Source organism: Calypte anna, chromosome 1 (assembly GCF_003957555.1).
Source record: "Calypte anna isolate BGI_N300 chromosome 1, bCalAnn1_v1.p, whole genome shotgun sequence".
NCBI lineage: Eukaryota > Metazoa > Chordata > Aves > Apodiformes > Trochilidae > Calypte > Calypte anna.
Window position 1 is genome coordinate 184578992 of NC_044244.1, and position 144179 is coordinate 184723170.

At 38.4% G+C, this 144179-nt stretch overlaps 1 protein-coding gene across 2 annotated transcripts; it reads left to right on the forward strand.

Moving 5' to 3' along the window:
• Window positions 1-33054: 33054 nt before the first annotated feature.
• Window positions 33055-110208, forward strand: TRPC6 (transient receptor potential cation channel subfamily C member 6). Of its 2 annotated transcripts, none has more exons than XM_030457522.1 (13): window positions 33055-33195; window positions 34084-34088; window positions 77742-78516; window positions 83867-84052; window positions 85491-85655; window positions 92226-92439; window positions 94270-94497; window positions 97737-98001; window positions 102411-102606; window positions 104161-104364; window positions 107243-107326; window positions 109179-109254; window positions 110057-110208. In XM_030457522.1, the coding sequence occupies exons 1-13, from the start codon at window positions 33055-33057 to the stop codon at window positions 110206-110208; spliced, it is 2691 nt and encodes an 896-aa protein (XP_030313382.1). The 2 variants fall into 2 exon arrangements, with proteins under 2 accessions (XP_030313382.1, XP_008498699.2); XM_008500477.2 differs by lacking the exons at window positions 33055-33195; window positions 34084-34088 and adding exons at window positions 74960-74983; window positions 106744-106770 and having other exon boundaries at window positions 77764-78516; window positions 107252-107326.
• The last annotated feature ends 33971 nt before the right edge of the window (window positions 110209-144179 follow it).

Here is a 144179-nt window from a genome sequence, read left to right on the forward strand (position 1 = left end):
TTACTCCCCACTATTGGTCATGCAGGTGGGCAGTGATGTGATTACTGACAGAAGTCCTAAGGTGATAAAAAGGAACTTCAGGGCACTGGGCTGGATGGTGTAGAACAGCAGAGGAGAAGGCCTGTGTGGGATAGAGGAGTGCTGTGGATTCCCTGGCACTCACTGACCCTGAAGAAGAACAAAGAGCTGTAAATAACCTTAGGAATCTGCCATTTGGACAATGTTATGTCCTGGTACCAGGTGCCTCTGGTGGGAATGGGTAGGTAAGGTTTTATGCTACTAGAAAGAGCACTTTGTGGTGCAAATTGTAGCTCAATCAATCGATATCAGGATACTTACAAGTGTAACAAACCACCCAATAAAGGATTCAGATTGTGCACAGCAATTGGGGTCTACGCCTTCATGTCTTCCATCAGGATGAAGAGCACAGGTGGTGGTTTGCTCAATCCCTTCAGGAGAAGGGAATATTGGAAGGAACAGGAAAGCACACCTGATCAATGAGTGCCTCAGAGGGTGATGCCATTGGTTGAATTTTGGGTTCTTTGATCACAAGAATGTTTACAGAGCATCTGTCCTGCTGGCAGGAAATGGAGCAGAGGTATCCACAAGGGAGGAAAAGATTTTTGGCCACAAACTGGTGGGGATCATTGAGAGGACTTTAAACTGGGCTTGAAGGGGGCACGGGATAAAACCAGGCCTACTAGAGATGAGCCTGGGGGCAGCAGTTAGGGGTGAAACTGGTAGTCCAGCTCAAGTGCATCTACACCAATGCATGCAGCATGGGCAACAATCAGGAGGAGCAGGAAGCCATTGTGTGGCAGGACAGCTACAACTTAGTTGCCACCACAGAAACATGGTGGGGTGAATCTCGTGACTGGAATGCTACAATGGATGGCTGTAAGCTCTTCAGAAAGGATAGACAGGGAAGGAAAGGCAGTGTGGTGGCTTTGTTCACTAAGGATTGTTTCAGTTGTATAGAGCTTGAAGACAGTGATGATAAGGTCAAGAGTTTATGGATAAGGAGGATGGGGAAGGTAAATAAGAAGGATATCCTGTTGGATGTCTCTTATAGACCACCCAGCCAGGATGAGGAAACAGATGAAACACATGGCAGAAGTCTCACAATCACCAATCCTTATTCTAATGGGGGACTTCAATTTACTTCTGGAAGTATAACACAGCAGAGAGAAACAGAGATGTAAAATGAGAATCTCATTGAGTTTAATTCCAAAGTATAAAATACTATAAATATTTCAAATCCAAGAAGCTTCATTTTCAGCTCAGCTACCTGTGCCTCATCACATTCTTGCCTGTGTTCACAAGTGAGCATATCAGACATCTTTTCTTTCCCAGAGTGAAGATTTGTGTTACAAAAACTGTACTTGTGGAATAATTTAATCCAACTGGTTTACTGGAGGGAAAATTAGTTTTACAATGTAGTTTTTTAATGTTTTCAGTGCTTTATGACAACTGCAGTTCAGATTGAAAATGTTTTGGGTTTTTTTCTGCTTTCAAAATACCAGCCAGACCTTTGCCAATGGGGTTCGGCTTAGCAAGCAAGCCCAGCTCTACATTTGGCCTTTCTAGTCCATAATTGTATTTTTAAGTACTTGGACCATAGGGGACACATTTTTGACTTCTACATATTTAGTACTAATTTTCTGGGTTTTTTTAAGATGTCACTTGCTGTCTGTCTAGTGTGAGTAATATCCAGTGTGGTCTGGCAGTAATGCTGGAGCCCACCTTTCCATTAAACTTCTGTACAGGAGAGTAAAATTAATGCAGACAATTTTAAATGCTACTAAGGATTTCTAATTTCTCTTCTGACATAGAATCGACATGAAAATAACTTTATTTTCTTGGTCTGGCAAGTCAAAGCTTTATTTTATTTGCTAGTAGAACTTTTCTTTGTTTTTACCCTAGTTAGTCTTCTCCAAAGAATGCTGCAGCCTTATGCTATGGTAGTAGAAAATTCTTCTAGCTTTATTCAGGGGGGTTAATTTACCTGTGAATAATTGTCTGCTGTTCAATTATTCCATTTACTTCACCTCTATCTATGCTAATTGATAAGACAAGTAGTTGTGACACACTTAGTCTCTTCTTGGGCCCTATATTGGGACAATTTTTATTTCAGGTAGGTAGTGGTGAAGGGTGCTTCAATGATTGTTGAAACCTTGTACCAAAATTTTGGCTGCTTCAATGACTGTTGAAAAATGCATCTTTTTCTCAATTTCTTCATTTACCTATCACTGTGAAGTCAAGTTATTCTGATACTCAGTTTCATAAAGGGAAGTGTTCACATTCATAGTACAAGTAAGGTAAGCATAAGTCTAAAGAGATTAAAATTTGCTGGTATTGACAAGGAAATGTTGCCAAAAAGAAACAAAAATAATAGAATCACAGAATGGTTTGTGTTGTAAGGGACCTTAAAGATCATCTACTTCCAACCACCCTCACATGGGCCTGGATCAGGTTGCTCAAGGCCCCATCCAATCTGGCCTTGAACACTTCCAGGGAGGGGACAACCACAGCTTTACTGGGCATTCTGGGCCAGTGTCTCATCACCCTTACAGTGAAGAGGTCCTAACCTAAATCTAATATCTTCCAGTTTAAAGCCATTCCCTCTTGTCCTGTTGCTACATGCCCTTGTGAAACTCCCTCTCCAGCTTTCCTATAGGAACTGGAAAGCTGCTACAAGGTCTCCCCTGAGTCTTCTTTTCTCCAGGCTGAACAATCCCAACTCTCTCAGCCTGTCTTCATAGGAGAGGTGCTTCATCCCTTGGATCATTTTCACAGCCCTCCTCTGGACTTTCTGGCAACAGCTCCATGTCCTTCTTGCGCTGGAGGTCCCAGAACTGGACACAGTAATCCGGATGGGGTCTCAAGAGGGCACATCCCTTGAGGTGCTGGCCATACTTCTTTTAATGCTGTCCAGGATACAGATTTCTTTCTGGGCTTCAAATCCACATTGCTGACTCATGTTTTGCTTCTCATCAACCAACACCTCCAAGTCCTTCTCCCCAGGGCTTCTCTCAATCCATTCCCCTCCATAACCTGTGTTTGTGCTTGGGATTTCCCTGACTCAGGAACAGGACCTTGCACTTGGCCTTACTGAACTTCATAAGGGATTCATGGGCTTGTCTCTCAAGTCCATCATGGTCCCTCTGGATGGTCTACCTTCCCTCCAGCATGTTGACAGCACCACACAACTTCACAGCTTGGTGTTGTCAGCAAACTTGCTGCGGGCACACTCAATTACATTGTTCATATCTTCAACAAAAATGTTAAACAGCACTGGTCCCAGTACTGACCCATGAGGAATGACACTCATCACTGGTCTCCATTTGGGCATCAAGCCATTGATCACAACTCTGAGTGCAACCATCTAGCCAATTCCTTATCCACTGAGTATTACATTAATTTAATCCCTATCTTTCCAATTTAGAGAACAGGATGTCATGTAGTAGAGTGTTGAATGCTTTGCACAAGTCCAGGTTGATGATATCAGTTGTTCTTCCTTTGTCCACCAAAGCTATGGCCCTATTATAAAAGGTCATCAAATATATTAGGCCTGATTTGTCCTTGGTGAAGCCATGTTTGTTGCCAACAGTGACTTCCTTATTTTCCATGCACACTAGCATAGTTTCCAGGATGATCTGCTCCATAATCTTGCCAGGCACAGAGGTGAGACTGATTGGCCTGTAGTTTCCTGAGTCCTTCTTTTTTCTCATTTTAAAAATGGGAGTTATGCTTCCCCTTTTCTAGTCTGTGGGAACTTCACAAGAATGCTATGATTTTTTAGATATGATGTATAAAGGTTTAGCAGCTTCATTCACCAGTTCCCTTAGGAGCTCAGGAGTTCTAGTTGGGTCTTATGGACTTGTGCACCTTAAGGTTCCTTAGATGGTCTCAAACATGATCTACCCCTGCCAAGAGTGGTCCTTCATTCTCCTAGTCCCTGACTTTGCCTTCTGTGGCTTGTGTGCCCCCTCCCTGGCAGTGCTCAAGTAATGTTGGATGGGCCTTTGAGTCTAGTGGGAGTGTTCTTGCCATGGATCCTTAAGGTCCCTTCCAACCCAAACCATTCTATGCTTCTATGATTCTATTCATTACTTAATCCTATGTTTAAAGTTATACTTTGGTTCAGCACAACCTTTGTAGACTTCCACTTATCTCCTCAAGTGAGGAATGACTAGGAGAAAAAAAAAGCTGTAGCACCCTAATAATACTACCCAGGCTGGTGCATGCACGAGGCCATGGTATGGATCTGTACATTTGTCCTGACAACTATTGTCTTGGTTCACTCCTCAAAAAAATCTTAGAATAACAGTTGGAAGAAAGGTAATGAGATTGCCTTGATTGGTCCCCTGCTTGGAAAGGGAAAGGGAAAGGGAAAAGGAAAGGGGAAGGGGAGGAAAGGAAATGAAGAGAAGAAGAGAAGAGAAGAGAAGAGAAGAGAAGAGAAGAGAAGAGAAGAGAAGAGAAGAGAAGAGAAGAGAAGAGAAGAGAAGAGAAGAGAAGAGAAAGGAAAGGAAAGGAAGAAAGGAAAGGAAAGAAGGAAAGGAAAGGAAAGGAAAGGAAAGGAAAGGAAAGGAAAGGAAAGGAAAAGGAAAGGAAAGGAAAGGAAAGGAAAAGGAAAGGAAAGGAAAGGAAAGGAAAGGAAAGGAAAGGAAAGGAAAGGAAAGGAAAGGAAAGGAAAGGAAAGGAAAGGAAAGGAAAGGAAAAGAAAGGAAAGGAAAGGAAAGGAAAGGAAAGGAAAGAAAAAAAAGAAAAGGAAAGAAAAGAAAAGAAAGAGAAGAGAAAGAAAAGAGAAGAAAAGAAAAGAAAAGAACAGATTTCATTTTGCTTTTCAAGTGCCAGCTGGCTTCTCTTCTGCATTGGGAAGTCTTTAATGTAATTGCCTTAAACACCCTAATCTAACTGTGAATTCCTTATTGAGACTGTAAAAAAGTAATTATAAAATAGTTTTATTTATTTAATTTACTATATTCACTATTCCCTGTTAAAATAAGATTATGTCCAATTAAAATGCAATTACTTCCAGAGTTCCTCACACAAATAACTGCACAAGGAGCCCTTTGGTGCTTGGGAAAACCCTTTCTTGTGCCCATTCCCCCTTGCCTATCTGCATGTGATAGGAGTTTTTCGGTTCTGTTTTGTTGGGGCTTTGTCATGAAGATGCCATGTAGGTTACATCAGCAAGTAACATCAACTGGTGGAAGTAGAAGGAGTCATCAGAGGGGTCTTTCAACATTTAGGGGATTTTCCACAGCTGATAGTTAGACTTTCCTTTCCCTCTTCTGTCTTCTGCCTCCCTTCTGTTCATGTTCTTGCTCCTTCCATAGCCATCTGGGATTTATTTTTATATATTGTTCAGTGCAGCCAACTTTTGTTCTGGTTGTTTTGATGCATGTCAACAAAACCAAGACCATTAACAATCAATGAAAAATGGCAGTTCAAATCGAATCAGTCAAAGCTAAGAGCTGGGCTATAAAAGTCTGTGAACTTCATGGAAAGAATGGTGCTTTTTCTCTCACCAGATTGTGAATCTCCTGCAAGTCATTCTGCTAAAACACTAGAAGTTTGTGATAGCTTTGTTAATTTTGTGGTCACCAGATTTCTTTGTTAATTTGATGTATGAGGCTCATGTTGCAAACAATCCTTTTACAATATTTTTCTTGCCTACCGTATTTTCCATTTTCAACATTCTCACAATTATAAAGTGATCCTTAGGGTAAGGAACATTCTCTCCAGAAGCAGCAGGAGCCTGGAGATACCTTATGAGCTCATGCAAATTTGGGCTAACTGGCAAAAGCAAGATAAAAACTGGGAAGGAGTTTATATTCTGCAACAAGGAGTGGCATTTTCAGAGGCCAACTGACCTTTAGGTGGATGTTACTGTACTAGATTTGAAAATAGCAGCTGCTCCGAAGCAAACTCAAATATATTGAACAGTATGGGCACTGAATATGGGCACTGCCTGCCTTTTCTTTCCATCTCAGTGATGAAGAGGAAGGATGAGATTTTTCTGGCAATGAAAAATATTTCTGAATGTCATAGTGTGTCATCAAAGGCCTAGAATAACCAATACAGGATTCCCTTTCTCTAGAACACATCTAAATAAGGCTGACATGGAGTGCCAAACATCAGCTTGCATCTAAGCAAAAATCTGCCTGTCCCATGGATGTCCTTTTCTTCGCATTATTCCAAGAAATAATGCTAGAAACACAACGATATAAATTCACTGAGTTTCATAGTTTGGATGTGAGAAGACTTGACAAAAGGACAGACAGATAGATGAAAGCAGGAAAGCAGTCTTCATTTGTGTGTTCAAATTAACAGCCTATGGCTGTTGTGTTTGAGTATGAGACTGTATGGTGGACACTGGCATTTGGAAAGTGAAGTCTTGGAAAGGCTTAGGACTTGTATTCTCTTTCTCATGCTCTTTCAAAAGCCTGAGTGAAGCTTTCAGAGTAGTTGTAACAAGCTCACGAAGCACAATATAAACAGTATTTCAGTTGATCTTGGCATATCTCCATAGATTAAAAGAAACATCATGAAAGTATGTATGAGTTTTACATGCTTTCACTTCCTAATGGGATGGAGACTGTTCCTGAGAGGATGTAGTTTCATTTCAGTATGGCCAAATATATTTTGATAGGACACATTATACTTGGTTTTTCTGCTTTTAGAAGAAGGCTTTGCTTTGAGGAAAGTAAAACTGCTTTATGCATGGGAATGAAATTAACTGCTTAAAAAGATGCAGGCCTAAAGAAAGTAATTCTGACAGATCAAGTTGAAGACATCTGTTCTTCTGTGGGACTCCACTGTCTTTTTACTATTACAGTCAATGAACCAAAACTGATACAAAGGCCAGGGTACACTTCAGTTGCCTAAACATCTGTGACAAGTGCAATTTGAGATGTTTTATTTAGCTTTCCATTGCCATTCATAGGTCAAGCAGGGTCTGTTATTAAATATGTCACCCTCATGAAGATGTCTCAGATGTGTCAGTGCCCTGTAAATGACTGCTTGAGTTTAGAGAACTGAACTGAGCCTGCAGTGACTCAGTTACCAGCACTGCTCTTTCTCTACAGGAAACATTCTGGCTGCTATAGCCTTGAATTTCATTTCATCTGTCATGGTTATGAAAATTGGTGACTCACCTTTATGCCAATATTTAATTTAGAGATTTAGATCTCTCCTTCTAGTCAAATTCCACCTGTGTTCTCCTGCTGCAGTAAAAATCACATTTATTAATCCACCTATTCATGATTTGTATATTCCAGAGCAACATGTCAACCCATCACTAACACCCTCATCTTCAAAGCATCTGGCTTTACTATATCAGGCCTTTTTCTGATTAACAATGCTATCTAACATTCTCACCAGGAAATTTCAAGGGCACGACTTTTAAGATGAGGAGAAAATATTCAAAATTATTCCCAAGGCCATTTCTAAAGTAATTTAATCACTAGGAGCTCCAGCTGCTGTCTCTCAGTCTTTTATCTCTTCTTCAGTTCTTACAGCTAACCTCATTTTTTCCAACTTAATTGTTTTCCCTTTTATCATCTATAAAATACTTATTTGAAGTTCTAGGTAAATGAAATCTACACATTTTTTTTTGTCTAGAAAATAATTTTTTTATACTAAAACAGTTGGATTGGTCTGGTTGTGTACTTCAAGTAATAGTGTCATATCCTAAATTTTTCCACTTGCTGGCACATTTTTTCTTAGTCCTCCTTCCTTCCTCTTCCCATATTTGCACATAACCATGTTACAGTGCTTTTTCCAGTACTTTCCACCCATTTTTCTGACATGTAGGTAGTTGATTTGTTAATGTATATTCTTGAACTGTCATCAGTAAGCAAAGTAATCTCTCCCATTTCTAGCTAATAAAGTCAAAGTATATCTGCCTTTGTTCTCCATTCAAGAGAACCAGTGCTGCAGCCTTTCAATCAAAGTCATTTAACTTCACATGCTTGGTCAAAAATAATATTTGGTTTCACAGTATTTGGATGCTTCAGAGGGATGAGTTGACACTCATTTTGTATTAAAGGTAACAGAAAATATGTTGCCAGCTGCCAAATACAAAATACAAAAAATCAGTGATGCACAACTGAAGGAGGTCCTGAACTTATGAAGAATTTTTCATATGGCTGAACTGTAAGATAAGAATTCTTATTAAAACCCCAAACATAAAAAAAAATAATTTAAAAATTCTCATATTTAAATAGAAAATCTTGTACAGTGTGTGTTCATTACCTCCTACCCTCTCACTGGACATGACTGAGAAGGGTCTAGCTCTGTCTCCTTTAGTATCCTCCTTAAATATTTATACACATTGATAAATCCCACTCAGCCTTCTCTTCTCCAGGCCTTTATTTTATAAGCCTTCATTACTGAAACATATGAAGAAGTGTAATGATGGAGGTAGGAGAAAAGGAAAGAATATTTTCTCAGTGATCTGGACCTAATTACTGCACTCAGAAATGTTTCATTTTTGAGTAATCAAATTGTTTGTATTGAAATATTTTCTGGTTCCCAGTTTAGCAAGACCATGCATGTTCCAAGATAACTGTTTCCATAAGTTGAAATATTATTTATGTATAATTTAAATAATTTACACTCTTAAAAATTAAGATGATTTTAAAATAAGGAAAGAAGAAATATTAAGAAAAGTACCTATGAGTTCTCACATACCTGGTATATTTTCATGGATGTCATCTCAGACTATGTCCTTTGAAGAGGACATCACTGTAAACCTGAATCTTTACTATACTGTCTTATCTTTCTCCTCTTGAAATTTTTAACTGGCAGAGTTGGTTATTATAATATCCCATGAGAAAACTAATGATTGAGCTTCCTATAAAACTGATACAACTTTTAGTCTGTCAGGTTAAACTTCCTAAAATAAATCAATTTAAAAATCTCCAAAGAAGACAGCTTGCACAGAAAGCCAAAGCAGAGTAGTCAGTGTCTGTATGCAATAAATAGAACCAAGAAATTTATGTAGTTTCTCAAAATATTTATTTCAGATCCAAAGGTTTTGCACAAAGAATATGTGAAGTTAAGAATGTGTTTTCACTTATGCAGGCTTCAGGTCTGAGGCTAAATTCTCCAGGAAAGATGTCTCTCAGGTTACTCATCCCTCTTAATACTCCAATAGGAAAATTATTTAATCAGATCTTTAGATCTTTAGCTAAGATCTAGCATTTCCAAGACACAGAAAGTGACAGCCTCTCTAGTAATTAGCTTGTAGCTCAAAAGAACAGTTTATAACCTGAAAGATTACATTAATACCCACTTTCAAGTACTGTAAATTGAAGCATAACTCAAACATAAAAGCACTATGATGAAAACAGTTGAGGTTGCTAAGGGACAAAAATACCATGTAAAATAAATCACTACTTTCATCATCTGTTTATTCAAGCAATAAAGTCCTGTGTTCTTGTATCACTGTCTCAAATATGCATACCAAACGCTGAGATTACACCCTGAGAATTTACCATTCAAGCACATACATTCATAATAATTCTGTTCCTTCATATAAGCATTTCACAGCTTGAAAAAAGGCCAAGGTTTCAATCATAGGAATTTATGTTCTCCATAGAACTCCAGTATATCTCAAATTATGCATTGAAATGACCAACACTTACAATTCTAATGAAAAGGTGAATAGGTCTCTGTGCCTTATGCCTGAGGAGTAATTGTCACTTATACAATACCATTTTTTCCCAGAAAGAGAAAATTTTTCTTTTAATCTGTAACACTACTATGACATAAAACCTTATTTAGGAGGCTGTAATTGAAATTAAGACCTGGGGAAAAACAACTGATGAATTAAAAAAAAAAAAATATAAGCTATAGGTTGACATGCACAATTAAATTTATAAATATCTGGGAGAAGAAAACTACCACAGTATTCTCCCTCATTTAACTTAGATCCAAATTCTCTGGTCCTAAGTAAGCACTGACCTAGAAAGCTACTGCTTCAGTAACTTCAGGCTTAGGCAAATTCAGATGCTTCTAAATCAAATGAGTTGCAACTGAGCCTGCCTTGATGCTCTTCTACAAGAAGATCATTCCCCATCATTCTGGTTTCTCAGCACCTAACCATGTTTAAAGCTCTGACCCTCACAATGCTTTCCCCCCCCATGAGATGGGAAAATACTTGGGCTTTTAATTTTTTCTGGTGCTGGTGCAATCAGATGTTCAGGGTCGTAGTTAAATCCCCCATTATTCCCTCCACTTGAGACTCTCATTTTTGAATCCTGATGCAGAGGTGGCACACTTCCTTCTTTCTAAAGCAAAAACAGGCACAGAGTCTTCAGTACAATGCTGCTGTTCTTTTGCAATATCTTAGCACTTGCTCAGAGTGAGGCATCCTCACACTTAATGCCTTCTTGTACTCAAGTGAATTCAGACCTCTTTTTTCTCTGGAAACATCCCAACTTCAAGTCATTCTTGGGTTATGAATTCTCCACCTCCCCAGGTTTTGTGCTTGCTGAGCAGCAACAATTCCAAGTGGAGATGGAGCAAGACTCAGTTTCTGTCCTGCTCAGTGGGGCGTGAGCAGCAGAGCTGCAACTACTGATCCTACAAAATCAGAAAGGCTCTGATCTACAAAAATCAGAAAGAACAGGCCCTATAATTCTATATACTGTAACTCACCTCCACAGTTTCCCAGCTTTGGTTTACTGCTAATTGCAGCCCTCCACCAACACAGTTATAGGGTCATTGTGTTACAGCAAGGCAGCAGGATTTGCCAGGAGGGAGAGGCTGCACCCAGCTGATGGCTGCAGCTTGGATCACAATGTTGCATGCAGCCTGACATTATGAAGGGCAGAAAAATTAAATATACTGGGGTTTGGAGGTAATTTTAGAATTCTGACTTGCATGCCTATCTATGTTGAGACCCTGGAGTCCCTTTATAGAAAAAGTAGCCTTTAGAGAGCAACTGAAAACAGGCATGTTGGGAGCTGCCCTCACTCCCGGCTCCACACGCTCCACAGGCTCCCACCTCAAGCACAAAGTTAAATGCCTGAGGTAAGGAGGGTTATGTTGCCATTTTCATTAAGCTTAGTAGAAATGACAAAAAGGCCAAATTATCATGTGCTGATGCCCTAGCAACCTTTCAATGTACTGCCCTTGCTGTAGCAGCAGAGAATTTCAACCCCTAAGATTGCTCCTGCTGTTTGCCAAAAGAAAGGTCAGGAAGAGATGAGAACAAATATACTGAGATAACCAAATCTTCAGGATTTTACACTGGATTATCCCTCAAATAGTGAAAAGCTAGAGAAAAGGCCTAAAGCTAAATGTTTCAAATCTCCATTCTGCTGGTGGAAATTAACCCCTTCATGAAAAGAGTAATCCAGGGTGCATACCATCTCCTCAATGTGCTGGTTGAATGCTGAGTCCTGTGCCTGAACACACACATTGAGGAGATGGTATGTTACTGGCATGCAAATCTTCGTAGGCAGTTTTTGAAAGGATACAAGCAAAAAAATTCTCCATATCACACATCAGAAATAAAGACATTAATTTAAATAAGTAGGATTTGCACTGCACCATGTGTAGAACAAGTTTTTATATACTTTCAAAAACTGTCTACAAAGATTTGCATGCCAGTAACATACCCTTCCAAGGCCTTATTTTGTACCGGAAATTTCCAATTAACCTTTGGAGTTGCCCAATTACCAAGAACTCCAATGCTTTTGAATAGTTTTTTTTCTTACAACTATAAATTATGCTCTTTCATAGACTTTAAAATTGTCATGGAAATTTAATTTTATCTTCCAGGTAGCTTATTCACTCAATAATTCTCACACCCACCTTAGCAAATCATGATTAAATCAAATATGTCTTCAAATACACTTAATTTCAATATAAAGACTCTGAGGGAAGAATAGCTGATCACATTCTTGGCAATCTGTTGTGAAACAGTTGTATGCCAGTCCTTCCATTGTCTAACATATTGTGAATTAAACTTCTAGTCACTGTATTGTGAGGTTAATTAAGAGAAGTTTCTAATTCAAATAGTATATAAAAATTAATATTAATCCCACAGTAATTTTTTTAGCTCTTTGGTTTGAGGGAATTACCTTTAAAACCTCAATGTGTTTATCAAAGATGAGGTTTCTTGAGTATGACCAGAGACAACTGCTCCAAGCTGGTATGTATTGCTGTGGCAAGCCACAGGGATCTCTTGTGCACAGCTCACTTCTGCAGGCATTTCAGCTTCTGTTTTCTCTCTGCCTTCAATTTCTGCTTTTGTTCTTTATTGTACAATATTCAAAAGTTTTATGCAGATCCCACCTGTGTATATTAATCAGAATGTGGTTCTTCTAACTCATGAGCTAAAGTGCCCTGCCAGGATGGACATGCAGCCGGCAATATCCCAATAACCCCAAGTGTTTTGTGTGCTCCTTTGTCTGCAGCCTTTGTAGTGGAAGTAGATGAAACATTCCAGCTTTAGAGAGACACTGAGAGCACAGGTTCAGCAGCAGTACCAGTTCAGGAGTTCCAGTTCAGCACTGGTACTAGTGATGACCACATCATTTCATAAACACACTGAGATATCTTGGAAGTATTGAGGTTGCCAAGACCACAATAGCATTTTAGAGAGGATTTTCCTCTCAACAGTTTGTTTTGGAAGTTTTCACAAGAGACAATAAATTGTTGTGGTTTAACTGACTTATTAAATAAATTCTTGGATAAAACTCTCATGATACTGCTTTCTGAACTACAAGATTGCTGTTATTTGTCTCTGAGCAAAGTGTTGCCTATTGAGAACTGCTATTAAGAAACTTGATTCAAAGATTCTGCACATCTTCTTCACTCAGGATCTCATGGGATCATTGTTACTTGCCTGTGAATTCTCACTGAAAAAACCTTCCAGTCCTCTGAGCTGCAAAAACAGACTTTGAAATAAGAATCCACTCCATATTCCTCTTGGTATTAATGCTGAATATAATTTTCAGATTTTAATGTTAAAATTATTTTTTACTTCAAGCAGAGCAGGAATAAGGTGAATGCAGCAGACCTCCAGTTTGGACACAGTAATTCTGGGAAGTTCCCTGCCCATGTGTCCCCCATCCTTGCCCACTGATGCAGCAATGTGAGGGCCTTCCTAAGCCTTTTCAGTATTTCTCCAGAAGAAGTTCTTTTTTCACATAGGTCAAGATTAGCACTAAATTCTACTAAGCTATGAAGTGTTGTGTTCAAAGTGAGATACTTTTTCGAAACTATATCTTGCATCTGAGAAGAGCTGAGATGCTCTTTTGACAGGTTTTGGAGTTTAAATCAAAAAGAGCTGGATCTTCAGTTTTGGAACTGAGAAGTCCTAAACTTCTCAGTCCTAATAGATTTAGAAAATCCATACAATTTATCAACAGACAGTACACTTCTACAATTATGTTTAAAATTGCACATTAAGCAACATACATTACCATCCTTCTGAGAGCAGGTCATGGCTGCTTCAGGACAGAAGCATAAATTTCCAAACACAGAGATATTGCTCCATTGCATAGGATGCAAGCAGGAAATATAAAAACAGTACAATACACAATGTGATATTGTCTTGGGGATGCATTATGTCTCTCAAAACTGGGTAGTCAAAAATAGGCTTAGCAATATTAGTAAATATCTTTTCCTACACTCCTGACTTTCACCCTATTTTAAATAGAACTGTAATAACACAGTCAAGAACTAATTGCTGGGGCAACCAAAGAAGCAGCAACCTCTGCAATTAACACTGGCTGGTGTCACCACCACGCTTGTGCCACAGCTGCTCCCCCAGTGCCTTGTCTTCTCTTGAGTAACTGAGAGCAAAATTCACCCATTCCATAAAGTGGATACAACTGAAAAAAGCCATAAGCAATAAGTGTATCAAAATAAGAAAACAAGTTGGTAAAGACCTCTAAGATCAATGCACCCAGTCATCAACATCCTTCCCCTCAATAAAAGTAAAAAATTAAAAAATTAAAAAGTGATAATTAAAAAATGTTTATATATGTATATATATATATATATTTATCAATATCTGTATCACCCTGCCCAGTAGAGCATATCCTGAAGTGCTTCATGTACATGTTTTTAAAATACTTCCAGGGACAGTGATTCTTCCACCTCCCTGGGAAGCCCATTCCAATACCTAACTACACTCTCAGTAAAGAAATTCTTCCTAATATCAAGCCTAAACCTTCCCTGGTGCAACCTCAAGCTGAGGTGCCTTCTTTGTGTTTCTAGGATGTTCCTGTGTCAGAAGTACGGGTTTCTAGTGCATCTGCTCTGGGCCCCAGTGGCAAAGACAGATCCCTGATGGTATCATAGTAGATTAAAGGTATCCCCAGGGATGGGTACTGGCTAAATCTCAACACATCAAAGACTTCCAACACAGCTATTGATTTTTGGAATCCCAAAAGACCTGGTGAAACCCATTTAAACAGTTTGTATCATTTGTTGCCTCTCTGTTCTCATCACTCAAAATTATTCTTTCCAGTTTTCTTGAATGCCTATATCTCTTCTCTGTACTTGGATGTTTTTCCTCCAAATGTGTGTAGCCTTGAGTGCTTCCTGTCTTATTAGTTGTCCAACAAAAAGTACTTCATACCACAGAAAGACTGTAGCGGGAGGAGCCATTCTTGCTCCTGATGCTCGACGAGCTGCTGGTCTCTTCGAGGACTCCAGCCACCACACAGCGCTTCCAGGGTAGAAGTGTAGTGGGAAGAGCCTTTCTTGCTCCAGAGGCTCGATGAGCTGCTGGCCTCTCCATGCCTCACACCAGAGTGAGCTGAGCTCTTCTCTGTGGGTGTGTGTTCCACCTTTATTGGCCCCCTGGCCTTGCTCATGCCCAATAGGGGCCTGTCCTAATCAGGCACAGGTGGACTCACACCCACTCTTTGGCAACTCAAGGCACCTGGTTTGTCTTGTCTACATTTCCCCCCTTTTTTTTTTTTTTTTTTTTTTAACACTGATTACAGAATACAAACATTTTACAAACATTTAACACGATTTAACATGATTTTTACAAACATTTACACTTAAACATTTACACTTATACACAGGATTTTTCTTTGGGCCCCGCGGGACACTCAACTAAGAGCATCGAGGGGGCACTGAGGGGCAGTAGAGAACACACTTACACAGGATTTAGACATAGACATACAGGATTTTTACACACAAAATTTTTTTACACAAAAATACACTTACGACTTACGGGATTTAACCCTAGCTTAGGCAACCGTTCAATGTCACCCCAGGCACTTTTTCACAAAGTCTCTGTTCTTTCTCCCTCCTGTATCTGCTCTTCTCTTGGCTTCCCTCTGCTCAGGGGCTTCCAAAGAGAGAATCCTTATCTTGGCTTCCCTTTGCTCAGGGGTTTCCAAAGAGATTTCTGGTTCCTCATGGGTTTCTGGTTCCTCCGTGGGATTCCATACTTTAATTTATACTTTACTTTAATTAATTTTTTTTCTTCTGGTTCCTCCGTGGGATTCCATACCATGGGATTCCATCCTCCTGGCTTCCTTCTGCTCAGGGGCTTCCAAAGAGAGAATCCTTATCTTGGCTTCCCTCTGCTCAGGGGTTCCCAAACCAAAGAGCTTGCTGGTCATACCTTTCAGGGAGAGTGTTAGCCCAGGCATTTTTTCAAATCAGGGAGAATGTTCCTGTTGCCAGCTCTTCACAAGTTGCCCGCATTCTCCACCAAATGTAGCGGGAGGAGAGCGAGGTTGGCGTCGCCGGGCTGGATAGATGAGCGATGTAGCCTAACGTAGAGTTGCTGCGAGATTAGCCTGCTGCTGAGGACGCAACCAGCCACGCTCAAAGCTAGCTCTGGAGTGAGCTCCCTGGTGGATGTGAGACTCACTATTTATTGGTCCACGGCCTCGCGCATGCTCCGTGGGGCCCTGCCTCAACTGGGCACAGGTGTAGTGGCTCACACCCACTCCTTGGTGATTAGCAGACTCCTTATGTTGTTCCCCTACAAAGACAATTGAGATTTTTTAGTATCTTTCAAGGGATCAAGCCCACTAGTTAATCAAAATTGTCTCTAGGTGGCTCAGTACATGGTCTTGATCCTTGCATACTTGTCAAAATTCTTGATCTTCATTTGGAAATACATCTGTTCAGCTTGCAGCAGATTTGAACCTCCCACTACTCCCACCTGTGCCTACTGTACCCCAGACCATTTCCTTGCTGCCCTCAAAGGCAAAACCATAAAAATAATGTTAAAAATTGCTGTGCAACTGACTGTGAACATTTTGGCGAAAACAGAGAGGTTTACCAATTGAAAAAAAATTAGTTTTTCTGATTGGAAAATAGATGTAAAGAAAAAAAAAGATAGTTAAAAGGAGAAAAGGATGAAAGAATATGTGAAAGTCAAACACAAGTCCCAGTTCTAAATGTTTGAATATAATTTTCATCCAGGAGATGCTTTTAATTCACTTTTTAATTCAAAGTGCTCATTCACTTTTTTTTTTTTTCACCAAAACCTTTAAAAAATTTCCACCTGAAAAAAATAATAAAATGTTGGAAAACTTAAATCCTCAGAAGGCAGGACACAGTTTATCTGCATAAGAACCCTTAAAAATGTTAAATACTGCTAGCTTTATCATTGTGTCATTCAGGCAGAAACCACTGGCACTTCTAGGGCTGTGACAAAAACCTGGAAGTGCTGGTGGTATTTTGCAGCATTGTACCCTTTCCCAAGAATACTGACTGGTTTTTAGCAGGCTGTTAGGCATTACTTATGAAATACAGTAGAGACTGAAGCCATTTGACGCTTCTAATTATGTGAGTTCATGCTATATGGTATTCAAGGAGACAGCCTGAGTTCCTGATTAATCATCTATTAGCAGTAAATTATTATTATCTAATTGTTTCTGAAGATATTGAGACACAGGAGCAAGCAGTTATTATGCACTCCTTCAATGTTTTATGACACTTAGTGCTGCATCACGGTCTATATGTACACATTAAAGATATTATGTTAAATCCTTAATTCTTAATTACCATTAGGGTATTAGAAAAACAGTCTAGCCAAACTGTAATTTCCTTGTGAAATCCTTAGTCCTGAGAAGTTTTAAGAACTTTGTTTCTCCCCTCTTAATCATCAAGTTGTAAACAAAAGATACTGATTTTTACCTAAACTTTCTTCAGATATTGCAAAAATCCTCACCGAGTACTCTAGCATGGCCTTACTCAACAAAGCTCCCTCTAAAACTTTTCTGGGCTGACTGAAAGCTGAGAAAAGATCTCAGTGCTTGTCCCAGGGCATTAAATGCTGCCTATGTAACATACAAGTTTTGTTATGCATGGTTTTAGATTTTTAAATCTGAATAACTCAGCTTTATCTGTGTTAAATAATTAATTTGGGGAACTAGCATTTCAGAGATGTCCTGTCTAAAAGAATTTCAAGTGTAGTGTGGTATTATGTTTAAGTTTCATCACATACAATCCTAATTTGCTTTCATATTCATGGTTTTGTACTTCACAGTCCCATTCTCACTCAATCAGAATACTAAAACAGCTCACAGTCCCACAGTTCTTGTTTTGAGATATGATAAAAAGCACAATCACTGAACTTTCCCTCACAGTTTCTTTGGGGTCCAACAGGTATTTTTTCTTTCGTGACAGCATTTACAAATGACTTCAGCCAAGGACTCTAATGTCTACATGAACACAAATTAATTAATGAATCTTTGAAGCAACTTTGGTAGACAGGAATTAATTATGGATTACTGAAGAAAGAATAATTCTGATTTGCTAAATTTCTAGAGCAAATGAGAAGCAGAATGAGGAACAGCACTGCCTGCACCTACACCCCTAGCTGTCTTTGCATCTCAGCCAAGTACATTTTCTCTGTTTCTGCTAAGAATACTCTTCCCCTGTTCTTTCCATTTCATGCCTTAGCACTATTGTCCATGAGGTATTAAAATCTTTGCCATGAGATATGAATCTTTGCCTGGAAAACATCTCAAAGGCAGCAGTCCAGAATTGTATGCAAGCACATTCCTGCTGGGCTTCCTGAAACCCATCCCAGTGATAAACTCTTTCATGCTATATTCATAAGAAAATATGAACAAACATGCCAGGCCTGGTTCTCCAACAAAAAGCTTTTCCCACTATTTAGCAAAATAAAACTGACTGAGATGGCCAGCAAACATTATTTACATCCAGCATTTGTATTGCCAAAGCCCAGTTAGTGGGGCAAATGAGATTAAGGCTAACTAGGTATGGAAAAAAAATGCACTTTTAATTGGCCTCTTATAAGTTAACTGCTTGAAAACTCCCATGCTGGAAATGGAAAGCTTTCTAAGAGAATTCTTTGCAGGTTTGGATTTTATTTCATTAACTAACTTATGCTTCATGCCTATTGAGAAACCCTTTGGCAGTAATATCCATGGCTTTTACACCTTTCAGTCTTTCTGGATGTTACCTGGAGTTTCCCTAAGAGTCTATATTGTCTATATTATTTCTTGTCTTTTTTTTTTTTTTTTTTAAATTTTGATTCACCTCCCTGCTCCCTCTGGTTTCCATGGTGGAAGGTTGAAACTGATTTGAAAGATGCTTCCTTTACCAGTCTAGTGATGAATGCCCATAAACAATTTATAAACAGTGGATACAGTACTTGCTACCACATTTATGGTAAGTAGAATAATAAGCAACACATTTCAGTCAATTTTCAATCTATTTTCCCTCAAACCCGAGATTCAGGGAATCTGTGAAAAATGTAGCTATCTACATAGCAAAAAGAGATATTTAAATAACTTAACAAAAATTACACAGGTGATACACAGGGAAACAAGATTGAAATGCTCCTTCACAGCCATTTAGGTTGTGGAGCACAAAAGATGCTACACACAAGAACTTACACTAGTGAGATGCTGTGTAGTGCATATAACTGTATTTAAATCCTTCTTTAGACAAACAATAAATGTTTAAAAAGATCTGGAAAAAACTAGTTGCTTTAAAATTATCACAGTTACATTCAGCAGACCTACTTCTGTTAGCAATTAAATTTCATCTGTTTTCCAACTAAAAGAAAATCTTAAACCAAACCAAAATAATCGAGACAGAGTCATTCCAAACTAATTCAATTACCAATCAGCTCATCAGCATCTCTTCATCTTCTTGCTGTTGAGGAATAGCACAAATTTATCTTTGAATGAGATTCCAACCATCTTTGACCTACAGAACTGAACGATTCAGAATTAATCTGAGTAAAACAGTGAAGTATTGAATCAGATTTTTTAGATTCATAATCTGCTTTTTTCCATGTCCAGAAAACTGTTCAGCAGGCATCCACTCTATGAATATGATCTGAAACAAAGACATGGGGGAACAAGCCAACATTCTGCTCTTTGGGTTTTTTTAACATATAGATCATATAGACATATAAATCCATCACAAGTCCAGGGCTCTGGATGTTTTGAAGTAATTTATCTGCAAAGAGCCTGGAGACAACTCATCATTCCTGATTCCTAACTAGAATCACAGAAAAAAGAAAAAATAATAACAATTAAAAAAATATTGAGCTGCTTCTTTGTGAATATATTTTCCTGGTTCCTCTGGAGGTTTTCCAGGAGAACATTGGTATTCAAACTGCTGACAGTCTGGATTAGATGCTTGGTCCCTGTTCATGTGGGAACTAGTGGGATTCAACAACATCATCACAGACCCCAGAAGTGCAGAGAAAACCCTTAGAGAACTGATCTAAACAGAACTATATGTTTAATTTCTTTCTCTTCCAGGCTCCTACCAAAGAATAAGTAGCAGAAAAGCATGAGATGTAGATGATTACTCTGTCAAAATTTACTTGCAGATAGGGTTTATTGTATTCAGTAGTCAGCTTCTGAAGAACAGAAACACTGCTCATCTGATGCTGTATGTATGATGTGCACACATTTAGAGATTTAGAGAAAAGAAATTTTCCAGTTGGGCTTTCTGGTATTGTAAGAATGGTTTATAAATTTCATAGTCATAGAAAATTAGGGGTTGGAAGGGACCTCAAAAGATCACTGAGCCCCCCTGCCAAAGCAAGGTCACCTATAGGAAGTCACACAGGAAAGTGTCCAGGTGGGCTTTGAATGTCTCCAGGGAAGGAGACTCCACAACCTCCTTGGGCAGCCTGTGCCAGTGCTCTGTCACTCTCACAGTGAAAAAATTCTTCCTAATATTTATAAGGAACCTCCTGTACTCCAGTTCATAACCGTTGCCCCTTGTCCTGTTGTCAATCACCCCTGAGAAAAGCTTGGCTCTGTCCCAAATTTCAAACTGTAATTAGAATTTAGAAATCTTTTCTTTCTAAAGCCTCTGGTACACAGACTCCTCCAGATTTACCTTTGTGATTTTCAAGTGTTGCTACCACCAACTGCCCACCATAACCAAGTGTAATATATTAGCAAAAATCACAGAATCATAGAATTATATCCTGGTTTGAGCCAGGATAGAGCTAATTTTCTCTCTTGTAATTTTGCTTTCTTCAAGTCTCTTGAAAGTAGCTGCACTTGCTGAAATTAACAGCAATTTTCTCAGTCAGTGTCTGCTTCTAGGATTGATGTTTATAGTTACAGCTACAGAATGGTCTGCAGAACCAAGGCCACAGCTCAGTTCTGAGGAACATCTTGTGCTTCAGAAAGAGAAAGGGAGTAAAGAGGTCACACCTGCAGCCCTCCTTTAGGGAGCAGAGGACAAGATAAATGACCATAATTGACCAAATGTCCTTCCTTCCTGCCTTCCCTCCTGCCTTCTGCCTTACACCTTCACCCTTTTTCACCTGTCCCTGTTTGCTTCAGCATCCTGGGAGGATTCCATCCATTTGTCTGCCTGTGGTCCTGATCCGTGCCAGCCTGAATCCCTGTGTTCCTGCCTCCAGCTCCCAACTGCTGCCAACTCCAGGAGTCCTGCCTGGACTTTCCCAGGGTTGCCCTGCAGTGGTGACTTGAGAGTTAATGGGGGAAAAGGGGGAGGAATGTGGTATTTTTTTTTCTGTATATTTGTATGTATTTAACAATTTTTCCCTTTTTATCATTACTGTTTCATTAAAGCTGTGTAGTTCAGTTTCCAAACCATAAATCACTCTCCCTTATTGTCTCTCCTTTCTTTATCAGGGAGAGGATAGGGATATAGAGAGCATCTCTCATTGGGTTAATTACCAGCCCAGCAGTAACACATGACATCTGTAAAGGTGGAAGAAAGAAAATTCAGACATTTAATCTTCATTATTTGTTACTATTTTTTATACAATTTTGCACAAGCAAACCATCCTTCAAAATTAGTTGAGACCTTAAGGTCATTATATAACTTCTGAGATATAAAATGTGCAGTTCACACAAATCTTGTTTGGGCTTGTGTGTAGCTCAGCATCTGAGGGTAGAGAAGTTTTCTAGTAAAGGTATAGATCAGTTTTTAACTACAGCACGGCAGATATTCCTATAAAAAGATTTATAAAACTTGAAAAAGCTTTGATTTTCTTTTTTTTTTTTTTTAAAGTTGATGTGAAAAACTCATCTGACTCCCTTTAATCTTGAATCATTATTCTATATTCACTTTTAAAGAAGGATTACAAGGAAATATTTCTAAGTGTTTATGAGGTCCAGATTATCTACAGTCTATAACCAAGAATGGAGAAAGAGCAACGTGCTCTGATTTATCCATGATTAATCAGGAATGTCTCTGGCAGACCTTTCTTTCCTCCTGGTTGTAGTGATTCCTTAGAAGAGTATCAGACTACACTTAAACTTCAGTTAATCATGTAGCATTTTTGAAAGTTGAAGTATCCAAAATGAGATATTTCACAAGCTGACATAGGCTTACTACTTTTGAATTTGTTTTTCTAGTACATCATAAAGAGGTTTTTCATCTGATAACTTAAAATGCATCCCATGGATAGAAGTATTCAGTCCATAATACATATAAAGTGAATAGAGCCTTTAAATAATGGTTTTGCCTGTGAAGGAAAAGAGCAGTAACTGAGAGGTACAAATAAAAATGTTTATTTTGAAAATACTACAGTGAAAGGTAAAACTAACAAGAATAAAGAAATGGATGCTGCTGCTTCCATGCCTCACCATCCTCTGCTTGAAAACCAGACAACAATCTTTTCGTAGGTAAGATGAAAGGGTATATTTTGTGCATTTTATGAGCTGAAAGAACTATGTAGGCACTCCTGTCCAAATCATTGAGTTCCAGAGTGCCATAAAATAAAGACAATTTATAATACTGAAAAAAATGTCAGGCACTAGTAAAAAGTGTGTAAATTGATTGCTGTTTGATGCTTGTTTAGGTTGATTTCCCAAACCTACACTGCAAGGAAAAAACTTGTTTGATAACATGTACTTGAAATTATATCTACATAAGCTTCTGTAATTACACTTCTGCAGAGAAGGAAACAGCTGACTAACTACTATGCCAAAAGCCAAAAAAATTGATGCAAAATCCCACTTGGGCTATTTGTGTGTCCCACGGTGAGTCTCAGAATCTCTGGAGATTTCAGGCATTCCATCTGAGAACCCAGAGATGCTAAAATTCATCTATCCTAGAAATATCATTCTCGGTTGTTTTCCTTGGCTTGAATTTAATAAACACAGTATAGAATAGATATATTTAGAAATAGATATATAAAATTGATATTTATATCTATTTAGAAATAGAATATTTAGAAAGGACTAGAGAAAAAGTCTTTATCTTCAGTGACAGTATGTGTGCCATAAAATATACAAATTACTTAAAATGTACAGCTGTATGAGTAATGTCTCTTCAGTGCTCAAATTAAGATATAAAAAATAACAAAACAAATAAAAAACAAAAAAAAACCCCTGAAATACAGACTGTTCTACAGCCTAATTAAATCTTAATTTCCAGAGTTTCAGATTAACCCAAAATCTTTCATTCTGAGAACACTTGATTCTTGTTGCAATTTTGCACAGAAATACAGACTTTCCTACAGACATCACACCACATCCTAGCCAGAATGCTGAGAGCACCCACAGGTTGCGAGTGCCCACTTCATGCCTGTGGCAGTTCTGACAGAGAAATTGTTTATTAAAATATTTTGGCAAAGAGCACAAAGAAACAAAATTTTCCAGGCCTGACACTGTACAGTATTTATCCAGTGGGACTTTATCAGGTTCATCATGGTACAATTATGATTTAGTTCTCTATTTGTAGGAGTAGAGTTAGCCTTTAAAAGAAAGGTGAATTGCCATGAAAGTGCTCAAGTCTGCAGTAACATCTGAAAAGTAGAGATAAAACTCCTTGAGAAAAGCCAGCAGTGTGTAAAACACAGTCTCCAACGTCAAAGCATGTGTTAAAACTATCCTGGTTGGCAATAAAATCTCTTTGGATGCATTTGCAGTTCTCCTGCCTTGCCAGCCTATGATTCCTTCATACCATGCCCTGCTTGCCCCATCCCCACTGCTCTGGGCATTTTTAATGTTTGTGGAGACTTTGACCAGAACCAAGGAACAGGACCTCACATCCCAGAGCCTAATGCAGGGCTGGTCATGGTGCTTCTTGCCTTTGCTCTGTTTTGGGCAAATGAATCCGAGTGGAGGAGCCCAAGGCTATTCCATGTCATGTCTGCAGCACTGCCATTACCACCCACTTTTGTAATTGATTTTTTTTATTTCTGCTGAGCACACTTTCAAGACAGCATTACCAAAACTTCCCAACATTGCATAAATAATGAATGCCTGAGGAATTTTTAAAAATGTTGTTACAGTTTAGTGAAACTGAGCAGCTGTTACAAATCTGTGCCTGTACTGAGGTCCAGTATTTCGTCTTCAGGCATGGAGGGTCATGTACATAAATGCATCACTTTTTTCCAGTACTATCAGTGGAAAAATCTTTAATGACCTTCTCTGCATAAAAAAGATAAAGAATCTCTGCGGAATCTCATTTGATCATTAGGGAACAATATGAAAAGGGGTAATATACAATTATAAATAACTATTCAAAATGTAATAATTCATACTTTCCTCTATTCCTGTCCAGGATCCTTTGACTCCCTGTTGGCTGGACATCCCATTTATATGAATCTGAGCACCTAGCTTACATGTTGGCACCTAAATTAAGATGTCAGTCTCACCTCTGTGCGAATCTGCTTTTTTATTATCCTACAATTAAAGCTTGCAGCCGACATTTAAAATATGGGAGCCCAGGTTCGATTCCCATTCTGTATTTGAGGAAGTTTACGTGTCCTGTTATGGGCATCATCTACCAGTTGGGTATTAATTTTGATTTCTCTGCTGCTCACTGAGTACAAGGGGAATAAAAGGTGAATGCCATTTTAAACCAGTAGGTCAGATTGTATAGAAGTGAGGTACTTTGATCCTAGTTTCTGGCTAAATGCTCCAGCAAATGCTTGGCTGTTCTCAGGCAGTAGAATAGCAATGACAAAAAGCACAGAAACATAACTTTTGTTATAACTTTGACTCTGTGACTGCTTTCATGGGAGAAGGAAAATACTGTAAAGAATACATTGGTCAATGAGTTACAATTGATCCTACTTTTTCAGCTTCCTGACTGATTATTATGAGAAACTGGGCTAAACAGGAACATGCCCCTTCTTGGTAGCTGATTTTGTTTGTTTGGGGTTTTTCTTTTGAATGAGGGAGTTTGTACTCAATTAAAAAAATACACTGGTTTTAATTTTGCTGTAAAATGGAAATAACTGATAACACACAGCCTTAATTTTCCATACCTATTCTCTTTGATTGTCAGATATGAAAATGACAAAATAGTGCTATTTAATAGAAAATATTGTCTAGCAAGGTATGATCTTCACTGTGATTTTTGTACTCAGTCTAAAAAATGAAAACTGTGCCAAATAACTACTCTGCACATTCCATTTAAGCCAGTATTTAAGGGGTCCCAAAAGACAATGTATTTTTTGGGGGGTTGCTATATAATGTTTATTTTCATCAGCAAAAGACTGGCTCTTAAAGCTTTCAAAACAAGCATTTTTTTTACTACCTGGCATCTTTTAAAAGAGGAATAATTAATCAATGTTAGCAATGTTTGTGCTGCCAGCTAAATGCAGAAAAGAGCAGTTCTGACACTCAAGGGATTTAACTGTTAAGATGGAAATGAATATGTTTTCATCAGGATAATATTCATAAGTGCATATTCAAAGCCTCAAAGTAAATAAATTCAAAAAGAAATTATTAGATATGCTCCTCTGAACAGAACTTGTATGAACAATGATTAATAGTATAATTTACAAATATAGAGTACACAAATTGTATGTATCATTATGAAAAACTCATGTAGGGTAATGTGAGCTCAAGGAAGTGGCCATACTAGAAACAACAAATGTATTTTTCAAAAGCATGTGTGTATCTAATGATGTAAACCAAGCATGCTATGGAATTTTCTAAGGTAGTTCAAGTATTTAAATGCTTTCAGATAACAAGTCCTCAACTTGCTTATTCCTCATTTTTAGGAACCTAGGATGGCCTTGAGCAGGAATCAAGCCTGAATTCTCTACATGCAGTAGACTACTAAAAGTGCTCATATGGATCTGTGGATTAATTCTTCTTAGATGCTGTGCCTCTCACATAAGGAATACATCTGACTTCCTGTGGTAGGAGAACTGTTTGAAAAGATTTCAAGATAAAATTGTATTTTAAATTCAATTTAAAGTTAGAATGCATGATCAAAATTTTGATATTTTCCACCAAGGAAATCTGGACAGTACTGGAAAATTTCAGTCTGATAATGGCAAAATGTTCTTTGATGTGGTGAAGAGCTCCAAAAACTTATTTTGTATTGATTTTAAAATTACTCATTTCAGCATTGTCTCAACAGAGCAAAATTATTTGTTTCATCAATTAGTACAATCCATGACATTTATTTTGCTTAATTTAGATGTATTTGTAGTGTGAAAATAACTACTTCTGGGGTAATTATCTAGGCTTCCCTAAGATGGTGGGGGGAAATTTCTGCAAATCAGCAATTTTTTAAAAGAAAACATTATGTCTACAAAACAGGAGTGATACAGCCAAAAAGACATGTTTTGTACCCTATAGTGGAAATGAAAAATCTGTGTTAAAGCACAGACTCATTTATGGAATGTGCTCTTAATTCTTGGAAATATTAAGGAAGAAAAACTTCCCATTAGGAGACTTTACCATTTCTTTTACCATCATAGTTATATGAAAATTAAAAGCAGAAAGCTTAAATCTGTCCATGATTAAGCTAATAATAGCAGTTTAAGAGATATAATATACTTCAACAATGGAAGGAAAAGTAACAGACAAATGTTATGCATCATGATGTAGTCACACCAGTGGCCTGTGACACTTAGGAATTACCAAAATAGTGTAATCGACAGGAGTATAAAGTATTTTGTGTCACTGTGGTGTCATAAATGCTGCATTTGTAAGCAATGCAACCTCTGAGGGGGATAATAATTTGATATTTCAAGAATGATCATGTTTGACAAGACCAAGCAATCTGTCAAAGCTAGCATTCTGCAACTGGCATGAATACATTCCTAAAGACAGTGCAAAATAAGGCAAACATAAAATGTTAACTCTTTTTTTTCCTTTTTTTTTTTCCTTTTTTTTTTTCCCCCCCTGAAAGTCTATTGATATGTGTCTCAAAAGCATTTCTGGATTCATGGTTAATATCCTTTTGCTTATCTTTATGAAATTTGGAGGTAATGCATTTAATAAAATAAAAATTCAGCTGTCAGTTTAGAAATGTTTTCTATACTAAAGACTGAGCTTTCACCATCTGGCAGCCCTATGGCTCCCATTTACAACACTTGTGCCATCTCAGGGATGCTCAAACCAGTGAGGCTGGCACTCATGCACTAAGGCATGAGTTTGCCTCCCAGAGGTGCACTGATTGCCAGATCTGTCATCCCAGGAGCAGAAAAATATTCCAAACAGCAGAGATGACTCCAAGCAAATAAAATCTACAGAAACACTGCATGTTTTGTATCCTGAAGTCATGCCATTTTCCCTTTAAAACAAGATTGTCTCAGTCCAATACCTGTGTAGACACCAGTAGCATCTAATGCATTTTAACACCTCATATTCCAGAGCTCTTGTTTATCAGGGTTTTAGAAAGCAAGCCCAACACTTTAAGAATAAAAGAGGTGAATAAGATCATGCCTTCTTGGGCTAATTCCTATATTAGCCAAGCAATTTCCCAAAAGAGATCAGGAACAGAAATGTTATGACATAAAACTGAAGGGAGGGAATGACATGAAAATCTTCTGAGCTCAATATCACAGTTGCTGGTTCACACACTCTTGTCATGTGCAATTTAAATTTCATAAACTACAGGTAAAATGTAATTAATGACCTGACTGTCCCATAGGGTGGCAGGACATGGAGTGACTGCTCATTGAGGTCTTAAGTAATGCTGGGTAGAACTGATTGGCAAAGCATGGCAAAGATGCCAGCATAGCTCAGACTGTTGGATGGAGGACATATATAAGCAGAGTATAGTTATCCTGGACTTGATTTTATCCAGAATGCTGGGCAGAGTTTGTCAAGTTGTGACTGTTGCAAACTGGGTTGTTTTACATTTTCTGTATCATGTCTGTTTTCTTCTCCAATATACACATATGTGTATATATAGATATACATATATTACCCATACAATGTATTGTGTTTTATAATTGGGTTCATATAATGCTACAACTTATGTATGTACACAAACTTCATCCCAGAAATCAGTATTTTGTGGTTTTTTTCCCCCTAAGATTATAATAAGCAAATAATTGTGCAAGTTTTATGATATTACTTCTATAGGAATGTACTGTGGAACTTTAAAAAAAAAAGGAAAATTATATCAGCAAATAAAGGACTATGAATGCCTTTTCTTGAGCAATCTCAGGCACATGTAATCATTGATATGTGATCACATACATGAGTTTTCTCTCAAAAGAGTTATTCAAACAAGCCCTAATTAAACTAGAAATATGTGAATGCCAGATAAATGGAATACAAAATAATGGAATAAATGAATGTAGAGGGACCAGAGAGTCACTCATATGGGGAGGCTGCTGGTGCACCACATAACAGAGGAAAGCCTGTGGTCCTTAGATGAAGCTGTTTCAGGTGGCACATCCCTTCAGGCAACACTGTATTTTTTTCTTTACTCACTTTTCCCTGATTTCCAAACAAAACAGATCAAACCAATCATCTGCATCAAGAACACAGAGAAACAGGGTGACAGAACTACACTGTAAATACCTAAAATACAGGCCTGCCTGCAGGAGCCAGCAGGGGAATTCTCTCTGTTGGTTGGCAAATGTATAGCATCAAAAAACAAATAAAAGGACATGTCTGAGTTCAAAGACTGTCTGAGCTTGATGCCAGCTGAGAATTCATCATGTTTTATGTTTTCTCTGCAACACTGACTCTCTAAGACCCTAGAATTGAAAGAAAAAAGAATCGACAACTAACAAAACTACTGAGTAGCAATGGTTCACTCACTTTGCTGATTATGAAAGTAAATCTTGAGTTCTGTAAGCAGGAAGAAGGAATTCCAGGAGGCATGTTACACATCTTTCACACCTCCAAGAACCCAGTGTTTCTCTGCTCCACAGCATCCTTCTCTTTCCAAGGGATGCTCACACCCACAGCAGTGGCACAGCTTAGCAGTGGCATGGGTACACTGATTGCCACTGTCATGATTTCTACTGGTGTATCTTTGACAGCATTCCCAGTGCAGAACAGAGAGCCAGGAAGCTGTGAGTGTGGGGTGTGCTGTAGAACCTCTGCCACCACAACTTAGCAGCTCACTGAACAAGACTTTGTTTCAACATGAGCAACTAAACATCAGTTTGTGCATCCCTGAAAGTTTCCAGCTACAAGTACACGTTCAGTTGTTGCTGCTGATTCCTTTTGTTCCTAAGGGGGTTTAGATTAGTCTGCAAGTGAGCAATAAAATTGCACCTATATTTTGCTGTTTAGAGATAACCTTTATGGAAGTTATTCAGCGAGTCTGAATCATGGTACTGTGCTTATTTTGTGTGGTTTCTTTTGCAGCTTTCATTGCCATGGTACCCAAGTGACTCGTAGCAGTGCATTAAGCAACGTTCCTGTCACTTGTGTGAGTTCAGTCTGTCTCTCATCCTTTCCCCTGAACGGGGAATAGGAGCTTTCAGTTTCTGTTTTTTATCCTTCTGATCATCCTTCATCCTTGAAACATCTCCATCTCTATATTTGATTGACTGAATGATGATGGAATAGTTTGTAACTTGCTGTCTGCAATAAAATCAATTAAGTCAGCTCTAAACTAACACTTCCATTTCACACTAAATACATCAGTTCATTTTAACTGAAAAGACAGATGTGTTTTCAGATTATGTAATAAAAAGAGTGCACATAAGGGAAACAGTGAGCAAAGAAATATTGCAATATTTGTATCATCAGTCACATTTATAGGTTTTTTATTTCAAAAGAATGAAAGGTTAAAATGTGTACAAGTCAGATAAAGACTCAAAAAATAGCTCTTTTGTCTAGTTTCTGTATTCACCATTATTTTAAAAAATGCAGATGGATCAGAAGTACTGCAGTGAAAATCTGATAACTTTTTCTTGAACATGTATGGTAATGTCATTGTAATTCAGTTTGCAATTTAAATGTTTAAAGAAACACTGCATAAATACCAAGAATGAGTAATTAATTAAAAATAGTATATTTTAAACACCAAATAATAAGCATACCCAGAATAATATAAAAATTGTTGGAAAGATCTGCAAGAAGTAGAATGAATAGTTAAATTCATACTCTTTGAAAGGAATCTCTTTTCTCTTATAGAAGGAAAGGGCCACTCTTTACTTCTTTCTCCCAGCATCCTGCCATCCTCAGTAATTCTCTGTAACCTCATTAGCTTTCAGATAGTTACAGACTGGATCATCATGTGCAGATTATTACTCAAAGAAGGAAATAGATCCAAGTTCACCCTATATTTTGGACTGGTCAGACACAACTGCATCAGAGGTAAGGCCCAGTCGCCTAGTGCTGCATGTTCTCACACCAAAACCAGTCACTGGAGTCTAGAGAGTTGTTAGAGTACATTGAAAAAGATTCTTTTTTTTTTCTCAATCAAGTTGTAAAGATTCACAATTTCAGCTCAGCATGTTCTGTTTTCTTTCAAGGATGATGAACATTTTTTGTTCCTATGGCTTGTTCTGCCCGATGTTTATGAAAAATCACATAGCTGTTAAACTTCCCCAAGTCGCACCAGTTCTTGATGAAGTGAAACAAAGCTGTGCCATACCACCATGGGGGGTTTCCTCAAGGTAATTCATGGATGAAAGAGCAGATAGGCATAGAAAAGAATAAACAGTTTATTTAGCACCAAACTGATTCCAAGACCATAGTATAAGTACAAGGTTTTTCAACTTTTCCCAAGATAACAGATACTTTCTCTGTTCTAGTGAAAATGTACTGTCTGGTGCCTATTCAGTTGTCTCTCTCTAAGGAATAATTTTTAAAGTTCATTTTGACAGCAGTTTTATGAAGGACCAAACACAACGGACCAAAACAACCTATATGTTTCATTGGAGTAATGACCATGACTATCACCTGAAAGAATAAAAAACAATGTGGAGAGAAGACCAAGAACTGGAAAAGTTCACAACACTGACACATTTCTTGGGTATCAAACTGTTAGAAGCAGCTGTTTATGTTTAACTTTCAATAAGAAGTCATTAAAAATAATGATGTAGGCTTCCCTGTTGAAGTTGGTTGATATTCACATGGTGTATCAGTTCTACAGCTTGGAATCTAGGAATCTGAGAGAGATACACAAGTGTCATGGGGAAGATGGGAAGTAATCCTAGGAGCATTCAGACTGTAAGAAGATGAAAAGCAGCAGAAGGGGAAAACAGAAAAAATAGTAGACCAGGCTCTGAAATCAAAGGATCTGATAACCCATCAGGTATTAGTTTTAAAAAAGAAGAATATATAACAGAGGTGATCAAGAAAGAACAGAGGAAAAAACAAAAGGACCTAGAATAGAGGATTTGTGATACCAGTCTTGTATGAAATGGAGCAGTTGAAATAAAATGGAGAAATAAACAACCCTTGCCAATATTTTGGGAAAAAAAAAGAGAAGAATTATGTCCTCCTAGCAGAGCAGGGCAAGCAGAATGAAATGATTATGCACAAGAGCAGTGTAACACATTAAAATTCCCCCATCACAAAGTGCTCTGTTACCAGCAAACAATTTTCTTGCAATAAAAATGTGAGGTATTATCAACAGCATATTTCTCAAATGCAAAGCCTGCGCAAAACTTTATAATACCTGCTTTTATAGTAATACAAAATAAGAATTAGCATGAGACCTATAAAATACACACGCTAATGTTGCTACTAAACCTCCTTTTTAAAATAAAATATTCTTTAACAGGAAAGAAATTTTTACACAGAAAGGAAAATTTCTAAAGCCCATTAGAGTGTAATTTTAAGAGCCATAACTATTAAGACAAGAGAAATTTCAAAAACTTTTTGCAGCTGTGGAATTACCTTTGACCTTTTTCTGAACATCATCTCGAGACGCAAATACTATTGTACTTCAGTGAAGTGTGGATCTCTTTATATACCTCCTTCTCTCACAGTTCTTGAGCAAAATGAGTCCCAGTGGCTCAGGCAGTTGTTAAAGCCATGGTCTGGCAAGGGCTAGTGGGGAGCATGGGCAATGTCAGGCTGCCTGCACGTTGTGCACAGAACTGTGCTGGGGTTCTCAGCACATCACCAAATTAGGGTAAGGTGTCCATGCCTGGAGAGTAAAGGGCTTTACACTATTCAAATACAAACCCTGGTAGTACTTCAAATATGTGAACGTGACAGGGGATGATGGGGAGATTTTATTTAGATGAACTCATTTCGGCCATACATTTACAACATTCAGTTATGAATATTCCCTTATGAAATAGTAAACCTATTATGTTGAATGTGAAAGGATGCCTGGAGATCATATCATTTCTTCAGTGCCTTACATTTTATCCTAAAAAAGTTCATAAGTATTTTCATATAGTTAACCTATTACAGTCTACATAAATAAAATAAGAATGTCATCAATGAGCTCTTGAGCTAAATTTTGCTAATGTGCTTTTACTGTGAAACTATTGTGTTGGGGTTGTGGGTTTGTTGTTGTTTTTGTTTTTTTTTTTTTTGTTTGTTTTTTGTTTTTTGTTTTTTGTTTTTTGTTTTTTGTTTTTTGTTTTTTGTTTTCCTTCTAAGAAAGGTGACATTTTGCCCCTGCTTTTACTTTGAAATTGTTAAAGTTGATGAAAACAAGCTCTGCTGTGAAGCAGAGGAACATCATTTGTCAAAGGACACAAGCACAGCTCCCGGTGTTATTTCCGAGCTAAAACAGAGCCCTAAGCCCAGCTCCTGCTCCTTGGACAGCGGCCGTCAGCAGCCAGCCAGCCGCTCGCCTCAAGTCCTGCCAGGCTCCGGGGGGAAGAGTTTTGCGTGATTTTTTTCAGAGGGCGTTTTATACGAAGTAGACGAAAGTGTGCATCGTCCCTGCAGAGGGTGTCTTTAGAACATTGCGCTCTTTTTGGGTATGTTTGCAGCACATGTACGCACACAGCTGCTCAGCAGGCTGCACCGCGCCAGCGCAGGTGAGACGATGACACCGCGACGGGCGCGTCCCCGGGGCGACCGCTGACGGCAGCTCCGCTAAGGCGGGAACCGGGGCGGGGCGGTAGCGGCTCGGAGCCGGCGGGACCGGGCAGGGGACGCAGGGGGGCGGTGGGACGGCGAGGGCCGCCCAGCATCCCGCGGAACCGGCCGCCCTCCCACCTCCCGCCCCCACCCTCCGCCCGGGAACGGCCGCGCCATCTGAGGCGCCGCAAACTTTACAGCCTCTGTGCCGAGCTGCGATCGCCTCCGGCGCGGCGGGCGGCAGCGGCTGACACGGTACCCGCGGCAGGGCTCGGTAGGGCTGCGGGAGCCTCGCTACTCCCCCCGCGCTGTCAGGAGACCGACCGCTGTGCCGCGCTGCTTCCGCGGCGGCCTGAGGGCGGGAGGGAGGGAGCCGCTGGGTGCCCGGGAGCCTCCGCCGCGGGACAACATGAGCCAGGCGCAGCCCTACGCCCCTCGGAAGAGCAGCTCCCCGGCGCCCGGAGCCCGGCGGAACGACAGCCAGGACTACCTGCTGCTGGATGCGGAGCCGTGCGAGGAGAGCGCCCTGCCGCCCTATGCCTTCTACCCCGTGTGAGTCTCGTCCGCCGGGCCCGCGGGTCTTTCCTCTTGTCTGCCCCCCCTGCGCGGGCGCGGAGCGGGCTGGGGTGCCGTGATGAGGGCTGACTGCCTCTGGATGGGGAGCGGAGGCGGCGGGACAGGTGCTTGCGGTGCGGAGCATCCCCGTGCCCGTGTGTCCGGTTCCTCGGCACAGAGCGTGGGACCTGCCCCGCGGCGGAGGGAGGCGAAGGGTCGGTTACCAGAGGGTGCTGTGCAGAGCGGTGCGAGGGACGCCGGGTTTAGCTAAAACTGGAGATGTCTCATGGCTTTCATATAGTTAGAGATTTTAACTTCTACAATCAGTTGCTGCCACCGAGATAGTGCACATTACAGGCGTGTTCATAAAACCATAATCCTTCTATTATCGTATTTTATCAAAGACACATAGCTTCGTGTAATTCATTGTCTAAGTTTTGTCAGATAGTAATTTAAAGTAGTTTAAAGTGGGGTGTAAGAACATATGCTATAAAAACTAAATGAAACATAAATTATAAAGGTTCTGGGAGCTGCAGTTCTTACCATCCACGTCAGTTGACATTCCCTGTTGACAGTGTCCCTTTGATTATGTGTGCTCAGCATGACTTCTATAATTACCACTTGTTAATGCTTCTGAAGAGAAGCTATCCCACAGAGGAAGAAAACAGGTATTACGCAGTGCAAGATGAATCCTAAAATCTCAGGTTATTGCCAGAAGATGTGTACTTTCTTTAGTACAAATTGTGTATATTGCTTAACTGGTAAAGTCCAGATGTCAGCCTCTTAGTTTTTGCTATTATATCTATAAGGATCTCAGTAGCCACTTCTGAACATCCTGGATATAGGAAAGCAGTAATAGCAAGGAAACTGGCAACACTCAGAGTGTTTGTGTATTTTTAAGCGGAGTTAAGAGCAACTAGAGTTTTCAGAACTCACTGCTGTTTTGCTATTCCTAAGTCTTTGTAGTAGCACTAATTCAATAGGCTAATGCAGCTATAAGAGCATGCATGATGGCAATGTGGTATACACGTGGAATTGATCAGGCACTTTGGACTTAAAGTCCATCTCAGAATATATGAATGCATCTAATGATTGATTTCCAAAGAAAAACCTCATGATGTTCAGTTCAGCTTTGCACTAACATGGCAATTCTGAAGTTCCTTTGCTATTGTACTCATTCAAAATGGTTGTGCAGCTTTGAGTGGATACATCTTGCATATGTAATTCAAAACATCTCTTAAACACTTCAGTGTCAGTGGGGTGCTGATATTTTCACTTCAGCAGTATAAGCCTGTGCTAGCAGCTTTGGGGATTGCCTCATCATCTCACAGTGGCAATAAGGAAAGCCTACAAGTTACTTTGAACACCTAGGATGGCACTAAGTGCAGGAATTTATCTCCAACTGTTTTATATCAAAGCCTTAGGTGACTGATTCTATCATACAGGTAGGTCCAGCACCCTGGAGTTTCTTCCTGATGAAAGATGTCAGTCTTTAACGGAATTGACAAAAGTTACCTGTCATGTGTGGCAGGTATAAATTTGAGGACAGTGCCCCTTCTCAGGACTGAGAAGATCCCTGCTGCTGACAGGGGTGTTTTAGTGAACAGTACTTGTTTTTTTACATGAACATCATGTTAGGCATGGGGAAGGTGTCCTTTGGGACTTCTGTGGGTATGTGGTAGGAGCCACTTCAGAGGCACCTCTAGACAATATCTACACACTGCTGCAAGGGCTGCCTTGGCTGTCAGGGATGAACACAGTGGGTATAGCTCCTCCAGAGAATAGTGATTACTAAGCACAGGTTTTGAATTTTCCAGCCTAAATTCCACTCACATCATGTTTTAGGTACATTTTGCAGATCTGCCTTTTGAGCTAGTCATTAGTTTTACTAGTGGCCTTCATATGGCCATGGACAAAATCATAATCATATGGCCTGTGTTCAGGAAGTACTGTGTCTAATCTTTGTGATCTACACACAGTAAGAACACTTTTTTTCCTTCTATTTAATGATCCTCAAATGACCAGTATTTCCTGATGCTATTATGGTAGCGAGCATTACAGGAATCTTACTTTGTATCTGTAGAGTGTCCAGAGATCCTGAGGGTTCTGCTGATGAAGGGTGTGTATAACCCTTACCTTATCTGTGTATTACAGGTAAATTATGTAAAATCAGTATATCATGTGCTTTGAATTTACTAGGGCTTAGTGTGTGTGTCTTATCAAACCATACATGGTTTGTCAGTTTTTGTTCTTTAACTGCTTCTGCAGAAATGGGACAGCTCATAGAGTTGCTTTTGTTGTCAGGTGCCATACTTTCAAGTCCTTGTGTGCATCTTCAGTGACCATTTGGTTATGAGTCTAAACCGTGGGGTCTGTGGGTCTGTCCCTCAACATCCCTCTATGCTTAAGTGTGAACACAAAAAAATAACCCTTCAGATTACATCAGTTGATATATTAAAATGTTTTAACTAAAGCTACTTAGAGTTCACTTAGAATATTTCTTGGTAGAAGCAATTGCTAGGGGCTTTTTATTATTATTATTTTTTCCATGCTAGCTGGAAGATGATAGGCATTATTTGAATGTACAAAAGTGCCCCAGGAACATCTTTTGTAATGGTGATTAATGCAGAACAGTAATACAGAGTACAGCTGATGTCCAAAAAACCCCAAAGTGTACCTCATTTTACACAGTTCTGAGAGTGACACACTTAATGGTGTAATATTGCATGTGACCTTTGCTTACAAAGTAGTTTGATACCAAGGAATAGTTTTTATCAAGTAGTAATGTGCTGCTAATACTGACATTATTGCATGTGTTCTTCTTAGATTACATTTTTCATGACTTGTTTTGTGACTGCCTTTGAGTGGTATAGTGCCTGGATAATTTAAAAAAAGGCAACCCATTTTAAGAGAACTATTTCTCATATTTGAAGCTAAAGCCCTAATCCATCCAACTACTACTTTAGTTTAGTATTTACCCCTGAGTCTTGATATACAGTCCCTTCACAGCAGCAAATAATTTTTTCTTTTCCCAGTGATTTTTCAGATGATTCATTAATTGTAAAATGGCATGGTCACCTTAAAAACCAGAATAATTATGAGCGATTAACCCAACTGGCTTGGTGCTGTGTCAGAGTTGAGCTGCAATGATTGGGTTGTTCTGTTACATTGAGGCTGAGAGAATACAGTGTGCTTAAATATTAGATTACCTGTAAACTGGAAAAAATATTTGAAATACTGACCTGTCAGTGCTAACTATGAGTATTGAGAGACCTGAAAGACTTACTCATGTATTTGAGGCTTTCTTTGAATTTCAGTACTTGTATTTACCAATGTATACCATGCAGAATGAGTATGAATTCAGTACCCATCTTTCTGGGGAGCAGCTTTACTGTATCCCAGCAAGCTGGGATCTTTGTTGCAAGTAAGACTCCAGCAAGATACCTGGGGCTCAGCCACACCAAACAGGGTCATGCAATCTTTTGACAGCAAGTGGGCTACCTTTATATATGCTGTGATGCAAAATGTAATTCTAATGGGATTTTGTGCTGAAAAATAATACTTTTCTTTTGATTGCAAAACCTTTTGTAGATTTAGGATCATAGATTTCCTTTTGTGTAGGAAAACACACTTCAGGCTACCTGCAGAATTTGTAACTAAATGGTTTCTAAAAGACAATGCTACTTTTTTATACTTCCATTGTTTATTAGAAACTATGTCCAGGTAAACTCTTTCTAATAGTCCTCTTCCATCTGATCATTGAGTCTTGCCTTTAATCTATCAAAAGTACATTTTGACATACATATCAGGAGATTGTTTCCTGATGTGGAATGTTGGATGCTGTATTTTTCCCTGATATTTAAGTATTTAATTAGTAAAGAACCCTATTTTGTAGTTTAAAATAGGACAGAAAGTGCATTTTAAGGTCTAACTTCAACCCTGAGTGCTGATGTGAAAGCGATAGGACTTGTATTGAAAAAAAATGTTTTTGAAGAACAAATAGGTAATGTGCTAAGTGAGAATCCACTAATTCAATCAGGTATCTGGTTAGGTTGTATATTTATACTTTGAAATGTTTTGAATCATGAAAAATGTATTTTCTTATACACATGAGGAAGGATAATTATGCATTAAGATGTCAGTTGTAAAGTAAATGAGGCACACAAATAATCAGATGAAAACAGGGGAAGAGAGAGTGCTGATGTGCATAACTGCCCTGAGGCATAGATTATTCCTCAGCTTTTGTGCTTCTCAGATCAAGTGTTTCTTGACACTACCAAAGCCAATACAAATGTTAAAACCTTTCCTTTTTTTTCTTTTTCTACTTTTTTTTTTTTTAAAGTCAATGTAAGAATTTCCTGTGTGCAATATAAGAAATTCTGCTATTAGCATAACATCATTTTTATCTCCAGCCTCAACTATCTTGCTTGAAATGACCTGTAAAAATTATCTTCCAGACTCTTCATTAGACATCATCTCTTCAGGGAGTACTCTGCAATGTAGCAGCTGTTTTTCAGATTGCTGGCATCTTTGCTGAGATGCTGCCTTCTCTGAAAATCCATTGCAATGGTTTTGTTGATAGCAAAAAGGTAGAAGCTTTAGTATGGAAATTTCTTTTTATAGCTTAATTAATTAATAGAACACTTTCCTATGGATTAAAAATAATGGCTCTACTTCCTATTGTGTACAGGAAAAAGAAGATCATGCTTGGATCTCTTATTCTTGGTGACTGAATTTAATTCCTGAAATCTTGGATAAAAGGACATAACCAGTATTACCAAACTCCAGAAAATAATGCTTTTGATATACTACAAGGATCTAGAGGAGAATGCTTTGCCCACTCTGGGTTTCTCGTGTAATACATATTGACTGAATTTAGGAATGACAATGATCACTTGGAAGCCTTTCAAAAGGGGGAGATTTCCTCATCTTTGAGGAGCAATTTATGTTTTCTTCTGTAAGATGTACACATTTCGGCTTTCTGAACATGATTTTTCTCCCCTGTTTTAGAATAGGTAGCCAGGTCAGACTTCTAAATTTTGTTAGTCCTACTCTCTGTAGAAATCCTAAGCCTGCCAAGTGATAATAATCCAGTACCAGGTGCTTTTTGTAAGGCTCTTGAAGCTCGTTGCAAGCGGATGCGGAGCATGCAGTCCAGCTGTCAGTGTTCCAGCATCTGGGCTCTTGGCAGCAGGAGAGTGGTTCTTCCAACAGCAGTGTTTTAAATCATGGGTTATGGCAATTAAATGCCCTGCAACACTTGGCATGTTGCAGAAGAATGTAACAGTGGTAACACCAGTATGAATCCAAGAAATACTTTTAACTGAGGTGAGGCTTGTGGGGAGATGGCAGAAAGCGTCATCACTGAGTGTGGAAGGTCTGGGCCACCAAGACTCGTGCTGCAAATGTCCCCATTGCCATTTCTCTGCCAATCATCATGGATGAAGGTGCCCTCCCCTCCCTGTTTGCCCATGCATGTGGCTAATCACACGCAGCAGAAGCTCACACTTGTGGAGTGGGGGCTTGTGTTGGGGACAACCTCTGATCAAATAGAGGTGAGCTCCTGCATCTGTCACAGCAGCTGATCTTGAGACAGATGTGTGTTGGTTCTCAAGCTTAGTGCCATGAAAGATCCTGATATTCATTAAAAGAGTGGATTGTAGGTATTTTGTCCTAAGCATTTGCAGTTTGTAATGTTTACAGTTACATTCTGTGAGTTTCTATCCATGTTTAGTGATTTATATAGGTTGAGAACCGTTATATTGATTATTTTATTTTATTTGTTCGGTAATTCTTTCAGAAAACGTAGTGACCTTCTTTGAGAATTGTTCCTAAACAACTGTTTTTCATGATTGAAGTCTATACAAAAATTGCCTTCTGTTTTGCAACGCAGTAAGTGATTTGCTATATTAATTTAGTTCCACTCTGCTAATCTTTGTTTTTATGCATTATTTCCTTAAGCTAATTTAAAATTAGTTTCAATTTTCAATTTTTTTTTTAATTTAATAAAATACCACATATACTAGAAATTTCTAGTTTATTATCTGTACTTTCTAAGTCTGTTGGATTAGGATCATAGAATTGGCTGGGTTGGAAGGGACCTCAGAGATCATCAAGTCCAACCCTTGAGTTATACATGAGTTGAAGATTTTTTTCTTGCTGTATTTATTAATTTATAGTTAACTGCAATAAATCTACTATGACCAAATGTAAAAGGTAGAGAAAGAGTCTCAAATGGTAATTTAAAGATTGTGGAAGTTTTATTCTGGGCACATGTGGGAGAGGAGACTTTTTAGAAGTTGATATGAATGAGTATATACAAGTGGTACTTACTGAGTGGGGGAGTCTGTGCTCTGAGAACTCTTAGGTTTCTCTTAGCCCTGAACAGAGAGATGAATTGGGATGCTCATGGATCTGCCTGCACCATACCCACTGCCTGGCTTTGGCTTTCCTTTGTCCTGGTAGGACCACATGGACTAGGAGGGTTGCTCAGAGGGTTCAGAATCACAGATTTGTCATGGTTAGAAAAGACATTTAAGATCACCCCATCCAACCATCAACATCCACCCCCCCAAATAATAAAATATACTTATCCTATCTGTATCACCATGCCCACTAGAGCATGTCCTGAAGTGTGGCATCTACACTGTTTTGAAATACTTCCCAGGATGGTGATCCCACCACCTCTCTGGTCAGCCTGTTCCAACACTTAACTACTTTCTCAGTAAAGAAATTCTTCTTATACCTAGTCTAAACATTTCCTGGTGCAAATTCAGGCCATTTGCTTTAATTCTATCATCATTTACTTGAGAGAAGAGGCCAGCACCCACCTCTCTACAATCTCTTTTCAGGTAGTTGTAGGGAGCAATAAGGTCTCCCCCCAGCCTCCTCCAAACTAAACATTCCCACTTCCCGCAGCCTTTCCTCATGGGACTTGTTCTCCAGACCCTTCACCAAGTTGGTTGCCCTTCTCTGAACTTACTCCAGCACCTCAATGTCTTTCTTGTAGTAGTGGGCCCAGAACTGAACACGAGGGAGTTCAGGTGGTGTGTGGGATCAACATATTCCACTGTACCAGGGTGGTGAAATTAAAGCAACTCCAGTACAGTGGGATACTTGAGGGCATTTGCAGTAGAACTTCTAAAATTTCCACTTAGATATTTAAGGATGACAGCAATGACTCTTTCTGTCTTCTAGCTCTTCTTTTCCAGTAACCCAGTCTGTGTTACTGATGGAGATGGGTGAGGCTGAGCATCCGTAACAGCCTCTTGCTGGCCAGGAAACACCGAGGCAATGTGGCAGATATTGTGGAGGAACAATTGCAATATCTTGAACTGACATCGAAGCAACAAAACAAATGAGTAAAATTTACAGTGTGAAAGGAACATAAGTTTCTGAAGTTACAGTTTTTATTATTTATGATATGTTGAAGAGAATTTATAGACTTTCGTAGAGCACTGCTAACAAAGAAGTTACCAATAGCAGAAGGTCTGCAGAATGAAAACTGCCTGTGGTACAAGGTGGCAGAACTTAATGTTCTCCATTTTTCTTTGGAGAAGAATTTCAGAGGATTCAGTCAAAGATATTGAATCATTTAGCAACATCTCATGTAAGTGCATTGGTAGGTAAAACAATTATGAAAGAAAATTATGTTCACTTCTTGATATAATGAAATAATAATGATCTTACCTTGCAAGTTGTTATATAAAATAAACACTGGGATTTCTTACCCCGAAGCCACTTCCAGCCTAAACTTAGCAAGTGTTTAATATATAACAGGAAGGGAAACTTAAAAAGAATCTAGTCAGGAATTCACAAAGACTGCAAGACTTTGTCCTACAAAGCTTCCTGAGGATCTCTGATGACCTGAGGTTTCTATGCTATTGATTTTTACATCAAATCTGAAAAAAAGCAGAAATTTCCCTAGTCATCAGTGAAAGCATTGTTAATAGGTTAAAGGGAAGGAACATCCTTTGTGAATTAACTATCTTCAGTTCACACAGGGTTTGTCACATGTCCCCATGCACTGATGAGGAAGGTGCTGGTCCATGGGTGGCAGCACTGCTGAGTATCTGTGTGCCTTTCCTGACCCCTGATTGTCACAGGACTAACTTACTCCAAGCATGCAAGATTTTCTATCTCCAGAGGGTCAGAAAAAGTCTCATAGGAGGTCTGGGAGTTGGGATCTTGCTTGTGTTTCTGCTGGGGTTGTACTGCCCTTCTGGAAACAGTCAAGATTATTGCAACTTTATCAGCTTGGTATCCCACTTGTTTGTATGAGGTAAGTGTATTTTTCTGTGATGTGCCTTGGGCATATGTGAACACACTTTGCTGTACTTCCAGTGTTTGTCCTGAACATAGGCAATGTATAGGTCATTAGTATAATGTGTTCAGAGATAACCCTAGCAGTATTTGCAGTAATAGGATAATACATTTCCTCTGTGTAACTGACCAGACTTTGCCCTTAAGAATTGAGACCTTCAGTAGTGAAGTGTGGAGTTTTAAACTTCTGAACTGTTGGCATCAGTGTAGGAAGCTGTCATTGTATCACTTGCTATCCTATTGGAAACTGAAAAGGAGAGGTCCCACTGAAGTCTGAGGAAGTTAACTGGATCTCATTTGGAACAACCTGGGAATCTATAGTCTTAGCTGAAGAGTAGGGTCACCTTACTTGCTCTGCTTAGTAAACCCTGAGCTCAAGACTGAGGCACAAAGTGGAAGAAAACAAGCAAGCATCTATTACTGCTATGTATACCTGAAAGTGTCAGTTCTGAGAACGTGAGAGGCAGTAAATACCAAATGATGAAATACCTTATAAAAAAAGGAAAAAAAAAAGGTGCAAGGTACTAAAGATTATGTAACTGAAAGAAATATTTCAAAAGAAAGTAGAAAGTTAGGGATGTACAAAATAAGAATGACTTCTGTGCCACCTATCTCCAATCATCAGTCAGCATCTTCCTAAAATCCAAATTTCTTTTCAGAAAATAGCAAAGCCAGATGAAGCTGCACTGTATTGTGCCCTGGACCTGGACATCAGAGTCCAGAGGGGAGGGACCCTCGAACTGTTTTCATTAGATTTTCATAGGCAGCATTTAGAGAAATTATGTGTGACTAGACCAGCTGTATATCTCAAAGGTTATTTCTGCATGAGAGCATGGCTGGCTGTTCCTGATTCTGTGCTTACTGCTGCCCCAGGGAGTATGGAGTCTTAACAGGATCATGATGAAAGTAAACCTCTGCAGGTGTGTGCTTGTTCTCCCCTCCTCCTTGTTCTGAGGTGTCAGCTTGTAGACTTGGCAAAACAGACTAAGTTCCTTTTTACAACAGAGAATATATTTATGAACACTTCCCATTTTCCCATTTTCCTATTGTAAGTCCTATGTAAAAGTGAAAGCTGAGTAAGTTTGGGATTTCTGTTCACATGAAATGTTACTGTTTTTTTGTCTGTGTTCATGATTAAAAAAGAACTGTTATGTCCTTTGGCTTCTTCTAAAGAAGAAAGAAACCCTTCTTCTAGGGTTTTCTTGGTATACTTTGAAACTCTGATCAGCTGTGAAAGTGAAACTCTTGATTTCCATTTAGATCTAATAACAGTCTTAGTCAGATGTTTTAAGCCTCCCTATGTTCTATTATTATCATCTAATTGGACAGCTACAATGGTGTTGTCAAATATACTCCTCAGGGATTACTTCTATTTTGTGGGATCAAAGGCAACACAATGTTTGGTGAATGGCAGAGCTTTTGACTTTTTGAGTGGTCCAGGGGCCAGAAGATTCTTTAAATTTTAGAAATGTCTCAGGAAAATTCTACAATTATGAAGTAAGTGTAACTTTTAACTGTCTCATTTTATGTCTTCGATCTATCAAATCAGGTTTCTCTTTTACATTGTGACATGTATTGGAATTGCTATTGTATCTCAGGACTGAGAAAAGCAAATGATCCTATTCCTGCTGGACTTGTGTGTGTGACTTGGCACCAATTCTCTTTTCACTAAAAGAGTCCCTAAGGTGAGGATAGCAAGTGCTTTATTTGTCTATAGCAATAAGCAATAAACATCACCATTGTTTGTTTATTCTTATCAATTGATTACTTTTTAGTAGTTGTAATTGCAGTTATTAGAAGAAAACCAAATTACTTCTTTTACATTGTTTTTCCTTTTATGTAAGCATACATTGAAATACTAAGTAGTTTTGCAGTGACTTTATCCTGAAGTTCTGTTACACTGATTTGTAGTCAGATATTCATTTTGTATGTCTGTGTGTGCAGAATGTGTATTTCTTCAACCTACTATGCAGTAGATAGTGAGTAACATCTAAAGAAGTAATGCTTCTCCCTCGTTGTCGTGGTGTTCAGTTCAATGATTTTTAACTCTTTTAATTTTGTTTCTGGGTGACACTGCATGCTGTTCTTTTTGTTGAATACAGCTTTGTTTTTTAAACACTAGGTAAATTTTGTCATGTTGCCTTGCTTCTTCCATTTAATTAGTGCTGCATCACATTTACATGATGAGGAAGACTTCTTTCTAACATAGATACAGGAAGAGTTTAGATAGGCACATTTCATTACTTCCCCACAAAGAGGAGGGCAAAAAAAGTCTCCTGTATTGCAATTAGAATTGTTGTGGAAATCTTTATTTTATCCAAGAAGGTAAAAAAATGGGTTAGATTTATTTTTTTCTCTGACTTTGTTAAAAAAAAAAAAGTTGCCAGCTTGTGTCAGCATTTCATAATTGATTGAGTTACAAATGAAGCTTTTCTGGGGCATTTTCATGTGTAGATATACTTGGTTAGACCAGTATTAGCTAATAGAAACATTTCAGTGTGTTATAGAGCATAATGAATGAACAAATGGATGAACATTGTAGGGACCTTAATCGGTCAAATATGGCCAAATATGATCTGCTAGAATAATTGTACCTACCACCTTTTTGGAAATCTATATTATGTATTATTGCATAGATGGTTTATGGGAAATGCAATTATCTCTGGGCTAACTCCTGTTGTTTGTACAGTTACATCATCTTCTCTGTTTTTGTGCACTGTGGACAACTTGCTGTCTGTCCTTCCCCTGTGCTGAGCAGAATGTGTGCATGGTCCTCAGCAGAAGGGAGTTCCCTTTCCAAACCCCAGTCACTCGTCTGACTCCAACAGATTCTCCTATTCCTTTTTCCTCTTCAGGCATTTAAAAGAACTGCAGTGCTTTTCCCCTTACTCTAAGTAGTCCTGAAGTTGTCAGTTGTCATCTTTGTTATCAGCTGTTTATATGTCTTTCATTTTGTGCCAGTCTCTTTTTATCCACAATTGCATCCACTCATAACTTACCATAGTAGTCTGCTTCTTCTTGAATTAGGTGAGACTTTTGTATTCATCATGGAGGATCCATGGTGTTAAAAGTCCATATTTTCCTCCAATCCTTATTGGCGATTTTCTTGTGTTCAAAGCCTCCACTGGGGACAAGTCAAGTGAGAGATATACAAAGATGGACATCCAGAAATATTTTTTTTTAAAAAGAATAGGATTTGAATAATACTACAGAATGAGCAAATCTGAGTTTAGGGACTATACTTAAAAACTGATGTTATTTGATGGCAACTTAGGATTGTTATATTTCATATCTGCAGTTCTGCAAAAAAAAAAAAAAATCAGACACAATTATTGTCAATGGTAGTGATGTGTGAGCTAGACTGATTCCAGCTGCATTTGATGTTAATAAGCAGATTTTCAAGAAATAGATAGAGACTGGATAGACACCCTGAGGGTACAAGAAATACTCAGTTTTTGGTTACATTTCAGAAGCTGACAAATATGATTAAAGCCCAGTTTATTCCTGTGTTGGGGTGCTAGTTCAGTGCTGACTGGAGGGCATTCTGATCTGCTGTATTCCTGCTACAGGCTTGCTGGTTTGTGTTGTACACCATAGGTTTCGTGGGTAGACATGCAGGTGTAGTAGTGTTCATTCAATTAATAATTTTTAAATTTTATTCTACTCTTTCCTGTCTTTACTTGCGTTGTATATGGAATTATTTGGGGTGATTTTGTTCTCCACATTGTTTCCTGTCTAGAATTCATATTTTTCAAGTGGATGGGTTTTTATTGCCAACTCTGTGCTACACAGGATAAAAATTTTTCCACTGACGATCTTAATGTTTCTTTTTCTTAAAAGATGTCCAGTAGTCTCTGTTTAGGACAAGCAATGAAAAGGTGTCAACAGCTAAAATAAGTAAAAGCTTACAAATATAAAATGAAAGTGTCATATTTAGACTTATCTTTGACATAATTTGTCTGAATAAGTAGAACAGGAGGCACCTGACTGAAATGCTGTCTTGTCAAGACATTTTACATGACTGTTTTCCTTTTTCTATTCCTCACCAGCTCTTTTGTTGGAGATTTTTTGTTTGTTTCTCTGACTGTTTTGCTGACACAGTGTCCTACTGCCTGCACCTACAACTCTTTGTAATAAACTCTGCTAAAGGTAAAGGTGAAAAATGAGTCTTACTCATGCCAGAATTCACACCCCTAGAACAGGGAAAAGGAGGAAAAGTCAATATTTGTGAGTTCAGTCTGAATTCTGTGCCAGTGTTTCACCCCATGCTTGAATCTCCCCCGTATTTCTCAGATTGCTGTATTACAATTGGATTAAGATACATTCAAGAACTGGGGTGAGCTCATTCAAACTGTACTGTGTGATACATGTTTGTTTTCCCTCCTTTTAGAAGTGCATATATTATGGATGCATACACTCATACACATTCCTTTTTCCCCTCTTTTTGAAAACAGATGGCATTAAAAGGAATTAAAGGAAATCACCCCTTGTCCTTAAATGATCAAAGCAGTAAGAGCTCAGCGGAGCTCTTGGCAACCCCAGCTCAGGCTTGTGTCATGCTGTCAACACAGCATCACGTTTCTCCTCATCTGCTGAAGAGGTCTGGGAGTCCATGGTGCCTGGACTTACATGGGCATGAACTGTGTGAAGGCAGTCAGAAGTTTCTTCTCCCTCCCCATGAAATGGCACCACTGAGGGGAACTGCAGTTTCTGAGCTAGGGAACTGTAGGACACTGCTGCTAGGATTGCCTTCAGCAGGGCTTCTGAAAGGAGCAGGGAAAAGACAGGATCGTATGGCTCTGTTCCACAGGTACCTACAAAAGGGTGGCCAAGCTGGTCAGCCTTGTGCTTACAGAGCAAGGATTATTTTGCACCTTGTACGTACAGAACTGTTTTATCCGAGTTACTTTTTGCAATGTGATGTTAGACATCACATGGCAATTCACATTGTTTAAAGGCTTGGGCAATCTGAGCATGGGCTTCAGGGTAGCTGAAGTGCCCTAGCATCACACCTTTTAAATACAAATATGTCTCAGTTGCTGGAGCACCCCCATGTTATGGCAGTAGTGTGGCCAAGTGCTGTGCTCTAGCATTTGATAAGTGATTGCAAGTATAAGCAAAGCAGTTGAGTCAATGTGGTGTTTTCAAACAAGGCCTTACAGAGCTACAGACAAATATTTACTGCTTGAGCTTAAATCCATTGTCTACAAAGAAGAGAAGACTCCTAGGATTTTATGTTGACCAGGCATAAAATATGGAAGGGAATAGCCAGAGTCCTAGCAAGTGTTGTCACAGATGGATCTTATTTGCAAGCCAGAAAGAAGTTTTACTTCCCCTGTTCCAGTCTGTACTGATTAATATTTTCATACTTCATTGTAGTTTCCAGACAAAAAGTGTTATCTGTACAACTCCCCAAGTTTTTATGGATAGGAAAAGAGAGTTCTCTGTAGAGCTTACCTACTACTGACAGATCATGACATTATTAAGGACACCAGTTGCATCCTGCTTCAGTACTGGAAAATAAACATGATTAAGAGGTTGACAACTGAAGCATAAGTAATACAGCTTGTGAACTTTTTTAAGAGGAACATGCAAAATGGGAACTGCAGTACTGAAAATGCAACTCATCTGGATACTGTAAAATCCAGCTTGACCAAAGCAAGAGTAGCATTGTAATGCAGGTATTAAAATGGAGGGTTCTTCAGTTGTCTCTCATGTTTGCTCAGTTTCTTCTTTCTGCTTAGTGACAGCCAGAGAGATCTTTGTGTCTGGGGAGGCAAAACATCAGGCCTGGGAAGGGGGCAGGCAGAAGCTGCTGCCTCTTCTAAGTCTCTGTGACTTTGGGGGCTTCATTCAAACAAAATACTGATTAACTTCTGACTAGGAAACACGAATGAATATCTGCTAGTAGTTTGAAAATGAGAGGAGTGCAAGGCACTTGACAACTCTTAGTTTGTTTTGATGAATAAGATTCTGTCTGCTTAAATCACAGCATATGGAAGTTTCTTTGCTTTTGAATTCATCTTCACACAAAAGCTATAAGGACCAGTAGAAATAATACAAAAATGTAAATTATCTAAGCCTATCCATAAGGCTGAATACACATTTAAGACTTCTCCAGGTTGGAAAGTACTTGAGCTTGTCATCAAGTCTTAATGGTGTTAATGGAAATTAAGTGTATTCTGAATTTAAAAATCCAGAGTTTCTTTTATGAACTTAGACTTTTGCTACGGAAGAGGAAATAGAAAGAACCCATTCTCATGTTTTACTACTCTTGTGCTCATACAAAAGTATTTTTTCTTGTTTCACATATGTGGTATTTTAATTGTTCAGAGCTTAAAGAAAAAGATAGTTTTAATTGTATTAAAGTAATTATTTAAATTTTCCTAGTGTGTATTTTACGTCACTTTCTTGAATGTGATTCTTGCATTCTATGCTTTTAAAGGATTTAAACTATGCTGAGATTTGCTTTTCTTTTATGTTTTATTGCATTGGGAAACAATACATTTTTCTGTAGTGTTTATTTGAATATTAATAGTATAATCAAGTTGATTAGAATATGAGTTTGACATTTTGCGGGACATAAAAACTTAAGTTCTGGTATTTAAGAGTGATGAATAGTGTTCATATGGTGCTTTAGACGGATGGGTAGGAAAAGAAATACTATACATGTACTGAAATATCCTGTATGTGTATTTTATAAAACATGTTATTAGACTTTAAAGCACTTGTCAGTTTTGTGAATTTGAAAGAAGATAAAATAATTTCTGACTTAATTTGCATAAATAGAGATTGGAAAATTGTTTGGCATAGAACATAAGCACTTTATCTGCTAATAGGTTCTTTCAACTGTAAGATACTAGAATGAGGTTCAATTTAACACAGCTACTTTCTTTTTGCTACTTGAGATGATTTAAACATGTCAGCACCGAGTTAAATGACAGAGGAGTGAAAGAGAAGAATCCCAATGCTTTGTGACTGGTGGAAGAACAAGAATTTGAAACTGAGTGTTGCTGACTACAGGAAAAAATTGGCCACTCATTTAAGTCAGAGAAGCATGTGTGAGTACTTAAGCACTAAAACTCAAACCTAAATATATCTGAAGAATTGTTTAAAAACATCTTGTATCTTGGCTGCAGTTGAGTTTGCAAAGTATCTACAGCCAGAACTTCAGCTCTTCTTACAGAAGACAGGCGGTGAAGATGGGAATACCAGTGATGGAATTTTGTAACTCTCTTGCAGTAGCCCCCAAACTTCTGCTTTCTGTTACAGAGAAGTAAATTTCAGCCCAGTGTATCCAACAAGCACTGCTTCAGTTTATTTATTTCAGATGAACTGGGTTTGACCAAGTATTGCTGCTCCAATATTGCTGTAGTTTGCTAAGACTTCCATTTCTGGTTATAAAACGTGACACATTTTCTTCAGTACTCCAGATATATACAAGTTGTCTTGTGTAGGATGAAAAATTGAGTAGATTCTTGATTACCTGTATGATTTTCATTCTTACTGATTAAAGTGCCTTGTGTTTGTGTGTGCACATTTGGAGAGTTGTTTTGTTTGGATGTACAAACCTAAAAAGTTTGCGGTTTTAGCAATTAAATATCACTGGAAGATTTGTAAATTGCAATACTACAAAAATAACATTACGGTGATCCTCTTTACTAACAGTTCAGACATCTTCATGGTTATCTTTATAGTTCCTATCAATTTAATGAAAGAATTCCTTAGGATAGTGGTGCAGCAACTGAGTGAGACACAGAAAAATATTGCTGCAATAATGGAGCATCCTTCAGCATAACTGAAGAGAAGTCTGTTTTTCTAACAGCTTAGACCATCTGGAAATCACCCTTATTTGTAGCTTTGACTGAGGGAAGAGAGAAGATTTTGAATGAATGTTGTATGGATGGACAACACTTAAATACTTAATTTGAAAACAAGATTATTATGAGCTTTAAAAAGCTATCTTTTTCACACATGTAAATGCCCCCAAATATTACATTTGTTTAAAAATTACAGTCTATCTGATTAAAGATGTAATTTTTCTAAGGTCACTTTTAAAACAAGGAACATATTGGCAGCTATAACTACTGTGCAAATAAATGCTTTTGATTATATCTGATACCACTGGATTTATGACATTTCCAGTTTTGAGAGTTACAGATGAATTTGCTAAAGTAAGACACAAAATTTGCTAACATTGTCCCTGAATGATCATGGCAGTATTTTTCTATATGCATTCTGTCAAAATTTATATGGAATCTGAGAATTATATGTACTGATTTGTCAGCAGTTCAGTTCTCACCTGTATTTTTCCAATTACAAATGTAATAACTTCAAGGAAAGTTAATGTTCACCTTCAAGTGAGAATAATGCTGAAACATTCTCTATTTTGAAGATACATCTTAAGATGTACAGTACACTTCAAAGCTGTGAGCTTTTGTTAAGAATTTCTATACTGTGGGTTGATCTCATTTTGATTTTGAGGGTTTGTGAACCATGTAGTTGTCATTATTAGTTTTTCTATAACAGATGGAGCTTTTCAGCTCAGGGTGAATGGATGCTCTTGACACCCTTATCCTAGGGCAGATTTAGTGAGGCAGATATAAAATGGTTTGGGTTGGAAGTGACCTTAAAGAACATCTAGTTCCACCCCCCCTGCATGATCAGGCAGAGTTCCCAATACACCAGGCTGCTCAAAGCCCCATCCAACGTGGCCTCTGACCCTTTCAGGGTGAGGACTTCTCTGGACAACTTCCCTGGGCCAGTGTCTCAACACCCTCACAGTGAAGAATTTCTTCCTAATGTTGCATCAAAACCTACTCTCTTCCACTTTAAAATCAACCCCTCTCATGCTATTGCTACATACCCGTGTAAAAGGTCTCTGCAGCTTTCCTATAATCCTTCTTCAGGTATTGGAGGTATGCTATGAGGTTTCCCTAAAAAAAAAGTTTCCCTTTTTTGTATCTATATCTTCACATTCTGATTTTGCATCTTTGCTGACTAATCTACACTTTTATCTTTTTAAATACTATTAATTGTGATAGGATCCTTTTATCCCTTTATTATATTTTAAAACCAAAGGTCAGTGAAGAGTGATGCCAGCAGCAAATAACTGCTTTGGGCTTTTTACCTCATCCACTGTAGCTATCCCTTGGGTTGAAGTAGTCGACCAAGACTTGTCATGGTTCCTTGCTCCCTGTTAATGTGTTTGTGGAATAATCTTTGACTACTCTTCAGGCACTTTCAGGCTTTTTGAACTTTTTTTTTTCCCCCTCATGCTTTCTATTTCTATATTATTTGCTGTGTTTGCATTCTTTCCTAACAAGCTGTCACTTCTGTTTCCAGTACTTTCTTGTCATGTATCCAGAAAGGCCCATGATTTGATTAAGACAGTCTATTAATAGCTTTTTTATTTTTCGAGATAGAAAAATGTATATTGGTTTATTACTAATAAACTCCTAATTCTTGTGAACTCCTTTTCCTTTTAGAGATTTTTTCAAGATCTTATTTATTGTTTCTTGAAAAATATCCTGCTTTAATTCACTGTTTCAGTTTCACCATTATACTTCATTCTAGTCTTATAACCACTTACTTTTCCTTTTATTGACACGGTTCTTATTTTCCTCAGGCAGTTTGATCAGAAACTCATAAAATTAGTTTCCTGTTGCTCTTCAACTCTTTTGTAAGCTGGATAGAAGATGGAAATTAATTTATGAAATATGATAAATAAAAATAAGCTACATTTCAGTCAGATAGAAGCTCAGAAGAATTATAAGACTGTCTCTTAAAATGAAATTTCATGTTGGTAGAGTTGATTCAAAAATGATTTAAAAGGAATAGGGAAAATATTACCATCATTTTTTTACAAGGCTAACAGAAGCTTTCAGTTTCTAGAGAAAATCTTACCTTTGCCGTTTCAATTTTTAATAGATCTGTCACATACGGGTGCTATTTCATGACTGATGAATGGTGGATGTACTAACCCTGTTCTAAGAACAGTGCACAAAGGTTTTTTGAAAAAAAATTGAAGGAAAGAACAATTAGAGAAAATTAAATAAAATTAATTTCAGGCTATTGCAAGACTTATTGTATTAGAATTAAAAATAGAGTTAATTTACCAGAACTCAAAAAGCATTTGATATAATGTCATATATAGGAAATTATTTGCTAAGTTGGAAAAGTTTATTGGAATTGAATAGATTGATTTAGTGGAAGTCAATAATGTGTTGAGTTCTGGTTTCCAAACATGTAGCTTTAACAGTTTATCTTGATGCAGCTTCTGGCTTAGTCCAAGGGAATAGTTATTACTTTGCTCTTTGAATCACTGTGTATCTGAAAACTTCTTTTGTATAGTGGAAATCTTCCCAGATTGAGAATAAACAATGCAGTTCCTCCAGTCTTTTCTCAAAAGCTCTTTTCTTGACTTCTAATAATTTATTACCAGGTTTGCCTGTGATGATTGGTGATCATTGAATCATCTGCAAAAGAAATTGCCTATCAGATACTGTTCTCATTGGTTATGTTTCTGTGCTTCCAAAATATACATATTTATTTATTTTCTAGGTTGAAACAGAGTCTACCTTTATAATAGTAAATGTAGCATCTTCTGGAAACATTCCTGGGTACTGAAATGCAGTCATCTGTGCTGTTAAATTAATCATAGAGTCACCAAATGATGGAATGGTGTGGGCTGAAAGGGACCTTGCCCAGATGAGAAACATGTCCTGAAGATCAACAAGTTCTCTTTGACTTGTTTCCCTTCCTACAGCATGCTGCCAGGCAGGTCTCTGAACAGGCTTATGTTTGTTCTCCTGAAGTTCAAGGGTCTAATTCTGCTGTTTGTCTTGCTGCCTTCTTTGGGGATTTTGAACTGCACAACCTCAGTTTGCCTGCAGACAAGGTTGTCACTGACTTTTGTGTCTTTAACCAATTTTTTTTTTGTGAGTAACAAGTTGGAAAGTTCCCTGCAGTGCTTTTTGCTCAAGATATCTAAAGTCTCCCAAACAATTCCCTTCAGTTTGGGAATTAAGTGTTGCTGGAACTGTTCCTTGTCATCAGTTTCCACGCAGCCTCTCTGTTTTCAACAGTGAGAGAGTTCACTGGAACTGAGAACAGAGGTTGTAGTTTTGGACTAGTAGGTGCCAACTGGCATTAGTAACCTGAAACATTAATGGGGTTTTCATTAGTGTAGGTGTAGGTGAGGATTAGCATCACAGGCCTGGGATGCAAACAGTTGACAAAAATTATGAAGTATGCTCTACCAGATAGTGCCAATGCAAAAGCAGACTTTCTTTAGCTCTTAAAAGGAAAAAAAGATACAGAAGAAATGATAAAAATATTTGTGTCTTTGTGGTAATGAAATTTAATTGTGTGTGTGTGTGTGTGAGTCCTGATGTGGGAAAGTTTTCAATAGAGTTCATTGCTGGTAAGGCACAAGTGGACTATTCGATCTTCTGGTACTTCTGTTGCCTAGGTGCTTTTCCTTCCTCAAAAAATTTTCCATTGAATTTAATTTTGCTTCATGCAGACTCTGAAGAAGTAGTTGAAACTCTCTCACTCTGTCTAAACTGGTCAGTGCACACTTGGAAAGTCCTGCTTCTAAAACATGCCATAGAAGCTTCCATTATCATGGTGCCCTCCCTTCTCCTCCACCTTCCCAACAACCCTCCTGTCTCCATTTGGTTTTACAGGAAAGAAATTTTCCTATGGAAGCTGAGAGGGAGCCATAACTCTCTGAAATGTACTCAATGTTGAGTTTTGACTTAGTCTTAATAAATACATCTCTACAACTGCTACTTAAATGTTCTATCACAGGTTAATTTAGCTGGAAATTATAGACACTGACAATACACTGAAAGGGAATATATTTATAGTTGTATGGTAGAAGTAATTATGTTCTTGGATCCTTCTAATAAATTCAAAATATGTCATCTCAAAAAAGAGAAACTAGCTTGAGGAACACTTATAAATTTATTGTATGATAGTATTTAATTGAAAAGTTATTCTATAGATAGAATTTGATTGTATTTTTATTTATTTATTCACTCTTTGCAGTATTTCCAGTGTATGTTTTATATGCATTAACTCTATGGTGCTTCTTAAACAGTACCCATCTATATGATATTCTCTCTATAAATTTATTGAAACTACTTATGAAGTTAATGCATTTGTAGTGCTGAGATTTAAGTCTGTATATTGATGTAGTTCTACAGTGATGGGGCACCTCAGTCTGGATGGAACTATCCTCCTCTGCCAGGAGCCCATCAGCTAGGACAGATCAAATCTGGCTTCTACACAGTGACCATCTCAGCACCAGTCAGCATTGTTGCAGGGACATAGCAGCAGGATACTGTGTGATATGTAAGTACAGGCCCATATTTGCCTGTACTTACTGCTGGAGTCAGCCATTTATCAGGTATCCCGGAGTGCTGGAACACTGCAGGAATTCTGTGGACTCAATAACTTACTGAGCCAGCTTGATAGTTCTGGGCTGGCTTTGCACAGGTGCAGTGCAAGCTGCATGACTCTGCAGCACTCCTCCACTGTGCATATTGTCACAGCCTTGGCATTATCTTTGTGATCTCACAGCACTGATAAGCTTCTAATGGGAGGCTGTCTGTATTAACTGTGTAGAAATAATGGTTTTGGAAGAGGAGGATTGCTTTTGTACAAAGGATCAGGGAATGAGATTTCCTGAAGATCTGCTACTGCAGGCAGGTCATAACTGATGGGTGTCACGCACACTTCCACATGTGAGGTTCATAAAGTGTTTCTTTCTGCTGTACCAAAGTTTTTTTATGGATATTTTTACTTGTTAAGCAGGGGCTATCTTCTTACTGTTGTGTGTTGCATGGATATTCCCCATAAAAAAGCATAAAATATTCTGAAAGGGGATGTCAAGACAGACTGTAGCTAAAGTCTGCAAAAAGTAACAGAAACAGGGCTCTTCCATCTAGATTTTAATTTATCCTGGAGGATAGAAAAACCTGCTAGATGAATAATGGAGGTCTTAAAAAGCTTCTCAAAATCCACCAAATTAAAAAAATTTAAACACAAAAGTTACCCAGATGGAATATTAATCTGAAAAGCAGAGGGATGATGGCTATTGCTATAACCAGAAAAGAGCTGCTGCCATTGAAGTCATAAGCTTCCAATGTCACTATTAAAATTCAGACCAGGGACAGAGGCATAAAAGAGAAGAATGAAAACAAAGACTTAAAGCTGCAACTTTCTCTGAAGGAAACAGGGAAAGATAAATTGAAAATCCTATAGTAATTGGTAGTATCCAGTAAAAGCTGTAGAGCAGATAAACATTACTTTGTTAAAGAAGTTGAGTCTGATCTGCCTCCAATGCAAGGCATGTATTCTTAAGCTCCTTTCAGAATGGGATCTCAGATGGCAAGTTGTAGCTAATTCCTTTCTCTGCTTTCATATTGCCATACTGTCTTCTTCCTGTATACCTTTTGATTATATATGCCAGGTTCAGAGATTTGTCAGGTCACAGGGAAAGTTAATGAGCTGCCTCTGGCACATGAGGTCCTGAAGAGAATCATAGTCTTTAAATTCCTGCAATACATGTAATTTCCCAAGAAGATATAGCTTCCTCCTTTTTAATTCAGTAAACAAGAGCTGACATAATTGTTTTATGCTCAGAATGGGCCATATTGTGTAAGACTATAGAGAAAGAGAATGGCAGGTGCCTTCTGCTGTGTGCTCTGTTGTCCTTGTCCTGGCCCTTACTGGACTGAGGAGCTCTCTGGAGCATCCTGTGGTTGCCTTCCAGCCATCAGACTCTCATTTACTTTATTTTACATAGGTGTGGAAGCTGAAGAGAGTCAGTTCTTGGGTCTTGTTCTGATATGGAGCTAGTGGAATCATAGAATCATAGAATCATAGAATTAGCCGGGTTGGAAGGGACCTCAGAGATCATCTAGTCCAACCCTTGACCCACCGGAGCAGTTGCTAGACCATGGCACTGAGTGCCACATCCAGTCTTTTTTTAAATGTCTCCAGGGACGGAGAATCTACCACCTCACCGGGCAGTCCATTCCATAGCCTAATCACCCTCTCCGTGAAGAAATTCTTTCTAATATCTAACCTAAACCTCCCCTGGCACAACTTAAGACTGTGTCCTCTTGTCTTGTTGAAGGTAGTCTGTGAAAAGAGTCCAGTTCCCACCTCGCTACAGCCTCCTTTCAGGTAGTTGTAGACAGCAATGAGGTCTCCCCTGAGCCTCCTCTTCTTCAGGCTGAACAGCCCCAGCTCTCTCAGCCTCTCCTCATAGGGCCTGTGCTCGAGTCCCTTCACCAGTCTGGTTGCCCTCCTTTGGACCTGTTCCAGGACCTCTACATCCTTCTTAAACTGAGGGGCCCAGAACTGGACACAGTACTCGAGAATGCACATCTGGAAATGGAAAGAGCTCTAAGGCTGTATTTGCCAAAAAAAAAAAAATCAAGTGTACTTGGGCCATTGATGTGAACAGCCTACAAGCATTTATTAAACTCGGTTAATTACCAAAACAGGGTGACAGTGTTCAGATTACTGAAATGAAATTTTCTATGGCCTAGGTTACCTCCTGAGCAGTGTATGGGGATATTTGGAGATGCTAGTTAGCTAAGCCCAAAAACCTACCAGGGACCATGTTAACATTTTAGAAACGATGTGGTTCTGCTGCCTAGGAACATTCCCTGGCACATACTCATTTATTGGACTAAGGACTCCAGTCACTGGACGGGAACACTTTGTGTGAGATGCTGTCGAGACGCAAGGTCATCAGACCTTCATCAACAGGTCTACAGGGGAGAATAAGTGAGATAAATATGGGAGACTATATTTTTGTCTAAAGAGACAAAAATATAAATACTGTTTCCATTCTCAGTACCTATTGATTCTGTTTGCAGGTGTTTTGTGAAGCTCCAGAGTATTCACAAAAAGTTGAAAAAGACATCTTGGGTCCCAAAAGAAAATACAGAGGGCAGATGCCCAAGAATAACTCTAATAATGCTCCAGTGTTTCCAAAACAAATAATAAACCTTGCATGTCCCAGGAAACATGGCTAGCTGAATTCACAAGATTCAAACTCCTCCCATATATATTTCTGAAGAGAAGTGATGAACGAAACAGAGAAAAGAATGCTCTACTGATATTGATGGATTTGAGGGGAGAGGGAGATAAAAAAGCCTGAGGTCTCACAGCCATTATGAATGTGTTTATGTTTTTAAAACAAAAGTCAAAAACCCCAAAGTATTTTACTTAATACATTATTGATATGTATCAGTTCAGTGGCTTAATTAAAGTAATGGTAGAAGAATGTACCATACACAGTTAATCCCTAGAGATTGTCCTTTTTCCTTGTGTAGTAGAAACAGCCACACTGAAGCTTGCAGGCAGACATATTAATTGACATTAAAAATGACACTGGCATCTATATAACGTTTGCCTCCAGTTGAGCTTTCTTTCTGCTGACCTTCTGGAGAAATGTAAAGCTGAGTAACCACAGCTAACCCAAAAGTTCACTGTGAGCCATCTACCTCCCAGCCAAGCTGGTAACTCCAAGGCTGCACCATGCTGATGGCATTTCTGGCCAAGCTGGTATCTGTGTGTGAAGGGCTGTGTATCCATACCCAGGCAGAGGTTCTGTGGGAACAGGAACACATCTGTAATATGTATATGAAATACCTAATTTTGCAGACAGTCAAAAAGTGCATATTTGCTATTAGTACCTATGGAACTGAAATGGGAATGCCAAGTAATTTCTTATCAGTACAGACCAAAAGGATACTAGTAATTGTGGAGTTCCATGAAGAATAACATTTTTAGCTAGGCAAGGATCTTTCCCATGTTTTTGCAGGCATAGAGTGAAATTAAATTGGTATAAAACCATGTAACCTGTAAGCATAGAATCTCACTGCTGCTATGTACCCCTCAGGGAATGGTTTTATGGAAGGTTCAGGAAACCTTCCTTCACTTTTCAGGTGTGAATTTACTGAAGGAGGAAAAAATTCTTAATTTTCTTATTGCCTCAGTCTCATACTTTATTGCAGTGCTGCTTGCTCTCAGGTTACTGTGAAACATTGGACATAATCACTGAAATCCAGTGTCATGTAAAAGAAGTTATTTATTTGAAAACATGAATCTTGAACAACTTTCTGATTGCTGTTCTTTACACTTAACCTGCTGAAACCAGAGACCTAAGATACTCAATCACAAATGCCTATGAAAACTCTGAACTAAGAAAGCCCCTTACTTTTGAAATCTGTTGTCTTTGTGTCCTGTAGACATTTGGTAAAATATATGCCAGTAAGTTATCACAAATCAGTAAAACTGTTAAAACCCCCGTTATCTGTAAATATATTTATCTTAATTACAGGCTTAAAATTGTGTGCACCCCTCTACCAAAAATGCAATATACAACTTTTTTTTTAAAGTTTGCACAGATTGATTTACGTTTTACATATTGCAGTGAAGCAGAATACATTGGCCTTTTAGAGTTGTAGTTTTGATTTTGCCAAGTCATACACTGAACTCCCAGCCTCATTAAAATGAGCAGCAAAACTTTGGAACTTTTGTCTTTGATGATGTGTTTTATCCCTGTTAGATTTTTGATTTTTTTTTTTTTTTTAATCTTTTTATTTTAATAGTGATTCATCTCTTCCAAACAGATAGTATTACTTCATTTCATCACAGGATTTCTGAGGCCCTTTTTGACCATTAAAGATCCAGACCAGTTCCCACACAGATCAGTAACACTTGGATCAGATCCAGAGAGATGTTTGGCTTTATCTAGTTTATGCTGACATGGAACAAATGCTTCTGCCTGGGGAATTTTCACAGCATTATTTGAACTTTTGCAGTAGCTTAGCCTGAATATCAGAAAACTATGTTTTTAAGAGGGCATTGGTTTTATGTAAAACTCTGGGGTCCATTTTTAAAATCTAATTTCTGGTATGATTTCAAGTGTAAGTCTATGTATTCTACTTTATAGGAAGAGGCATAGTTTGAAAAACTGGTATCCTTCAGATATCCTTCAGTTCCAGAGGCAATGTTGTTATAGTCAGAGTGATATTAGGACTTTGGCAAGGTAAGGTCTGTGATAGAGGTGATACCTTTCTTGGACCAGTTAGTGTAGTCCTGAGGCAGAACACGAAGAAGTCTTAATCTTCTCAGATGACAACTTTAATAAAGTATATTTTGGTATCTACATCCCAGCTAGCCATGCTTAGCTCATTTTATAATCAATGGAGATAAATAGGCACTTCTAACATGCAATTCCATTTAAACATTTACTTGGTGTGGTGAATCATGCTGTGGAAGGGATTTATTTCTGTTCATCAGCCATAGTGGAGGTTTGGGATGCCTAGATCAGTTGCAGATGTCTGCATTGTCTACATCTATATTTAGGCAAATCAATTCCATCAGATTGTGTTGAACATAATGGCTATGATTAGACATTATCTCATTTTCCAAGTCACTTCTGGTGTCAACGTGAGTACACTCCATTAAAAAAAACATCAGATTATTTTCTACTGTGCTGAATGACTAACATTTAACTTTTTTGAAGAAAACTACACCATACTGACATGCAGCATATTTCTTACAAGTGAATTTCTTGTGCAGCTTAAGTCAGGAAGCTCTAGTGTTGTACTGGAGACAGTGCACAAGAGGAGAGAGAATGTTTGACAAAAATACTCTCCAGATGTCACTAGTAGCAGAAACATGAATGAGTTACAGTTCTGAGTCCTTTCAGGGAGTATTTGGAAGTGCCTGGGGCATTCTGCTCAAGGGTGTTGAAATCTTCTGTGTAAAAACATGAGGACCAAAAGCTAATTTGGTCTTTCTAGGCAGCGTTGCTGGCATCCAGACAGTCCTTCAAAATGTATGCAATTGTTCAAAGAACAGTGATTAAAGATAAATTTGATAAGTTCTATTAAGAACACGTAATAAAATCAAAAGAAAAGGTGGTAAGGGGTTGTTCTTTGAGTTGTAATTAAAAATTAAAGCATTAATTTAGACATAAAAGAGAACATTATAGAATTAATCGTATTAAGCTCTACTAAATCTATTATTTTAATTTTATAATATATTTAGTTATTTCTCCCAAGTTATTGCCCAGTGTCTGAACTTCAGCACTGGGAACAGTGACAGTACTTGTTCTCTAGACAGTGTTTTTCACTGATCCCTGCATGCCTTGTTAACAGACAAATGCAGACACATCACTTCCTTGCTTATTTCCCCTATCTAAAAGTGAAAAGTTTCAAATACAGGTGTTGAAGGAATGAAATGGAATCCACTGGCCAACAGAAATTTCCTGTGACCTAAAATATATTAGCCAGGAGTCTGTAATGCCCTCTAGATAACCGACTGACAAGGTATTTAGAGAAGTTTAAGCAGAGAGAAACTTGTGGTGTTGCCCTCTTTTGCACTGGTGGATGCTCACACATGAATGCATCTACACAGCCAGTTTTTAACTCTCTTTATTATTATTTAGGCATTTATTACATTAGGCAATTTATTATTTAGGAATTTTATTTTTATTTATTTAATTTTTATTATTATTTAGGATTTATTATATTAGGCAATACTAAGGACACCTCCAGTATAGTAAAAGTGGAAGTATGTAACTAAAGGAAGTTTCAGGTCCTTAAAGAGAATTATGTCTCCCCTGATCTCACATGCCTTGGGGCATCACATGTAAGTGGATGCTGCAGAAGGTCCTGCTAAGTAGGTCATCCCACTGGGACCCAGCTGGAATGGTCCTGTGTAGGGCTGGCAGGTTGAATTTAGCACTTTATGAGCTGAGCTACAAATGGAACTGCTTACTTAGGAAACTGAGATGACAAAAGGTTATCATGGGAGGGCGTGCTGTAAAATGTCTCAAAATGAAACCTGTAGAGAGGCAAGGTGATTAATGATCAAAGCCTGTACTGGACAAATGGTAATGATTGAAGGCATAAATAAGATTCCTCTTGAAAATCTTCTGAGACTTCCTGTGTGTCTGTGGAGCAGCCAGCGAAACAAGAATTGGGAGGCTTTAGACACAGCATCATTAAATAATCATAAGGGAAAAACCTTCTCATAAAATTTATTTAGTTATGCATAGTATTTACAACTAACTTCAGAGCACTTGAAATGGATGTGAGTTTTTATTCTAGCATAAGTGTAATAAGGGATTTTAATGTTCACAGTCATAAGACCAGGTATGGTGCCTCATGCAAAGAGCTGTGGCTGCCCGTCACAAAAATAATTTCAGAAACTCAGGAAATAGAACATGAATAGTGATGTTTCACAAACCAAAGGTTGTTTATTAGTTCTTTACAACAGACAGCATTTAGGACATAATTCTTTAATCCTAGCAAAACAGGGGATTTGGGAACATCATTTAGCTTCTGACAGCGTTCAACAACAAAAAAATATCCCTACACATAGGAATGCATATTTGTAAGAGGCTGCATTTTACTCCAGCTTTATTCTCTTTATATTTATTAGTCAATCTCTAATTATTTTGCATTTGCAAAACCTGAAGAGAACTGTTGGTCAGGGATCTGGTAAAACAATGATACTGTTTCCAGAAGAGAAAGCAGACAGAAATTGATTATTACATTTCAGGGCCCCTAACACCAAGTATGAGATGCTAACACAAGACTTTTTTTTCCCTTTAAAGCAAAAAAGTGGTAATTTGGAATCAATCCTTTGACCCTGAAGATCAGGATTAAAATATGTCCTCTTAATGCTGAGCAAAGCACTTAAAACTTTTTTAAACTTTGCAGTGATGGGACTGCAGAGAATCCCAATACTTGGGTGTTACTCTCTGCCTGACATCACCAAAACCTTTCATTTCCTCACTGATGTACATCAGTACATAAATAAAGGGTTCCCTTAGAAGATAAACTGCTTCATCCATTAATTTCCTTTGGTTCTATCCTAAATGTGCTAACATCAACAGGAATTTTTTCCTTTGTTCTTTTTAAGGTTTGGATTTGAGTTGCTGCTGTTTTGATAGAAGCAGAATCATCTTAAATTGTTAATTTTTTTGAGAGAGGAACAGCATCACCTAACAGCATATAATGCCAAATGAGTTATGGATGTCCAGGTCAGTTCTAACTACCAGGTAGTGACATCTGCAAGTTTCTTTCTTGCAACTTACTTTTTTGCTTGTTTGTTTTTCCTCTGAAAGACTCCTCTTGAAGGTTTTCACTACTTTTGTGGAAGTGAGAATAGGTGCAAGAAGCCTTTCCTGGCTAGAAGGTAATGTGAATTTTGGTAATTTGAGAAAACATGTTCAGACTCTTTCCTTATATATGTCATCGAGATTGCTGATGATTTAATGTGAAAATAATAACCAGAATGCTTCACCACCTGCTATTTTCATTAACTTCTTTTTGTGCTGCACACAGAGACCCTGAATAGTGGCAGTACAGCTGTGGGTAGAGCCAATGAAATCCTGTTACAGCACAGAGCAGCCCAAGCTTCAACCAGAAGCAGAATATTCATTCTTTTTCTTGAAGTCTGCAAGGATTCCTATATCCAGGTTGTGCAGCATGGCTACTGGGGAGTGGTGTTTCAAAGATGTGTATCAGATCTGTAGATCTTTCAGTATCCTGGAGAAGAACATTTAGACCACTTTGCTAGCCTCTGTGCTTCTGGGAATGCAAAATACAGAGAATTATTTTGGTTTTCTTTGTATCTCTCTAGCTGTTTGATGGTATAGCATGAGGATTCCCTGCACCCAGAATATGTAGGTGTAATGAGGTTGGACTGAGTGCTTTCACTGTCATCAAAATCTGGTGAAATGTTTGATATGACACAATAATTCTTCAAGTAAAACAAAAAACATAGAGTTGGAACTGAGCAGATGAGAGCGGTTTGGTTTGGTTGGTTTTTTTGTTTATTTGTTTGATTGGTTGTTTTTTTCCCTTTCTTTCTTTTGTGGAAAAAATGTTGATGTAGTGATGTGAAAGGAGGACATCCAGCCAAAGAGGACCTGATAATGCACAATTCTGGAATGTATATGATCCAAATTCAGGCTTTCTCTGACACCCATGGATTTTCATTTCACAGAGAAACACCCAAGATCATACACACTGCTCAGAAAGATGAGTTTGTATTCTTCAGTAATTTCCTGACCTAAGGTCCTGGTTGTTAACTTTTCCATTAATTTTCTCATGCTCTACCCTATTTAAAGAACATTTTTTTCCCCGTTGGATCAACTGACTGCTATCTTGTCATTTTTAAAGTGCCTTAAATAACCCAGGTGCCAGAATGAGAAGTATGTTTATAAGTCAAATTTCTTACATTATTTTCCTTCTTGTCATCAGTGCTTCCTGATACAGCTGTGGAATGATAACACAACCCTTTTAGATCATTCAGCCTTTTCTTATGGGCCAGTCTAGCAAGTCCTACTCAGAAAACCCTCAGGCTTAGAGACTCCCAGGTTTTTTTTCCTCCAAGAAAAAATCTTCAGTGAAGATTAATATTGTTGATATTGCAGTGATATTTTTTGATAGCTGATATAATTCATATTGATTATTTATCTTTGCTTTTAACTAACACATTTTTTTTTACTTCTCTGTCTTATTTTAATATTTGCTTCTCTTTTTTTGTCAATGGAAATGAGCCCCAGAGGCAGCTGAAGTGAAGGGAAATATGCAGTCTCTGTCTTGGCAATGTTTTTCTTCTCTAATCACTTTGCAATAACTTGCATCCTTTCAACCAGTAAATTATTGCTATCAGAAAGATGTCATGATAGCTGTAGTCATTACAGTAAAATATTTCAGCTAAGGAGCAGTATCCATGAAAAATTATGCGAAGGAACATTGAAGAGTTAGACCACGATTAATAGACTGTTATGGTTGATGATGCAGATAAAGGTATTCACATAACAACTTATTTTCTTTCTACTATAGCAATGAAAACATCAATTTTCTTGGAAAAGATGAGGCTGACACACATTAGCATAATTTTACTATTACTGACCTGTCTATAGAATGGAATAAACTGAAAAAAATGCAATAAATTAAATTAAAATCTCTGTCCTGATTTAAAAAAAAAAAAAAAAAGGAAGAAATATTATAATTTTATCTGATAACCTGAGAACAAGGTCCTTATATTTTTGTATTTGTGAGTAATTCTGAGGCACTGTACTGTTCTCCATACAAAATACACTAGTGAGGAGAAAGGTAAAATTGAATGAGTTTTTACAAGCAACATTGAATATTTTTGTGTCTATCATTTCTGCTGCTTCTACTTTATTCCATCTTTTAATTTTGTTCAGTCTTAGTTTTAATTTGCTTTTAATTCTTTAACTGTGTAAATTTGCTCCTAGCGGATAACAGAAGTCTAATCTTTTCTTCATTATTGTTCTCAGAGTCTTTCCTAATGCCTGTCCTTTTCCCCCAGTAGTCTTTCCCATTATTGTTTTATGTTTTGAGAAACTGAAGATACAATATGTGTGCATACAGAAATTAAGAGCTGAGTTCATCGACCTCATTTTTAACTTCTGTTAGTGCCAGGCTTTACACAGATCTAAGGGAACACAAAATGTGCTTTAGTAAGAAGTTCATCCATTTTGAAACTAAAGGTAACATTAAATAAGTCTATTTTCTTTTTCAGATAGCTGAACTAGTTTTTGTACAGAGATCTTAGCCCAGTTGCTTCATATCAGTATTACTTATTTATAGGTAAAATGTAAACTATTTTTAGTAAAAAGCTCATTCTTTGCTTACAAGAGTTCTTTATTTAGGTCACTTTAAAAAAAAGGAAATGGGAAATTTTTATGCAATATACATGAAATGTGGATAAGGAAATGTAGTTCTGGCTGTGATACCACTCTAGATTCCAACTCCAATGAGATTTGTGGCAAGACAGGGAGAAAGTAACAATTACACCAAACACAAGCTTCTTTCAGCTGAGTTCAGCAACTCTCCAGGTGATCTGAATTATTTTTTTCTGCTTCCACAAATGAGATAATTTTATGCTTTTTTTTTTTTTTCCCTACACTTTAGTATGAAGAAGAGATCATTTCCTGTTGCTTGTCTTGCATGTAGAGATATCAGGTGTCTCTATAAAAAGGTTTTCTTTAGGCAGTGTGCAAGTGGTAAGTGAGGACATTTTGATCTTTTTGGCATAATAAACTGAAGTCTAGACTTTGGGATAATTGGCTTTCTATGCTTAGTGCTAGGAAAAGCAATTCAGGGTGAGCCTGGACTAATGGACAACTTGAGTAATGTTGAATAAGCAGTTGCATAGGTTGATTAGATACCTTCTAAAATAGTCCAGTGCATTTGCTTATTATTCTTTGTAATTGTAGAGTTGAAGCATTTCCACAAACTCCAGCAGTAAAATGATAGAATTTGTTTTCTCATTTTCTCCTTGTTGATATTCCACTTTATTATTTACATGTCAGACTATCTTGGATCAATTATATTTATACATTCAGAAAATAATGCTTATAGGCTTAAATTAAACAGTTTTCACAAATAATTGCTTGAGGTAAGTAGCAAATCTAATGCTTGTGGGGGGGTTTTCTCCCCTTTTACTCTGAAGAGAAAGTAATGGTTGTCTGGGCTCATTTTAATACACATGTTCTTAGTTAAAAAGTGGTCACTAGCTCTAGAAGGTTACAAGCTCTTTGTATAGTTTTAGCACTGCTTGCTATAAAATCTATGAATGGAAACTGTTTTTTTCTTAGAAATGGAAATTGAATCCAAGCTGCCTATGGCAAGTCTATACATATATCTATACATATAAATTGTGCTTCTCCTGTGATCTTTCCAGTTCTTGTACTTCAATGGTTATCTTTCATTCTGTTTCTGGATTGTTCAAATAGAAAGAATGATTCGTGGAAAAGGAACTATACGGACTATATGTAAACAACAGGTTACCAAATTAAAATATTTACAGGTCCATATGTACACTCTGAAGTTTCTATGATTTGAGGAGTTAGAGAATCCTTGAAAATAGATGACTGATACATCAGCCAGGATGGTTTGAAAACATGAGAGCATGGCTTGTTAAGTTTCTAACTCTTTTAAGTACCATAATTATGTTGCATCACATAAGTGGTCCTTGAGGATAACATATTCATGTTTTCTAAAATCACTTGGCAAGATTCTTTACTGGAAATCATGAACTGTGGTGAAAATGGTGTTGATTGAAAGATGAAATAGGATATTGGCTAATTCCCAGGAACGAAGGAACAGACATAAATGTACTATTCCATAAGGGAAGGGAGCTAAGAATGGTGTAATCCAGCAGTCTGTTCCTGCAAGATTTTGCTGCACTGTTGGTGTCCGCCCTGTCTCAGCGCTGAAGGACAGATGAAGGATGGTAATAGCTCAGAGAGGAGACATAAACACCGTCCTGCATCCTGAAAATATCATACCATGTGCTATGAGAAAGTAAACATACTCTCCATATATCAAAGAAATGGAAATGGTAGATGGACTTTTTTTTTTTCTTTCTGAAAAAGCAATCTGGCTGGGATTGTTGGGTGTTAGGTATAAAACCTCTTCATTTATTTTTTACAACTACAAGGCAAGAGATTTTGATTTGGTTGATGCTATTAATAACTATTTTATAGGTGCAAACCATGTGTAGTGCAGTCGATCACTGCCCTAAATAGCTTTCATTTTACACATAAGAGCAGAGAACCCAAAGAATTGGGAAGAATGATGCATTGCTTTTTAGTTTTTGTTACAGTATTTTAATGTTATTGTTTGCTATTATTTCCAGGAAATTGACCAATACCTACTAGCAGGATTTGAATATGGAAAAGTAGGTGAAAATATTGTCTACTGAGTATTGGTTTAAAAATAAATGCAGGAGTAAAGAAAGAGCTTGGGGAGAAGCATTTCACAATGAGGTTAATTATCACATCTGTCAGTAAGCACAGTTCATTTTAGAGACAAAAAACCCAAACCAAACAAAACAGCAGAATGCACAGGGACTGTAGTAAAAGGTAGGAAGGTACAATTAAAATAAACTGAAGAGGAGAAATAGAAGCAAGAGTGGGAAGTTTCTCTGCTTCTAAATTGTCTTCCCAAATGTGGCAGCTTTACAAGCTGAAATGAAATTAATCTTTAAACATGCAGCTCCACTGTTATCAGAAGACTCATGCTTCAGGACCATAATAGGACAACTGGCCATATCTGAGGCATAATTTAAATATATCTTTCCCCAGCACTGCTCAAGTCTTCTTTCTCCTTTCCATTTTTTTCTTTTTTGATCAACAGTATTCAACCAGGACTTTTTCTTGTCCCTTTGTGCAGTTTCCCACAAATCTGCCTGTTCTAGCAAGAAAATGGTATACTCTGTAAGATGCTGTTACTAAAGGCTGCTAAGAACAGCTAAACTTTTAGCACCCATACCATTGTGTGGCACGTTCTGCATACTAGCAGCATTTACATGCTAATTTCTTCACTGGTCAATTTTCTTCTGTTCCTTTGTAGAGAAGAGTTACAGGATCTGATTTATTTCTTGAAAAAAAAAAAAAAAAAGGAGAACAGGCAGTGTAGGTCATCAGCTCTCCCTCCAAGTAGACTTAAAAACGTGCCTAGGAGTGGTCAAAATCAGAGAAGAAATGACAGAAGGAAAATACACACATTAAGGCACAGAAGCACAGCACTGAATAGTTTTAAATTTGCTGTTCAGTCAGTTCACTGGCATCTGCTCTCTAGGGGGAAAGTCTGTGTGTGCATTTGTGTAAATGGGCTTTGCTCTTCCTAGGCTCCCAACCAGTCCCTGAGACTCTCAGCAGCAGAAGTTCTGTAGGTGCCTTATGATAACTCAAGAGATCTGAGCAAGGGAGCTGTGTGTGAGCAGTCCTGTGGGCAGGGAGTCAGACAGAGGACCACAAGAATCTGCATTTTTGAACTGTAGGCAGTGAGTAAATAATAAAGCATTAAATGCTCAAAAAATATTGTGACACTTCTGGACCCATAGGTTTCAACTGGTTTTCTGTTCATTGTTCACTAAAACTAGAGATGTGGTTGCTTTCAAGGTTTAATGCAGATCAGCTGAATTGTTACTGATATAAATATGAATATAAACATGAATAACATACCCAGGCTCTGTTTATGCAGCTGTGACATAAGCAGTGACAACACATGGATCTTGATAGAGAAAATCCACATAAAATTACATTGTCTATTCTGCTTTCCACCTGTTTTCTAGATCACCTCTCTATTCGCTTGATCATCATCATCATATATAGATCATCTCTCCATCTATCACTTGATGAATGAGCACAAACTTGATTGAAAAAAACCACCTGTTTTTTTGCATCAGAGCCTATTGTTCCAACTGATAGGACTCACAACATAAATATATTATGAAGCAAAACAGGCAGGGTTGTTCAGTGGACAGAGGAAGACCACAAGGAAGCAACAAAGTCATACTGAGCAATTCAGCAGATGGTTGTCTGTGGCATGGACCAGTATTACTGTAGGCTTCTATTAAGTAGCTTTAGTCTATAGATTTCCACACACTTTGGAGTGACTTTAACAACCACTCTCACCACAAGAATCAAATTTCCAAATCTTCTCACTCCCTGCCACTGATTCCTCTCCTCACACTGCCTCCTGCCATGGGCCAGCACAAGTGTTTGCATCTGTATGATAAACTGGGTTGGAAAGATGGACTTAAGAGTACATAGGTTTTTAATGTAATTTTTTTTCATAAATTTTAATATTAATTTAGATAAGCTTCTTGGTTTGGGTCAACCTGGAGTTTTCCCAGCACATATGTCAAAACAGCAAATGATATGGTGAGAGCACCAACGAGCAGCCAAAGCAGAGCAGAGGGTTGGGAGTCCTTCTGCAGGAATGCACATGAAACAACATCGTGACCTAATTTACTGAGCAGTCAGCAAAACTACCGTCCCATATATGTTACGACTGAATGAAATTTTTCCACTGAATAGAAACCAGCTTTAATTCTTTTGAAGTTAAAAAAAAAAATAAAAAACCCTGCATTTATCTCTCCATCTCTACAGGATCAGCTTTTTATGTCACCAGATGTGATTTGGAGAGGTGGAACCTTATCTGTAATTGATGATTTGAAAGAGTTTCTCTTTAAGCATCTTAGTTTCCAACAAGGGAGTACCAAGATGAAGCTGTTTGTATATAATAGAAGTTTGATTTGTTTGTATGCAGTTTTAGCATTGGTACAAGTATCCAAGCTCTATTTTAAGTGTTTGTATTTATAACCAGTGGAACACAGCACTAGAGCACATACTACACAGTAGCACAACATTCTAGAGATCTAAATGGATTTTGCTTTTACTTGAACATGTCACTTTGTTCCTAAGGAACTGGGAGAAAATAACAAGGACTATCTTGTTGCTGTCTGCTACTTCATTACTAATGTAATAATGTTTTGTTTATAGAGACATGTTTGTCACAGACAGTCAGCTGTGGTTTTGTTACAGCCCTTGTATTGATTTTGATCATTCTATCTGGGCAATGTTTTAGCGTCCTTTCAAAAAATATGATTTGTTAGCTTTAGTGATTTAAGCTGCAATTCATCCAGAATGGTTTTATATTAATAATTAAAGACTATTAAAGAAAGATGTGACATTTGTAGAGTGAGAGAAATTTTAGTGGTGGATCTAATATGAACTAGGTAGACCTCTTCAGTGTACTCATACCTAGGTGATCAAATGGATCCTAGATTACCACCTCAGATAAATTAAATCCCTCTGTTTTTAAACTGGAAACTGCAATAGCTTCTTAACAGAGAAATCCCAGTGATAATTAGTGGAAAGATGAAGCTTGCCTGAGGCAGCCAGTCACCTACGTGTTGCTATCTACAGTTGTCTTCCTGACAGCAGCTACTGACAGTCATCTGTATTGAGGTGAGTAATGAATGCTGGGAACCCCCCAGAGATGGTGAGCATGATGACTGCTTGCATAGCACATAGACTGTACAGTATTAATAACTCTGTAAAAGACATGGCTTGAGCTGGACAGCAAACACTTGTCCAGATGACTAAATTTCCAAAAGAGGAAATAGTTTTCAGCCATAACAGAAGGAACCTCAGAAAGAACCATCAGTTGCAGTGACAAGTTAGACAGTGCTTAGTAACGGAGGAGTGAGGAAGACACAGGACATTCAGTTTTGCAAAACATGCAAGCTCAGCTAGACCTGTACAAATTGTTTAAGCCACAGCTCCAAAGGCATACAGGAACCTGCAAAACTGTGGCTAACATACTTGATCTGAAAATGGCTATGCATAAGACTGCAAGGGTAGAGAAAGGATTTAACACATCCCTCAGAATATGCTGGAAGTGGGATATCTCTGTAAAACATATGTCAGTGAAGGCTCTGAAGTACTTTAGTTATTCCATGTAAGAATTAAAAATCAGTAAAGTAGCCAGCTGTTAAGTCTGTGCTTAGTCATACCTTATATTTCATTTGCTTCTATAATTTTTCCCCAATTTTGTAGCTAAAATGCTAGCATTAACTTGAATTATTGTGACTTTTAATCTTTGTTTTACTGCTGATAAAACCATTAAATTTTGGATGGTCTATGTCCAAAGGCATAGGTGATGTGACAAAATTATGCAGTGGCCACCAAAAGGTACATCCCAAAACTCATGTAACGAACTTAGAGCTAAACATTTTTATATTGCTAAATTGGATATAGAGGGGAGCCCTGGTGTTACCAGGTGCCAGGCTTGGTAAGGAGTTCCCTCTGGTGGGTGCACATTGATATTCTCTGCCACCTTGTGCAAAGAGCAGCCTGTAAAGAAACATTTTCTGACTTTAAATTACTTCAGAGTAGCACATTGATCACATAATCCGTGAAACTAGGAAATCACACTTAAATTAATCTACATTTTAAAAGGTGAATTTATTCAACAGTTTTTATGGTTATGGAAAATATGTTTAAGTGGCTGTGTATTAAATATAAAGGGTCTGGTTTTGCAGGTATAGCTAGATATAACTTTGAGTAAAATCAAGTACTGGAAAATAGCAATTCAGTTTTTCAATAATTGCCCCAATATGTAACAGGTTCTGGGCTAGTAAAGCACTCCTCTGTTTTTTTTTATTCTTAGGATAGAATCTCACTTCGCTGTTTAAAAGCTTCAAACAGTCAAGAGTACTCCAATGTTTTATTTGTTGTTTCTGATAAATCTCCTTTAACCAGACTCAGTTGCAGTCTTCCAGGTTTCCTTTCCTCCTTGGACAAGTGTTCTCCAGAGACTATTTTTGTAATAATTTCTTTAGACTTTTCTGCTTACCTAAAATTGTTTCTTTCAGTGATGGGGAGCTGCCTAATCAGTAATAAGCCATCAGTTCTATTGCTGGAACAAAAGAGCAGGTTAAGATGTAGGGAGAATGACAAATGAAATTAGGAGCCTGGGAAATGGTTGCTTGCCCTGTGTTGTGTGATTCATCTCCATCAACTGTTAAATAGCTGCTGAACTACTTCCAGGGGAGAGAGAAAAACTTTTGTGATTCCTGAAGAAAATGTTTTGCAGAATACCAACCTTCCAGGTTCACATCATCAGATGTGAACTTTTCACCAAGTCCTTTACAAAGAAATGCTCACTGAAACTGAATTGTTTTTAGCTGCTTCTGTACAAAAACATTTGCACAACATAATAATTCAACTTGGAGAAAACACTTTTCAACATTGTGCAAACAAAAAGCTAGGACAGTCCAGGTCTTAGAAGTGCCTCCAAGGCAGTCCCAGAAAACACATTAATTTTCAACATAATTTCAAGGAGCAGTCTTAAGGATGACATATTTCATACTTAGTGTTAGATGTTTATCTTCTGATAAAAACTCTTATTTGTACCTCTCAAGTGCTGCAAAATGAAATATTTAAGGGATGTTCATTATGGCCTTTTCTCACTTCTAATGCAGTTACTTGTTGGTTATTTAGAAATTTTATTGTAAATGTCCACAGCTGGTTTTGGCTTGTTACTTAGAAGAGCACTTTGTATATTTTAGCACCAGCTTCTAAGGGTTATGTGGGACCCAAGGATATTGATACCAAAATGGATGTTATCAACAAGCAGTGGATGCTATTGTCTGTAGTGGAACAGAGCGACCAGGTGCCTCTGATCATCAAGAAGTGGGTGTGAGCTGCTATCAACTCCACCTGTGCCCAGCCAGGGCAGGGCCCCTATGGAGCATGAGCAAGACCATGGGGCCAATAAATAGTGAGGCTCACAGCCACTGAGGTAGCTCATTCTAGAGCTAGCTTAGAGAGTGGCTGGTTGCTTCCATAGCAGCAAACCATCTTCGCTAGTTCCACACTGTGGGCAGTAAACTCGGATCACATCCTACAAGTCTATACCATCGTATCGACGCTTCAATCCCGGACAAGAGACTCCTTTCCGGCTACAATTGTCACTCTTAATAGCGGGCCAGTTTTCACAGTTCTACTTTCTCCATTTACTTTGCTCTGAGAGTATTTCAAATGTTTTTCTTTTGGATGCTGGCAGCTGCCTCAGTCCCCTTTTTTCTCTCCATACTTGCAGCCTGTAAATTTGCTGGCAGTATCCATGAGGATACCTTGATTTTCTTTTCTTGAGAACTACAGGTATCATGTCTGTTTTTGCATTCATATACACAAATAGGGAACTTCAGCATACTGTCTCTTACTAATTCATGGTCACAAAGACAGAAGCACAACTGAATTTTCTGAGTTTATACGTTCTAATTTCCAAAGAAGTTGTATAGTCTTCTTTCAGAGGTAATAAATTTTTGAAGGTAAGCCAAACATCAAGTTTAAATGAATTAACAGAATACTCATAGGCAGGAAATTTAGAGGATGATTAACCCTTTAACATGAGTAAAGGGAAAAGCAAAGAAAGATATCCTGTCACTATGCGGGCTTGTCTAGCAGCTATTGCAGACACTGCTAAAGAAGCTTTTACTTTGGATTATAATACTGTGGATGCCCACAGTTTCCCACACACAAACTTTCCTGGTTCCATAACTCACTGTAAAGAAAGTCTGCATCCTCAAAATGAGTTGAAGGTTGATCTTTCAGCACAGTTCTTTCAGTTCATAAATCAGAGCCTCACTGTCTGACTCCTGATTAAGGAAATTCAGCAAAGGCTGAGCTTCTCTGGCTCACAGAGGACTCTGTAAAGCCTAGAGGATTCCTTAGATGTAAAAGCACCAGAGACACAGCCAAAGATGGACATTTTAAAACAAAATGACTGCTGGTCGGTTTGCTTCAAACCTGACAAATGGATTTTCTGTAGATTTTTTAACAAGTTGTATTCAAGTGGGATTTTTTTCTGTGAGAGGTTGAACTGCATGGAAGCTCATCTCAGGAAGTGAGATGAGCTGGACTGAGCTCAGCAAAGTGAGGGCAGGGAGGGGACATGGTTGCTACAGGTTTGCGTGTTGTGGGTAACCAGTGTCAGGGGTGCTACTTGAATGGGAACACAATTCTGCTTCCTAAACAAAACCAAACAGATATAAATTGGCTGTTATTAAATTTAGGCTTAAAATTAGATTAATGTTCCTAATTGCTAGAACAATCAAATTCTGGATTAGTCTTTCAGTGGGATTAGTGAGAGAAAATAAAATTTCAGCAAGACAGCCATTTCTTTTAAGACAAAGCCTGGTATTTTAATGGGAATTGTTTGACATGGTATCTGGACTTATAAAGGATTTGATTCTGTCATTGTGCTGTGGTCTACCTTCCTACTAAATTATGTATATTAAAGGAGGCCATAGTTTCATCTAATCAGGAAAGATTCTTTTTTTAAACAATGAAAAATATATGTGCTCCATATGAAAATGTATGCTGTCATATAGTAAATATTAAAGCTAGACAGGAAAATTAGCTTTCTTTCCTTTAGCTAAAAAGTAGACCAAGATGACTCATTCAAGCTAGAATCCTGCTGTTTCTATGGTAGAAGTAAGTTGAGTGGAATACCACCCTTTATAATCCACAAAATCAACCTTATTTTTCTTGAAGTGGAAAATACAGTGGAGATTATGTGACCCCTACTGCTCTGTTTGATTTTGTATTTTGTAGAACTCCTTCGTGGTATGGTATCCAAAATGATGACTGTATCAAGGCTTGGCCATGCTGGCTCTTGGACAATAAGTAGTAGTAAGTAAGGGCATTTCCCCTGAGGCACAGCAATTACCAGTTGCAGCCAACAGCTGTTCAGTAGTCTGGGAAAGTTGAGATTTCAAGTGGCTTTAAGTTTTATGTAACCAGAATCTGTGACTGTGGGTGCTAATGGGAACCTTTTTGATAAAAAATGGACTGAAAAGACCCTAGTAATGGTGAAATAAATATAAGAACATCAGAATATAACAGGAACGAACATAGTTCTCTGGATTATCAAATTCCTTTCCCTGCTCTTGGAGCCAGTGAAGTATCTTATACTATTCTTAACATTCTCCTGAATTAATACTTACAGTTTGTATCTAATTAAACAGGTGTAATAAAGAGAACAATTTGCTTTCATAATTAAATGTATTTTAACAATTAGATAAATTTTAACTACAGACACTTAACTTTCATCAACTGTGACTGCAATTTGGCAAAACAGGAAATTTCTTCCATACATATAAAACACGTACTGATGCTGGGAAAATGGGTTACACATTCTAGAGCTCTGCATCAGACATCTGTCCATCAAACAATGCAAAACTCTTTAATTCTGAAATAAGTTCTGCTGCAGAAGACAAGCTACTGTTTAGAGAGTGTTTGTACCTAATCTCCCACTTAAGCAGTGAAATTCCTCTAAATACAGGCAAGGAGAGAAGAAATGCTACTGGACAAGCAAGCTAATTCTAAGTGCTCTTCACTAGTAATGATTAGTCTTTGTTTTGCTAAATCATACTGAATGTGTTGATGGAATACAAATATTACTGGTTATCAAATCAAAGAGAAAAAAAATCAAAGAGAAAGTCTTTAATGAAGTGCAGTTTTTGGCTGGTTAGATGAAGATGTTAATATCTGAGGAAAAAATAATGCATGTGATCTTGTTGCAGGATTTGTTTCCTTGTATAAAGATCAAATCCTAGCAAAATAATTTTATACTGGATTAGGCTTGCAGGGTGCATGAAATTATATATTTTGAATCAATGATATTGTCACTTAGTTTAAGTCAGATCTGAATCTAGACTGAATATATCTTTATTTTTTCCAAGGAGTTTAAAAAAAATATGAGTTTTCAATGGACTTAATTTATTATCTGTTTAAATAATTTCACCATAAATTATTTAAATAATGTTTAGCAGTAGACCTTTACTTCATGTTGCAGAGGAGAGAGATTAAATTCACATGAAGAATCACCATGAAAGATATTAGCAAAAGTGATTTTAATATGACCATGTAAGTGTGACTTAACAGTCTTTGACAGCAAGGTTCTTTCTGTTATATCATGGGAGAATACACAAAGGGAAATAAAGTCAGAATTCGTCCAGAATGATTTCCAGAGGAATCAGTGGCAATGATTCACATAGAGGAAAATCAGGTCAGAATCAAGTGGAGTGATTTACCCAGGGGCCAGGGAAAAAGGAGAAGGGAGGTCTTCCTGCTGATCACAAGTTTTGGAGGAGACCCTGTTGCTTTCTGAAATCCATTGCAGAGTAGTCCAGGTGTGGCTGGATCCAGACTAAGTCCCAGGCTATGTCAACAGTTTATATCTAAGGGAGTTAGGCACAGGGGTTTCAGTGGCAGTGACTCAGCATGTGGTTATGGGCCTTGTGTAGCTTTATGGGAACAGCAATTTAAGATTTATTAACACTATGACAATAAATCACAAGATCAGGTCATGCAATTTGCTAGCAAAAATTAATGAAACAGTAATCTACAAACTATTATATATTGCACACACACAGACATAGAGGTTAAGCCATGATGCAAAGCTAGTGAAATCTAGTTATAGGTGCTCACTCTTTTCCTTAGTTGGCATCTAGCAGCAGAACATCTTTGAATCCATCAGCATTTTTCAGTGGACAGTCCGTGGACCTTGTGAAATCTGCCCCGAGGGGCATCCCAGCTCAGGGGCAGATGTTGGGTCACAGCCTGCTGCAATCCCAGAGAGCTTAAAGGACCTCATTTAGGATCCCTATTTATGGGACCTCCAGATGATTGACTTTGGTCAGTACTTTTTCATTGTGGCCATCATTTTTGTCAGGTAATCTTGGCACCTTTCAGAATGGGCTACGAACCAGGCTGGAAGAATCTCAGGTATGTTTCCCAGGCAAGAGGAGTTTCAGGTGCAGCTAGGGAGTGCGAAGTTGTCCCAACTCACTGTGCTTGTACCCAGGACAGGAATAAAATGTCAGCTGGTCCTGACATTTTAACATAGCCCAGGGTGGGTTTGCACTACCACACTGTATAGATGGTGAGGAAAGAAGCAGTTCAGCATAAATGAGAATTTTCCATTGTGCTGTTCAGTAGGAGAGTTTCTGCATTTCAGATTATTGTGCTACTGGAAGTTAACAATTAACTTACTCCAAACTTACGATGGAGGGCTAAGAAAGTTGGAAAATCTATGAGTAAAAATTTCCCCAGTCACTTTGCACTCCCCTGGGGACTATGCTGGTGAAAACTGAGGCAAAGAATGCATTGACCTATTGCTTCTAGTGTACTTTCATAAGACATTTTTTGCTGGATTTACATAATTTTCTTTTAACTCCAGCTAAATTTTAGCTTTCCTAACTCTGTTATACTTTGCATGCATATATGTAATTTCCTCAGTGTTTTTGCTGAAAGTGAGAATCTCAAGGATAAGAAGTAGAGAAGTGTTATTATGCATTGAGCAAATGTGGGGAAATTTAGGCTATTTATCTTAGGCTAGCATAAATATAACATATTATGTTAATGATCCTAAACTTCCTGTTTGCAGTACATAATATACGAGGTGTTGGAGTTCCAGCTCTGAATCCTGGTTTCAAGGTGTCTGCCTTTACTGACTATAGGAATTGGAGAGACTGAAATAAACTTGGGCTTTCTGAACACTTCTCATGTGATGTAGATGTAGGAGATGCAGCACAACTTTTGGGGTAGACATATTAGCAGGAAAAGCTTTCACATACAGAGTTGCAGCACATATGGAACGAATGGGAGAGAAACTGATGGAGTAAGCAAGGATTGAAGGAGATGGACCGATGATACCATCTGGAACAAAATAACAGCTGTTTTTTTTGAAACATGGTGGTTTGGGTCTTTCACTTGGGGTGAAATAAAGTGGATGGAGCATGGATGCTGTAGGTGTCTCAAATATGAGAGATACTTCAATGACTTTTGTTGCAAGTTGGTAACCGCATCTCATAGTTTGGAGAGGCCATGGAGAGGGAAATTGCAGTAGCCATGATTAGTATCTGTACTTGGTAGAAGTACAGATAAGTTGCTGATATATTGACATATGCTTATGTTAATTACAGTCTTTTAAAGCCTGTCCTTTGCTAAATATAAGAAGTAGTTTAAAGGTCAGTACATGGTTTACACTGGCCACCTTACTCATTGCCTGCTTCTGCTGCCATTTGATTCAGCTGTAAAACTTGCATTGAGAAAATAAGAGCACCTCTAATGGCTTTTATTGAGCAAAGGTCTATGGAAGGGGCTTAACACTTCATGGCTTCAGGACTGATCAGGATGTAATAGAATTTTTCTTTAATTTCATTAATTGCACTGGAATCTGGAAATTACGAGACATGATTACCATGCTATAAAACATGTCCTGCTATTGCATTTCGGTTGGAGTTCTCTGACTCCAAAGCAAACACTGAAAAGAAGCACAATTTTTTTGAAAAATAACACTTCATTTTGTTACTGTGATTATGCTTACATTTGACATGAAGAAAAAAAATCAGGAGAAACTGAGGAACGGATACTGCAAAAAAATCTTACTGTAACAGTTCATTCAAGCCAAGAGCTAAATTACACAGTGGCTTCTCAGGCAGAGGTGGATTTTTACAAGTTTTGCTACCCAAATTTGCTTAGCCCTATGGAATTCAAAGAGCACTGTAGCTTTTACTGTGAAAGAAGTAGGAAAATAGAACACAAGTCAAATATAAGTCAATTAGGAGGATGACTATATAATACCAAAGCAATCTAAATGATGCAAACTGTTATACCTACCTGCAACTATTGCATAAAATATTTAATTTAATTATTTAGTTTACTTAAAATATTCAAATGCCAGCCAGGAAATATTTAATTCTATTTAAAATAGATATGCTCTTGCATAAAACAGAACTAATAATTTCTCTGTTTCCTCTCAGGCGAGGCAATGAGAACAGGCAGGCCCTACGCCGACAGACAATCCTCCGGGAGAAGGGCAGGAGGCAGGCCAGCAGGGGCCCTGCCTACATGTTTAATGACCACTCCACCAGCCTTTCCCTGGAGGAGGAACGTTTTTTGGATGCAGCAGAATATGGGAATATTCCAGTGGTTCGCAAAATGCTGGAAGAATGTCCTTCACTCAATGTCAACTGTGTGGACTACATGGGGCAGAATGCCTTGCAGCTGGCAGTAGCCAATGAGCACCTGGAGATCACGGAACTTCTGCTGAAGAAGGAGAACCTGTCTCGGGTTGGGGATGCTTTGCTTCTGGCTATCAGCAAAGGTTATGTTCGGATCGTGGAAGCCATCCTAAGCCACCCCGCATTTGCTGAAGGCAAGAGGCTCACACTGAGTCCCAGCCAGTCAGAGCTCCAGCACGATGACTTCTATGCATACGATGAAGATGGGACACGCTTCTCCCATGATGTGACCCCCATCATTCTCGCTGCTCACTGTCACGAGTATGAGATTGTCCACACTCTGCTGAGAAAAGGAGCTCGGATTGATAGGCCACATGACTATTTCTGCAAGTGCAGTGAGTGCAATCAGAAACAAAAACATGACTCTTTCAGCCATTCTAGATCCAGAATCAATGCCTACAAAGGTCTGGCCAGCCCTGCTTATCTGTCTTTATCCAGTGAAGACCCTGTAATGACTGCCTTAGAGCTCAGCAATGAGCTGGCCGTGCTTGCCAACATTGAAAAAGAGTTTAAGGTGAGTAGAGTGATACTAATTCTGACTCACAGAATTGCAAAGTTCAATGAAAGATCTTTCTCCCATTCCTTGAGTAGTGAGAGATCAACATCTTCATAAAATCAGCAGGATAAGGTGGAAAAATATGTAATTGTTTAATAAATGGAAGATTTCAATTTTTAGGAACAGTTTACTGCTCTGTGCTGATTCCAATTCATGCTTCTTATGTAAAATGTGCCAATGAACTCATTTTCCACTTTCTATCAGGCAGTAAAGGAGTCCCTTCAAACCCATGGGTGAAGTAAGCTCAGCACAGGGAGAAGTGAAGATGAAATTAGTACAGTTCAGTCACTTTTGCAAAACTAATTGCATGATTCTGTTAAAACCTCATAAATTCTCATTTTCTCACAGTTGGACTGAAAGCTTTCTCACTCTGAATGTTTTGCCCTTATTCACAAAAAGGACTCTAAATAGTGTCCTTTTCCTTCTCTATTTTGTGCTGCTTTTCTCTGGTGTTCTATTAATCTCTTCTACCGATTTGCACTAAGTTATATGTGGACTCTGTGAAATAAAAAACTTAGTGCAAAATAGAATTTTTACTGTTTCACAAATCCATGATTTTGAAAAAAAAAAAAAAAATAGTTGAGACCCAGAGTTTCAAGGAAGCATGAACTTTCTTTATTTAGCTTTTTTCTTGTTTTGTTATGTAGGTACAATGGTGCATAACCTATGAAAAAATTACCACAGTTTTTGTTAAAGACAGTGAGAATGTAAACTTTTTGCTCTCAGTAAATGCAAAGTCAGGCCTTGTGCAAAGATTGTCAGTGTTAATTATGACTTAGGTTACCTAAAATCACTTGGACTTGATTTACCCTTGGGACTGTTGAAAGAAGATGCTGGTATATGATACTCCTGTGACAGAGAAGGATATGTAGACTTCATGATATCAAACTCTCTTCAAAACATTAAGAGAATAATTTCCAGCGCTATGTTAGGAAGAGTTTGAAGTTGCAATGATCAATATTTAATGTTAATCTTAGCAGTGTCACAGTTTGCAAGGCCACAAACCTGTCTCTGCTCAGCCAACCTGAGCTTAGATGCTGAGATTCAGAATTTATTACACCTGACTCTTGCTCATATGTGTATCTTCGTGAAATCTGCTCCAAGAAGCTGAAATATTTTTTGCAGAGAGAAGAATGGAGGAGGAATGTGCAAGGAGATTTTAGAAACAATAGCTCAGCAACTGGAGTAGGAGCAGTGGATAATTTTTATTTATATCAGTGACTCAAAATGCTGGGAAGACCATTTCAGCTTAATGCTGACAATTAAATTCTTCCTCATGAAATTCCTGGCAGAAATCAGTAGGATCTCAGTGGACTGAGATTTCACTCACTGCTTTCTTGTACAGTTCAGAGAACAGTATTGAAACCACATAACTACTCTTTCTTTCCCTATGTCATCTGTTGAGGATGTGAAAAGGACTTGATTACCTTAAAGGGGAGTAAATTTAGAACAGGACAGAAGAATATCTTTTGTAAGCCATAAACGCAGGCTGTTAAGGTCACAACTCTATTGAAATAAACAGCATGTCTGATTTGTAGGGACTGTATAGCTCTCTTTGCCATTGTTAGAGTGACACAAGGTAAGTTTACTATAATGGTAAATAAAATCATCATCAGGATCTTCAAATCTCCATCCTCAAATGTATGTTGCAGTACACAATTGGTGAGATGAAAGGTGAGATTAGGTGGGCTGGTTCAGACAGAAGGTTTCTGCATCCTGCCCTGAGGCACCATGTAGAGATCCTTCCTCAGCGCTGAAGGACCAGGCTTATCCCTGAGTGACTTTTGGGTTTTTTACTTCCTCTTTTGTCTCAGTTACCTTCTCTAAAATGAGAGCTTCACTTCTAGTGTAGTGTAGTACTGTAACAGGGATTGTGACAGGGTTCTTGTCCCTCAGCAGAAACAGGAGGGTGGACAAGAGACAGAGCAGCTCCCTACTGCTGGATGTTAATCAGACAAGCTCTGCTGGGGACATAGGTACTCTTTGGAGTATGGAGTGTGGAGGTGAGGAGTAGGAGCACAAGGCAACACCAAAATTAATCTCTCCTTTAATTTCAGGTTTCACCAGGAGTAGGCAGTTGGCAACTTACAGGTCTTTTGGGAATGATTTAGTAGGTACTAAAATAATGTGCTGGTCCTGAGTAAATATTAAAGACCATGGAGTAAATTTATACATGCATTGGCAAGAGGTGACATTTACACTATTGATGGCATTTATAGCATTTAGAGAGGCTGGGGAACTGACTGAGAAATTGATGCTTGGAAATTGACCCTGGCTTGGGTTCAGTGCAGGCAATACAAAGCTTGTGTGTGCACGTTGCAGGAAACGGCCCCTGTCATCCTCACTGAGCTGGGGCTTGTTTATGTTCCTGCAAGCTCATATCCCTGCTCACAGCAATTTATTTAAAAGGTGTTACCCTTACTATATTTTATGAGTTTGCAATTATTTGAATAGTGTAGTCCAGTAAAAACGTGTTTCTTGAAAAAAAATGTGTTACACCTGTTACTGTAATTAAAACCCATATATTTTGAGTGTACAGATAAGCTGGACATGACAAATCTTTAGCTCCACCTAGGGTTTGCCTGAGCCATTTAAGGTATTTATACCCTTACCTAAATGAAAACTTAACCTTCTGTTAGTACACTATTTTAGAAGTCACTTATTTTGTCAGGCTGATTGTTGACTGGGAGCCATAATCAGTAGAAACCAGTATTCTCTGGAATAGGCTTCTTTGTTTCAAACCCCTGTAGCAGTGTCATCTAGTATTATAGATCTGTCGCATCTGGTTGTGGGTATTGTTTTTACAAGTGGTTTGGAGGATTAGTCTTTTTTAAGGAGTAACAATACAAAAAAGTACAAGATGACTTCTGAAAGAAGACTAACTGGACAGCTGTGTCAAGCATAGTGTAGGAATATTTCTGAACCAAGCAAACAGGTAAATCAGGTTTCCTGATTAATTCTGAGACTTTCAGGATTTTCTGAACAGTATTTAATTTAGCTTTTTATGACAAAGGTGAGTATCTTTCTTCTGGGGGACTGTCAATTTTCTTCAAAAGATATTTTCTGTCATTTAAATTGTTTGCCCACCCTAAAGTTAGTATCTCTACTATGTCCATAAGGATGCACACATCTGAAAAATGTCCTGCAGAGGTGTAGCCTGAAGTTTTGGGATGGACAGCTGTGTCCTAGTGCCTTTCAAAATGGATAAGATTTGCATTTAGCACAAAGTCCACTGAAGCTATCATGGCAACAGACTGGTTTATTGTTTAATGGGATTGAGTGGAAAATCTATTTTTAAATTTAACATAGCTGTGTTAATGTTTGCTTTAGATTAATGCCTATAATAAGGTCATCTGAGTTTGCTTTTCTGATGAGAAGGAAAATTCAATTTATAATCTCAAATCTGATTTTCTGTTTTATTTTTCATGTATACAACCCTAGTCTTAGAAGGGTGCATAGGCTGTCTCAATGTTGTTCCCTTGTGAATTTCAAATGGCTACTTTTCCCTGAATTTTGAGAAGGACATTTCTGTATTAAAATGATTGAATAATGAATCTTATCTTAGCTACTGCTACAAAAATCAAAGCCAAACAGAAAGTGATAAATTACTCTCATAAAATGTCTTTCTGTATTTCCAAGAAGTCATGACTTTGTTTTATCTCTATTGTTATCCTTCTGAAGAGAAGGAAAATAAATAGTACAGTAATAAAGTATAGAGCATGTCATGAAATTGTTAGTTTTGGTATTTGGCTTCTGTTGTCTTTGTAGAAAAATAACATTTAAGTTCCTTTTCTCTTATGACACATCTGAGCTATCTTGCTTACATTACGTTATTAAAAAAATAAATCACTAGCAGCTTTATGTAGACACACAATAATGTCTATAACTATTTGTTTGTTAATCTTTGCATCTATCTAAGTAAAGCAAAATGTAAAATTTTGATGCAGTCCTTTAATATACCCAAGTAATAAACTGATATTGTTGTGAGGTAGGTAATAAAGCCCAAACATGCATGAAGTACACCCTTGGCAAATAAATTAGGAGATTCCATATACCCAAAATAGTGGCTTCTTGTCCAGGATGTGCATTAGATGGCAGTGAGTATGAAGGAAATTATTGAAAAGAAGGCATGAAACAGAGACTGAAAGTGGGAGAAGGGGAAGTGCTGTGAAGAACAGACCAGGAGAGGGGGAAATGTGTCACTGTAATAAAAGCATTCATGGAAAGATTCTTTGAACATGAAGTCAAGACAAAATGAACAGACATCTGTACCCATTTTCAAGCTTTAGATCTACATCTGTATCTGTAACCAGGTAACTCCCTATCTGTTTAGTTACATCCTTCTTTTATGACCCAAACACAGGGGCAGGTCAGGAGTGGTTAACAAACTATGGATTGCAATGAAGAAAATATCCTTTTCTGGTTTCCTTACACGTATTTGGAAAACTGTAGCTGAGAAGACTATTTGGTAACTAAAGCAATAAGTAACTGAACCTGCAGTTGTAGAAAAGTTTTTTGGCTTCCACAGTGAAGTCTGTCTTGAGATATTTGAGCTAGAGAAGTTAGAGATGTGGTATCACAATGGTATTTGTAGCAGCTGTTGAGGGTAGTGTTGGAAAACAGCAATCACATATTGTGTTTGCAAGCTAGAAGAGATGATGGGAAATAAGAAAGATAAAATTTTCAACAATAATTCAAGTCCTAAGAAGATTTCAGTATATTTACGTAATTCTGAAGAAGGTTAGGAAGTTTTATGAACACTCTCTGTAGGATACTTCTCTTGTCCAGTTGAGATTTCTACACTGGAACTGTAGATCTCTACAGTGCAGCTTTTTACATGTGAGCTATTTGTTGAGACTTTGGAGAGTGAGTGAACAGGAATATAATTACCTATATGCTTTTCATCTCAGCTTGAAATAGCCATTAAAATATGTCATACACTAGAAAATATTTGTTAAAATATTTCTATAAATATCTAAAATATTTATAAACATTGTATCATATATTATTTTATAAAGGTTTTAAAATGTGTATAAAGTCAATTTTATTTATTTTTACTTTCATTTGGCTCTAGAGAAGTAACTCAAATGTAATGGTAACAATGGTGAGACAAATCCTACTCCTTGGGAACATTCAGGGGAAGTAGATGCCTGATAATGAAGTGCTGTTATCTAACAGAAAAAAACCAAGCAACAAAACATAAAAAGATGCAAAACACCTATTTACTCTCACAAATTTGTAGTTGGGATATAGAACTATTTCCCATGTGTTCGCTTTAAACAGCAGATAATCTTCTTTTGTTTTCTAGAATGATTACAAGAAATTGTCTATGCAATGCAAGGATTTTGTAGTTGGACTCCTTGATTTGTGCAGAAATACAGAAGAAGTAGAAGCTATTTTGAATGGTGACGTCGAGATGAGCCACAGTAATGGAGAACGTGGTCGTCCAAGCCTTAGCCGCTTAAAACTTGCCATTAAGTATGAAGTTAAAAAAGTAAGCAATTACATTGATCAAACAGATATGTCATGATAGTGATACTAAATTGTGCTTTCATTAAATGTGAATCTTTTGGTAGCCTCTGCCACTTAAAGGAAGATTTGGGCCCCTCTGCGCAGTCTATTTTGCAAACAAAAGAATTCTTGCAGTAAAGTCAAGAAGCTCACATGCAGGCTGGATACAGGTCACAGTGAGCATGAGGGGAAATGGCTTTAAGAAAATGTGTAGCTATGTGCAAAATTTATAGATATTTACTTGGTTTTAGTTCTAATTTAGTCTAAAAAAAAGACAAAAGAAAAGAAAAAGAAATTTGCACTACTTCTGCAGCCTGGACAAGTATAAGATTGCATGAAAACCAAAGTATTGTGCAGCAGTCTTGTGCACAGCATAATATATTGATACACATTTTCATCAAGCTGGTGTATCTTACTCAAAAATCTGAGAAAAGTAATTGAAACTGAGTCTCTCACAGAAAATGTGTATTTATCTGTATGGCTGGTTGCAGCAGTTCTGTGGTTCTCACTTCTGAAGAACAATAGGCTACAGGCACTGTTGAATACAGGAGTTATTGCCTCTGGCTTGCTAGCATTTCTACTGTCTGATACTCTGGTCTGCATGTGGAAAATACTCAGTGAAACCAGCTGAGTCAGTATGTGCACCAAGACCCGTGAATTAACCAGAAATAAGGGTTAATATTATAACTAATGTAAAGTACCAGGTGATGTGTGTGTGAACCAGGGAGAAATTATTCATGAGATGAAGTTTATGCTCTTTATTAATATGTACCTTTGTAAGATGCTTCTTATACTCTCCAGAGTTTTTGACAAAAAAGAAGGTCATAGGCCAAACTTCTGAGTTTTGCAGAGTTTGTTGAAAAGATTCCAGAATGAAGCTGTAAATATTTCTTATTTTCTGCAATAGTGACAGCTGTTTTCTTATTCCATCTGAAAAAAAAAATGGTCTTTTTGCTGTTAGCATTTGAAAATTAGACATATTCTTTCTTTCATAACTAAAGGCTACATAGCCTCCTTTGCCAAATAGAAAGTCTTCAAGTTTCAGAATTTCTGAGGTAGTAACGTGTAGATTATAAATGTCATAAACAAGTAGTGTTTGCTCAGATAAAATTTAAATTTTAAGTACCTTTAGATGGAAGCTAATAGTTTGTGATGGAACACAGTGTCAATAAAATAATTTTTTAAATTAATCGATTTATTGTTGCTGATAGCAACATCCCTGCATGCTGGGAGATTATGCTCATCAAAAAACTTTTTCTTATACTCTGGTTAATGCTCCTTCGAATATAAGCTGAAATGTTGCTGTTCTCACATTCTTAATGTTCTTTGCACAGCTATTATTTTAATAAAATATATTCTGATAGCAATATAATTTTTTTGTGGTCCTTTTGTGTTTGATGTTCTCCTTATCTTTTTTACAGTTTGTAGCACATCCCAACTGCCAGCAACAACTTCTTTCCATCTGGTATGAGAATCTGTCAGGTTTACGGCAGCAGACCATGGCAGTGAAGTTCCTGGTGGTTCTTGCTGTTGCAGTAGGACTGCCATTCCTATCAATGGCTTACTGGATTGCTCCTTGCAGTAAGGTCAGTCTGTGAAACCTTCTAATAGGCTATTATTAACTCCTATGTCATCTCTGTGTAGATTCCTGTAAGGCAGTGATGAAACATGAATATAAATTACAGACATGCTTAAGTAATATTACAGAAATGTGTTATTTTAAAGCTGAGTTAAAATGGACTGGCTACAAGGCAGCATGCTCTGATAGTTGTAATTAAGACAGGTCAGTGTATTGGGTTTTACATATATTAAATTAATATACATATATTAAATTAAATTACAATGGTTAATAAGAGTTGTCTTGTAAAAACTGTAATTAAGAAACAAGGAGTCAAACTATTCTTCATTTACTTCTTACTTTAATATGCAGAAACAGAGGACTGTCCTTTCCCATTTCTTCAAATGCAGTGTTATTTTTTATGGTTAAAAATAAACAGCTACAAGCCACTGAAACATGAATGTCAGAAATTACAACAATCATCATCAATTATCTAGAAGTCAAAATGAACTGTGCAGGCTTTTAGTAGCAATACTCCTTGCATTTCACAAGGTTTTTACAGTAGTCACACAGCTTCCCCTGAGCCCATTTAAAATGCTTTGTTTAAATGTGGACGCTAACACTGTATCTGTTTGGTATGATGTGTCCTATGCCAAGTCTTTCCACTGAAAATGGGTTACAAGCTCTGTCCCCTCTGACTTTTGTTTTAAATCTTTGTTTTAGTTGTTCACTATTCATTTTAAATGGACATTATTGGAAATTTTCCCTTGAGAGCATGTTAGAGAGAAGAAAGGGGATCCTATAAGGATTATTCACAGAACCACAGAATCATCAGGGTTGGAAAGGACCTCTGAGATCATCAAGTCCAACCCTTAATCCACTACCACCATGGTTACCAGACCATGGCACTGAGTGCCACATCAGGAACAGCGTCGCCAGCAGGTCCAAGGAAGTGATTCTGCCCCTGTATTCAGCCCTGGTGAGGCCACACTTCGAGTACTGTGTCCAGTTCTGGGCCCCTCAGTTTAGGAAGGATATCGAGGTCCTGGAGCAGGTCCAAAGGAGGGCAACCAGGCTGGTGAAGGGACTCGAGCACAGACCCTATGAGGAGAGGCTGAGAGAGCTGGGGCTGTTCAGCCTAAAGAAGAGGAGGCTCAGGGGAGACCTCATCGCTCTCTACAACTACCTGGAAGGAGGTTGTAGCCAGGCGGGTGTTGGTCTCTTTTGCCAGATGACTTTCAACAAGACAAGAGGGCACAGTCTTAAGTTGTGCCAGGGGAAGTTTAGGTTAGATATTAGAAAGAACTTCTTTACGGAGAGGGTTATCAGGCATTGGAATGGGCTGCCCACTGAAGTAGTGGATTCTCCGTCCCTGGAGATATTTAAAAAGAGACTGGATGTGGCACTCAGTGGCATAGTCTAGCAACCGCAATGGTGGTAAAAGGGTTGGACTTGATGATCTCTGAGGTCCCTTCCAACCCAGCCAATTCTATGATTCTGTGATTCTATGATCCAGATTCTTCTTAAAAACCTCCAGGGACAGAGAATCCACCACCTCCCTGGGCAGCCCATTCCATTCCCATTCCATTCCCTCTGCAGAGCCCTCCTGCCTTCCAGCTGATCCACACTGCCCCCCAACATAGAGAGTGTCATCTGCTAATAGTGTCAATCCCATCATCCAAATTATCAATGAAGATATTAAACAGAACTGGTCCCAGCACTGATCCCTGGGGAACACCACTGGTGAGCGGCTGCCAGTTGGATCAGCACCGTTCAGCACCACTCTCTGGTGGCCTCCAGCAGTTCCTAACCCAGCACAGAGTGCTCCTGTCTGAGCCCTGGGCTGACAGCTTTTCCAGGAGAATGCTGTGGGAGACGGTGTCAAAGGCATTACTGAAGTCCAGGTAGACTCCATCCACAGCCTTCCCCTCACCCACCAGGTGGTCCCCTGAGGATAAAAGGAGATCAGGTTGGTCAGACAGGACCTGCCCTTCCTAACCCTGTGCTGGCTGGGTCTGGTCCCCTGTCCATCCTGTAGGTGCTGTGTGATTGCCCCCAGGATGCTCTGCTCCATAACCTTGCCAGGCACTGAGATTCAAAAGGTTGCTGTGTAACATCCATGATTTTAGAAGGTCAGATTCTGTGCATACTTAGTGATTCCAAGGGAAGAGAAAGGCTGAAAGAGAGGGCTGGGGTCTTTATGGGATTTGGGTTTTTTTATTGTTCTCTGAGAGAAGAAAGGTGAGTCTTTTTTGTTTTGCCTTATTTTTCATTTCTTTCAGTCTGGATAATAAAAATCAGTTATATCATTTTCACTTTTCTGTATAGTGACTAGAATTTTTATGAATACTTTGTCTTAAAACAGACCTTGAGATTCAACTATAGCAGTGAGTTGTCTATTTGTCATTTTCCTTTTTCGATGATTTATTGTATCTTAAAGTAATTTTGAACTATTGTACAGCCTGAAAAAACTATTTCAGAATAGCTTTTTAAAGTCATGGTTAAAGGGACATAATCCTTTAAGATTTCATTTCTCTGTTGCTATTTAATCATCTTATCATGTCATTTATTAGTTGAATGCTTTTTCTTTCATTATATTCTGTAAATGTAAAATCTAATCCACTTTTTTCACTAGTTGCCATTTCTTACCTTGTTCTTTACTTGTACATTGAGATGTGATTCTTCTGTTTTTTGAAGACAAAAATATTCACTGTTTAATTTCAGTACAGGATGGCTTCAGTACAGAATATGATCTGTGTCAACAGTCTGTTCTGCGTATGGATTGATGGAATTTTATAAGCTTCTTTTAAAAAATAAAGTACTCATTATTTTTTCATGTTTGGCACTGCAGTGTACAGTGACAGAAGAGAGAGAAAATGCTCACAGTATTTGTGGCAATAATATAGTTCAGTAGAATTATTCTGGCATACTTTGTATTCTCATACCACATCTCTAAGAAAAGCCAAAATCTCTTGATGACATTTGCAAGCCAGTTACCTGTATGAGCAACCAGTTTCCTCATGAGGAGAAAGTTAGTTTGAACTTGGACCATGGATACTGAATTGAGAGATTTGGAAGAAATTTCATAGAAATACATGAACAAAGGGCTGTTAATTTGTTGGGAATTAGCTGGTATCAGATCCTGCTAAGATTGCCTCTTATTTGAGTTTCAGCCAGCAATCTGTATGGAGACACTTCAGAGTTTTGTGAACTGTTTAGTCTTCACTTCTAATGGGTGATTCAGTGTAACTTCTAGAGTTCTATTGAATACATGACATTTTGAAATGTTTTGGGTTTGTTTGGTTTTGGTTTTTTTTTTGCTATCTGTAAATTTTTAATGTCTGTGCTGTCCAGTTCTAATTATACTCGAATTTAGATTTTTAGCTTTATGAATTCATAAGTATTTCAGTCAGTCCCTGGCCAAAATGAGGGCTCTGAATTGAAAATAGAGTTTACTTTCACTGTTCCCAGACACCTGGGGTTGGTGTTTCTAGAGAAGTAACTTGGGAAGTCCTTGCATGCTTTCTAGACAGGTGTTCTGGGGCTTATACACATTCCTCCATAGTAGAGGAAAAGAAGATGCATGTTATGCCCAGTATAAATGAGGAGCTGGGGAATTTTTCTTCCTAGAAAAGTATGTGTGTTATTTAGCCTTTTCTTCTGTGTGATAAACCTTCTACCCAGTCCTGTTTTATAGTTTCTTTATTAATGCCATACTCAATAATGTCACAATACTGATTGTTTCTGCAGTCACAAGGGAGGAGTAATGTGATTCACTGACTCCAGTCACCAGTGAGTTCAGATGAACTTATATAATGACAAATACATGGTGAAGGATCCACAGTGTAACAATTGTATATTTTGTCCTAATCTAAACCAATCTACAAAACACTCCCCAAAACTCTATAGCAAACCAAAGGCCATAGCACAGAATCAGAAACAAAAGACAACAAAACAAACTCACATAAGTTAAAAAGAGATTCAGAGCATTTAGATCATGTCCTTGGTTTGTGCAATTGGAGGGAGTTTATTACGTCAAAATGCACAGTGAAGCCTTATTAAGTAAGGGCTCTGGTTTATAGAAAACTCCAAAATTGCAGGATTATGCCTTCTCTTTACATGTTGCTCTTTTTTTTCCTGACTTGTATTTTCTGACATGTATCTTCTTCATAAAGCAATTATAAATTTTGTCAGTGTAACTTCAAGATTTTATTGGATTGCTGTTACATGGCAATGTCGTAACTTCCAGCATTTGTGTAAGCAGTTTGACCATAGTCAGTCCTTCCAGAGAGATTTTACTATATATATATGTAAATAATATTCTCTTTTGAGAATATTACCTCACCTCCGTTGGAGGTGAGGGCACTAGGAGTTCACTATTTTAAATTTTGTATTTTTTGATCAAGGCATATAGTAACATTACCCCTTCAGTATTTTTGATTCTTTTCTGCCTTTATTTCTTTCTGGCTTCTGTTTCCTAACCCATCTTTATGAACAAAAGAATAGTGCCTTTAAAAGGACACTGTCAAGGTATTTTATAATTTTCCAGCTCTTCTTTACTTGTGTGTTGTTTATGACTGTTTATGCCTAACTTGAAATAAAAGCTTGCCAGGCAGAAAGGGACCTGGGAGTCTGGATTGACAGGAAGCTGAACATGAGCCAGCAGTGTGCCCAGGTGGCCAAGAAAGCCAATGGCATCCTGGCCTGGATCAGGAACAGCGTCGCCAGCAGGTCCAAGGAAGTGATTCTGCCCCTATACTCAGCCCTGGTGAGGCCACACCTCGAGTACTGTGTCCAGTTCTGGGCCCCTCAGTTTAGGAAGGATATCGAGGTCCTGGAGCAGGTCCAAAGGAGGGCAACCAGGCTGGTGAAGGGACTCGAGCACAGACCCTATGAGGAGAGGCTGAGAGAGCTGGGGCTGTTCAGCCTGGAGAAGAGGAGGCTCAGGGGAGACCTCATCGCTGTCTACAACTACCTGAGAGGAGGTTGTAACCGAGTGGACGTTGGTCTCTTTTGCCAGACGACTTTCAACAAGACAAGAGGGCATGGTCTTAAGTTGTGCCAGGGGAAATTTAGGTTAGATATTAGAAAGAATTTCTTTACGGAGAGAGTGATCAAGCATTGGAATGGGCTGCCCAGGGAAGTAGTGGATTCTCCATCCCTGGAGATATTTAAAAAGAGACTGGATGTGGCACTCAGTGCCATGGTCTAGCAACCGCAACGGTGGTAAAAGGGTTGGACTCGATGATCTCTGAGGTCCCTTCCAACCCAGCCAATTCTATGATTCTATGATTGTATGATTACCTGTTCTGTTTGTAGTTATGTAAAATAACTGGAAGTTGCAGAATATTTAATAAAAATATATTAATTTTATTGAGTGGGAAATATAATGAATGACATGAGTTTGCAAAATAGTATGAGGGAAAAAGAAGATCAAATTCTCTGCCTGATAACCTTGACAGTGTTCCTTTAGCAGTATCTTCTTTTTACATTTGTTTGGTTTTGTTAATGTTCTCTGAATCTGAGGCCTTACTGTCACATCCTCGGCTGCATCCTCTTATCATATGTTTCTGTAAAAGCTGACTGTAAGGACAGCAGAATTCTGAATTTTTATATTGAAACAAGTGTGGCAAAAGCACAAATAAAAATAATTTACCTTTCTACTTTCCCCTCCCTTATTTCTCTTTCAGCTGAGATCTGAGATGCTTGCTTTCAGTTCTTTCCAATGAATATTTGTCAGATACAGATACTGTCTTAATATAAAATAGCTACCAAATACGAGAAAAGCTAAGACTTTAGCTATTAATACAGGCATTTACAAAAATGAACTAAATAATTAATAAAAGTTAATAATTAAATAAATAAAAAAATTTAATTAATTAATTAATTGTTAATAAAAAATAATAATTAAATAAAAGTTCTTCTCTGAGTTTGTTTGAAACTTTTAGGTTTTTAAGTGCTGGACTAAAACATTTTAAGTTGCTCTTAGTTATAACAGAGTTGAGGACATTTCCATTGAAAGAGTCAGAAAGAAAACTAAGACACTATACAGAGTGCCATAAACATAAACTTTTGAGGCATCAAGACTTTTTTCAAAAAAAGAAAATAATTTGGGAAAACTGCATAATAACTGTGCTAAATTGAGTATCACATCAGTCAGGAAACAGAATTCTTTAGCAGTAATTTACTTCTACTCATCATTCAGTGCTCCCAGGAAGTGTTTAAAACCTCATGTTCTCTGTTGCCTCATAAAGATAACTAGCTTGTAAATTAAAACGAAATTCAACAACTATAATAAATGTTTCTTTTGATTACCTGTTATAGGCATAGATGTGCCCAAATAATTACAGAATTATTTCACAACACTAAGTTAAAAATAAATATGGTCAAACTGATATATTGTTCCTCTGAAAATAGCAAGGAAGTGGAAACTTTAAGGGTGAAAGTCAGCATGTCATCATAGTATATAAACCTTTCTAAATATTTGTTCCTTTGTGTTACTGAAATGCATACTTCTCTGTGTTACTGTGATTTTTATACATTTTTATTTTGAAATAAAGCAATGCAATACCCTTCTGTTTCATAATTTCTGTTGCAGCTGGGGAGGATAATGCGTGGACCATTTATGAAGTTTGTAGCCCATGCAGCTTCTTTTACCATTTTTCTTGGTCTGCTTGTCATGAATGCAGCTGACAGATTTGATGGCACAAAACTCCGACCTAATGAAACAACAGACAATGTAAAACAGCTTTTTAGGATGAAAACATCCTGTTTCTCATGGATGGAGATGCTCATTATTTCTTGGGTAATAGGTAAATATTAAATTTTGCTTAAATTTGTCTCGCTATTGTTTCAGTGAAACTGGACTAAATTTAATTGTTTGCTATGAATCTTATGTGTGAAAATTGTGACAAAGGGTGTTTATTCAACTGTCTTCATTCCTACGCAGACCTGATTTTTCTTACTGGATGTCTGCAGAACTCACATGTGCCTGGTTACTTAAAAATACTCAGGCTAAGGTCTTAGGTGAAATATACATCATCTGAATATTAACTCATTCAGTTTTATAAATATCAAAGAAAACTCTCTACCAGTTTTCTGGGATTTTTTTTGAGTCAGGGTGTCAAATCCCCAGGGGAAATGTTTCTACATCATGGACCAGCTTGTTTTGTGTCCAGTTGTCTCTTTCTCCTGAGATTCTCTAAGTCTGCAAGAATGCCTGCAGAATTAGAAGTGTTTAGCTGAATGTACTATTGTTAAAAAGGAAGTAGAATATAGACTGACCATTCAGCAATAGATTTTTCCATCCTAACAGAGGGATGAACTGAACACTGTGGATGGTAGTCTGAGCTGACCCATTCAATTTGGTGATGCCATACTACTCAGCATAAGAACTTGAGCACAGACCCTCAAAAGTATTTTAGCTATCTGATTCTTATTTAAAAGTCTAGTACCATTTATTCCAGTAAGGTTTAGATGTCTCTATATTTTACAGATCTGGGTTCTAGTTTTTGATAAATCAGTAACCTGGGAGAGTTAACTTCAAGCGAAGAAAAATCTACTTGCATTCAAGAGCTTACATGTTTAAAATATTACACTTTGGTGAGCTCTCTGTGATTGAAATTGGAGCCATTCTTTACACAAATTCATTCTTGCACCTTTAAAAGACATTGACAATATTTAAATTTTTCATCACTGAACTGTATATAAATTAATATATATGTATTATGGGAAAACTATGTCACTTAGTTTACCTATAAATTCCAGAATTTTCATCTGATACTGATGTCATAAATAATAATTTTCCTATTTGAAGTTCTAGTTTGCTAGTCTAATATTTTTTTATTTATTTCAGTATTATTCATTAGGGGGTTCATGAACAGAACAGATGTAGCACTGAATTTGCTTACTGTAATTAGTGTTATAATTGTTCTTATCTGAAAATTCTGAGTTCTTGAAAGATCAATTTATGAGTGTGAAAAATAGTGACAGTATTCCAATTCAATTTTTATTAAATCTCTATATTCCTAGAAATGTAGTTCATTATTAAATTAATCATATCTTAACAAGGAAAAGGATTTGCTTTATAAAAAGGATACCATAAATGAATACTGTACACCTGTATTTTTATTAAGGGAAAATAATGAGGAATGACACAGATATCTTTGCTCTGTTGGAGAAGCAAGAGGTCTGGTTCTTATTTCATGCTCATTTGTCACATGTATTTGCAGTTTCTGTAAAATAGAGAGTAGCCAGGGTACGCTGAAAATAAGAAAATGTGAGTTCTGCTGTTAGTTTTACTATTCCATGATCATGCCAGAGCTTTTCTGCTCTTTCATTCTCCTTCTATGTCTGTCACAGATGGTAAAACTCACACCCCATTCTTCTCTTTGAAAGCTTTTGAAATTGTACAGGCAAAAGCAGTATGAAAGATCACTGTTATACTCACATGAGAAAAAAATACTGGAATGTACATGAATTGGCAGGTTCAAGGATTTTAGTTTATGTTCAAAACCCCACTTACCAAAGTGGTTTTGATTTTAACTGCAGTCAGGAGCATATCCTATACATCATGAAATATCAAATAGAACAAATGTGAAGAAAAAAAGAACACACTCTTTTCTCTGTTCCATTTTATACAGGCATGATATGGTCTGAATGTAAAGAAATTTGGTCTCAGGGTCCAAAGGAGTACCTTTTTGAGTTATGGAATATGCTTGATTTTGGTATGTTAGCAATTTTTGCAGCATCATTCATAGCAAGATTTATGGCATTTTGGCATGCATCCAGAGCCCAGAACATCGTTGATGCAAATATGAAAGATCTGACAAGTCCAACACTGGAGCCTAACATAAAATACTACACCTTAGGTGAGTTGATTGCATATAATTAAGACTTACTTCTTGGGCCAAGATAAATTATTTTCTGTTTATAAGTCTCCAATACTTCATTCCACAATGTACTGCTTAAGAAATTTCCGTACCTTCTAGACTTTTTACTGTTTAATCACATATGTCTCTTTAGGGACTGTTCTAGACTTCAGGCACTAAAATGATCTAAAATCTAACCCCACTGTCACCCTCCGTCTCTCCTTTCCAAGATTATTTTAATTCAGGTCATCTCATTGCTTCAGTTGAGAAGAGATGAAATGAGAAAATGAGAAAAAAATAAGCTCTGTTTACTTGTGTTCACTCTCAACACCACCACATCTTTCTTCCCTTTTTTAGATATTTGTCTCTAGATACTGAATTACATCAGTTTCTCTCTCTAGTTTGTTCCTCTGGTGCTATGGTTGCATTTCTTCATTATCCAGACTACAGGAAAAGTAGAGCAATTAATGTTAATGTTCTGAAACCCATTAAATTGTGGTTTTACAAATTTTACTGGAGACTTGCAGATTTCACATAAGTTATAAAAGCAGATAGTTAAATACTAATTAATTCAGTTTCCAGTAACATCCACTTGAAGAATTTGTAAACAGAGACTGTTGTTTATGTTCACAGTTTCCAAGTATAAAATCTTGTAAGTCATTTATGCTATATAATACTGTATCACATATCAGGGCAGTTTCCAGTGACATCAGGGATGAGGTGTGACTTTGTTACACACTGAAGCAGATTTGAGCCATTTTTTTAGTATATGCATGTACACAGAAGCCTGCTTGGAGAGCATCTTGTATGCTAACAGTAACATAATATTAATAGCAAATATTTAATACCACAGCTTTTATTATAGGCTGGCAAACATAACTTGATGAACTCCAGGTTGAATATGAGGCCCATCAATGGGCCTTTGTGGTTTAGAAAGCCAGTGGTATCCTGGGCTGTATCAGGCAAGTGAAGGGAGGTGATCTTTCTCTCTACTTAGCACTGGTGAGGCCACTCCTGGAGGACTGGAGCATCTCTCCTATGACAAAAGTCTGAGAGAGGTGGGATCTCATCATTGTCTATAAATACCTCAAGAGAGGGTGCAAAGAGGACAGAGCCAGGCTCTTTTCAGTGGTGCCCAGTGACAGGACCAGGAGCAGTGGGCACAAACCAAAACTGATATTCACATGTCATCTGGACATAATCCTGGACAACTGATTCTAAGTAGCCCTGCTTGAGCAGGGATGCTGTACCAGATGATCTCCCCCTTCCCACCTCAAACTCTATGCTAATACAGCCCATCTGGAAATCTGAAAGACATCAGGCCACTAGCCCATACTGAAACATCTGCTAGTGCTGATTTTAGTTATCCATGAAATCTGATGTAAAGCTAACATGGGGATGTCTGCTTAGGTAAAAATGGCCAATTTACCATGCAGACGTTTTCTTCTTTTAATAAAGTCTGTAGTAAGCTTTATAGTGAGGAGCTCAACAGACAAAAGAATATACACATACCCACAAGAAACACACTGCAGCTAACAAGGCAGTTAATATGTGCTAACTGAGCGTTTTTATGCCTAAAATCAGTCATTAATTATTTTTTCATGATACATAAATTCTAGTTTGGCTGTAAGTTCCTTGAAGAATGTAATTTTCTGATGTGGATATATTACATTACTGTTTAAATAAATTATCATTTATTAAATGGTTATTTGTTAGTTAACACCTCCAATTAGTATTTTTCCAAATGCCAGTGATTGCCTTTATTGCAGTATAAATTGTTTCATTTTTGGCATTTACAGTAGAATAAACAATGATGACAGCACCCTTCAGGGCTGTAGGAAACCTGTCCCAGGTTAACCTCTTCTCTTTGCCTGAAGCACAGGAGTGAAATTAATTTAAGCCTCCTGCTTCATGGAGGAATGACTTCATCCACAGCTAGGAAGTATCCTAAAAGGTGTTGCTTTGGATCTCTCCTCCTGACACTTTTCTAGATATACCTCTCCATGTGAAGGTCTGAACCTGAATTTTCCCCTCTTCAGTTGAATGTGTTTCTTATCAAACTTATTTGCTCATAATCCAAAGGATGTTCAAGTAATTAACAAAAAGGGATTATTTTCAACAGAAGAGTTTGATAGTAATTGTAGAAATAGTGAGAGAAATGGGTGTTTGCTGTTTTCCAGGAAAGGGTCATTACCATTTCACTGTGAGTAGAAAGATGGAGTAAATAGAAAAAGCAGGGAAGCATTGTTTTTCCTACAGTTCTGGAGTTGTGGATGGTATTTAATGATTCCCAATCCCTGCAATGAAACAGTTCATTTTGGATAGCTCAAAGAAGTCACATTTCTAATAAAATTTATTCAAATCTCATGACCTGATCCTGTTAATTTAATTTTGCTTTAATTGTCTAACAGATTTGTATTCAAATCCCTAAACTGTACTTCAGTGATCTTACAACCCATCTTTATGATAAGTGGAGATCTAGAGATGTGGAGTATGTGGAGCTGTGAAGTGGTTTTAGCCCTACCTGGCTTAATTAAATTGGCCAAAAATAAGTAATTAATGCCATTTGAATTGCTAAGGTGCTGCTCCAAAAAGACATCCCACAGATCTGCACAAATATCTTGGATCCCCTAAGCATCTCAAATAGCAATGGATGTCCTTTCTCAGGTGCCTGATTCAAGCCCCAGGAACTCGCTAGGCTGCTCTGTCTTGATTTCCCGTTTGGGCTGGCAAACACCTTAATCTTGAACTGAGTCCCACTCATGGTTTCTTCCAATTAAAAATTACACTTCTAGTGAAGTTGTGCAAAGAAGAGAGTAAAATATAAGTAAAAAAAAAAACAAAAAACTTTTCCAGGTTTACTTAGTAGATGAAAGAATATCCTACTTCTTTTTCAGTCTTAAGCAAGTATTTTCCTTTCTTTCATTTTATTTCTGGAATCATGTTAATGTAAGACACTTGCTGAGCAGTATGATGTAGTGGACAACTGCTACTGTCACCATTTGGGTAGTCATACTTAGCACATGCAAGCCCAAGTTAATAAGTAAGTAGATAAAAGTAGAAAAAGAAACTTATGGAGACTTCTTCTTACCTGTTCCAAACTTGCACAGCATCATTGCATTTTATTCCAGTTTACATTGACTGCTGATTGTTGTTCACCAAGAGAATATTTCAGTGAATAGCCTAACACGGTGGCCTTTGAAATACTGACAGAAGTTCTCCTCTTTTTTTGTTTCTAGCCAGAATAAACTGGGATCCATCTGATCCTCAGATCATATCTGAAGGCCTGTATGCAATTGCAGTAGTATTAAGTTTCTCCAGAATAGCCTACATTTTGCCAGCAAATGAAAGCTTTGGACCACTGCAGATATCACTTGGCAGAACTGTGAAAGACATCTTCAAGTTCATGGTGATATTTATCATGGTGTTTGTGGCTTTCATGATAGGAATGTTCAATCTCTACTCCTACTATCTAGGAGCAAAACAAAATGAAGCGTTCACAACGTAAGTAAAACTGGTTAAGATATAATGATTGTGGGCCTTTTTTATGGAAAGTGTGTTGTTGGCATTCTGTGTATTAAATTTACTAATTGCTTTGTAGCCTGTAGCTCTGCCTTAGGATAGCTGATGAACCAATGAGAGCTCATAGGTGAGGATCAGAGGTCAGGTGAACACAGCTGATGTTGTGATGTCTGCTATGGAATGCCTGATCAGGAAGATGCAGTAGATGAATCTTCACACTTGCAGCCCCTGGTCATCATGGAGATTTTTAAACATCCTGATAGCTGTTGGAGGCACAACACATCAGGGCACAAGCAATCCAGGAGATTTCTAGAGGGCATTGACAATAGGTTCCTGAAATGGGTGAACAAGGATCTGATGTGAGGAGAAACTTTGTGATACCTTATTTTTGACTGGGTATGTGAAGGCTGGGAACAGCTTTGGCTGACCATGAGATGGTGGAGTTCAGATTCTTGAGAAGAGAGAACAAGGCAAATAGCAGGACCAAAACCCCAGACTTCAGGAGAGCAGAATTTAGTCTGTTTAGGGAAGAATCTCATAGAGTAAGGCCCTGAAGAGAAGGGCAGTCCAGGGAAGCTGTTGATTTTCAAGAGCTGCCATTTCAGCGTTCATTGCAATGGTCAGGAAATCAAGCAAATGTATCAGGAGGCTGTATAGATGAGCAGAAGGAACTGATAGTCCAGTTGTTGTGATGCCACTCCAAAGGATCTCAACAGGCTGAAGAAATGAGTCAACAGAGACCTTGTGAAGTTTGATACAGGGAAATGCCATGTCCTACTGCAGGGGAAAGATACCTCAGTCACCAGGACAGGCTGAGGCTGCACACAGGACACCAGATGGAGTCTCAAGGGGGAGGATCACCTCCCTCGACCTGCTGGCCATGCTTCTTTTGATGCAGCCCAGGATACACTTGGCTTTCTGTGCTGCAAGTGCACATTGCTGGCTCATGTTGAGTTTCTCATCAACCAGCAGCCCCGAGTCCTTCTTGTCTGGGCTGTTCTCAATCAATTCTCCACCCAACCTTAATTTCTTGGGATTTCCCCAACCCATGTGCAGGACCATCCACTTGGTCTTATCAAACTTCATGAGGCTGGCATGGGCCCACCTCTCAAGCATCTCAAGGTCCCTCTGAATGGCATCCCTTCCCTCCAGTGTGCTGACCACACCACACAGCTCACTGTTTATAAGTGCAAGAGAAAAATATGTCTTCAAGCAGGTGCAGATAGAAAGATACCTCAGAGATTTGGGCTTATGTTTATATATTTAAATAAATATATATGGAATGATTAAGAGGAAGTATAGGTAATTAAAGGAATTAACCTGAAAAAAAATCAACAGTCCCACACCATGGTTCACTGCATTTATTTTGAATTTCTGGGAATAGTGAAAACTCAATTGGAGGATAATGGTCTGTGAGGCATATTTTTAAAAAAATACTAATTTGCAGTCAGACATTCTGTCATCTTCATAGTTTCAGAACATTAATCTTCTACAGGCAGCTGAAAGTAGCCTCACAACTTCAATCCCTAGTCCTCATGGGTGATTTTAACTACCCTGATATCTGCTGGTTGACTCACACAGCCAGCCTTTCACAGTCTAAGAGGTTCCTCCAGTGCATTGACGATAACTTCTTAATGCAAATGGTGGACAAGCCGACTAGAAGAGGAGCGCTGCTGGATCTTGTACTAACCAACAAGGAGGGCCTTGTTGAAGCAGTGGTGGTCAATGGCAGCCTTGGCTGCAGTGATCATGAGATGGTTGAGTTCAGGATCCTGTGTGGAAGGACCAGAATGCCCAGTAGGACCAGAACCCTGGACTTCCGCAGGGCAAACTTTGGCCTCCTCAATCAACTGTTAAGAGAAATCCCATGGGACAGGGTGTTAGAAGATAAAGGGGCTCAAGATAGCTGGTCAATATTCAAAGACCACTATCTGCAAGCACAGGATCAGAGCATCCCTATGGTTAGGAAATCCAGTAAGGGAGCTAGGAGGCCTGCATGGTTAAAAAAGGAACTGCTGGGAAAACTTAAGTGGAAAAGGAAAATCTACAGATCATGGAAGGGGGGGCTGGTCACTTGGGAGGAATACAGGACTGTCGTCAGAGGATGTAGGGAGGCAATTCGGAAAGCTAAGGCCTCCTTGGAACTTAACCTTGCAAGTCAGGTTAAGGATAATAGAAAGGGCTTTTTCAAATACATAGCTAGTAAAACTAACACTAGAGGCAATATTGGCCCACTAAGGGATGAGATGGGAGCCCTGGTGACAGAGGATATAAAGAAGGCAGAGGTGCTGAACACCTTCTTTGCCTCTGTCTTTACTCCTGCAGGGTTTCCGCATGAGCCCCAGATTCATTTAGCCCCAGAAGTAGTCGAGATAGATGAGGAGCTTGACATAGTAGATGAGGATTGGGTTAGGGATCAGCTGAGTAATCTGGACATCCATAAGTCGATGGGTCCAGATGGAATGCATCCAAGGGTGCTGAGGGAACTGGTGGAGGTCATTGCTAGGCCACTCTCCATCATCTTCAGTAAGTCATGGGTAACAGGAGAGGTGCCTGAGGACTGGAGAATAGCAAATGTCACTCCAGTCTACAAAAAGGGCAAAAAGGAGGACCCGGGTAACTATAGACCGGTCAGCCTCACCTCCATCCCTGGAAAGGTGATGGAACAACTTGTTCTTGTCGCTATCTCCAGGCATATCAAGGACATGGGGGTCATCAAGAGCAGTCAGCATGGTTTTATCAAGGGTAAATCATGTTTGACTAACCTCATAGCCTTCTATGAGGAAATTACTAGGTGGATAGATGATGGAAGAGCGGTAGATGTGGTTTATCTTGATTTCAGTAAAGCATTTGACACCGTCTCTCACAGCATCCTTGTAGATAAGTTGACCAAGTGTGGGTTTGGTGATCAGGTAGTGAGGTGGATCAGGAACTGGTTGAAAGGAAGGAGTCAGAGAGTTGTAGTCAATGGGGCAGAATCTGGTTGGAGGTGTGTGACTAGTGGAGTCCCTCAGGGGTCGGTACTGGGACCAGTGTTGTTCAATATCTTCATCAACGACTTGGATGAGGGTATAGAGTGTACCCTCAGCAAGTTTGCTGATGACACTAAGCTGGGAGGAGTGGCTGACACACCGGAAGGCCGTGCGGCCATTCAGAGAGACTTAGACAGGCTAGAGAGTTGGGCAGAGAGAAACATGATGAAGTTCAACAAGGGGAAGTGTAGAGTTTTGCATTTGGGGAAGAACAACACGATGTCCCAGTATAGGTTGGGGGCTGACCTGCTGGAGAGCAGTGTAGGTGAAAGAGACCTGGGGGTCCTGGTAGACAAGAGGATGACCATGAGCCAGCAATGTGCCCTTGTGGCCAAGAAGGCCAATGGCATCCTGGGGTGCATTAGGAAGGGTGTGGTTAGTAGGTCAAGAGAGGTTCTCCTCCCCCTCTATTCTGCATTGGTGAGGCCACACCTGGAGTATTGTGTCCAGTTCTGGGCCCCTCAGTTCAAGAAGGACAGGGAAGTGCTTGAAAGAGTCCAGCGCAGAGCTACGAAGATGATTAAGGGAGTGGAACATCTCCCTTATGAGGAAAGGCTGAGGGAGCTGGGTCTCTTTAGTTTGGAGAAAAGGAGACTGAGGGGTGACCTCATCAATGTTTTCAAATATGTAAGGAGCGAGTGTCAGGGAGATGGAGTTAGGCTTTTCTCAGTGGTGACCAGTGATAGGACAAGGGGTAATGGGTGTAAATTGGAGCATAGGAGGTTCAAGTTGAATATTCGAAAAAATTTTTTTACTGTAAGGGTGACAGAGCCCTGGAACAGGCTGCCCAGGGAGGTTGTGGAGTCTCCTTCACTGGAGACATTCAAAACCCGCTTGGACACGTTCCTGCGCGATGTACTCTAGGTGGCCCTGCTCTGGCAGGGGGGGTTGGACTAGATGATCTTTCGAGGTCCCTTCCAACCCCTAGGATTCTATGATTCTATGATTCTATGATCTTAGTAATACTAATTAATACTAAGAGAACTAATAAAATATTTAAAGCTTACTTAATTTTGCTATTCACATTACCAGCAGGTATGTGACCTGCAGTTTAAAATAGTTAACAGGTGACTCATTGTAATGTTCTTTAGAGAATGTATGTATTATTCCTAATATGAACTGGGCAGTTTTATTTTTACTCCTAAATACTAGGAATTTTATAGGTGAAACAACCTGTAGCTATGAAAGTAGACAGTCTACTTGTTCTGCCTGTCACTGTGATAGAATTCTGCATTAAGACAATGGCAAAAATTGTACTCTGAATAAAAATGGTAACTGGCAATAAGTATAATTATTATACAATAAGAATATACAGCATTTGGTCAGTAACATGTGCGTGTATTGAATTTCTCTTTTCAGTGTTGAAGAAAGTTTCAAGACATTGTTCTGGGCTATATTTGGACTCTCAGAAGTTAAATCAGTTGTCATCAATTATAAACACAAATTTATTGAAAATATTGGTTATGTCCTTTATGGAGTCTATAATGTTACCATGGTCATTGTCTTACTGAACATGCTCATTGCAATGATCAACAGCTCATTCCAGGAAATCGAGGTAAAAATCCTATTTCTGATGAAATATCACCACATTTACTGTTACAGATCATTTTGTAAATCTCCTGGAAAATTTTTCTCGTGGAGATCTTATTTAAGAAAAATAACACATAGGCTTTTGGAGTATATGATAATAAAATATTAATTCTACTGTACATTTTTTATTATAAAATATTGAAAATCACCCAGATGCATGTATTTGCAACAGTTAGAACTAGACTGCCTAAGAAACTGCTGTTGAACTGTGTTTCTGAAGATGGTAGGCACTTTGTGTGACACTGAATCTTTCATTTGCCCCATTTGTAGTTATTTCAGTTATGTCCCTCTTGCCTCAAGGATGCCTTTATTCTGGTGCCTTGACCTTGGAAACAAGAAGCTGTTTCCTTCTTTGATTTACAAAACTGTTGCTCTAGTCTTCTGCACTGGAAAAAACCTCATCTGACTAAGTAGTTAGCAGGACTACTGAAAATCACCATGAATTTTTGCATGACATAGAAAATGAAGGGCAAAATCATGATGATTGTTCAGAAAAAAAGTACACAGGTCACCAGGAGCTGGGCCAACTCAGCCTTTCCCAGGTGACACCATTGCCACAACTGGTAGACACTGCTCTGGTCCCAGGTTCTGGCTCTAGTTGGGACCGTAGCATTGTCCAGCAAGAGCAACACACATTCTTTAGGGGACTTCAGATTCTTCTGACTCAGGAGGCCACAGAACAAAGTATTAGGTTCAGAGCAGTAAAAACCAGGGTATTATCAAAATATATTGTGACTGGATGCAAACATGGCCTAAAAATTGCTACTGCAATATTAAGTCATATCCTTGAACATCACATCAGTCCTGTCTGCAGAAAACCCTCTTAAACCTGACAGGGTGTTTTGGCTATCATAAATGTTAAACCATGGTGATGGTAGCATACCTGATTTAAGCATACAGTCCAGCAAGTGGAAGGGATTAGGTAAGAATCATTTAATTTTTTATAACTTCATATTTAAAGTAAGAGTAAAATTTTCATTTGAAATTCTGATACTTCTTCACAAAAAAAGATAATAGACTGATACTGAAGAGGCCAATAAGATAAATCAGAGCTGATGTTCTCATTTACCCATTTGTTAGGTTAACATAGGATTTCTCCATTTTATTTACTGAGCATGACAGTGTTCCAGGCAAGCCCTAACAGATGAATTTGTGTTGCCAGGAAGCTTTGAATTGAGCATTTTCAAAACTTTTGTTCTTATTAGTGTTTACAAAGAACACCAAACACGTCTTGCAGATCTGGGGATTTGTGTTGCAGATTATAAGCACTTACTCTGAGGTAACTCATGTTCAAATCAAATCCACTTTGTTCTTCTGTAATTGCATTACTTTTAGTGAATTAATAAGAACAGTTACATTAATTGAACATTGATTTTCACTGGTTATAAAAATGTTCTTGATCTCTTTGAGGTTAACTTCAGCCAATTACATTCAAAACACAGGTGAAATTTAGCTAGAACATCTTCAGCAGTGCAGGTGGTGTTAACAGTGTATTAACAGCTGTGTTTCTGTTATACAGGATGATGCTGATGTAGAATGGAAATTTGCAAGGGCTAAACTTTGGTTTTCTTACTTTGAAGAAGGGAGAACTCTTCCAGTACCCTTCAACTTAGTTCCAAGCCCCAAATCTTTGCTGTATCTCCTACTCAGAATGAAAAAATGGATTTCTAAACCATTTCTGTGCCAAAAGAAAAACTTTAAAGAAGATGCAGAGATGAACAAGGTAATTATATTGAGTATATACTGACTGCTAATTGGAAAAGATGAACCAATTTTTAACTTCATTTATTCATTATTTCTGCATATAATAATAAAGACTGTGGAGGTGTTTTCTTTCAGGTTGTTGATTGAAAGTCAGATTTCTTTCAGGCTAGAATTGGTGTTTTAAACATCAAGTTAACAAAAAACTCAAACACAAATAGGAGATATAAATGAAGGAAAAGGAGAGTTCTAAAGAAACCTACTTTGAGTTTATTCTAAATTGAAAAACTATCTTGTAAATGAAGAAAATTGTGGTTTAAGAGTCAAAGAACATGTTCAGCTTCCTGAGCTAAAAGCTGATAGTGGTAAATATGATGTTTTTAAGTGTTTTTCTTAAAACATAGCACTTCAAAATAGAACTAAGGAACAGCTAAGTATTGAAATAACTTTAAATCCCCACTCAAACAATAGAAAATATGTTCACTTTTACTTTCCTACTATAAAACAGTGTTTCTGAAAATTTCATAAATGGCCTCTGATTCTGGGTGCACAGATTTGTTTTCTGAGAACCCTCCCTTCTTGGCCAAGCATGTACAATTTACTGGCACTCCAAGTCATTAACTGCTTCTGAAAACTGTGATTTAAGACATTAACAAAGTGCTACACAACTACAGTAATTACTTTATTATTATGACTATGTTGAATTTCAAGAGAGAGATGACCGATGAAATGAGAAGGAACTGTAGAGAAGGTGTTTTCTAAAAGCAGTGGTTGATGTGTGCTGCATTTCTTTCACACACCACTGCTGGAGAAGAGTTATTTTTGTTAGGATTTCTATTATCGTTTAATTTAAATCAGGGTGTTTTTTCTCTTCCTCCACTTACCTATTTGCAGATGTTCCATAGATTTTAACAGAAAAAATATGAATTCTTGTTCAGTCATTACTGTGACAGCAAGGTTAAAGAGAATTTAAAGATTTTGTGTACAAAAGAAGTTATAATGAAACCTTGGCAGTCTCTGACACCTAGTGGCCATTCAGCAACATACAGATGTTCTGTCCTGTTAGTGTTTAAAATAAATGCAGTCAAAATAGATATGTTTAGGAAGTATTTATCCATATGCATGTATAGTGAGTCTTCCTGCAGAATAAGAAGAAAATCCAAAATCAGTGTAAAATTTATATTAATTACTAATTAATATATTTTATTAATAAACATTATTCTTAGGAAAAATTGTCAAAGTACAAACCTGATCTAATGAAATATGTCCCTGCTCATGGCAGAGGAATTAGACTACATGATCTTTTAAGGGCCCCTCTAATTCAAGCCAATTTATGGTTCTATGAAAGGATAAACAAAATCTAAAAATACTTAAATTATTCTCTGTTTGCAGATTCATTAATACTCATTTGCTTTACTGTTAAAATTAATATAAAGTTATTCAGAATTCTAGAAAACCCTGCAGCAGCTGGGAGAATTGAGAATTTTAATTGGTGTCCTCATTACTAGTTAAACAACTGAACTGAATGCCTTATTCAGCCTTTTTATACCTATACAATTTTCTAAGCATTTTTTTTAACACCTATACAATTCCCCAAGACAGACCCCCTGAAGATCTCTGCTGAGATGTTTTTAGAACCTTTCAGATGGCATCTGGTGAATAATTATCACATATTGCATATTCCTCCTTCCATTTACTATCAAAGTTCAACTGTGAGAAGTTCCTGCTATACCTCAGGAGGTTGTAATAATGACTTCAGTTTCAGGAGACATTTATGTGTGAAGGCTTGATGTATGACATGCCTGTACAGCTGCCCTGTTTTCCTTCCCACAAAACTGTTGCTTACACGTTACTTACCAGGCTTCAAAGTGCCCCAGTTTGCTTACCTGTGGCTGTTCAATGCAGTAAGACACACAGATAACCAACATGGAGAAAATCTTACTGGAAGTCAGCACAATCTCTCTGGAGCAATGGTAGCCTGGTGTTTGAAAACACTAAAAATTGGACCATTAGTCATAACAGAGAACTGATTTTTTAGTGACAGCCCTGCTTATTCCTCATCCAGATCAATCGTGATTTCACTTTTTACTTTTTTATTTCTTTTTTTATTACTGCTGCTTATTGAACTGGCACCACTATCGGTCTGTCAATCATTTTATTCCATAGCAATTCCCTCTTGCTGCATCCTGGTCACTCAGTCTGAGTCTCAGCTCCCCCTTCTGTGATGCTTTGGTCCTTTTCAAAGATGTAAATCAGTAATGAAGCCCACAGACTGCATCGTCAGTGTTTCATCAGAGACTGATGTTCTTCCAGCACATGCAGTAGAGAAGATACCACTCAAAAATGTGGTCCCTATAATGAGTGACAAAGCTGATTACATTGAGCTGTTAGTGCCAATGAGGGGAGAAGTAAAATACTCCTGCATTTAGTGGTCCCATTAGTTATGGGCAACTGAAAATGAAAATAATGGAAGAGGTAATGCTGCCACTCCTTATTTCTTCTTGGCTTCTCCCACACCCTTCCCTGTCTCTCCTTCATCCATTGCCAGTGCTGCCTCCCCCCTGGCCTGGATCCCCCTCCTGTGCACCAGAGGTTCCAGGGAGAGCCTGTGGGGATGTGGCTGCTCTGCTTGGGTCCCTTGGGTGTGTCAGGAGTGGGTGAGAGACAGAGTACAGGGGGAAAACCTCCCAGTTCTCACTTCCCTACATCACAGTCTGAAAATGTTTGTTTCAGTTTTTGTGATGGAATTCTGCAGAGATGTGAGAGCTTTACCACAGTAATTGAATACTTCCCAAATTGAGCTTAACAGTTAATGTTCTGTCATGTGATGTCTGTATGAAGGAATTTAACCATATCGTTCTTCTGCCTATTTTGTACTATAAATAATGTTTCCATTTCAGCTTGGTCAGAGGAAGCAATCAAGTACAAGAAGCTCAGATGAAATCCACTTAAACAGTTTAAACAATCCTCCAAGACAATACCAGGTAAAATACAGTATATTTTAAAACAAAGTCAAGAAGTAGTAGAACTTTCAGATCAGAACAATTTTGAATTTAGAATAAACAAGTTGACTCAAAAAATATGTCCACAGACCTTGCCTGTATCAAAAATAAATGCCATGATTTTGGTATTTGCAGTACAATCTGAAGGTGGGTTTTTTCTCCTCTTTGTTTCTTAAATACTGCCCTTATAGTGCAATATTTTAAAGCACTTGGAAAATTGTTTTAATTTTAGAGACAAATTGAGCCCTCAGCTGCAAAGTGTGAATTAAGAAAACCAAAAAGAAAGAAAAAACCTTCCCATTCCATTTCCTGGAGTAGTTTATCTTATTGTGCCACACCTCTATGTTCTATTACTTCAAGCACTGCAGATATCTTCTAGTGTTTATGCTATTGATCCAGTCTGTTTACTCTTTGACTCTGAAACATCTGCAAAGAGCCTTTGTGCAGCGAAGCACAGAGACCCAGCAGAGTCCACATAAAACTCAACTATTCTGGTCCAGAGGCTGCTTCTGCCCTTCCTGTGACAGTCAAAGCAGGTGGAAAGGCACAGGCAAGAGCTGCTTGGGCAGCAGAACAGGATTGTCTCAATAAAGAAAGTTTCAGAAAACACTATGAATTAAGTATTTTAAATCATGACATGGAAAAAAAATTCCCTTTGAGGAGCTACCTTTGCTCCACTTTTGCATTATGCAGTGTCTGTACAAATCTAGTCCAAAACCTCTATTTTTCACAGCTGATTTAATTATGATTCAGTGATAGATATTAATAGTAAAATTTTATTCCATAAACATAAGGATGTGTGGCTTTGTTGTGAAACTTTCTCAGATAATTAGGATAAACAGGACAGCTGCTGAGCTTACAAGAGTGACTGTAGGGGTGGTCTGGAACTACAAATCCATGATGATTCACCTCACAACCACCTCTGGTCAGGTCTGTTACTGTGGAGACAAAAACAAACACATAAATTATGCATATTTTCTATCTTGCAGTGAAAAACAACTATTTTGTTGCCAGGGTTTACACTATATAAAAATATTAAAGCTAGATTCTCAAAGGTAATTAGATATCTTATTCATATTTAAGTAACTTGAACTAATGTGAGTGAAGGGCACTCAGGCTCATTTTTTTCTGGAAATTTTGCATCTAGATTTGGTGGCCTGGGTTCTGCTTATTTTTCAGCAGAGATGGTCATTCTAATGGTGTCTAATGGTGTCATTTATTTCATCAGTTTTTGCCATCTGAGATGAACTATCCTTTCAGATTTGCTTTTTGTCTCTGCAGGAGTTTAAGGTGACTGTTACACTTACATATATTTATATTAAAAACTATCTGTATTTTGTTAGATGAGTCCAGTTGAGGTGCTTAAATGATTCCTGGAATGTGGGTCCCATTTCCTCTAAGCCTTAGGCTGGGAAAAATATAACTTACGAGATGAAACATAAAAATAGATCAAAATAAAGTGGCTGCAAAAGGGTTTAGTAATTAGCACTGGTAGTAGCAATAAAGGATACATGGTTTCACCTATGCAGGGATCAAAGCTGAAACTGTATCAGTCATTCTGACTGGCTACAGTAGTAGATGAAGCTTCTTGAATTACAACATGCACAAGATGTGTTTTATGTTCTAACACTCCTGTGGATATATGCAGAATCATAAAGTCTAAATACCTACTGCAGATGAAAGCAAATATTTTTACATTATATTTCTTTAACCTGGCAAGTCCTCCACTGAGGTGTATGAATGCAACAGAAGATAACAGAGCTCATATCTTGAGATGTCATAGCAAAACTATGACAAGTCCAACTAACATAACTTTTTTCTTTCTCATTTGCAGAAAATAATGAAGCGTCTCATTAAAAGATATGTTCTGAAAGCTCAGATAGATAAGGAAAGTGATGAAGTTAATGAAGGTGAGAATGTTGATGAATTGCATGTTTATGTCTACTCAGAGAATCAAAACAAACTCATTAAAGTGGTCACATATGCCACCTGAAAAATGTTTCCAAAGTATTTAATCTATTTTACACGTTTACAGGTGCAAGATGTAAAATTAACATGAAATTGAAATTAAGGAAGAGATTGTAGAATTAAAGATGAGGCTTTCTGTCTTTCCACTCCCATCAGAAAATACCTTCTTCTGAAGATTGTTGCTACTTCTAGTTATGCCAGTGGATGTCCCACAGAGAGGCCTCATTTAATGCAGAGGCTGGTTTGGGCACTCCAGTAGGATTTCTGTATATTGTGGGAGGTGCATCCATCAGCCTTCAGCATTTTTCCAGTGTCTCTTATTAGCTGCAAACACATTAAGTGCATTTCACAGAAATGTTGTCTTCTGTTTGCCCCCCTCTGATGCTTGAAAGACATGTAGTTCAGCAAGAAAAGGAGAGGACTGCTCTCTTATGGACAGTCAGAAGCCTTGCTGCTGATTTAGTCACCCTCTAGCTTCATGATCTCTCTTTTATCTAACAGATTGTACAGGTTTTGTGAAGAGATGTCATCTCTCACACACACTTTTGCCTTCAGGTTTGTTTCCTGAATTACATCTTCAAATTCCTGTCCAGTGCCCACCATTCACCTATAGGCCACAGAACATTGACTTTTCCTGCTTCCACAAAGAAATCCAGAGAAGTCCCATTATAATTGTGAGATACATGGATATGCTGGTTTTTTTCTTTCTTTTTTAAATGTGTCGTCTTCTGATGTCTCTTACAGGTGAACTGAAGGAAATTAAACAGGACATCTCAAGTCTCCGGTATGAACTCCTTGAGGAAAAATCTCAGAATTCTGAAGATCTGGCAGAACTTATAAGGAAACTTGGGGAAAAACTATCAATTAACTCTAAGGAAGAAGAAAGCAAGAGATAACCAGAACATTTAAGAAATGCAGCAGAGCATTAACAATTCATTTAAAGCCATATTTCTGTTTTTCTCAAGTCTAGCTCACATTTCTACAACAGACACAGAAATTAAATCATTCCAGTTCTTTACTGAAAAACAACAGTGGCAAATCCTCCATGTATGTGGTAGAGAGGAAATACCACTTGAGTAAAGATATTTATTTATTCTTTACCTCCTGAAGAAGAGTTAATTTTAGATCATTTTACAATTCAGTTTACTTCTTTTAAAATTCCAGTGGAATGTTGATAAGCCTAGTCATGAAATACTAATAGCATTAATCTAAACTTTTCCTACATTAGCTAGATATTTTTTCAAATTTCTTTTGTAGACATTCTTAACATATATTTTAGTGAAATGGAAGAGGAAAATTCTAGGCTTTTACATATTTATATGAAAAGCTATTTACTTTTTCAAGCAGTCCCAATTAGCAAAAAAAAAAAAAAAAAAAAAAAAAAAAAATCCCCTATTTTAAAAATGTGCAGGTTATTGAAGTATTTATTTGAATGTTTCCTTGAAGAAGTAGATAACAGAATACTTATCTTCCCTACTTATCCCTGTCGCCTCTAAACTATCCTGAGATACCTACATCTCAGTGTGAGTTTGTGCATTGAGAAAGAAATATTTTTTCAACAACTTAATTGAAAAACTATTTTTGAGGTCTGAAGAAAGCATATTTAATCCAAAATAACAAATCATTGAATTTTTCATCTGTTCCAGAATTTTTAAGTTCTCTGGCTTGATACTGAAATGTTAGGTGTAAACCCTTTCTCTGAATTCTGGGAATGTCATGTATTGGGGACCATGTTTGCCCGCAGTTAAACTTGTTTGAATTGGTGAATTTTATTCAGATCTATGTTCAGACCTAACAAATGATAACATGTTGTTCCAAAAGTTCATGCAATCTCATCTCTGGATATGCATCCCTTGTCCTTTTTTTTTTTTCCCACTGGAGGAAGCTCAGCTTCTGTGCTGTATTCCCTACGACTTCTCAGTGAAGAATCTTCACTCCATGTCGTCATCGTCGTCATCATCATCATCATCATCATCATCATCATCATCATCCTCCAACTCTTCCAGCCTGCTCTCTGCAGGAGGTCTCCTGTGTCTCCTCCTGTTTTGCTGGATGAGAGGCAGCCCCTGGCATGTCTGGCTGACACGGCTGTGTGACTGACCAGATAATCTGTACATGCAGAGCAGTCAGCTGGAATCTGTCTCTCTAGGCAGATACAAAGTAAATTTGATCTATTTTTCCTTCAGTTAATACAAGAATTTGGGCTTCTGTTTTCTGACAATCACCAATTCTGGAACTGTTTGAAGCATGTATAACATTAGGGGTCTCTGCTCCTCTTTAAGCTTGGCTGAGATTAATGAAAGGGCTGTGAAAAATTGTAACAGGAACATCAAGATGTATAACAAACCTGTAAAAGCCTTGTATGTTTAGGAAACAAGGCTGAAAATGGCTTGTCAGTAATTGCTTTTAAATTATCTTTCTGATAATTTACTTATTGTGGAATGTATCAGAATGTCTCTGCCTCTCCCTTTTAGGCTGGAGGTAGTTTTTTAATGGCTTTAGATTAGTTTCTAGCTGAATTTATTGATAGTCCTTTTAAAAAAAAAAAAAAAAAAAGAAAAAAAGAAAAAAAAAAGCTGATAAAGTCACTGTATATTTTCAGGGAAAAAAAGAGGGTTTTAAACAGGCTTTGAAATCACATGGAGACAGGTGGAGGTGAGGGGCTGTGTCCTGCCTGGAGAGCAATGGAAGCTGCTGTGGATGTTGGCCAAACCCAAGGGTGTTTGTCATGGTCTGGGGGAACTGCTCAACCTTCTGCTTGGCCCATACAAAGGAGCACTTGGGACAGTCTGTGTCCTGTGGGCTTCAGGTGTAATGAACTCAGGGTTTAGAACTTTTAAGTCTTCTTCCCCTGAGGGAGGAGGAGGAAAGTGATCTTTCAAAGTTAGTGGACCAGTCTGTATTAAAAGTCCTAGTGTGCTGGCCTGAAAAACTACAGATTAGCCAATATCATAATTTGCCTTTCCGTATGAAAAACCATTACCTCATAACCTGCAATATTCCTGCAGTAATCAGCAAAAGGTACTCTTGGCTCTGAGCTGTTGCCTTGAAAATGAAGGCACTTGGGGTGATCTTGGGCTAACAGGAAATATTGATGATGTTCTAACATCATCACTGCCTGTCAGCTCCTCAGTGGTTCCTGCCCATCTCCTTTGGGATTAGCCAGGATTAGCCACTGATTCTGAGTTCCCACCTGAGTATTTTGGAGCCAGTTTTCTGAAGCAGTGAGCTCTGCTCCACTGAATCTCCCAATGTTAGAGGCTCAGACAACTTTGACAACCTTTCCAGAAAATCTGTTGGTCAGAACTTCAGGTGACACAGACAGTCAAAATTCAGTAATCAAAAGTCCTTATTTGTGGTCATTGTAATGTACAGTTTGGATCTGTGGTCTAGTGCTAGATGATGGTAAACCCTTCAATCTCCATAAGCCCAGGATAAGGAAATAGGTAAACACAGTTTGAGATCCAGGCACTTTTAAAAGTGAAAATTTTTATAACAGAAATAAAATGGACACTGTGAATATGTTTAAGCCCAAATTTTGACTTACCTTAATACTATACGGTCGTAGTGTATATATTGTATTTCATGAAGAAATTACATATAATTTTTTTTAATTCAATGAAGATATTTTATATGTAGTTATTACCTATGGAACAATTTGTTAAATATATATTTGAAGAGGTCTATTGCCAAATGTAGTGTGACAAGCAATGTAATATTTAAAATGAGCACAATACCAAATATATTATTCTGATTAAAAAAATTAAATGTACCAGACTCAAAAAACCCTTTGTGATATATTTTATGTACATTTTATTTATGTTGGTGCTTCACTGGGAACCTTTGGCTGCTTCTGCTTTCAAGACAGCTGCAAGACAACTATAGTAAAACACTTTCATTTTCCAGCAAAACTGGTAAAAAAATAATTTCACAGAGGAACAAATGTCTTGTCATATTTGATTAGATCCAAGGTCTAATATTTTGTCTGCTGTGACTAATTGTGACTGCTAAAAGTCACAATGTGAATGCTAAATGTTTCAGAAGAATGCTGTAGTAGGTGACAGGTAATTTGCATCCTACACAGTTCTGACTTCCTGCAAGAAAAGATTGACATAACTTAGAAGAGGAAGTGTTTCTGGATTTTTTTTTCTGAATTATTAGACTGGAAAGATAGTCTTGCTTAATTATATCTTTAAATCTTTGGGGTTTTTTAAGCTCAGCAATTCAAAGTTTCTACAGAAGCAGTTTTGACATCTAAACCCGACCTCCTTTGAATAAATATTGGCTTTTATAATTTTTTTTCCTGAATATTTCTTAAGCTTGAATTATGAGATATGGTGAGTATAACCTGTCATGACTTAGATATTTTCTTCTCTGTTCATACAGATTTATTTCACTGAAAGTATAGGAAAGCTTAACAAATTCTGAACAGAAGAAAATGCAGGAAGAAAATCCACAAAGCAATAAATATAACTCTGACAAAGGGTTTCTTTCACTATTCTGGATGAAACCGGATCATGCCTCACTATTGGGAAAAAGACATACCTCATGGATGACTGCAGGTATTAGGGTGCAATGCTTCACTGCCAGTGAGAGCTTAAAGTACTCAAAATTTACATTAACAGGTCCTGGATAAGAGCTGCAGGGTTTGCTATATAGATTAAGATTTCCAGGTTAAAATATGCTGTATTACACCCTATTTTAGAGCACTACCAAGCCACCAAATTCTACTGGGTATAGATGTGAGATCTATAGGTTCATTGTATTATGGATGCTGCATCTAAGCTCATCCAGACTTTTTTAATATTTAGTGTCTAGAAATGGTCAAAGACCCATTTTAAGGTAGAAAAGCGTCCCAGGTGACTTGTATATTAGATGTATATTGGAGTTTCCTCCAATTACTCTAAAGAAGGCCCTGTACCTGTTACCTGTGTTTGCAGTGAGGTGTGAGAAGTCCCAGAGTACTCTGCAGAGCCATGAACCATCAGAAATGCTCATCTGCTTGGAAGCACTTGAACCAATGATGCCAGTCACTGAGAGGTGCAGGATATAACCTGCCTCCAGAAGAACCCAGTCCATCCCCCAGGGAGGATGGATGAGGATGAGTCTTCTTTACTCTCTGGCAATATTTCATATATTTCACTCTCTACAACTACCAGAAAGGAGGATGTAGCCAGGTGGGGGTTGGTCTCTTTTCCCAGGCAACTCTCAGCAAGACAAGAGGGCAGGGTCTTAAGTTGTGCCAGGGGAGGTTTAGGTTGGACATTAGAAAGAATTTCTTTATGGAGAGGGTGATCAGGCATTGGAATGGGCTGCCCTGGGAAGTAGTGGATTCTCCATCCCTGGAGATATTCAAAAAGAGACTGGATGTGGCACTCAGTGTCATAGTCTAGTAACTGCAGGGGTAGTGGATCAAGGGTTGGACTTGATGATCTCTGAGGTCCCTTCCAACCCAGCCAATTCTATGATTCTATAATTCATTTTTGCCTTTTTAACAGTGGAAATGTAATGATATTTTCCCTATAAATGGAAGTACCCATTAACTGCATCTGCCCCAGACATGAGAAAAACTTTAAGTTACTGTGCAGATGGCAATTAAATTCTTTTCGATGAACCAGGAGCTTTATCATAAGAAGAAGTTCATATACCATGTTTTAGAACATTGTGGTGACCATGTTTTTTCAATATTAGGTCTTTAAAGTTTACAGTTTGACCCTGTCAGTACTTCAGCTATAGCAGTTGTATCATGTAATTTACTAAGAACATCTCATGACTGCAATGTCCCAAAATGCAGTTTAATCCAATGAGGTTTTTGAAGTTTTGCCTTAGACATTTTCCTCAAACCTGAAATTTGTATCTGAACATTATAATTAATACATTATAGACCCCATAATGTGCAACTGTGCTCCTTTGCAGAACGCATCTGCAAATGGAGAATTCATCCTTATGTTCAAAATTGCTTATTTTTAATGTAAATATTTAATGCTTTTTAAAATTCATTTAAAAATGCCTCGTGTGAGTAGTATTTCTAAGCTCTTATGTTCCTGCTTAAATTTTAATTTGGCCTGTGGAAAATAGAACTCTTAAATTAAAAAAAGTTTCTGTTTGGAAGAAAAGTCTGAACTTCAGGAGCTCATATCAAAAAAGTGAGGTGAGGCTGAGGAGTGCACCTTAAACTCCATTCACTTAGAAAGACAGGGAATCCCATGTGGTACAGTGCCCTTCCCTGCTGGAGATGGCCTTGAGTACCTCAAAATATTTAATTTGTCCTCCTGTTTTCACAGTTGCAAATCCCAAGTATTCTGTTCTGCTTTCTATTCTTGTCACCCTCCTTCATGTGGCAGGGCAGAAGGGATCACAAGGTACAACCTTTCAGTGCTTTCCTTGACCAATTATATTTTAGTAGCATCTGGTTTTATGTTAACTTTTTCAATATTCTGTGATTCATTGCTTTGATGTTTACTCTTTGCTGCTTTAATCAATGGACCTCAGATCAAAGGCCAGATCAGAACAGCAAAACCTGCTCACTCTTGGGTAGTGAGTGGATTTCTACAAAAAATTTCCCATTACTTTTTTTTAAAGTTAGTTGAACTCTCTGTTCCTTAGCTTCTTCATTTATGCTGGGTGTGAATCATACTAACTAATGCAAACATGCTCAAATAAATGGTCTGAGGAATTTATAAATAAGAAAACATCAATTCTTCCTCAAAGGGAGTATTTCCTGGCTTCCAGAAAAGAATTTGATTAACTGTACCAGAAGTTAGTGGTGTAATTCAATGGAGAAAAACCACAGTGTTTCAGGAGATGATTATCTTCACAGATAAAGGTATTGCTCTTCAAAACTGCAGTTCTAAAAATTCCTGTTAATATGCTCACTGAGCCTGTCCTCAATTACTCGGTCCCCATCTCCACGTAGTAAACTGGGGCTCTGCAGCTGCCTCATAACATACTCACTTTTGACTGGAGAAAATCACTGACATGGTAAATGGTTTCAAAACCACATGTCATGAACAAGTCTTTCTGGTGAAAAGGAAGTAAGGTACAATATCAGGTTGCTGTCAAATGCTCTTGGTAGTGAAAGACTGAAGACCTGAGTGCCTGGGCTAGAGCATGTATGATGTCTCCTTACATTATAGCTCTTTTTCCAAAGAAAATGTTTCTCCTCTTAGACATGGACACATGCTCAAATTCATCAGTATCATTTAAGAATGCTGTGAGTTTCTTCTCTTCAGTGAACATTACACTTTGCTTTGCTCTTTGAGGAAAATCAATTGCCTTGTAGAGCCACATCCCTTCAGCAGAGTCCACTGACTGTAGCACCATCAATGGTGTTTAAGCCACTCAAGCCCTGGCTGGACCAAGAAAGATTTTTTAGCATCAGAGTGGAAGGAATTAAAGAGAAAATCATTCCCACAGAACCTACAGGTTTTTCTGCCATGTTAAGTTTCTCTATACCTACCCATGAATGTTCCATCATGCCTGAAACATAGTCTCTGAAAAAGACAGAGAAAAATTCAGACAATATCTAAAATATGCCAGCAAAAAATGCTTTCAGAATGCCTCTTCCTCTCAGGTAAGTCCCATCCACTGCCCCAAGACCCTAGTTGTGAATGTGTGAAAGCAAGCACAGACAACCAGCAGTGCTTCAGGGCCCTCACTCAGCAGGTGCAGCCCTGGCCAAGCTGTTTGTAGCTCAGTATCTTGACAAACTGGGAATTCCTTACTGGGTCACCAGCAAGGTCATCACCTGCATGGAAACAGTGACCCAACAAGAAGTTGCACATAAAGATATGCTGCGTGTTCTGCTGTGCTGATGGTTCCACTGCTTCAGACATCTGTATTATTTGTGTCTCTTACTAATTAATCCCCACTACACTTGGCTGTACACTATAAAATCTGGCAGTTGCAGCTGATATAGTATCTAATCACTCAAACCCAAATTAATCAATCCTTGTATTAGGCAAACACCAAGATGTTTTTATTTCATGCTGGTAAATTTTCTAGTTACCAGCCAAAACTCAATCTGAAGGAGACAGTATTTGGGATAGAATGTGTTGATGATCCCAGTGAGGTATCCCCACCTCTGTCCAAACAGTATCTCATAGGATGGAATGTCATGGTTCTCATTGGTTGCCCCAGGCACTCCATAGGAGAGAAGACAGTTATCCAGAATTTAAAAGAATTAGAATTATTTTTAACAAATGCTTTTGTTGCCAGGCTCGCTTGAAATGACTTCAAATACATGTATTTCTTTCAGCTTATTTTATACAGAGAGCAGGTCCTGAGCCTCAGGACTGCACTCAGTTTATTGGAGTAACTCTGGAAAAAAGAATCCCAGCTCTTCTCTCTATCAAACAGAAGACTTGAAAAATTTCAAAGCAGTCTTGCTCATTGCAAAGTTGGACATATATGTGCCTCTTCAGTAAGCAGTTCATGCTGAAGTTATCCTAACACTTTTGAAAATTAATTTCTTCTCTTTCTGGGTTTATTGGTTTACATACTTGGTTTAGGCAGGAATTAAACTGTGATTGAAACAAATGTATTTCAGGTCATCATGTTCAATGTCTTCAAGTTTTACAGTATTGTCACTGCATAGTCAGCAGCTGCTAACCAATGCTTTGTCATACTAAACTTCTTCCATGAACAATAAATAACATCTGTTCATGCAATGGTAGGTAAAGGCCTCTCTGTATCTGCAAACCACAGGATGCCTACTGTAGTAAAGACAGCCTGGACCTTCCAGCAGGTAAACTATGTTAGGATTCACAGAGCACATTTTGGCAGAGCTGCTCAGTCCTAAATCGAAGTAATCCACCCCAGTGACCTCATTGACAAAATGCAAAGACTGAATTTGCCTTAATATGTACCCAGAAAATTTAAATTAACTTTATAACGGGACTGAAAATTATTGTGCTGTTCTGTGCAATACAAATCCATAAATATTTGTCCAAAGTAAATTCTGTCTAATAACAACAACCTGGAGGAACAAGTCTTCAAATGCAATCTCAGATGTTTCTCAGTCCAGGTGACTTGGTGGGTAAGGAGGAACTAGAGAGAACTATTAGGATGGGAGTTGAGTCATGATGAAGTCCCTGCAGGGTTGTGGGTAGGCACCCAGGGCCCAGCAAGGACTATCCTGGAATCAGTCTTCAATGACATAGTTCAGTAATAATTGTAAATTTCTAGTCCTACAAAAATTGCAGAGCAAACCCTAAGGATAATTCAAGTATAACTCAAGTAGCAGTGAGAGTCTGAGTGAAAGTTTCTATCAACTTCTGAGGTATATGGGCCACCAGACATTTCAGGAGAGTTACAGAATTCCTTCTTTGCCAAAAAGCATATGGTAGGGGGTGTCCACATGTGGACAACAAGCAAAGAAACCATTGACAACTCATCAATGCAGCTGAGTCACAACACCACCTTTTTGTGGTGCTATCCAAAAAACAAGAAGATTTGACATAGCCACTTCCTCTGGTTTATGAGAATTGCATTCCCTCTTCTTGTTTGTTCTAACACTCTACAGAAGTCCTACTAAACCTGTCTTCTGCTGAGTCCACACCTGTAAGTATTACAACTGGTAAGTAAATACATGAAGTATTATTTTCTTTCCAATAAAGTAAATACTTTTACAATTTTATTTCCCAGATATTTTTCCATGTTTCCTCATTTACTCTTTTCTGAAGTAACAGTGAGCTTGACAACAATAATTTCCCACTGCAGTGCTTTCACCCTGACAACATAAACTTATTATACAGTGGCCAGAGCTTTGAATTAATATGTGCAGTTAGGAAATAGATGTATTGATTCAGTAATGGTTATAATATAACCTCCTTATCTTTGTGCAGTACATTTATCTGTGTCATGGCTAATCACTTGAAGTGCATCAGCTTTCAAGACTAAACCACTGTCCTCATTCTTGTTTACAGTATAACATGTTTTGAGTGTTAAAAAGAGGCCCTTAAAAGCCCAGTTTCTTCTGGGAGGACTTGTCCTTAGCACTACAAGGGGCTGTCAACAACTGTAGTGTCGATAAATCCCCTTCAGCAGGTTGCACCTCTATAAAATTGAAGCCTTACAGCCTGGTTCATACTCTACTTGCACCCTCAGGCTGTAGCAGCAGTGAGTTCAATGAATGTCCTGGCTGGGCATCAGTGCAACTAAAACACATCAGCCCTGGATGGTCTGGTGGCTCTCTCTATATTCCCAAACTCCTGAACTCTGTTTTCCTGGGGACATGCATGTAATGTGCTTGCCAAGCATGAAGGCACTAATGCAAGATAATGCAAGATAAAAACTTCCTCCCATTTAGATTATTTAGATGAAGGTGCTAAGGAAAAGCCACACAGGGAGACTGAGCTCACACATCTCTTCAAAGTAGGTTTAAGAGTATTCCTAATTTCAGTGAGGTTGGGGATATTTGCCTGGTGTGAGGTCACACTGTTGTAATGCCCACAAAGTCATCAGAGCTCACTCAGGACAATACATTGGCCTAAAGTCCTGAAAGTCAGGTCCAATAAGGCCTTTTAATTTATGCAGGGGCAATAATTACAACCACCTAAGGTCAGAGAATATCACTGCACATGCTCTGGGTGACACAAGCCTATGGCACCACTGCTCTATCCAGGAAAAAAAGGGAAAAATAGAGTGTGGCTGGTGCTAGTGCCTCTATGAGGTCTCTCCAGCACAAGGTACCTGTCTGATGGAACTAGAAGAAATCACAAGCACATAAATCACTTCCAGCAAAAGTTTTATACAGTCTGTGTCTAACTGTTTATGTCAATTTGCAGTACATTTTTGGGGTTACGACTTCTTAAGCAAAAAGCACAGTATGGCATGACTGGAGCTGCCTAATTAAAAACCCATCCTGCTATTTGAGGTTCAAGAAAACTGAAATGCAAAGTAAACTACAAAATTCTGTTTGACTTTGTACAAATGTGGCAAAGATTTAAGGACAAAAGTATGAAAAAGTGCAGTGAATTCAAGCCCTGCAATTGTTTAGTTTGGAGAAGAGGAGGCTGAGAGGAGACCTTATCACTCTTTTCAGCTGCCTCATGGGAGGTTGGGGTGAGGGGGGAAACAGCCTCTGCTCCTTAGTGAGCTGTGGTAGGACCAGAGGGAATGGATGGAAGCTGCACCAGGGGAGGTTCAGGCTGGAAATATTTATTAGGAAATATTTTTTTCACTGAGAGGTTTGTCAGGCATTGGAATGGCCCAGGACAGTGTGGAGTCACCATCCCTGGAAGCGTTTAAAAGGCTTTTGTACCTGGTCCTTAAGGACATGGGTTAGTAGTTAGCTTGTAGTGTTGGTCAAAGATGGGGCTGAATGATCTTGGAGGTCTCTTCCAACCTAAATATTTTGTGATTCTGTGATTCTGTAAAGACACCTGCAACACCACAATCAGCCACACTGGGGCAGCAGATCCCTGTTCTTGTCCGGGAAGGGAAGGACTGACCGTGAGCTCTCCTCTCAAACCCCACCAGAGGAGCAGCGATGGGAAAACATCCTCACTCGGACACACACAGTTTGACATATATAAACATACGTGTATATAAATATACACAGGTTAAATACTGACTCATATATACCTATAATATATGCTATATATGTATGTATATATAACACATACACCAAACTTTCTTACTCGATTTTTATGATGCCTTGGGTATTTCCATAAAATGTTTCCTATAAAGCCGACTGTCAAGCAAAATTATGGCTGCAGCAAAACCACTGCAAGGCTACAGTAATTGCTGTGGAAAATTCTTCAGAGTTACAATTCTGCAGCTCAGTCACACCAGGAGAGTGAGGAGCAAAAGACACAAACTGCAAGAGATTCAATCCAGGTTGGAGATCAGAAAATATATTTTCCCACTGAAAGTGTTCAGACTGGCAGAAGCTGCTCACAGAGGTTGTGTAGTCTTAATCTTCAGAAATTTTGAACAAATTGACTGGATTAAGCCTTGGGGCACTTTATCAGGGTTGGATCTGCTTTGAACAGAAGACTGGTCTAGCTGATCTCTTCAGCTTTTTTAAAAACAAAAATATGATATAATTCTGTATCTCTGATTATATTATGAATACCCCTGTATGCATTCACAAGCTTCTGTGACTGAAAGTATTATCTGTATTTATCCATAGCAATCATTTGGTATCCTGGGCCAGCCACATTTTTAAAGCTTCTGGTTTGTGTTTCAGTAATTGAAGGGATGCAAGAAATCTGAGATTTCCACATTTTGCTTTTCCCTTGGTGAGGCTGGGAAATCTATTAATGGCTTCTAGATCTATGATTAAACAGTTCTCTCTCATCTAAACACAGCACTTTTCCAGTATTTGTTTATTTTTCCCAGCCAAGGAAAATAACCAAGGAAGAAGCAGCCAAGAAAAAGCCCTAAGCAGACGAATCAATACAGGCAAAGACAGGTTAGTGCTAGCTTGGGAAGGCTTGTGACTGCAGAATGTAACATTTTTATGTAGCAGAAAAAAATTATTATTATAACCAGATGCATCAGCATTGAGATGCCTAGAAAATTCTCTAAAGCAATTCTCCTCCAACAATTCTTTATAAAGGTCTATCAGTTCTCTACAGAAGCACTGAAATGAAGGCATATAAAAGAAGTCACACTTCAAGTATAACTCAAAATAAAAGTTTTAAATTTGCAAACATGAACACTTTTAAGGCTTAAAATACATTTGCTGTGACTCCTAAAGCTAACAGTACAAGCAGGTTGTGTTCAGCCTACTTCACCTGTTTTCATAGTATCATCTTTCTAGAAACACAGCTCCAAATACTTTTTTGTCTTGTACCCTTTTTTCCCTAATAAATCCATGTGCATCCATGTTCTATGAGGATTTTGGAGGAGCTACTTTGGAGTATCTGACAGAGCTTGTTTGGAATGGAATAAGCCAAGAGAGAGTGAAGCAAAGAAACTTCTCTGGATTTCCAGCAGAAGATCAAAAGCATTGGATGTATTGTCAATTTTTTCTTTTAATTGTAAATGCCATGGATCAGCTTTAACAGTTCATAGGTAAATATAAAAAATATTGTGATTTATTCTTTCCTATCTGATAGATGTCCCTGAGTAAAAGGTCTCTCTAGGCAGGTAGGAGCTCAGAAAACAGGGCTGGAAGTTGAACCCAGCAACTCTGGAGTTCAAACACAGCTGAGGAACAAGACAGAGCCAAGGTTTTTGCACCATGCAGGCAGCAAATCTGTGCTGCCCAGATGGGAGGAAGCCAGGGCCAGCAGAACACCCTCCAGCTCTGCACAGAAACAGTGGCTGCTCCCCCTCACCCCAATTCTCAGCTTACAGTGATTGAGACTGCAGAGACATGTGAGAATATGGCCCTCAGTTCCTTTTTTTATTTCTCCTATGTTGGACCTGTTTACTATCTCCCAAAAAGGATCCCACTTCAAAACTCTGTAAAGGTTGTCTTGTTTTTATAAATAAAAGTGAAAACATTCCAGACATTTATCCCATTGGCTTGAAGCAGGACAGGAAGGCACAGCAGTGGCACACCTTGGGCAGGCTGTGGTATTTTGGGCTGGGCAGATTTCCTTGGGTCAGGCTGCAATAGTGCACACATGCTGTCAGGCTGTATTTCTGTGTTTCTTGCCCATGCAGCTCCACAGCTGCTAATTGACTGCCTGTTGCCTTGTTTATAAATATGAAATTTTATTTTACAGCTCACTGTCCTTGTGACTTATGTTTATTTTTTGGGGTTTGGCACAACTCCAAACCTGGCAGGGTCACTTGGGTTGAATTACTTCAGTTGCTGGGGTTTATTCAGCAGAAAAGTGATTAGGTGACATGGCCTTATGACTCTTCTCTGCTTCCCCTTGCTCTTGAGCCTCAACAGGCTGAGGAATGAGGTGAGTAAATTGACTGTAAGTTTGCTGTGCCTGCCAGAATCTAAGCCCAAACTGCTAGTTATTGATTACTGTATTATTTTTTAACACTTTTTTTCATGATTGATTTTCCCTAAAGTGCTGCCATTTGGACACTGTGGCTCAGATATGAGTGGGGAGTTTTCAGAGTTTTAGTGATAATTCTTCAATGAAACAGGTGGCCTTTTGGTGAATTTTGTGGGTTATATTATCAGTCCCCACAATTTTTGTAACTGACTGCAGCCAAGAAGAAAATTGTGAAATTTTATAAGATCTAAGGATGACTCAGGAGAATGAAGTAGATACATTTTCCTATTTAAGGCTGGGAATTTTTTTTTTAACTGGGTTTTTGTGGGAGCCAGGGAGACAGTGTTGACTGAAAGGTCTGCGCAGCTGCTTCCCAAGTCCTATAGGATGTGTGGAACAAATATATGATAAAGGATATGTCCTCTTACCAAAATAAAAATATTACCAAACCTGTTTGTTTGATTGAATTAAGCAAAACCACTTCTTTAAGCAGTAGATGAAGGCATGAACCTCTCCTCACTGTATGATCTGCGTAGCATCGCTGCTCAGTAGGAAAAAGTTAAATTATGAACCCAACTATAGAAAGCAAGGCTGTTGGCTCTCTTAAACCAAATATAGGGCTTATTTGTATAGGTTTTTTGTAAGTGCTTTGTGTTGAGCAAAATAAGGGGTGTTAGAAGGCTTCCATTGCTAGGGGAGAAAAGTTATTCTACTTTTAAACAAAAAAGTAATCTCCACTTACTTGTTTAGCCAATTATGGTACTACTACTGTCATGACTGCTTATATGGCTGCCTGCTTTCTAGCACCAAGAAGAGCAGATTTTGGATTAGGAATGCATTGGGAAGGGTTCTGTGTGCCCTTACATCTAAACAGTCCAGAAGTTTGTGCCTGTGAGAAGCCACCCAGCACTGTCTAACCTAGAGCTTTGGTTGCCTCTCCATGGGCTACCCCAAGCACTCTGGATGTCCCAGTCTAGAGGTCCATATCAAAATGTCTTGCTCTGGAGCTACTAATTGGATACTAGGGCAAAAATATATTGTATTTTTCATGAAAAATGGAATTACTCTCATTCACTTATAATTTCTCACTACATGATGATTTACTGCACTCTTATGTGAAGTTCTTGGAGTTTGACCTTAGAAAACATCAAAATGAGACCTGAGGGACTGGAATGACAATCTACCAGTGCTGCACAATCATTCAGTGTGTTTTTACCCTGAACATGGATGAAGTGGGCTGAAATAGGGGAGTGGAGGTTCCTTATCTCTTTTTTTCATCAGAAGAAAACTTTTTTTCTCCCCTCGACAGTGTTCCCCATTGCTTCTGTTGGGAATGGTCAGAATCTTCCTTATAAGTAAATTTAAAACTGCATTAGATCTAAGCCTGAATCAGGAAAAATCAACTTTTTTCCAAATCTTTTTCTTAACCTTCTTATATTCCCACATTTTTTGTATGTTGAGAAACTGTGTGTTCAATGCACATGCAATATATTGGGCACATGGAACAAACACATCCTATAGATAGTCTCTGCACATAGGTATCTATACAATGTAATTTATCTGTATGTACATCTGTATTTGTATAAAGACAATATATTAAATATGTACCATTTTATATAAATATATATGCTTGCAGACATGCACATCCAAACACATTCTTTTAATTTCATCAAATGTCTACAGCACTTTGAATTTTAGGGTACAATAGTCTGATTAAAAATCACTGGATGTACCTGAGTGGTTGCCAATACTGAAATAGAAGAATTAACTTCATGATGAATCCTGACCCAGGAAAATAAGTAATTTTCTGGTTTTAGTAAGAACTAAATGAACTGTGGATTCAGTCTCCTGTGAGTAAAGGATTTGGCAAAATGCATCTGTCTTCTAGATGTGAAATGTCACCAAGACATTTGGCTCACAGGATCCTGGCACTCCTAAGCCTGAACTGACATTGCTGCACAGACTTAATCCACAGTCACATACTACTAAAATAGGTTAAAACTAAAAAAACCCTCCAGAATTCTAATTTTTTTTTAAACCATCACTACAAAACCACGAAACCCCAGCTACCTTCCAAGAACAAAATAAATCTCAGTCAAAAGAAATCTTTTTTTTCTCCTGGTTGGAGATGCTATTAAAGCTGATTGAGACCCACAGGATCTGAAACAGTTGAAGCTGCCAAAAAAACTGTCATTATCTTTTCAAAAGCAGGCACATCTTCTATATTTTGGATTCTAAACAGGTTACATTTTGAGCTCACTCTAAAAGAACCAATAGACATATTGTGACTGAAAAATCAAGTCAGACCAGGTTTCTTCCATTCACAAATTCAAATCCTGTAACTTCTTAAAGTATTTGTAAGAGTTTCCCAACCAGTTCACAATTATGCCAATGAAATAACTTTGCCATGCCCAAAGAGATTCCATAAGTGACCCAAAAAGTTGTGTTTAGGGAAAAAAACATGCTGGAAATTAACTCTTCCCAGCACAGGGCAAAACCCCCCCATGTTTATGGATTAAACTACCTGTGGTAGGTTTGTGAAAATGGTTTCAAACATTTGTTTTCAAAACAAAAAAAGGTAGAGACAGATGATTTGGTAATATTTGTAATTAAAATAGATCAAGCAGGAAAAACATTTCACTTCTTAGGCTGTTTGAGGGTCTTTCAAATTGCCTGGCAAACACGTATTATATCCAGTAACCCTTTCAAATCTGCATAATTAGGTAGGACAGCAAACGCACAGATAAAAAAGTCAGAGATGCTCTTGTGATTATAGAGTAAGATGCAGAGGAGGGAAGGTTGAGCTTGACTACAGCTCTGGCACAGACCTCCCACCTCATGTTAGACCCTGTCTACATTGCAAACTCTTTTTGGAGCAGCTCAGGTTGAGGGTTTTGCACTAACCCAGATGAAATAAGCCCTCATTTCCAGGCAGATGGGTTGTGGCATAGTGCCCTGAGATGTCTGTAGGAGGGAGGCACAGGCCATGCCAGCTGCCACAGCTGTGTTGGTCACAATCTCCAAAGTGGAGAGGGTAAAACTAAACTTTGTGCCCCTGGAGGTCATAATGGATCCCACAAGAGCTGCAAGCACCAAGTTAAACTTGGCACTGTGGACCCCTTGCCTTCTACAATTTTCTTCCTCTCTGGAAAGTGTTAGCAGGGTTTCACATGGAAAACAACAGACTTCACATTTCTGTGCCTGTTTCTTGTCCATATGAGAGAAACAATAGCTTGTTTTTCACTCCCATCTTTTCTCCTATAAATTCTCTGCTGATGGTTTTATTTTTTGTTTTCTTCCATCTCTCACGAGTGGAAGTCTATAGGCCTGGAATAACTCGAGCAACAACCACCAAAATAGGAATAAATAATGTAGTGAAACAGTGTTAAAAGTCAACCATCTGGCTCGAAATGCTTCTTCAATGTTTTTTCCCCTCCTGTCAGTTTGATGCTCCAAGATGTTTGCTGGGACTGGGATGAGGGAATCGCTGGCAGCTGCACCAGCAACCTCTGTCAAGACCTGGTCAAAGAAATCATGTGCCAGAAACAGGGAGGTTTGTTTTCTTTGTCTGTAATTTGTTTTCTGTTCATATATTTCCTTTGAGCTTTACAGAAGATGCAGATGTGAGAGTTTAAAGTGAAATGTTGTTTTCCAGTGTTCCAGATCTCCTCTAGGATCTTTACCAGTCCCTGCTTCTCTAACACTTCTTCTCCCTGCTTTTTGTGTGTCCAATCTATAAGGACATCTACAAGCTCCTGCAGAGTTCAGTAGAAATATGACTAGTAAAAAACTTTGAAATCTACGAAAAAACCCTGCTCCCATGGGGTCAGGTTCCCACCCATTTGTTATGTAATGTGTTGCTGATCAGCTTTGTCTTAAAATAGTGCATGCTAGCTGAAAAAGTCATGGGAGTATTTTAAAATATTCTCTGTGCTGATGGGGCTGACAAGAGGCAGGACCCAGCCAGCTCTTTTAAAATCCAGAAAGCTCAGAAGTCCACCCTTCATGCTGAGATGGGATCATTTTACAGATACTTCGTCTCCTTCTGCTTTAGACCACAGTTGCTGGTGACTCCACAGCAGCCATAACCCATACACATACCCGACTGTCCCTAAAGGTAGATTTTTATTTCTCGTTTTTTGTGATCTGAAGTTTTCTTGATATATTTTCAGGCCATGCCTTCCCAGCACACAAAATTAGAACAGATTGCTCTCTTTTCCATGCCACAGCCTCCTACGCATTTGAAGACTACTGTGATTTCAGTTATTTCTTTCAGATTAATTCAATTTCTTTCAATTCTTTCCCTCCCAAATCATGTTTTTTTAGACTGTTCTCATTTAAGATTTTTTTTTTGAAATTTTTTATGTCCCATGCTAACTATGGCTGTCCAGCTGAAGCCTTCTCAATAGCAAACAGTTGTAGTATGACTTCCTCTTGCAAGCTCACCTTCAGTGTATGCTTGTCTTTTCTTTTGAGATCACGTGACATTAATTTCATTCCTGATCTGTCATAACCCCTGAATCCTTTTTTTTTGTTTTGTTTCTACTTAGTCTGTAGATAAATGAATTTTTTTTCCCCCAGAATTGATGCCTGAGGAACTTTCTGAGTGCTTGCAAAGCTATTCCATGATGCAGCCCTTCAGCTGAGGTCTGCTGTTCCTCACATTGTCAGGCTCAGAGCTTGCTGCACATAAATCAGGTGCTGTGTCAGTCTTTTGACATTGGTGTCCAGCTTGCCCAAGCAACTCCTCTCTTCCCTTACAAGGCTGGAGCCACTGTTTCTCCAGCTGCTGGAAGGAGGAGCTTCTTCTGGCCTTGCTGCTGCTCCAGCAACTGAGATGGAAAAGCTATTTAGTGCACAGTTAAAGGGACAAGAGCAGTTTGCACTCATTTATTTAGTGACTTTGCATGGTGATGAATGCTGGCTTGAGGTTTTCAGAACTTCTACCTGGCTTTAAAGAGAATGTTTCCCTCCTGCCTTCTTTGCTCTGCTTGAAATGGACAGCAGGAAGACTGAAGGGAGTCCCATATGCAGTTATTAACAAATGCAGTAGCCCCATTAAAATTAAAGGATTCCTTTTTTTGTGGTTACTAATGTCACCTGGTGCGGAGCAAGGTCTGACTCCTGCCAAATATATAAACAAACAAAAATTAAAACTAAGGAGGTTTCTCCTTCATAGTCTCCACATGGTTTAGTTCTAATTATTTTAAAGATCACTTGTAATAGCAACATATGAAAAAACTTTAAAAGGCCAGATTTTCTGTACATCAGGTTGTGTCACAGCAGCCCTCCCTTCCCACGCTGCCTGGTTTTGAGGCCCTGTTAATAACTGTAGTGTGAAACCCCAGTGTTTCACATGGGGACTCTCTGGTAAGCTGTGTTGTTTCAGGACTAAATGATGAATTTTGAATTCTTTCAAGGCTGCTTGTTACAAAGCACCTTCCATTCCTGTTTCCAGCAGCACAGCAGAAATGGGGAGACAAACATAAAATTTATCATCATCCTCCAACTGAGCCCTTCTCATCTGTCAAACTGATGGAGCTCCACCCACATGCCTCTTTCTTAGCCCACAAGAAAAATCCTAAAAGGCTTGGATACTAAAGCAGGATTAAGATGAACTATCATTGATTAAATCCTGAACTGCTATCACAAATCCTTACTCAACTGCTACCTGAGCTCACCAGGTGCCCAAAGTCACCAGATTATCCTTTTGCTTTACTTTCAGACTCTGAGCTCCTCTGCAAAGTTCATACTGGATAGCAGGAGTGCAGCATGTCAGGGAGCTTCTAATGCAGCCTCATGTGAGGACAGGAGTGTTTACCACCTAGGGAAAGTGGGAAAAGGCAGTCTAGAAGCCACAACTTTAGTGGGGGGAGTGAATATAATGTTCTGTGTTTGCCTTCCTGTCTGGCTAAAGAGGAAGATGGAGATGCAGGAACAGTGTAGGAGCCCCAGCCACCTGCCACTGAGCCTCTTCCAGGCAGGATTGGCAACCACAGAAGGATTGCTGGAGATCTCCCTGGCACTGATGCTGTCAGTTCAAACATTGCCTTTCTCAGTCTTCTGTAGGTTTATGGGACAGATGATTTTCTTGTACGACAAGCAGATATAAAAATGGAATGCCCTCTCAGCACTGGGGGAACATGGAATACAAGAGAGATTGCTGATGAAGCAGCAATGAGAAGGCAGTGGTATCCATGTCAGTTTAACATTTTCTCCATTTGAAACTGTGTAAGCTGTGCACACAGTGGTCTTGTCCTGTGTAGTATCCTCCCACCTCACCTTGTGTGACCTTTGCTTTTCTGCAGGGTAACAGCTATGGGTTTTGGGATGGGCACCACTGACCCGTCCCATCCTAGCATGACCAACTCTCAGCAGTGGGCAGCAGAGCCTGTTTTGGCCATCACTCCATCTCTACAGACTTCTCCCTAAGCTGCTTTCTTCCTCCAAATACTTTTTGTAGTCTTCTGCAGTATAACCTGGTTTCTGCTCTACTGAGAGCCATTATTCCATCATGTTCTACATTATTTCTCTAAGTTCTCCACTCAAGTTGACTTGAAGGGAACTAGCACAAGATACTTTTCTCTACCAATACTTTTCAATCACTTTGATCTTCTGTGTACCCTGAATTGAAGCCCTATTATTATAATTATATATTATTATTATAAGTTATTACTATAAGTTATTACTATTATTATAAGTTATTACAGCTCTAACCTCATTAGCTTTTTAAAAATCCAGATTATTTACTGGCAGAACAAGCTATACATGTATTGCTAAAGAAAATTAAAAGGTAATTTAAGGCATGATATCACTCAAGAAGTGCTAAATACAGGACACTGAAACATTTGTTGCAGCAAACCTGGTATTTATTGCCCCATGACCCATCTTCAAGGAATCCCAATTTAGCAGCAGACTAGGATCTATGTGGGAATTGCCTTTTTGTATTTCTCTGGGCATCGTGGCACTGAATGAGGAAAAGTTTGAAATCATTCTGATGATGTAAGGAAGTGTATTCCTCGTATTCTCTCATATTTGGGGGGCCGAGAACCCCAGAAATAGCTTTCATTGTTCACTGATTCTGTTATTTGGTTGCCCAGGTGTTCTGTAATAATAGCTTTATGCTGCTTTAATATGTACCTATTTCTAAGATGTAACATAAAGCACTTTCTCAGAAGTGTTTTAAGGTTTTCACCTTCTATTGTGATGGGAGCTGGCTACACAGCTGGTGTGGAGGCCTGACCCTGGCCTCTTTGCCCCACTGCTTTAATTGACTGGCTTGGCAGGGTCCCTCTCAAGATTTGTATATCACTTTTTGTGTGAGTTTTGTGTGGTGGTGTGTATGCCAGCTAGCTCTACGTGTTCTACACTTTTTCTCCATTTATTTTTATGAAATACAAGCAGTTCCACTTCAGCTGACTCCCCATTTGCAAAGGACAAACCCTTTGTATTTGTTCAGCTTTCAAGCGGATGTCTAAATTCTGAGGGACATGGTTTAAAGGAACATGGAAGTATAAGGTTCATGGTTGGACTCAATGCTCTTAAAGGTCTTTTCCAATCTAAATTATTCCATGATTCCTAGATCTGAGCAGCAAAATTGCCATTGCAGAAGATTCATGGAATGAAAATATAATGTTTATTTCAGCTTCTGTTCTGGTTTGTTCAAAAGGTCATTGCGACACGACAAAGAAAACCCAACCACAGTTGCATGGTCTATTTTGAATAGCTTCTTTCCTGAAGAAATTATATGTATCAGCCTCAACTTGTAGGTGGGGCATGTTAAGGAAGTAAATTTCGGTATCTCCCTGATTAAGGAAAACTTCATGAATTATTAAGTTTGAAATTAGATTTATTAAACCTACAGCCTAGGCAGGTTTCTATATTCAAGTGAAAAAAACCCAAACAAAATAATAAAAATTATATTTTTATATAAAATATAATAATAATAACTAATAATAACTAATAATAATAAATATAATACAAATATAATAAAATATAATACAAAATAAAAAATAATAAAAAAAAATTACCAGCAGTTTTAGTAAATATTTTTCTAGATCTCACAAATACTGCCAGAGCTCTTTCCTGAAGAGCCTACTCTCACTCTATGCTCTTTTGCCATTTTAATTTTTATTCTAGCACCATCAATAATGCATCTCAGCAAAAGGGCTGTTGTGAAGTGTGCATTGTGAAGTTCATTGTTATACATCAGAAAATAGTGAACATCCAGTTGATGTTCCATAAAAACAGCTTATAATTTTTAGTTTGTTGGTGTTCTCCTCCACTCTTTGGTCACTATTCCAGGATTAATCATCCTTGTTTATAGTTGTTTTCCTAAGTCTGAGTTCAAAGATGCTGTGAAACCACATCTCTTGGATTTGGGATTGTTTCTCTAATACTTTTTTTGGCATCAGTAGAAACTACGTGGCTGTCTGGATGAAAAAGATAGTTTAAAAGCTGCCTTATTAGCTTATGCTCTGTTACGCAGTGATCAACACAGACATTGCTTTTTGAAGTTAACTGTGATCCCTGTTTTACTGAAGAAGAATACTTTGATACAGATATCAAAGTAACCTAAGAGCCCCAGTAAAGCCATTCTTTCTTCCATTACATTTGCTCAACTAGAAAATGTTATGTAAGATTTTTTTGCTTTAATGAACAGTACTTTTAAAATGGTTGAAAATGCTTATAAACTTGTGAAGGAAAGGGCTTATATAAAAAAACTTAAAACTGGGGAGAAATAGTAGTCAAGTCATCCTCCCAAGCATCACTCTAGATGCTTAAGTACCCTGAGCCCTGGGTTAGCAGTATCATTCAAGACGTTGCCATATTCCTTTAGGGCAGAAGGCTAACAAAATGCTAAGGAATCCATTCACTTACTGAAGTCTCAGCCCATTCAGTTATTGTTCCTTCTTGGCCAGTTGGATGCTTGGTTCTATACAGGGCTACTACAAATAAATTAATATGATTTCTTATCATCATAGATTTTCCCCAGTATAGCAGTCATTGGATATTTTTTAATGAGGAGGAGAAAACTGAAAACAGATCTCTGTAGCTACATTATCTTGATCATATGACATGGGAAGTTGATATGTTCAGAAATGCTTACTGAGGCAAAGACAGTTTTGGAAGTCATCATTTCATAAAGTAGATACAAAATAATTTGATTTGGGTAACATAGCATAACTACGGAAAACCACTTAATACGTCACCAAAGCAGGAGGAATAGCTTGCAAATCAAAATCACAGAATCACAGAATAGCCTTGGTTGGAAAGGACCTCTGAGATCACTGAGTCCAATCATACATACATGCAATAAGCAAAAAAACCCAAACCCCCTACCTACAATCTCAGCCACTAGATCATGCCCTGAAGTGCCACATCTACACATTTCTTAAATACCTCCAGGAATGGTGACTCAACCACCTCTTTGGCCAGGCTTTCCAATATCTGACCACTCTTTCAATAAAGAAATTCTTCCTAATATCTAATCTAAACCTCTCATGCCACAATCTTAAACTATTTCCTCTGGTTCTGTCATTATTCACTTGGGAGAAGAGCCCAACACTCACCTCCCTACAACCTCTTTTCAGGTGGTTGTGGAAGGCAATGAGGTATCCTCTCAGCCTTCTCTTCTCCAAGCCCAGTTCCCTCAGCTGCTCATTATATGACTTCCCCTCTAGGCCTGCTGGTAGCTCTCTTCTGGACACATTACAGCAGCTCAATGAACTTTTTGTAGTGAAGGGCCCAGAACTGAACACATTACTCAAGGTGCAGCCTTACCAGTGCTGACTACAGAGGCAAGATCCCTTCTCCTGCTGGCCACAATTCTTTATACAAGCCAGGATGCTGTTGGCCCTCTTGGCCACCTGGGCACACTGCTGACTCATGTTGAGCCAGCTGCCCACCAGCACTCCCAGGTCTTTTTCTGCTGGGAAGCTTTCCAGCCACTCTTCCCCAAGCCCGTAATGTTGCCTTGGGTTGTTGTGACCCAAGTGCAGGACCCAGCACTTGGCCTTATTGATCCTCATCCAATTGACCTTTGCCCATCAATCCAGCCTCTCCAGGTCCTTCTGAAGAACTTTCCTACCCTCAAGCAGATCAACACTCCCACCCAATTTAGTGTTGTCTCTAAACTTACTGAGGGTGCACACAGTCCCCTCACCCAGATCACTGATAAAAATATTAAACAAGAATGGCAAAGAATGATTAAAAAGGATGTTAAACAAGAATGGAAAACTGAGCCCTGAGGGACACTACAGGTGACTGGCTGCCAACTCAAATTCACCCCATCAATCACAACTCTCTTGGCACGGCCATCCAGCCTGGTTTTTACCCAGTGAAGAGTACACTTGCCTGTGCCATGGTTTGCCAGCTTTTTCAGGAGAATGTTGTGGGAGAAGGTGTCAAAGACCTTACCAAAGTCCAGGTAAATGACACCTACAGCCTCTCCTCATTCATAACGTGGGTCACATGGTCATAGAAAGGTATCAGGTTGGTTAAGCAAGACCTCCCTTTTATAAGCCCATGCTGGCTGGCCCTGACCCCTTGGCTGACCTGTACTTGCCATGAGACCTCACTCCAGGCGATCTTCTCCATGATCTTTCCCAGTGCCAAGGTCAGGCTGACAGACCTGTAGCTCTCCAGATCCTCCTTCTGGCCCTTCTTGTAGTTGGGTGTCACATCAACCACCCTCTGCGACCTCCCCAGTTGACCAGGATTCTTGATAAATGATGGAGTGAGGCTTAGCAAGCTCCTCTGCCAGCTCCCTCAGCACCCTCAGTTTTCACAGTATCAAAGGTATTGGTGAAAATAAATGGTTATTTAAAAAAAAATCTCTAAAATAATCTTCTGTGATTAGGAGAAACGATTTTTGAGTGAAGACTATGGAACACATAGAAAGAGCTGGCTGACATGGAAATACTGATCCTTATCCTCAGCTTTCTGTACTAGGTTTTAATGAAGAAACAACCAAACAGCTATCATGGCTCTGCAACTTCACACCAATTAATTCTAGGAAAGATAATCATAAGCTCAAGAAAAACTTTCTTTTTCATGATCTCTACTGGCACAGATAATTAAGTAAGTGTTCTATGGGGTAAGGCAGGTCAGAATGAAGACAACTTAGCTCAGTTCCTGTAAACAAGAGGCATCTGATATCTCTTTATATGCAACAAAGGCCACAGTCCAGATAGGAGCTGCAAGTGATCTGAAGAAGCACTGGTTATTCCCCAAACCTCAGGTCTCTGAGCATCCCATATTTCTAGATTATATAAAGCTACTGTGTACAAGCACTGATAGAATTCTACAGCTAATAAGCTACAGACAGCAAGAGACTTCTTATAGCTAGACTAGCTCTGCATGTGGTATGTAGAAAAACTTGTTTAGATTCTTTTCTGTCTAAGTGGGTGCTTTCAACCCTAATTTCCCTCTCACATATCTTTAGTCTAAATTTTCAGGTATTTGAGATAAATACCTTCCAATCACCCCTGTGATTTTTGTTCCACTAAGAATACTCACTTGAGCAGGATCCCACTGAAACATTCCACAGGAGTTCTACAACCTCCTTCTGAAATTAAATCCTTAATAGCTGCAGAAGTTTGTCAGGATCAGTTTCACCAGCTCCTAATTCTTCCCAGGGCTGACTGAGCTGGGGATGAGAATACTTCAGATTCACTGTTCCTAGATGTTGATCACCTCAGGGTTGCAAGGCTTGAGCTTTATGGTTTAGTCCTTAATCTCTTTCATTCCCCACAGACAAAATGAAGCCCCTAGTTCAAAGCCATATTTTTTTCAGATGAACAATGCATCCATCCATGCTTGTGAAGAACTCAATTACTTTAATAGTGGAGAGAAAAGTGGACAGACAGGCAGGTATTGTAGAGCCCAACAGCACCAAGCACCACATACATCTTAAAAAGAACTTTAATTTATTTGAGGGAAAAAGAGGTTGAGACCATATCTTCTGAAAATTCTAGTACATCTTCCTAACAGAAAGAGCTATTGCAAAGAATCCAGTTTCATGTTTGATTAGGTTAGCTTGACATGGTTTCTGGGAACCAGAGAAAAATACATACAGATTAACTACAATAGAAGATACTTAGGAAGCTCCTAGAAGAAAGTTAGACTGACAGGAGCAGCAACAGGGTACTTGAGATCTGAGAAGTGGACTGCATTGCATCTGTCATGACTGCAAATTTCAGCTAGGAAATTGAAAGGCTTAAAATAAGGCTAAAAATGGTGGGGTATTGCTGATTTTGATGAATAAAACAATGTCAAGAGTGGGGTTTTTGCAAGGATTAGGCTCAGAAACAATATAACTACTTCTGAGACAATACCTTTTCTTTCAAATAGTGATAGAGAATTCAAAAATTTGAGGAGATTAAGAATGTATTTGGATAAAGGTAAATGTAATGCAACTTGTGCCTCACAGAGCTGAAACTACAAAATCCAGATCCAAGAGGGTGACTTAATTCTTGACATGAGTGTAATAGACCATCAAGAAAGAATAAGTAACCATGTATTACCAGTCATTATATTTGTGGTCGATTCTTAAAAATATCTGCAAATTAGTATGGAACTGGCTTTGTTCCTAACCTTTTGCAGAGAACTTTTCAGGGCCTTGAGGCAACATAGGTGAGAAACCTGCTGTGTAGACTGACTGGTTTGGGTCTAGGTAACCCCCTCCAATTATAACTGTTTCCTTAAAGATAGGTGTGACAAGGAGACTTCTCTACTGGAAAAGATGCCTTCTGGCTGCAAATCTCAGTGCCTGTCAGTAGAGATGAGAGGGTGCAAATTCCAGCTCTTGCATCCACAGTGGGAGTAAGACTCCAATGAATGAACTCAACCCTTCTTCCATCTGGTATTGTATGATTTACTTCATACTCTTAGGGAAGACTGCACAAAGTAGCAGTTGGGTCTCATGGTCTCTATCACTTTGAAGCTGAAGAGAAAGACATCTTTAATCACTTAAGACAGAAATCTTAATGTGAATTTAAATCAAATTGATAAAGTGCTTACATGATGAGAAGTCTTATGAAAAAAATTACATTTAGGGACTTAGAATAAGCATAATTAGTTTTACAATTTCCATGCAGAAAACAACCAGGAAAAGGCAAAAAAGAGGACAGCTGAATAAGTTACATGTACATCACTATGAGAAATGGTGATAAACCATGTCTTGTTGGCATTTAGTGAACAATGCCTGTCTCCATCACATTATTGTAAAAGGAGGAGGGTGTTAGCAAGAATCATTTAGGTTCTTCACAGCTTTCAGCAAAGCATTTTTAGGAGTCCATAAACCTTATCATTCTGTCCTGCTGTGGGTGGAGGAGACAAACATTTTTAAGGGTAAATGCTTGCTTGCCAAATGCATAATGGGTCACAGAAACACAAAGTGACAATAAAAAACTAGCTTGTAACAATACCATTCAATGTTCCTTAGCCTCATGTATTTGACTACTATAAATTATTTCTGGGCAATAACCTCTGAAATTATCACCAAGTGAACAAAGTGGATGTCCTATCAATGCTTCAGAAAGCTCATCCTCTGGCTGAGAATGATGCACAGAGGCACAGTCAGGCAGTAAAACCAGCAGGATAGGAGCCTGTCCATCTTAAGGTCAGTGGCATCTAATGACCACAATTCTAGTGTGATTTCCACATTGTCCTTCTTACATTTCATGTGACATAATGTGATGATTTCAAGCATTTTTCTTAGTGTTCAAATAATACTTCTCCCAGGAAGAAAAAATAATATCTCTGACAAACTGAAATTCACTGGAATTTTTGTTATCCGAGCACCCTGGCTTTGTCACAGTGTGTGGCTGGCTATTTTCTTACCTTTTGAAAATGCTGGTGCCACCCTCGTGTACACAGCTCACAGTGCATGGGTCAGTGTTGGTTTAAGCAATACTTGATGAAGTATAATCTGTTACCCTCCATGAACTGCTGGAATTGCTTTGATTAATATCGATTTCACACAAGATGTATTCTGGGAATGCTGGCATAATCCCTTCCCTATGGCAAGCTATCTGGATGTACAGCTCAATGCTTCAAATAGGTCCTTGACTGTAAGTTAATCTGTGGTGCAGAGGCAGAGATAGAGGGATAGAGCTGAACCAATGGAAAGTTTCATGGATTTTTCAACTGAAGGGGTTACTTTTTTGCCAGGTCCTTCACATTTGAGTCATCACATAGCTCAGTAGGCAAAGACAATAATATGGCCTTGCTGGCAAATCAGCCACGTAAAAAACACCAGATTACTTGTTTTGCTGAGGGCAAGGCACTTTACAGTGTCTGCATCTTATGTTTGATTTCTTCAACAAAAATTCTTAAGGTAGTTTCTCTATTTCATGTTCAGTATTTCAAGTCTGCTAGGGTTTGGAGAATGATTTTGTAGGATGACTGTAAACTAGTAGATGGTCTTCGACTGACTGATTTGAGCATTTTTAAAGAGATAACCCCAGGCCATATAGCTGGCAATATAGATAAGCACTTTATGTGGATGATTGAGCAAACTGATTTTGCAAAAAGTCCCCTGGACACGAAACATAGCACAGGTAAGTGAGAAAAAGGCACAGGTGAATCCAGCACTAGGGACAACTTGCATTAAACACGTGAGTCCTATCCTTCTAGTTCTTCATAACAGGCATTTTTCAGAACCATATGGAATCTCAGTCTTTGTGCAATGCATGGGGTAAAAATTGTTTGGATAACTTGGGCTGCTCTCATTGGAAGGGAAGAAGGTGGACACATCGTTGTAAATGCCAAGCAGTGTCAGCAGGAACCTGATTTTCATGGCCCAAAAGGTGGATGTGGCACTGTCACCTCTCACAAAGTGAACACAGCTCCCCAGATGTGGGGCCCAAACCAAATATCACATCCCACAGAGTGGGCACAGGTAGAGTTCCCCAGAGTGGGGGTCGACCCAGAAAGATTTGAACTGGACTCCCTTGCTTTCTAAATTTCGAGAGGAGCCCAGGGGTGGTTGGGCCCAATCCTCCTCTATTAATTAATCTCTTTTAACAACCCATTTGGTGAGATTAAGTTCAGGAATTTTCTGTGTGGCACTCTAAGAGTAAGATTATTACCCGGGAGGTTTGTACAAAACACAACTTTACTTAGAAGTGAGTAAGATTATAAAGATGTCATATTACAACCAGCAGAATTAGAAGTAATGATACTTTCGAAGCAATGGACTACAAATAGCAGAACTTAGTAAAATTTAAGGAAATAATCAAAACAACAGGTTATGATTAACAAAACCTAACAGAGCAAGGGTTTATAAAAATTTACAAAATTAGAAACTATGAAACCTTTATCTGCCAAGAAAGGGTTAGAAACAGAGAGATACAGAGAGAAAGATAAAGAAAAAAAGAAAAAGAAAAGGGGAAATAGAAAATATATCACTACCTTTGAATGCAGCAATAATCTTTGTAGGAAGTTGTGGTCCTTGGGTGGCAGGTTCTTGCCCAAGGTTTCAAGTGTGCCTCTTTTATGACACCTGACCCCACCTTTTTGGGGTGCCTGAGCATACCTTGTGAAGCCAGGTGTTCACTTGGGCCCCTCCAGGTGGGATGCGTGGGCAATAACCCTTATTCCTGTGCATGCTCCCTCTCCAGTGGCTTTACACAGGGCACACACAAGATGTCACTCTGCCTCTGCAGGGTACAGCTTGCCTGCCCCAGGACAATGTCCTGCCTGTTAGAGTGCCCATCAAAGAGAGCTTCCCATGCTAGGCCAGTGTTCATCTTATCAGGAAAGCCACTAAGGAGGGGATGCTTTTGTGAGACCAGGGCCCAGTTTATCAGGATGACCACCAAAATGAGGGTTTCTCCTTGAGAGAACAGAGTCCAGATGTCTTCTCAAATGAGGCCTCCACCCAAGCACAATGTATGTTTTGTCAGGGTGGCTGTTTTGCGATAATTATTCTTTCTGGGACTCTATACTAATGAATACCATTAGAGCATTGCCAGCTGGAGGCAGGGAAGGGGGGATATTTTAGCCAGTGTTAACTTATTTAAGTGTTGGTTCTCACCTGTTTTGGTTTTTGTTTTGTTTTTTTTTTTTTTTGTAGTCACACATAAGTATATTTCTGCTTCCTTTAAATGTCTTACCCTTAAGGCTCTCAGGCACATTTTTAAGGATGATAAGGCTTGTGGAGAGAGGTGATACTTTTACTTAAACAATTATCAGAGTCAGTCAATACAGACAAGTGTTCACTCAAGGACTCCATCAGACCTGAAACAGCAGCAGTGACTTTCATGGCAAGCACAGTTTAGCAACAGTTATTCTGACCTAAGATGAATTATGTTAGCTTTCTGATGCTTGGGTAGGCATTACAGTTTGCTATGAAGAGGAAGGTGAAAGTGAGACATTTAACTTGACACAGAAGCAGAAAAAACCTCTAAAATTTAGTAAAAGCAACCAACACCCACAGCCATCCACCTGCAGAATGATGTTAGCAAATGAAACTCCAGCCTCTGGCTGCTTGTTCCTTCTTCTTCAGCTTGCCACACTTACACAGTTTTGACAGACTATTTTATTAGGAAGTAAACTGGATCACCAAAATAGAAGTTTGGGGATTCTTTTTCTAGCCAAGTGCAAAGTAAAAGGAGAAACCAGTCCATAAAGCATAATGACACAATAAATGTCATGATACTTCTAAATTAGAAGTTAAGGGAAGCAAGACACATAGATAGAGTTAGGCATGAAAGAGTTAAGCACACAAAAATTTCTTGGAAACTGAAAGCATGTTGATTGGAATTTATAATATTTATATTTTAATGTATATAATATATATATAAAATTATATTTACATATAATAATAGAAAAATATGTTGGCAGAGCTATGTACAACCTAAGTTCTGCATCACTTTGTTTCACATCTGCTGTGCAGAGATTATGTTGGGAGTAGGCTCTACTCTCTTAACAAATACAGTGTCCCTTGTGCTCCTTCAAAGTTGTTCTCTCTTTAAACCCATAATCTTCAATTACAGATCCACATGGTCTTTAAAGTTCCTTTTATTAGGCAGTAAAATAAAAAATTTATTAGGAAACTGCATACACAGATTTACTCAATTGACCGAAGCAGTCAGTACATTTCACAAGGAAAATATGGAACACAGTGACCTGAATAGCTTTGTGTTGGTAGCTCCTCATGGCAAAACATCAGACAGAGTGGGTGTTGGTTTTTTCCTCTCTATTGTTAATAGTTTATTACCTATTGCAGTTCCTCTCCCAAGCAATAGTAGAAAATTATGAATCTCAGCAATTTCAAAGTGGCGTCAAAATGCTACTTCTGTTAGAATGATTTCTATGAATTCTTTTTTGTAATTTTTTTCTTATTTCAAGTTGTGTTCAAGTCATGCTCGTGTGCACGGTGTGTTTCTGAGGTTAAGGAAAGGCCTGAGCAATGACCTGTGCATAAATGTGCAACCCTTCAAAGGCAGTGACATCCTTTGGCACCCCATCCCCACCCCACAGCAAGCCACAAGGTGGAAAGCAGCAATTTGGTCTTGAAAGCACTCACTTCTTCAGCTGTGATACTTCAGGCACAGAACTGAAACTGCTGTCACCACTTTTCCCATCTGACCAAGACTGGTAGGAGGAAGGACTTGCCTCTAATTTTGTGGTGGATAGCATAGCATGGGCTAAGAGAGTTTCTTATCCTCTTCATGTCTTGTACAGCTCTGCTGTCTACATCACACTTTACCCCTGAAGAATTAATCTGCTGATTTGTAGAGGATGTTCAGGAGTAAAGTTGGCAAAGAGTAAATGTCAAGTGAATTCATCCTATCTACTTACTGAAGCAAGGTCAGGGAAGGATAAGAACATGGTTAGTTTATATGGTCTTGGAAACCTGAGCTGCCACTATCATTCATTGGTTTTATGTGTTATTTTTAATTTTAAGACTATAAGCACCTATACAATGAAAGCAAAGATGGCTGTAAATACAAAGTTAAGGCACTCAAGGAGTCTAATACCTTGATGTATTGCAAGCAGAGTGGAATGCCTGAATTTTGACAGAAGGCCATCTGTTTGCACAGGAAGATAAGATCATTCCTGGTCTCCTTCCCCACTGGCTTTCCAACCACATGATCTATGAAAAGAACATCACTTTGAAAACTATTGTTTTTCATTTGAATCCTCCTATCCTTTAACGACTGCCATTACATTTTAATTATGTCTGGGTAAGTCCATAATTATCCTGCATCGTGAATTCATTCCCTAGGGCTGAGGAAATTATTCCCAGGGGAGAATTTGTATTTTTCTCCATATACAAGACATGGAACTACCACACCAGCCTCTTGCAAGACCTTTCAAGCCTTCATAGAATCATAGAATCATAGAATCATAGAATTAGCCGGGTTGGAAGGGACCTCAGAGATCATCTAGTCCAACCCTTGACCCACCGGAGCAGTTGCTAGACCATGGCACTGAGTGCCACATCCAGTCTTTTTTTAAATGTCTCCAGGGACGGAGAATCTACCACCTCTCCGGGCAGTCCATTCCATAGCCTAATCACCCTCTCCGTGAAGAAATTCTTTCTAATATCTAACCTAAACCTCCCCTGGCACAACTTAAGACTGTGTCCTCTTGTCTTGTTGAAGGTTGTCTGTGAAAAGAGTCCAGTTCCCACCTCGCTACAGCCTCCTTTCAGGTAGTTGTAGACAGCAACAACAACAACTTCCTCCTGTGCTTTGCTTACCAAGCTGTGAGCCCATAGCATGATGAGCCCTTTTGGCTCAGAAAGATCTTTTGGGATGACTCAGGCTGTCCAGAGTTGTGTTCTATGTGAGATGTTGCACACAGCTTCTTTCCTCACTTTTGCCCTTCTTCTGGCAAAACATATTTTTCAGACATGTGTTCAGCACCCTAATCTCTCACAAAGTAAGACTAGAGAATTCACAAGTTTACACCTCCAAAGTGAATTGAACAGGTAATAGTTGCCTTGGTTTCTCTCCCAGTAGAATCTTAATGTCAGCCTTGACTCATCAGCTCTTGGCTACTGACATGTACTTTTGTCTGTTCACTAAATTCCATGTAGCTGTCAGATTTTCCAGCCTAATAACCCTTGGGGATCTAAACCTACTTTCTAAATGAGTGTTTGGTCATGATGCTACTCCACAGGTAGCTGGCTAACTGTGCTTGTAACACAGACTCCATGTGGAGCAGGGGAGACATAGCTGGGATGCATCCCTAACCTCTGAATTTGATGTTTAGTTTGAAAGATCTTAATCATGTAAAAATTTAAAAAAAAAAAAAAAAAAAAAGCAATGTTGCAGAGCAGAGCATTGGAAGGAGAAACTAATTGGGTTGTTTCTGTTAGTGTTTTGTTGCTGTTTTGGTTTTTTAAAAATTTCTTTCTACTTCTAGATCAGTTTCAGCAGGAATAGCTAAATACCACAATGTCCTTCTCAGAAAAATGCCACCAAAATAGAAAATATTAATTTCACATTTACCTTGGTGATATTTTTGAGCATGTCTTAAAGATGCTAAAAATCTTTGAGCTCTACCAATACTGAGTTTCCACACAACCATCCTGTTTCTATTCCCCCTGCACATCAAGTATCTTTGAAACCACTTTGTCCTTAGTTGGTACATGTATTAATTTTGCTGTGTCATAAATTAGAAAATCTGTGAATTGCTTCTCCCAAGACAAAGAAACTTCAGATACACCATCATAATATGAGATAATGCAGGTCTATCATTCTCTAGCAAAGGAACAACATCACAGTTAAGCTAAACTTAAGATGACTGTGCTTTAACGTGATTTCCATATGTAGCCTGGAGTCCATATGAACTGAATAAGCTATTTTTCTGACTGTCATTATTGTCAGGGTCCAGGTCTTTTTATTTCATAAAGACTTGGAGCTATTATCTTTCCTCTATGCTTGTGCCACAGAACTTACTGTGCTCTAGAGGAAATCTTCCTTCATCTGGGAATATGTGCACATCCCTAGAGAGATCTGCTTTAGAGATTCAAGAAGGAGTCCTCTATATGGAAAAAAGGTAAGACCAATCTCAAAAAAAATTCATTGTAAATATGTACCAAGTCATAGACACAGGGAAACAAGAGCAGCATGCACTGATACAATCAAATGATTACAGGAGAAACCACACAGGAAACAGATAATCATATTATTCTACTTGATGTCTGCTCAAACAGATGTCAAAACCATGCTAGGCTGGGAGGGGTTAGCTGGAAATGACTAAACAACTGAACAACTGGATAGCACTGCTACAGCACTGTCTAAACAATGACCATGCAGAAAGAATGCATTTAAACATGAGAGGTCAAATAAAACATCTGACTAAGCACAGAGGGTATATGGAGGTTTTAGAAAGCAGAACTTTGCGAAAAGGCTATTGGCAGTGTTCATGCAACTGTCTCTAGATGAGACTGCAAGCAGATTGAAAGGATGCACAGTGAGGCTTCATGTGAAAATCTAATTCATCTCAAAACATATATTTGATAGCTGCCATGTGTAATGTAAATTCATACACTTTAATATTGTTGCCATAATTTTCTAATTTACTCAGGTGTCTGCAAGAAGCAAAGGGAAGGAAGCTCTTCTAAGTACAGTTTTTAGTTTTTAAACTTATTAAAACAGCAAGATAAACCACCTTGTTCTAATCTCCCTAGCCAAAGCAATACATTCACATTGGAAAACAGACAACCACTTCCAACTGATCACTCAAGAAACAAAAAGAAAAAATTGAGTTTAGATTGCATAAGTATTTTTCCACTCTTACTTTAACTTGAAAGTCAAGAAATAAATAAGATAAACAAGAGTGTATACTTGGAAATACCCCTTGAAATGTCAGGCGAAACTCAGGAGATGTAGAAACTCCATGAATACCTCCTTTCTCTTGGGAAATGTCTTGCACTGTTGTACAGACAAGCTGTGTATTTTAGCTATAATCCATTATTTGTTTTCAGCAAATTA

Bases quoted from the DNA above. Each gene is read 5' to 3' on its own strand.
- TRPC6 (XM_030457522.1), top strand. From the start codon at position 33,055: ATGAGCCAGGCGCAGCCCTACGCCCCTCGGAAGAGCAGCTCCCCGGCG. The intron at 85,656-92,225 runs GTCAGTCTGTGA...TTTCTGTTGCAG, and splicing joins GGATTGCTCCTTGCAGTAAG to CTGGGGAGGATAATGCGTGG. The intron at 104,365-107,242 runs GTAATTATATTG...TTTCCATTTCAG, and splicing joins AAGATGCAGAGATGAACAAG to CTTGGTCAGAGGAAGCAATC.